A 144179-nucleotide genomic window follows, 5' to 3' on the forward strand; every position below is an offset into this window, starting at 1 on the left:
CTCTGACTGATGGCTGCCCTTCACCCCCTGTGCTATCCTCAAAAGCATAACACTTAGGTAACAGAGGGACTTGCTTCTTGCAGAATTTGAGGTTGAATTCAATTTAGTTCAATATTATTAAGGAATATTGATTGCAAAATCTTTGACCGTTCAAAATTTTTAAAAAATACAGTAATGGTACAACTTTGAAAAGAATGATTCTCCTCAATTTAAAAATTTACAAACAAATGTACTATTAATATCTCTGAACATGTGTTTTTCTGCTTTTACATGTGTTATGGTTAGTGGAGGAGATGGAGGTTCCTCAAAGAAGAGGACCCTCTCATTATAGTTTCTCAGTGCCTGCTGCACATGACTGTCCTAGAAAATCATGTGCTTAAGACAGAGCTGTGAGTACATACAATACATACAATACACTAGTATGAATACATACAATAAATTTGTATGAATTCTAGAAAATGTGTTTATATCCTCAATTCTCAATTTTCTCTTATTTCCCTGTTGGGTGCTTTATGAGTGCTTTACCCCAAGCCTTAATTTTTTTGTGTGCTTTCATGAGTCATGCTGATAAGTCTATTTTACCTCAAAACCTCTACTGCAACATTTGGTATTTTCAAATATTTTGTTATATATAGCAATATCCATTGCTATTTCACTGTAAGTATAATTTCTATACAAACAGTTTAACAAGTGCATAATTCAGAGAAACTAACTAGAACAGCTAAGGTTAAGCTTCTGAATGCAAAAACTACAGTTGGATATTTCAGTGATACTCTCTCTAGCAAAATAAAATTAAATTCCTTTTTTGCATTAGTTAGCCAAATTGTAAGTTTAGCTATATTTATCTTTAAAGCAAGCCCTGGTCTGGTTACCATATTAATACAGGTCCGTCTGGGAAAACAACTTCCCCTTTGATTTGTAAACAATATTCTCCTTTATTCCCAGTCTTTGACTTGTAGCAACATCTAGAATGACTGATTCTTATCTAACTGAATTCACTTAATTGTTGTGGTTTCAGACTTCAGCTTGATGATTTTGTTACGTTACAATTGCTAAGGAATATCACGCCACAGTAGTTAGATGTGGTATGAGTCAGATTCTGCTGCTACTATCAATAATGATTGACTGATTAAAAAATGTTTATTTCTGGAGTTATTGATAAATCTTCGTAGAGATTTTTGTCTTCATTAATCAATTTCTTAAGATAAATAGACTTTTTGTGCTCTTTCCTCTCTCCGTGGATCTGGGATACTTTCAGTCATGCAAGTATATCTTGATGATTTCTTTCAAATATTTATTGCCTTTTTATACAGTATTTGCTTCTAACTCTGTCATGAGGGAGCAACTGTTGCTGTCTTCCAGCTGGTATGACCTGTTCCCTAAGAAAGCTGGTTTTCTGATAATATCGACACTGATTTTAATTGTGTGTCATGTAGTCATTTGCTTGTTACTACTCTTTCTAATGATGGGTGTTTTCCAGACACATGCCCAAGAAAGCAGAACTGATCAGACTGATATGCATGGCCAGATACTGCAATTCTGCAGGCAGCCTGGGGCTTTGCTTGGCACCCATCTCACCACCACTCCCAGCTGGTGTTGAACTGTGAGCTCTAAAACTACTTCTTAGGTTAGCTCCTCCTCTGTTGCCCTTAATCACACAATGTCAGTGTGGACCTAGGGATGTGGCATCACTGCAGCGCCCACTGAAGGGACTCTTGCCTGGGCACAGAGCACTGTACTTCAGGAGTGACCAGGCATGAAACAGATGACAGCCCCAGGGAGACAGGCATCATTCTGTGGCAGGGCTGACTGCTCTCCCCCCATGGAAAGGAGGACTGGCATGACTGGTTCAGAACAGCTGACTGAAGTCATTGACAGTGGCCCAGCTTCTGTGTCCAGTTGGTCTGCTGAGGATGGCAGCAGTGAAAGAGCTCTTTGCAGGCATCTTTCAGCCCCGTGTTGGTACCTGACACCCAGCCTGTGCCCACACTAGCACTGCCCCTCAGCACACTGCCCTCCTAGAGTGAAGGAGGCATAACTTCACAGAATAGCTGAGGTTGGAAGGGACCTTCCCCAAAGTCAGTGGAGAAATGCCAGCCTCCATAGGCAAGTCCTGTCCCACAGCTGGTTAATTAAACCAATTGGTTAATTAAGTTGTGTTGCATTTCCTTGCCATAAACACAAACAGCCACCCACTACTGGTCCATCAGTCCCACACTAACAGCTGAATCTCATGCTTCACATCCTGTTGGTGCTGGTAGTGTATTTTCTGTTCTTTAAACTACTGAATGTTGATCATTGTGATCTTGCCACGAATATACAAGTTGGCCCAGGGACTATGAGTCACCCTTTAAATATCCTGTCAAGCACACTTTAAATACAGTTGAAGAAATACTCTCAGAGTTAGAAGAACATAATCCATTCCTCTACTCCAAAATAAGATAAATGATATGTAAAACACACTCAATAGATACTTTGCTATTTTTCAGAAGTATTCAGTGGTGGAAGTTGCCTTAGCCTGTGTCCTGGTGAACCACTAACTTTGACCAGCTTCTTTCCCCATCTGCTCTCTGGTTATTCCAGAGGTCTTGGGGCAGAGCTTGTGCTTTCACACTGTGCACTCCATATAAAAGGTTCTTCTAGGTATACCAGAACAGGCATAGCTCTGACACTCCCTAGTTATCACTTTTTCTCAGTTGGGAATAAACCTCTGCCAGCAGTACTAGTTCAGTCAGCAGCTGTGGGATTCTCATATAGGTGACAAACTTGGTAGCCCAGCCCTACTCCATGGCACCAGGAATATCCACTCTTGGCTCTCCTTACCCCTGGCTCACAGGTTTTGGACTCTTTTTTTCTCTTTTCCTTTTTAAATTACATTTTGCATTCAGGAAAACCAGACATGATTTGAGTGTGTTCAGATAAAAAAGCTGGGTACATCACAGTTATCTTCAAATGCTAGTCTACAGATCTTTTTGCACTTGCCTGGTGTTTATTGCAAGGGCAAAGTGAAATCGTCTCTAGGCTTCATTGCAATATAAACATCAAATTCTATTATCAGCAGTCTCAACATGGTTTTACATTATAAAATATAGACTACAGCTGCAATAATAACTGTAGAAATATAGAATGTATAAGCAATAAACATAAATGAGGAAGCAGCTATTATATCCATCTCTGCAGAATTCAAATCAGTTTCCTACCACTTTGTCCATTGTTTTCCATGACCCTGTACCTGATCTTCTGGCAATGGCTCCATTTATCATTATGAGTCCAAATGTCCTGGAAATATCTTCTGGTCCAGATGGGGAACATTTGTTAAGTAGCAGGTATATGAAATACATATATTTGTATATTTATGTGTATGCTGAAAGGTAAAATATTCATAACCCACTGAAGAAAGCTCAGGCCTTTCTTAAAATAGGGTAGCTTTAATGAAAATAACTGTGGTATGAACTTTGCTTCCAGCTTCCTTCGGTAGATTAAAGGAAAAGCATAGACATAAATATATTAACATGTTATTAATGTTTATTGTTGAAATATGTATATATGAGATGTGCTCCTTCATACATTATGTAATGTCTAAATTACACAAATGGGGGGGAGTTTAATAAGTAGCCCACATGGTTTCATCTTTTTATGTAATTTTGCTACATTCTAAATTAAACAAGCAAAAGTCACCACTTTTATCCATTTTAAAAATTGCTTTACATGTGAAAGCAGGTGAATAGTAACACAATGAAAATATTGTAGGTAGCATTGCATTATGATCATTGATTATTTTTCCTTAATAAAGCAGGGTGAGTGGAGAACTGAAGAAAAAATATGATGAAAAATGGTACAAATGTCCAACAGAGGAGAAGTAAATAGGCTGATTAACAGTAAATCTGTGATTAAAATATGCTTCCTGTAGAAGGTAAATTATTTTCTGTCAATATCTTTTTTTTTTTTTAATTCAATTTATCCCAAGCAGTACATTTATTGAGCCATAGTGGTGAGTGCTAGATTGATGACAGAGTTTAGTCAAGCTCTGGGCCAGAGCTGAAGGAGATATCTGGTGTGCTGCAGGATAGAACTGAAAAAACAAATGCTGTCTTGAAGCTGTAATGGGTTGACTCTGGCCAGATGCCAGGCACCCACCGAAGGTGCTCTCTCACTAACCCCCACACGGGACAAGGGAGAGAAAATATAATGAAGTGTTCATGAGTTGAGATAAGGACCAGAAGAGACCACTCACTAAATGCCATCAAAGGCAAAACAGGCTCAACTTAGAGATACAAAGTGAATTTATTACTAACAAAATCAGAGCAGGATAATGAGACGTAAAATAAGCCCTTAAAAACACCTTCCTCCTACCATTCCCTCTTTCCCAGCTCTACCTTCTACCTCAGTGGTGCAAGGAGGCAGGGAATGGGGTTATGGTCAATTTATCATCCATGGCTTCTCCCACTGCCCACTGACAGGAGTCCTTCCCCAGCTGCACTGTGGGGTCCTGCCCACAGGAGAAACTTCTCCATTACCTCCTCCAGCGTGGCTCCATCTCAAGAGCAACAGCTCTCTGTGACCTGCTGCAGCTGAGTCCATCCCACAGGCACACAGTCCTCCCAACACTGCTGCAGCGTGGGTCACTCTTCCACGGGGTGCAGTCCTCCAAGGACAGGCTGCTCCAGCATGGGAGCAGGGCCCTCCTCACCACAGGTCTCCCATGGGCTGACAGCCTTCTCTAGGCATCCACCTGCTCCAGTGTGGGGCTCCTCCACAGGCTGAGGGTGGATCTTTGCATCCCCATGGACCTCCATGGGCTGCAGGGGCACAGCTGTTTCACCATGGTCATCACCACAGCCTGCAGAGGAATCCTGGCTCCAGCACCTGGAGCACCTCCTCCCCTTCCTTCTGCCCTGACCTTGGTGTCTGCATGTTGTTCTCCTCACATGTTCTCACTCTGCTCTTCTCTAGCCACAATTATAACTGCACAACAGCTTTTGTTTTTCTTTCTTAAGATGATATCTTAGAATATGTTACCACCATTTCTAATTGGTCCAGTCTTGGCCAGAGGCACATTCATCTTTGGAGCCACTGGGGACTGGCTCTGCAAGACGTGGAGGAAGCTTCTAGCAGCTTCTCACAGAAGCTGTCCCTGTAGCCCTCCCCCTGCCCACACTGCCCCACTACCAAAAACCAGGCCATGCAAACCCAATACAGATGCTCATGCTACATAGGGTACAATAAAAATTTTCCTTGATGGCCCCTTCAGAGTTTGGAGCACTCTGCAACAACTCTTAGGAAGTTTTAAGCATGTCAACAAGTATTATTATTTAATTATTGTTTTGGTAGACATCTTTAAAAATAGCTGTAGACCTGGCAAAACATATGCCTCTCACAACACTGGTAGGAATGGGAAAGGGGATATTAGTAATTTTAATACATATGAATACGTGTCCATTCTTTCTTGCTAAATTGGTTTGTAGCTATGACCATTTAGTAACTTCACAGAAGAGCTGTTGCAAATAAAATTGACTCTGTTGTGACAGAGAATTTACATGCCAACTGATGTGGGAACTTGAATCAGACAGTGTTTGGCCATTGGTTTCCGTGAAACTACAAAGGTGCTTTTGTACCTCCCCCTGCGGCCCCAATTCTGGCTTGGGAAAGGGGAGTGGATACCCACAGGAAGCCAAAATGAGATTCAAGGTGTCTCATATCCATGTTATAAAGACTCTTTTGCTAATCTGAAACCCACACTTTCTAAGAAAAAACTATTTATTTTGGTATCAAAGCTCTAGGAGCAAAACTCAGTCTTTGGATTGACATTGTACTTCTCTTTTGATTTCAAAGGTAATATGGCTTATGGAAATTGTACAGAATATTCAGAATACACTTCAGGCCAAAAAAATGATTTGGTTAAAACATAAGTTAAAATTTATTGCTTTTAAAATCTATCATGATTTCAGAAATGTGGTCTGTGCTATGTGTTCCAAACTTGGCATAATCCCTAGGCTAATGCAAGAACCAGGATTTTTTCCAAGTCATAATGTAGTTTCTTTCCAATTCTTGTATAAGTTGCTGTCCTTAAACCAGCTGACATGAATCAAGTGACAAACTCAAGGCACTGTCTGAAATAAATGGAAAAGCAATGTTTCCTATAAAAAAATCCCCTCTGATTTTAGTGAAGTCACTCAAAGCTTTTAGACAAGATTTCTTCCTTCTTTCTCTTTTTCTTGAATATAATCAGCTAGAGGAGTTATGTCCTCTTCTGCTGGAGTGGTTCTGTGGAATTTTCATGTCCTAGATCAAAGAAAACTGCAGGTGTAGAATTAGCTAATATTTTAAAAATAAATATCAGTAGAAATTTTTAATTATTGTAAGAAGTTGTTTTACTTAGAATTCATTATCAAGTCTTAGACTAGTGATCTTTTCCTTTCTGTGTCACAGTCCCCCACATGTCTATTTATCTCAAGGCTCCAACACTCTTGTTGTTAAGCTCCTGCTAAGGCAATTGGAGGATCGGAGGAGGTTGGTTGGGAATACTGTCAAATGTTTCAGCCATCCTTTTTCTCTATAGTGACATAATAAATTTTGTTCTGCTATAAAACTGCCTAAAGGTTCATCTTGAGGGTGGTGGAGTGGTGGCATATGCATATGTGATGAAACAGTGTCTGTCTGTCACATGAATATAGAGAGGAATCTGAAAAGCTTAAAGGATGGTGAGTGAAGTGGTTTCAGTGGCTGCTGAGGGGTAAAGAAAAGTGTGGAGGGGAAGATCAAGGATGATACACAACCCTTAGCTGTCCAGCAGGACCTTAGGTCTGTTTCATCTGGTTAAAATCACCATGTCACAAGGGATGAAGAAATTAAAAATGGTGCCTCCATTCCCCTCTGGTTTGTGTGTTTCTTCACAACTCAGGTACTATCTCCCAGGGCAGCTGAGACTAAAGGAGTCTCATCCCAGTTTAGAATTTCTTCAGCAGCTTAGGACAGGGACCATGGCTCTGAGACTCAGTATGTGGCAAAGCAAACAAGCAGGATTAATGTAGGTTTCCTTTTAACTGAACCCAGAGCAAGCAGACATTACTGCAAGGAAGGGTTCCTCAACATGGAAGAATACAAGAGACATTTTAATGATCTTCACTGACCACAAGAGTTTACAAGGCCTACAAAAGAAGAAGGGAAAGAGCAAGAAGTTGCCAGAATAGCTGCAAAAAGGGATTTCAGATGCCACTGAAAAAAAATACCTGCACAATAATTAATTAAGCTTCAAAATGTCCCTCTGAGGTAGGTAAGTATTATTAAACTAGAATATACAGAATTAATTAAGGTTTGAAGTGAAAAGAAAGGGAAGGCAAAGAAAAAAAAACCTGAACAAATTAATGCTAGCCGAAGGGGTAAGGAGAATAAGACTCCTACAGACAGAATCAAGGAAGAAACATGTCGTAGGAAGAAAACATACTCATTAATAATGGAGCCATTATTGGAACTGATTGCCAATGCTTTCTTCATTATTGAAACTGATTGCCAATGGCTCCCTAAGGGAGGGCAAAGACACCAGACTCTTTTCAGGGAGCAGGAGGAGGGAAGGACAATACCTCCTCGCTTAGCTTATCTTTTCCTTTATGCTGTGTCAGGCAATCAGCTCATTTTTAGACTTTCTTTGGGAAGTGTTTTAAGGAAGATTGTAGAGATGCAGGCTCAGGACATCTGCCCAATGTCTCTGGGACTCTCTCCCTTAGTGTCAAGACCCACCCCATAGCACAATATTAAATGCTTTCATGGAGTTTCATGGATGCTGCCAATGTAATTCTATTAGCTATCACTGCCAAGAGATAAGAGAGTTTCCACACCCACATCTCTTTTCAAAGATAATTTCAAAGATAAGCTATTTAATGAGGTCACGGAAGTCCAAGCATCCCCCTTAAAAATAGAAAAAAAAACCCTTAAACCCAAAAATCCTATGTTGGATTTTCTTGGTAAAAGGAGACAGACCTAGTATATCAGTCACTGTCAAATAATATCATGAAAAAGAAAAAACCAAAAAACATCTTAGTATGATAATTCTAAATAAATGTACTGGATCTAGCTGTGATGAGTTATTTTTCTTCATAGCAGCCTGTAGGTGTTGTATTTTAGATTTGTGTCTAGAGCAGTGTTGGTAACATAATATTGACGAGCAGTGCTTGCTTAGTACAGGAGTTTTCTCTTCTTCATACACTGTTTCTCCTAGAAGAAAGCTTGGTATGGGCAAGAGCTATGAAATCTGAGGTCTAAAGAAAATATTGGACAAGTACTTGCTGAAAATGGCTAATAGCCATGAAGAAAAAGCAGAGGTGTTTAAACGCATTTTGTGCATCAGTCTTCAGTAATACTGATAGGCACTGGGCTGCTCAATCCCCTGAGCCAGAGATCCATGAATCTAACAGTGATTTTCCATTTGTGAACACTGAAATTGCAAGGAACCAGTTGCATCAGCTGAACGTTGAAGAGTCCATGGGGCCTAATGGGAATCATCCCAGTGCACTGAAGGAGCCAGAAGAGGTTATGGTAGAACCCTTCTTGATAATCCACCAGAGGTCCTGGGGACCTGGGAAAGTCCTTGCTCACTGGCAGCTTGTCAGTGTTATTCCAGTTTACAGAAAGAGCATGAAGAACGACCCAGAGAATCACAGACCTGTTAGTGTAACCTCAGATCCTGGAAAAAATATAGAGAAGACTATACTGAGTGCTACTGAAAAGCATTTAAACAGCAATATAATCATCAGGCACAGCCAACAGGTGTACACAGTGGGAAAGTCCTGTTTAACCAATTTGATATCCTTCTACGATAAAGTCACCCTCCTCCTGGATGAAGACAAGGTAGTGAATGTAGTTTTTCTGGATTCTAGTAAGGATTTTGATACTGTTGCTCACAGCACGGACAAGCTGTCCATCTGTGGGATGAGCAGGTTCACAGTGCACTGGGTAAAAAACTGGCTGAAGGGCAGAGCCTAAAGTGTTGCAGTGAATGGGGTTACAGGTGACTGGCAACTGGTCCCCAGCTGACTCTGGCTTTGTCCAGTTTGGAGAAAAGGAGGCTGAAGGGAGACCTCAGTTTCTCAGCTTCCTGAGAATCAGAAGTGGAGAGTGAGGTGCTGACCCCTACTCCTAGGGATGCAATAGCAAGACATGGGGGAATGGTTCAAAACTGTACCTGGGGAGGTTAGACTGGATATTAGGAAGCATTTCATTACTGAGACAGTGGTCAAAAACTGGAACAGCTTCCTAGAGAAGCCCCAAGCCCATCAGTGTTTAAGAGGCATTTGGACAATTCCCTTAATAACTTTTTGTCAGCCCTGAAATAGTCAGGCAGTTGGACTGGGTGTTTATTGTACGTCCCTTCCCAGAGATATATTCTAGTCTACTCTATTCTAGTCTAGTCTAGTCTATTTTTTTTTCCTTAAAAATTGTCCTAAAGCTTAAATATTCTTACAAATATGTCTGCAGCTCTGAGTTGTTTGACACACTCGAGCAAACAACTTGCAGCTCATTTTTTTTGCAAGCGGTTTGCTGCAAAAGCTCATTTAGGGAATTCATTATTCGCAAATCATATTTTGATGTTTGTAATCATTCGCCTACTTACGCACTCAGATGCCATAATGATAATTAGGAAGATATTGTTTCTTTTCCCCAACTGGATGACCTAACATGAATAGACAGAAGTGGTGCCTCAGCAAATCACTGGGGCTCATTATTCTCTCAGGGAACATGTGGATAAATAGAGAAGGATTAAGGTAGTCTGAGTGAAGTAGATTGCAGGTTTGTTGGGTTTTCATATTCGTCTGCATTCTCAAATAAATTAAAATTTAAAAGTTGTAAAATTTCAAGAAATATGTGTTGTTTAGATTATTTTCAACTGTGCAGTATGTTTTTCTATTACAGTCTAATTATAATCATGGAAAGTATCATCCAGAGTTTGGCTGTGTAAGTACAGCTTTCCAAAAGATCCAGGCAACTCTAACACTTCTTTGACTGCCTGAAATCTCATTACGGAACGAAAAAGCATGACATGCATTCTGTATTTTTTCCTTTTAAAGCATTAATACCCTAGGAAATAAGAAAAATTTGTGAAGAGAAATCTTGATTATTGATATCAGAATAGTTGTACTGGAGCTTTTATAGCTTGAACTGTCAGATCTTAACAAATCTGAAGAATCCTAAAAAACAAGTAACTGGGCATTTGTATAGGATACATACGATGAAGAGGACAGAGTAATAGCATATGTTTATGTTCAGTTTTTGGTCTAAGGGAGTGAAAAAGTTGATTCCATGTTCTAACAAATTAGTTTTGTTAACTAAAGAAAATATGGATGTTACCCAAAAGATCACTTAAACCCCAAGGAAGATGGCACTCTTAACCACAAAACAGACATAGAGTCTAAAAAGCTACTTTTAACATCTGTATTCTTCTTTGGATTTCTATTTTATTTTAGAAAATGTATCTATGAGTCGGGCCTTGTTGATGCTGACTTTTCACAGCATTAGTTAGGAATTGCAAATTGTAAATATCCTTCATAGAGTTTACTGTAGAACAGGGAACCACACACTTGAGACACAGACAAGGAAAAAGACTTTATTCTCAAAGAATAAGGGCCCCCATATGCGGAAGGTATCTACACCCATACAAGAAATCCACGTGGTGTAATTTATGATTTTTTATTTCAGGGAAGGAACTTCATAAGATATTCCTGGTTTACTGACATCTGATTTTGAAAGAAGGAAAAGAGGTCTCTTTAGAAGTGAAGGGGTAGGCATGGATGTGTTGTCAGAGCCATAAGCCATGTCATAAAAGCTGATTTTCTTCCATTCGTTCCTCAGAAAACCCCCAGTTTCAGCGTTTATAAAGTTATTACTGGAAAATACTTTTTGCATTCATATACTAAAGATTTCAAAGTAAAAGCAAACACTGGAAAATATTCTACAGAAGATGTTGGTTACTTTGGTCTAGCTGATGTTTCCAGGAAAGAATGCAAATTGTGGCTGTATCTTAAGAACTGGATATTAGCAGCTTCTCTTTGAAAATTCTAGCAAATCTTTGTGCAATTCTGACAGTGTTTGCCTAACACCCTTATAATTTCAGTAACGGTGTGTCTTCGGTGCAGCACATAAGGTCCTGTAGAGTGTTGCAGCTGATTCTTAAAAAGTCTTTTAAGAAAAAGAGCTTCATAATAACTATAGAAATATTCATATTAGTGTAGAAATATTTATGCAGCCATTACATGTCTTATTATAGTCTTATTACATGCAGGAACATAAAATTACTTTAAGAAATTCTGTTAAGAAAAAGAAATCTTCAGTGACTTTTCACTTCCTACAGTGACTCTTTGAGATTAATTAAGCCGAAAATAATTTTTTAAAACTTGCTGGCTCATATAGAACAAATCTGTTTAGACGTTTAAACCAGAATTCCAATTCTTATTAAACTCTGAAACTAAAATGATGTAACAGGAAACAGTCTGGTTATAACAGCTAATAGAAAGGGGTAAAACTATCTTCAAGAATATTTCTGAGGTTTTCCATCTCCTTGAAAAAGGCAGTTGGAGTAGACTGTGTGTGCTCTTGACATTCTGTGTATTCAGAATACTTGAGACAAACCCAGGAAAGCAGTGAGCCAGAGGAAGCAGAAGGAAGAACCTGTCAGATCCAGACAAGCCTGAAGGAACTACATGTTCCTCTTTCTATGAATTCATAAAGACTAACTGAAGGAAACCCTCTTAATTACACAAGCAATGATTTCTGGGACTCTCTACAGCAGCACTCCATCTATTTATTTTTCTGATTTAGACAGAAAAAGGTGAACAGTAGGAGGATTAACTGTTATCTCAGCAGTGCTTTTGCAATATGATGATGGCACTGAAAAGCTTTCAGGAAAATTAAGTTATGAATTTTAATAGAAATGTATGTATTTTTGACATCTTTAACAGACCACAGTGATACTGAAATTTAAAATCCTTACAGTATTTGCTTATACAGCGTATCCAACAGGACAGAGTACAGAATAAAGGTTGGTAATAGGAACAGAGAGAGATTTCATTTGATTTTAGTCTGTTGCATATATGTGAATACCAATCTCAAGATAGCTCTGAACAGATCTGAGTGCCTGATGCAAACAGTCCCTTTTCTTTCTGTCCCAAAGGAAATGTATGTAGGTATCTTTCCACTCTTCAGAATCTTAGAAGAGAAGAAACCAATGTGGTCACATTGGAAGAAGTCCACAAGTTGTCTTTCACAGTATTTCCACCCTGCTCCTCTTCTACAAATAAAAGTATGCTAATTTCTTTGTCTCTTTATCAGTTTAATTTACTTTCCTTTTGTTTGTAGCCTTGATTATATGTCACAATTCCTACCTATGCTTCTAAAATGAGTTTTCTGAAGTATTTTGTGAACTATATGCTGACATCTCACAGACACAGTTGTGCGCCACAGATTTGAAAATAAAACTAAACAATGTCCAGGTTTCCAAGTGAGCTTTATATAAAGTTTCCCCTTATATCACAGGGACCGCTGCTGTCCACTGCCCAAGCTAGCTCCAGTGGTGTGCGGCAGGAGTGGGGAGCAGCTGGAGGCACGGAGCTTTAAGGCTGCTCCTCTGAAGCCTCTGCTCTGTAGTGTGGAGCACCAGCTCCAGACACTGTAAGCAGTCAGCAGCCCTTGAGGAAGGGAAAGAGAAAGAGTAGCAGCCACAGGAAGTGACCCACCTCCACAGAAGATGATCGGTGATGAACAAGCAACAGTTGCAGTATTGCTACACCTTATAAAGGCGGGTTGAACAGGAGGAGTAACCCAACTAGGGACCAATAGGCGGATCAGGAGGGAGGGACGCTGGATGGAAGACTCACATCTGGTCCAATGGTCTTGGTGGGTGGAGGGAGAGGGGTCACATGCCCCAATGGGGCCTCGAGGTTTAGGGGATTTCCAAGAGGGGAGGTATGCGAGGGGGCAGGGTCTCGGGGGATTGACGGGGACCATATAAGGGTATCTGGGGAGGGCTTGGGTGACAGGAACAGAATAGTCCAGAACTCTGGGAGGGGTTTGGGCGATTGGCAGGGAAGGTGCCAGAACAAGGGGGGGGATAACCATATTTGGGAGCACCGGGTGAGCCGCTTGGATCTGGGGCAGACCAACTGGGAGTAGGAGGGGGGAAGGTAGGGACGAACCATTAGGATACAAAGAACATACAAAAATGCAATAGAAACATTGCATCACCACACGCTTACATAAAAGTATAGTCTGTAGAGAAAAGGAAAAAAAGCCAAAAACTATGCAAAAATTAGTGAGCAGTGTTATACTACACAAACTGGCTCAGTCATCAATTACATTAGTTTTTGCCCAGTTATAATTGCTTTAGCTATCTCTAATAAAAAAAAACTTCTCCACAGAGATGCTCAGAGACTGCTGTATGATCACAGTTACCATAATTTTTGCATGTGTAAATTTATTTTATTTGAGTAGGTTACATATTGTGTCCCTATCTTCCTTTCTTACCTCTCTAATATCAATATAAAGGGGTGTAAATTCAGGCAGATTCCTGGTTATCATGGATGGAATGCAGTAAAATAAACACAAGTGAGAAAAAAATAAAACAAAGGCCCAGATGATGCTGCTACAAACAAGACACAGGACAGATCCATAACTTCTCAAGAAATATAATTTAGAAAGTAAATGGAAAATAAGATCTCTTGGATTTTCCCATGCCAAGAACATATAAGTATAGTCAACTCAAAATTAAAGTTACTGTAATTAGGAAGAAAAAATGAGTGGACTGAGGCTGAGCAGAAATGAAAAGACAAGAATCTCTGAGAAAAACAGAAAAATTTCCCTTGCCTTGCCCTTGGAAGATGGGCCAGAAAGGCCATGAGCAAGACATAAGTTTTCCCATATGTAGTCTTGTATTCTTTTGCTACTCCATTTAATTTAACCTGCCAATAAATCAATGTATCCTGGATGAGTGAAATGGTCCAGGGTGTTGCTTTTAATTACTGCTCATCCACCTGCACCCGCTTGTGTAACACCAGGAAAGAGAACCAAAGTTCAGCTCTAAGCAGAGCACAGTGCTTGATGACTGGATAACTCCAGACACTAAAGGAAGGAGAGAACTAGAGCCAGTCAACAGAAAACACTAAGGGGGGAAGTATTTGTATTTCCACCCTTCTTCAGAGCTACTCTTCTAAAACAGAAATTAAAGAAAACCCTTCTCGACTAAAATCCCAACCCCATGATCCTTTGCAAGAATAAGTACCTGCCATTATTCTATGAGAGCAGAGACCACTTTTCTTTCTTTTCTGAAGTAAGCTAGGAGCTGCTTTTGTGGGAGACAGCTTTAACTGCCTTCTCAGCTAAGCAGTTTCAGGCATTCACGACTTCCATTCATTCATTCATGTTTTTACTCCTAAAATAACACCCTACCTAGACAAAAGATTCTGAGGTATTCCCCCAAAAGCTCACACCTATCTGCTCGTACGAATGGGTGACTAGCAGTTGGGTCAAAATCACATGGCAGAGGGCTAGTAGAAATGCCTGAAATGTGTACCCCACTTCCAATTGCTTAACAGGAGACCCACCAACTCAAAACCTGGCTTGGTCTGTGACAGGCTTGTCTTCTTTCAGAATCTAATCCGCATCCAATTCACACCTCCAAGTCTCTGGTTATTTTCAGGCTCTGCAGAGGGATCTGGACGGGCTGGATTGATGAGTTGCAGCCAATGGCATGAGGTTCAATAAGGTGCAATGCCAAGTCCTGTACTTGGATAACAACCCCACGCATCACTAAAGGCTGGGGGAAGAGTAGCTGGAAAGTAGCACAGCAGAAAAGGATATGGAAGTGCTGGTCAACAGCTGGCTCAACATGAGCCACCGTGTGTCCAGGTGGTCAAGAAGGCCAGTGGCATCCTGGCCTGCATCAGCAGTGGTGTGGCCAGCAGGATCAGGGCAGTGACCATCCTGCTGTACTCATCGCTGGTGAGGCTGCACCTCAAGTGCTTTATCAAGTCCTGGGCTCCTCACTACAAGAAAGACATTGAGGTGCTGGAGCAAGTCCAGAGAAGTGCAACAGACCTGAAGGGTCTAGAGACTGAGTCCTATGAGGAGTGGCTGAGGGAGCTGAGGTTGTTACGCCTGGTGAAAAGGAGGCTCAGGGGTGACCTTATCACTCTCTAGAACCACCTGAGAGGAGGCTGTAGCCAGGGGGCAGTTGGCCTCTTCTCCCAGGCAGCCAGTGACAGGAAAAGAGGAAATGGCCTCAAGCTTCCGTGGGGGAGGTTTAGATTAAATATCAGGAAGAATTTCTTCACTGACATGCTTGTTAAACTTTGGAATGGAATGGAGTCACCATCCCTGGAAGTGTTCAAGAAATTAATGAACTTGGCATTTATTGCTATGGTTTACTTGTTCTGGTGGTATTTGGCCAAAGGTTGAACTCGATGATCTTAGAGTTCTTTTCCAACCTTAATGAATCAATCTTATTCCAAAACACCAGCCTGGTAAGGACTGTCCCTTCCAGAGCATCTGGTGAGCAGATATATATATAATGTATAATATATTTATTATAATTCTGCATGGAAGTGAGGAGTAGTCAGGACTTGTGAGCTGAGCAGGGATATCTCTGTTCACATGAAAGTCATTCAAACAAATAACTGCTGCTGTTCTATTATTCACAAGCATTGAGTTAAACTGGTGTCTGGCCAATAGTGTGAAAATAGTTGTAGTCTTCAGTGTGCTGTCTCATATACAAAAAATGTACATATACCAAGTGAATTTATTTAAATGCATTGGTCTCCATTTTTAGTCATTGCTATCACTATTTCGTGACAGCCATTTGTCACAAATAATTTAGCAGATGTGTATGTGTTCTCTCAGCCCTAACTGTAAAGGACACATTAAGATCTTGGTAATAGCCTATGTGCCACAATTTTTGGGAACAAATCCATGCCTATGCCATATTATATTAAACAGTGTTCCATTAATAATGTTATATAATTAGTCACACCAACTCTCATAATAAGTTACTACAATTGTAACAGCAGAAATGGAGATAGAAAGGAGCCTTTCCTGACTTAAAAACATATTTTGGTTGCAGACAAAATGGTTAACTCCTAACTTGGACACCAGAATCATATATTTGTTCTTATAAACTGTCACATCTGGGAACAGTAAGCAAAGATGAACTGTTTCCTTAAAATACTGCCCTAATTTAGAAAATTTGAAATTGGGAAAATGAAATTTTTAGAAAAAAGTCCTACAAGAACTCTGTAAACTACCCATCCAGGGAAACTTTTAAAGATTTCAAAAATATTCATTTTCCACAAGTGGACAGAAAACAGAAACATTTTAAAACCTCTACCCAAACAAATAAAGAAATGAAATGGAGAATTGTCAATAAAAGTTACCAAGATTCTCATTCAGAGACATTCGAACTTGCTTCTTGCATGTGGGAGGTAAAATCCCTTAAAAGTTATTGTGAGGAAGTGCCTAACTTTCTTGAGTTTCTGAAGGTGAGGAACACTTCCTGACAGAAGTTCACCTGAAATAGTTATACATTCATTCAAAAAATTGACCACACTGCTCAGCAATTCCTAAACAAAAAAAGGCCTTGTTCAAGCTGAGCCTGAGTCCCTGAGCACAGTAGAAAAGCACTATTTACTGCTGAGATGCAAAAAAAGCATGTAAAATCTCAGTGACGTATCCTGATGAAGATGACAGTATTAACAAAGAAGAACACATTATATTATACATCATTGCCACCTTATTCTTCATAAAGTCCTAAAAAGATGTTAAAAAGTTACTAAGACTAGTTGGAAAAGGGAATCTGCAATAGTTAATAAGGATATTTGGGTCTATTTTCACTAATATTTATCTCCTTCCAGTGTTTTTCTTGCAGGAGAGTAAGGCATTAATGTAAACAAGTTAACCCTTCTATTCTACAGCAGCATTGATAGACCCAGAAAAAGGCAGATTTATGTTGGAGAGTGACAGCATATAGAGGCTAGCAATGTTCTCAAAGAATTGGTGAGCCAAATGAGAGAGAATGAGAAATGGATGGCAGCAAATTCCAGACTTGTATAATGTGTTTGTGCCACAGAGCTCACCAGTTATCCTTTCATTTCAAATCCAATATTGGTCTCCTCTAAATTTTCCCTGAAAATTTTTAGGCATAATGTACTGGGATTTATTAATACATTTATATATTCTGTGTAACTAAAAAATATTAATTCAGGAAATGTACAGAAATTTTTCAGAATTGTTATGTTTCCTATACTTGCTACAATGGAAGAACAGTATCCAGAGGGAGAGGTTAATCCTGAGATACCGGTGTATATCACCTGTTCAGCTAAACCAATATATTATATAAAGCTAAAAGTGAATAATTTTTTCTGTGAATAATTTTTCTTTTGATTTTTTTAAAGATTGCTCATAGGCAATTTGGCAACTCTTACTTGACTTCAGCAATATTTAACCATAGCAAGGCTACTCTGAAAGAGGAATTGGGGCAAAAGTAGCGGGATGTAAACCTCTATCCAATTTAGTTTTGGGACTACTTCTGTTTAAAGAAAACTAGTTCGTATTATTTGTTTCTTCTTCTCGGTCTTCTGGAAAAAGAAAAAAGTCTGAAGAAGCCCCAATAATGTTAAATTGCACTAGAAGGAGTCTGAACTGCCAGATAAGATACTGCATCATGGTGGTTGCTTCTTTAGTAAATAAAATAATGGTATTCATGTAGATTCATTTTCTGAAATGCATGCACTGTGGCACTATGAAGAAAAGGAGAAGCCCGGCTGACAACTAGAGGTTCACGATATCTCTCTACTCTCTCAGATGTTCTTTCTCTAATGCCCGCCCTAAGAAAGGATGTTCTTTTATTCCTGTCTTCACTTGTAGATGTTCAATATTTAGTGACAATATAATGAACATCATATATTACTGACTAGCAGCCACGTATGGTGCTGGAGAGCTCGGCTGAGGTTTGTCCCCTGAGGACTTTGAGTGACCACTCTGCTAGCACTAACAAATGGTGGCATATTTTTGTGATTGGGATTTCAGTCCTTGTGGGGCTGATCTAAGAACAGCAAACTCATTTTTAACAAGGGACGTAAGTTACATTGTAATTCAGTCCTCCAGAAAACGAAATACCAGAACATTAAATTGCACCAGATTTTAGTCTATAAGGTGGGTTCTCGGTGACTGACTTGTGATCAAAATCTAATTAGTCTGTTTAGTGAGCCTAGCATGTTCCATTGTGTTTGCTGAATTATGAAATTATATCTCAGAAATTCTGCACTCCTGTAGTATGCCTTATGAACACAGTGCTGCTGTAGTTTGGGTAACCGTTCTCGCTAGACTTTGCTTAATAGACCTTATATTTTATGTTTTGAATGAACAACTCATACAGGGTTGAGCCAAGGGCTTAATCACTCTTAATACAATAAAGCAGCACTTTAAAATATTATTAACCTCATCTGTCTAGATTTGGAACTAATAGACCATTGTGTGTGTATTGTCTTTATCCCTGCCAGTTATGTACATATTTATTAATCCACTCTTCCAGAGGAAAAATTTCTAAAGGAAAACCAACAGTAACCTTCAAGTGAGCGGGCACAGGTTAGAAGGGCACTAATTAAATGTCAGACTTGACAGATTAAAATTATGAAATTTAAAATCACCATGGAGCTCTTTGTCATTGTCAAATTAGGAGTCAGTGTGATGAGGAGCATGGAAGTGAATGGTTTAATGGATTGAATGGGAATGTGGCTTAGCAGCAGCCTTTTCTTGAATTCAGATCAGCCTGTAGTTCAGATCAAAGGCTGCTAGTTCAATTTCACATTCAAAAAGAGTTGTAGCTTACCTGCATCAGTAATAGGTGTGTATATATGTATGTAGGCTTAAAGAAAAAATGGAAAAAGACCGAAGACGAATATGTTTCATGAAAAAAATATTTTGGAGATGATTTATGTGTTTAGATTAGGATAGCAACATCCTTGTTTCTATTATTTGGTTATGAGGTGTTTAATGAGATTTTAAAGTCAAAGTCTTCATGAACTGCTCATTATTTTCTTTAGAAAGGAACTTTTCTTCTTAGAAAAGTGAAAGATAGGGAGTGCTTGGTGCTGGATAGGTTATGTTAAAGGAAAGAAGACTAAACTCAAACGAGCAGGCCACATCCGGATAATACCTGTTCTAAAATACATTGGGGAAAATGCTGCTGACTTCAACAGCGTTTACATCAGTACACATGAATTATATTGAATAAAATGGAAAAGGAAATAAATAAAATGTCATGGATCAAAACTCTGTTTAGACGTAAGTCTGCTTTATGGGGAAATGCACTTAAATGGTTGATATTGTTAGAAGTTTCATTTGCACACATGTATATATGCACAGATATACTATGCTTAAATATTTATATATTTAAAAGTGTATGCAATGTCTTTAAGACATCAGTTGTAGAAAATCTAATGATCTGACTCCTGTAAATTAAATCAATAATGTATGAAATTAAAATATTTCCCTATCTTAGGTCATTGTTTCTATGTTCATAAAATTTGCAACACCCCTTGTCTCCTTTCTTAAACAAATCAGAAAACTATTACATTGCCATTCTGAAAAAACTTCCAATACAGGAACTCTTCATTCAAACATAGTTTTGAATTATATAGGAGATACTGCACAACAGCAACCGAAATCAATAGAATTGGTTTTTAAATAGGATTTGGTAGTTATTTAAACTAGTGGGAAGTCTTTTAAACCATTGGGAATCTTTCTATTGAATTCAAAAGATGTTGGATCAAAGCTGAGTTCTTTAATCAATATATCTAAATTTACATTACAAAAGGCATCAATAAAAATGTCAAGCCATTAATCGCATTCATAATGTTTGGGTTTTTTCTTGAGACAAGTGATATAATATGACAAAATTATGCCAGGTAACTCTTGTCCCATGTTCCAGCTTCATGCAGGCACTGTTTAAGACATCTGACAGAACTGGCATCTTCAATTCAAAATCTGATTCTTAGGAAGATGTCTTTATCATACTGCAAACCCCACAATCAAGGCATCTACCTTCTATATCAGTGTGCACATGCATTGAACAGGGAAACAAGACTGAATGTGAGTCTACAAAAACATTTCTGGGGAATTGGGCCTGGTACCTTCATGTGAGATGATTCAAATGCAATCCTAGTAGATCTCAGATAAATCACTAATCTGCCATGATCACTGACACCCCAGGCAGACACAGCAGTTCTTCAGCCATCACTCAGGCAAAATTTCCTTATTTAGCAAGCTTTATCCAGGTTTCTAGTCTTTCCTGATCATATTCAAAGAGATGAAAACAGCCACATCAAAAAAATTCAGTATTCTTAACAAAAAGAGGACTGTGAAACAGTTAGGATAAAAAAATTATTTCTGGAAAAAAAAAATAGAGACATCTACTAGTGCCATCAACAACAAAATGAGATGCCCTACATATTTCACCTACTGGAGTGATATTACTCCAAAGAAGATGTTTTGGAAATAATAGCATAATACCTCACCAAGCATTAAAGGACTAAAATTACTGTAGAAAAAAAACTGCATGTATTATTTCTTCCCAATCCTGAATTTATAGAATGTTTGGAGGAGGAAAAAGTCACTTAGGCATAGGCACTCAAGAGAACCTTTTCAAAGCAAGAGATAAACAACTTCTATAAAACCATATTCAAGTGATTTATCTCAGGAACAAGAAATTCCATGAGGATTTTATGTAAGTATTCCAGTCTCTTTAACCATCTGAGTTAACAGTTGAGTTAACATGTTAACAGTTTTTGCTAGAGATATCAAAGTTTGAATTTTTCTATAAAACATTAGTCACCATTGTCACTTTTTGGCATGGGAACGAGTATGGCATGAATGCAAGAACAAAGAAAGCATACAACTGAGAAGTCACTTAGTCCTGTCATGGGTTCTATTAACTGCTCAGTAAATTAGCAAGTACTTGTGTTTCCACATGAGCAAATAATCATTGTCAATATTGGCCATTAATTTTCCAGTAGCCACTGAATATCTTCCCTTTAAACTTCAATGAGAATTTCTTCTCTTGTAAGAAGTGGTTTCAAGTTTTGCAAAGAAAGCAGATACTTCCACATTTAAGTACATTTATATCCACATGAAGTTCATAAAAATACCAGTCATTCTAAAGAGGTTATGATGCCAAATAAGTGACATTTATTAAAGGCCTTTTCCTCATTTTTCTCTTTTATGAGCACTTCCTAAATTATTTAAAAAATGCCAGTGATTCCTCTCGAGTTCAAAACTTTCATTTGCCAGAGTCATACATTATTTATCCATTCCAAAATATCACAGTGACATACATTTCCAGCACATTATCTTATCAAGGGGTGCAAGCCACTTAGAAGACAAAACCTTTAGTGCTGCTGTGTGTTGGCCTTATTTTAAAGGGGGCTGATGAATCCCTCCTTGAGAAAAGCCCTCTGAATGGTGCAGCTACAGGTGAGCAGCCCCAACAGCAGCAGATCTGAGCAGGAAGCTCAGAGAAAATGCAGGTGGGCTCATTCAGCACAGGAGATATCCAGACAGTGACTGCTCATGTGGGACAGCCCAGTGAATTATCTCTTTTTCTGGAGCTCCCGCAGGAGGGACCCAGCCTTTAGATGGTCCTTTACTCGGACCCACAGCCAAGGAGGTGCAAGTTTTCACTTGGGGTCTGTGTCAGCACAGGTCAGGCTGCTGGGCTGGTCTGTGCAGCTCCACCCAGGTAGATCAGCCTAAAGCCACTCACCCTGTGTGCCATGTTCTGCAGCTGTTTCAAAAATATTGGCAATTCTCTGTAGCTTTAAACCTCCTTTATTTTTCAGGATTTTGTCCTGACTCTCCATATTCCCACATTGGAATCCATTTTCTTTGTTACCAGTTTTTGAGTTTAGGGGTCAAAGGATGAACACTGGTCTTGGTTTCTGGGTTTGTTTGGCCACTTGAGTTGCATGGACCGATCTCCCTGTATGCCCTTCATCTGTAATACTAGTTGATTTTACCCTGTTGGGCCAGGGAAGAAGCACATACCTGTGAAATTACTCCAGGTGGCTGAAGACATGGTTTTAACCCAACCAATGTCTTTTTGGTTATTAGAAGGAGAAAAGCACTACAGAAAGAAGCCCCCAATGTGCAAAAAAAAAAAAAATACACCAAATAAAGGTGGGGTTTTTCTTAGAGAAAATAGGTTGCAAAAGTACATATGGTCATCATTTGTGACTTACACGTAAGTTTCTTGTGGTGGATGGATAATGCAGAAAGATATAATTTAGTGACCAACACAGCTAACAGAGTCAGGATTCCTGCAGATTTGTGAAACAACTGATCAAGTAGTTGGCTATAAAGGGCAAAGGCTGACTGGAGCATTTCCTACATCTGGGATATTCACTTGCACAGAGTCTGGTGTCTAAGAAGAACTGAGTTTTTCTCTCAGTGGACTCTCTGGAAAGGTCTTTCTCCTGTATATAGCTATTTTATTCAAACTGTGAGGAAATTAGTATCTCTCAGATCTTCAGCTATCACTGAAATTGGCTAGAGCTTCCAAAGTTATTATGGAGACACACATATAAAGAAAGAGGGGCACACAGAGTAATTGCCTAATTGTTGCATGACAGAGACCAAACACCATAATCATGGCCCAGAATGGATAGAAGGTTTTCTTGCTAGTGGATAGAGGGTAAGATTCAAGGAATATGTTTGTCATGCAAAATTACCTTTTCCAGACATATTCGTGTGAGGCGCAGAACCAGCTGGGCTCCATGCCTTCAGCAGCCATATCAATAGAGCATAGCAGGGCACTTAGTCCTTTTGGCATGCAGCAAGTGCATGCTGCCAATTACATTTGGCAGCTGCCACTGGATTCAACCTTGATAAAGAATTACAGACAACCTGACTCAGGGAATTGCTGCTGGGACATAGTGACTTCTGCCTTTAGGTGATCTGAGCAAAGCAGGTACACAGTTTTCTTTCATGTTGGCTCACAAAGTGGGGGTGTTGGGGAAGATGAAACAGGAAAGCCTTATAAATATGATTGCCTGACAAAAGATTTTGGGAATATGAAAACTACAGGCAACATCGAAATGAAAGCCACTTTTGAAATACCAAGTCTTAGTTACTGAACAACTAGAAAACAATGGTATGGCCACTGAAGATAATCCCCTCTTGATGGAACAATACCCTCTGCTTGCAGGCAGGTCCAAGGGTCAGAGCAGGCCCTACTAGCTCAGCAGAAGGGGTCCAAAGAGTAGTTTTTAGAAGTTAAGATGTAACACTCTATGGTAATATAAGAACTCTTATAGGCTGTATGTAAATGCTATAGGATTTGTATCTTGTATTAGATTGGTTAGTGACAATTAGAATATTCAGTACAGAAGATGATTTATTGTATTGTAACCAGAACTTCAGCATTCCATTCCATTCCACTCCTCTCTTACTCTTCGCACACTCTTACACTCTCTCTCTCTCTCTCCTTACTTACTCGCTTACTCTCTTGCTCTCTTGGGCCTGCTCAGAGCTGCCAGCTGCAGCTCTGAGCAGTGCCCCTATACCCACGCCCTTTGCAATAAACCATTTGTCCCAAGATCTGCTTATAGAGATATCCCGACCGAACCCACACCCAGAACCTACAGTCTGGCGCCCATCGTGATTGCCGAACCCACACCCAGAACCTACAGGGGGACAAAGTTGCACTTGTGCAACATGCAGATCATGAGCTATTCAAGTACAATTCTCAGTTCTGGGTAATATTACACAACCAGCAGCAGGGTTGTGCTGGCACTGAGGCTGCTAGATACACTGACATTCAAGCTGTGAAAACAGGTGTGCCAGTGGGAGCAGTACAGCAAATTTACTTTGCACTGCAATAGAGCACTGGAAACCTGCAGGGAGAGTCTTTCTACCAGCGTCAGAGCTATCAGGGAGATCAGGAGGTAACTAGTAGCTGATCTAGTTTCTCTCAAGCTTGTGGAACTTTTTGAAGGAAAACTATAGGATCCTTTAAACGGTACTGTCACAGGTGGTAGTAGTCCCACAAAAGTCAGTGGCAGTAATTACATGAATGGGAGTCAATTATTTTAATTGAAAAGCTTAAAAAGTAGTGCTCACTCAAACACTACTCAAAAAGTGGTGGTCACTCATTTCAACCATCCTGAATATGGTTAGCCCTTCCAGCAAGTTGCTTGCTCTCCCTCACTCACTGTAGGCAAGGTCATTGAGACTAGCTTATAAATGCTACAACCGTCTATTGAAGCAAACACAACCTGCAGCAAAATGTGGATTGCCGCATGAATTCTTCCTCGGCAGAAGCCAGACACTGTTCTACAGAAAAGCAGTGGCAAGAGCTATACAAAGAGTAACATCCAGCATTGCTGGACCCAAAAGAGGATGCTTGCCCAAATGAAAACATAAGGCCAGAAGGAAACACCTGGGTCACCGAGTGTCCCTTGAGATCTCTGACAGTGCACTGTATATATGCATATATGCACAATCTCTTGCATATATGTATTGAGTTCCCCCTACTCCCAACAGAGACTTTTCCTGAAATTGAATGTTTCACAATAATGCGTGCAAGTGCTGAACAATCAGATACTAAAAATGTTCATTTAAGAGTCTATATTAAAGTATGATGATGAAGAGATCAAGTAAGATTTGTTATCATGATTTTTAAACTGTCATTCAGATGGTTTCTAATTTAGGACAAAAGTGATCAAATAGGAAATCATCCATAAATTTAAAATAATTACTCTCACTATGTTGCAAAAATCTAGCAGCAGATTGTTGTAAACCCTTAAAGATCAAAGAGGTAGAGATAAAACTACAAAAACAATCTGTAAATTTGTAATCATATATTCGTAAGGAGCCATTTATCACTACAGAAAAATAGACATTACTCACTAAAACAGGCAAATTAATCAGACAGCATTAATTCCAGTACTGTATCTGTTAATGCAGATTAATCTGTATAGCCACACTTCTGGTTATGGGGTACAGTATTTTTCCCTTTTTTAGAGGCCAAGTTGCTAGTTTCAATAAAGACTACATATTCAACCACAAACAGATACCACGCAAGTGTCAGTGAAGTGTGATAAATTTTCTTACATCAGAAAGGAAGTGGAGCTAGCTGAAATGTTTTCCAAAGTTTAAAAATACAAGATAGCATTTTCCAAGATGTACCAAATAAACTTGAAGCTTAGAACCTGATGAAAGTTAACTGGAATTCATGTGTCTGTCTCTTTTTGGCAGAAGGGAAAGTAAAACTGCAGAAATTAGTACCTTACCAGCATTTACATCAGAAACTTGAAATTCAATATTTTGAAAATCAAGAAAAAAATAAAAATAAATAAATCAATAATGCATGACATGTTTGTACAGTCCATTCGCTGTGTCTGATATCATACACCAAACACGAGAACCATTTTTTTTCAGCTATCATTCTCATAAGATATGAAATGATATGTCGTCTGCAAAATGAATTACAATTTCAGTCTGGATCCCAAGGCCCAAATGTGACAAAAAAAGCAAGTATCCAGACTTACTAGCAGACTTACTACAGCCTGGTGAATCATGCTATTTAAGTGGTGGTTGTAAGAAGTCATACATTACTTTTATCCATCCATTCATCTGTTCTGTGTATAAATAAAGCATGTAGTCTCTTTAAATAGATCTTTTTAGTCAACTGCTTTACAGAGGCCCTAAAAACAGTGATGAAAAAAAGGTATGTATGAGAACAAGACCATCTTTACTTATGTGGTCCCCTAACAACATTATAAAACACTGTAAAAATCCAGAAAGCGGTGTGAAATAATTTATTCTGGCTTTTTTAAGAGTGATGTGATGTTTGGACACTATTTTCAGTGACAGCAAGCCAGGACATTTTGTTACAGTGAGTCTGATCCCTGTAATTAATTACTGGGGTGTTTTCTAACTCCCTTGATCTAACTGTACAACTTTAAGGAGATAGAAATTCTGTGGCTTCATTAATAAGATACACAGACATACATGCTGTGGGATGCATCTCATCTGAGTTCCATCAATCTAGAAATCTACAACTTAGATGAATAGTACAAACTAGTCATCCAGGTTCCACTCTAATGAATGGGAAAAGCAGATCTTCTGAAGATGATGATTGTCACCTCTTTCAGAGAGGATGAATTTTTCCTGCCTCCAGCTACCACTTTTAGCTCTCATATACTAATGCAGCAATGCATGCAGGTAAGGAGAATGTTACCTCCTTGGGAAGCCATGATGGGCTGGTACAAGGTGACTTACCTTGGGCACAAGCAGCAGATGAGTGAGAAAGGAATGAGGGAGCATGAGCCCCAACCAGGTACTGCTCAGGGGAGCAAACTGGTCACCACACAGCAGAGAAGCATATTGGACACATGAAGAGGCATATGTCCATGCTCCAGGTGTTCCCAGGGTGCTCCTGGGGTAGATGTGAGCTTTACCTAAGTGAGGAGATGATCTGAAAACAGTAGTTGTACAGTTTCAAACTACAGATACTTAAATTTAGGTGTCCACTCACAGGTCACTGTATGTGAGCTCACTTTACAGCACAAAGGGATCTCTAGGCCTAGATTTAGTTGGCTGTACATAGGTAGGTAATTACTGTTGGCTGAACTCTCCTGGGCTGTCAAGACAGATGTAATAGATATAAGACAGGAATGTGTGATCCTTATCCACTTCTGGAAGAGCAGGTAGCGGTCAGCTGGGGTAAACTAGGACATCCCAGCTGCCACTAGATGCTTGTTTGTGGACATCTGAACCAAACGCTAAAGCTTCATTAGTTAAAATACACACTTAGGAATATGTTTCCCATGTAGACACCAATGTGTGAAGACACATCTTCAGCTGAGCTCTGAATCTCATTCTAAGGGCCCTGTGCAGATATCTCATACACCCTCAGGCACCTCAAGTACCCTGGGCATCCATGGGTGGGAAACTGAACAGAGCTTTCTGTGTCTGGTTGCAGAGGATTTTATCCCAGGCATATCGGCGAGATGTGAGGCACACCTCTGGAAAAGGTTATAAACAGCAGAGACTGCACTGGCATAGCAGTTCTGCTCGAGAAACTTGTGTCACCAGCACTTTGCAAAATGTAATTACATCATATCCATATGCTTTAGCAGAGAATCAGGGGACCACTACTGTGCTGTGAAGGACAGTCTTACATCTTTAATCGTTCTGAGATGTAGGCGTTGAGTGACCCGTCTTCTAATCAAGGATGCAGTGATACTGCATTTCACACATAAAACCTGAGTGCACAAATTCATTCAACTGGCTTTAATTTGAAATATGGACATTAGCAGTTGTACAGTTTGTGACAGACTGATCATTTTTATGATGTGTCTGTTGGTATGGCTAATACTTTATTGCTTCATCACCTACACTTAAATCTTCCTTGCCTTTGGATGCTGTGCATGTGCAATGTGTAATAAAGAAACTGAATTACCTCTCACCCCTGGAGAAGGTGATCCCTGCGAATCAGCACAGTGGCTATTGGCAGGCAGTACACATCATTTGCATTGTGGCTGCCTGCACCCTGCTTGACCTACATATGAATACTGCAATTCACCTAATCCCTATTGCTTCCCCAAACAACTCCAATATAAAAAAGTATGATAATTGCTGCTTCTACCTGTCACAGGCATAGCATCATACCATAGTACTCATGAGAGCTTGTGCAAAATGGTGATCAACTTGCAAGAAAATTAAAGAGTTAATAAAATCAGACACATGATTTTTCACTAGCTGAACATGTAAGAAATAAAGGAGAGATTTTCTTTTGGCAATAAATCAGCTCCCACCCTCCTTTTGTTTGTTATTACAGTCATGGTTCAAAGAGCTCTACAAAAACAAGGTCCCACTTTATTATAGGACAGTCAGGTTCAGAGCACAGCTTGCAATAAAGAAATTAGCAAACCAGAAGCTGCAATTCTGTAGAAACACTCAAAAACGAAGAGGATTTAAAGTGACAAGATCCAATTAAATTTAATTACCCAAGCTGTATTTTCATTTTAACTGACACTTTTTATTAAGGAGCCACATGCACTAAAGCTAGAAACCTGGGCCAAATTGCATCCCAGTAATACAGTTATCTTATGCAAAATTCTTAGTATCTAATTTTCTAAAATGAAATTAGAGACATGGGGTTTGTAAAAGGTTCTCTTTGTCTGATACTATAAGATGCTGTTTGCAATGTACCTACACTACTGTATATCTATGCTACAGTAACACCTGATGTACCTAATAAAACTTGTTATTGGGAAAGAGGTTTTGTACACCTTTATTATTTTTTAATATGGAATTATTCAGTATAAGTCAGGGATTTAACCATGTCAGTATAAATCGGGGATTAAACAGCAAGGTTAACTTCAAGTACAAAACTCTTGTAAACTGAAGCATAAAGTCTATGACTGACAAGAGAAAATTTTTTTTTTTTTTTTTTTAATTTTAGGCTTAAACAGACATATTAACCTGGACCAAATGATTATTTTACTGTCATCTTTTTTGTCCCCATGGCAGAAAAGAGCAAAGAAGGGCTGCAGAGAACAAACCACTGCAAGACACTTAGTTCTTTCCATGCTTCTGATTTTAAAAAATACATAGCAAAAATTTTGGAAAAAAATTGAAAAGAAGCTGATGAATCATTAAACTAAAAAGAAAACAAGAGAAGGATCTATCTGAGAAGGTCAAGCCAGTGGGAACAGTCTACCTTGAGGCCTTTAGCATGAGGCTTTAAGAAACACATGAGATTGCACAGTGATCTTTCCCTCCCAAGGGTTGAGAAGGATGTGCCAACCCTTTTGGTGGCTGTGAGTGGAAATATCACTGGTGTCAGCACCTCAGTTCTGGCACCATGCCCACTGGCAGCCCTTGCAGAGAGTAGCATTAACAGTCCCCCAGGAGCAGGGGGAAAAGTAGGAGCACACTGTCTCCGCTTCTTTGGCTGGCTCATCATTCCCCCATAGCATGGTTGCTCAGCCCCGCAGGAGACTGGCACTGCTGTGTTCCCTCCAGACATCCCACACAGCCACTCAGGCTGGTGGGGACACGCAGGGATGGCTTGAGTTCCTCTCATGCCAGCAGCAACCAGGGGCTGAAGGGCTGTTCAAAGGGGTCCATCACCAGGATCAACCCACAGGCTTCCTTTTGGAGAGGAGAGGAGAGGAGAGGAGAGGAGAGGAGAGGAGAGGAGAGGAGAGGAGAGGAGAGGAGAGGAGAGGAGAGGAGAGGAGAGGAGAGGAGAGGAGAGGAGAGGAGAGGAGAGGAGAGGAGAGGAGAGGAGAGGAGAGGAGAGGAGAGGAGAGGAGAGGAGAGGAGAGGAGAGGAGAGGAGAGGAGAGGAGAGGAGAGGAGAGGAGAGGAGAGGAGAGGAGAGGAGAGGAGAGGAGAGGAGAGGAGAGGAGAGGAGCTGGACTGCCAGGTTTCAGAGGAAAAGTGCTTCCCCACATGAGGTGTCTCCCTTACAGGTATGCACATGGCATTACCAAGAACATTACCACAAACTGCATTTGAGAAAGTGAAGCTGGCTTCCTTTTCTGTCAACTACTGCTGCTAAAAATCTCAGGTTTCTAAGCAGAAGAGGGCTGTGGCTCTGTTTTGGTATGGGAGAAGGGAGAGGAAGAGACTGGGATAAAGTCCCAGACTCTTATTTTTAAAGTGTGAAACTAAAGGATGCAATTACCTCATGGAAGTGAATTCAGAGCCAAAAAAATGATCTGTAAACTATTTTGAGAATGGAAAGAGGTATAGCCACAGTTGCATGGTCCTCCAAGCAAAGTTTCAGTATCATTCCCCTTTGTAGTTTTTCAGCTTAATTTCCTGTGAAAACAGTAAAGAATGTGGGTATTAACACCTACCAGACCAAACAAGGTGGCAGACCTCTTGGAGGGGGTCCAGGAGTGTCTCAAAGATGATCAGATGGCTGGAACACCTCTGATGTGAAGACAGGCTGAGAGGGTTGGAGTTCTTCAGACTGGAGAAGAGAAGGCTCTGGGGAGATCTTATAGCAGCTTTCTAGTACCCAAAGGGGGCTTACATAAAAGCTGGAGAGGGACTTTTTACAAGAGCATGTATCGATACAAGGGAACTAGCTTCGAACTGAAAGACAGTAACTTTAGATTAGATATAAGGGAAAAATTCTTTGCTGTGAGGGTGTTGAGGTATTGGAAAAGGTTGCCCACAGTATCTGCAGATGAAACACAACTGCAAGTGTTCAAGGCCAGATTGGATGGGGCTTTGAGCAACCTGGTCTAGTGGAAGGCATGATTCTATGATGCTATTAATACCTTAGCACTCTCTCCTACCCACATTAGGCCAGAAGAGTAGAGCTACCACAAGAATTGGATCATCTGTTTTAACAACTTTCTATTTAATAACATATTTGAAAAAAATCATAGCCACACATATCTTCCCCCCAAAAGTGAATACCTTCCTTGAGGTAGTGTCATATGAGTACATTATGGGGATTAGAATGAAAATGTTTCATACTATCACTTTCATCTTGCGCCTGTGCACAATAGCCAGAAAGCCTAGTGGTGGATTGCCTCCTTTTTGAGAAGAACTCATAATCTGTTACATGAAATTTTATCCAGTAAAGGACACTAGACCAAAGGGCAAAATGGTGCCATGAAGTAAATAAATCCTGATTTCATGAGATACTCTGGCTGTATTCCTATACTTGAATTTTAAATGTTAGGTCTAAGATTGGCATCCCTTGGAGAAAAAAGAAATCTATGTGCTCATATATTCCAAACTTAACAGTATTCACAGCTAATTTAATAAATATCTTTCCCCAGTAATAGAAATATGGTGATGGTCAGAAAAAAATCACCGAAGAGCCACAGAGCTCACACAGGTAAATTGGGCCAGTTACTGCAGCTGATGACACCAAGGGGACCATAGAGTTAGCACCTGTGCTGTCTGCCTCTTACCTCCTATCCTGAATAGCTGTTACACACTCCCAAGGGCTGCCTAGAGTCCAGAGAAAGTTTCAAACTGTCCTTCAGATCCCCATCATGACTCCTTGATGGATCCACCAGCAAACCCCCAAACCACCACACATACGCATCAAAGGTCCTTTGTCAAACACATTCTTTTCATTCCTCCTTTCACATCAAAAATAATGAGGGAAGAAGCAGTTTCAAGTACAGTGCAAACAGATCACTATAAAACAATTTCTTTTAAAGGTTAAGTTGACTGTCCATCATGGCTAAGCCCAGTTCATATATGTTTATGAACTGTATGTGGACTCACTTGTGCCTCATGCCTGCATTTGTATGACCCCAGCTTCTCTGAAATACAACTTCACAGTGCACCATAGGACAACTGGGTAATGGGGCTGAGGTCATCACCTTCCTGGAGTAAATTCACTTTCCTTCAGATCTTGAATCCTGGAAACACCGAGCAAAATGTGGTTTGCCAGGTGCTGACTTTTCCTTTTGTTTTGCCTTTCTCTGTCCAAGCAACACAGAAAATCAAACACAGTGTACACCAATTCAGTTGTTGACTATAAAAAGATTACAAACACAAGTAATTTTGACACGATTCCTTCTAAAGATATAATGTTATAGTCTGCCCTCAGTAGCCCTTGGTGTAATCCAGACAGACTAGTTCAGATCCTTTGAAGCCCCATCCTGAAAAGGACAGAGGGAAGCTCAGGGTGGTATCAGTGGGTGTCTGGGGTGTCAGCTTCACACACAGAAGGCAATAAGGACAAGTAGAATCTGATTAACATTCTGGATGACTAACTGAAAAATACCTTCTGCTTTACTACCAGTCTTTTCCAAAAAATAATGCATAAACAAACAAAAAATTGTTTTCCTTGCATACAGCATTAATTTCTCTAAACTTTTATAATTTTCTTATTATTTCTGTCACTTTTGGTATGTTTCCACCTTCAAACCGTCATTATATATGAATATTATAGGACATACAGAATAACCAAAGAGCTTCTTGTTCTTCCAGTTGAGGGATATTTAGTGATGTGATAAATCAGTTTAACCAAGATATCAAACATCATGCAGACTGTCAGAAAAAAAGACAGACTATTATACAAGTCATATACATATTAATTTTGTGACTTCCAATTACCTGCTCAAAGACAGCTTCTTCTTTTATTACCATTCAAAATCCATTAATTAAAAGTCACCCACTTAAGAACAATGCCTCAAGAAAAGAAATCCGAATTTATCCCACAGCCACATATTTGTTTAGAAGGCTGAATGCCTGCAGGGGAAAAGCCCACCCAGCATCCAGTCACACACATACCATGAATGGCTCTAAAGCGCCTTTCGGGTGAGCAAACAAATCGTGTAATTCTATCGTGTGCTGATTCAAAAGTAAATGCTGAGCAGACTCAGTGGACTCCGTCTGGCTGTGGAGGGTGTCTCGTTTCTAGCACCAGGGAGAATTAACAGGTTTGTAGTCACTTCCATGCTAGTCTGTAGAAACAACCATAGAAGTCTATGGAAGGTATTCATTAAGATTGAAAATGGGGGAAACAGCTTCTCTTGGACGGATGAAAATGTGTCGTTTAGCTGGTTGGTGAGCCTTGCTCATAAGTTCTGAGTTAAATCAGTCTTCAGATTTGACATCAGGAGAATATCCCCCCCAAGTTCCAGGACTGACTGTGCTTGCTGGGAGGCTCTTCATTCTCCATGGCATAATCTAGGAGGTTTTTTAACATGTCCCAAGCCATCACAGGATGCTGGGATTTAATGAGGGTCTTGGTCTCTCCTGCTCTTTAACTGAGACACTTTTTTGTGAAGCTTGATCATTTCCTAAAGGGCTAGGTCTGCACTGAGATGCTGAAAGTGGCAAGAGAATCAAAGCATCCATTCATGTCTCAGGCTGGATCTCATGTTTCAAACATGGAAGATGACAATTTAGTTTTACTGTTGTTTGTGTTTTACTTCACTAGGCTCCATGACAGACTTCAGTCTCCATGCTGGTCACCTCATAGTCTACAAATTTTATTGCATATGTATATTTCATGCATACATATAAAATCAGTCAAAATGAAAAACATATACACAGTTAATGTACTAAAGAATGCTGCAAGAAGGTCTAAACAAGTGCCAACACTTCCTCAAGCAAAGCAGGACTGGGAGAAAATCCAGGGACACCATTTGTTTGCCTGGTTAAGTTGTACTGTTATGCTCTGTCCTCCTTTAGTACACCCCCACCTTTTGTACTAATCTTCCCTACATCTGCTGCCAGCTAGGCCAAGCTCAAACAGCAGTGTCAATTCCAGGGTCAGAGAGGTCAACGGTGACACCCGATTTAAGTGTTATTCACTCTGATGCTGTGACAAGACAGATACAGCGTGGCCTGACTAAAGTGATGTATGTTAAATTTGTTGCAAATTACTGGCATGATGGATCTATTGATGACCCATTCCAGCTGTCAGGATGTCTCTATCAGTCTCTCAGTTACTCTTTCTCCTGCTGCTCAGCCCCATCCCCCTCTGACTGCTCCCATCAAGCAAAGGGTTGTTTCATAGTCCCTGAGAAATTCAGGGTGCAAAGCACAGTGAAACAAAGCATCAGCATCTGCTGTGAACCTGAGGAGCATTGAAAGTCATCTCATGAGGGATGAAAGTTTGGTGGTTTATAGACTTGGGTCATTGTGCAAGTCTGCATTATCTTAATACCTATAGAAAAATATTTGTTACTAGTAGGTTTTCAAGTTAATTCCTCTTTTCATCCAAAATGTTGAAAACACAATTATTTGAGCTCTTTCTGGAAGTTTCTCATTCATCTGAGAAATTCTCTGAAGGGGAACAAGTCCTCTTTTTAGCTTTTGCTCTCAAGTAGAGCAGAGAGATAACTGACCCATATTCTCTACAGCAGAAAGTGGAAGAGCAGAGAAAGGCAGAGAGAGACTACTCAGAATCTTCCCTTCCTAATGCTCCCTTCCCTTCACGGAGGAGCAATATCCAGCTTCTCTGGCAAAAGTCACTACAGCTAGAGGAGGGAAGGACAGGAGCCACTTTAGAGCAGGTTCCTTGAAGAATCACAGCTTTCCTGCTGCCCATGGTAGCTGAAACTCTCCAGTTCATGCCTTGTGGGAAACAAGATGTATGTGAGAAGCCAGGTCTGACTTTTGTCCTTGCAATGCTGGAGCCTGACACAGGCATGGAAGTCTGATCTAGTGAAATGGAGTAAAACTGATGGAAACCATATCATCTCAAGTATAATGGATCGTTTCTACTACAAAACCAATGTCCACCCTAGAAGTGCTTGCTCCTGGGCAGGTGCAGTAATTACAGAAGTACAGCCCTTCCATACGTTTTAGCACAGATAGGTAAAGTCCCTAGTCATGATGATAAACAATGTCCCATTTCGTAATTACATTTAAAGAGTATCTTAGGCAAATTTCTTTGGTTAAAAGTATTTGATTTTTTCTTTGCATTGGCTCCACTGTAACTCTGAGCCATGTTAAGTTAGTTTTGTTCTTTTTTCTAATTAACATTGCTTCCTAGTGCTTCTGCAACTTTTGTTCTTTCATTCTGACCCACAGATTGTCATTCTTTAGTTTACTGTTGCAGAGTAATTTTTAATAACAGGTAATTTCTTCACATGTAAAGGAAGAGCACAACTCAGTTGCAGTCCCTGAATTCTGAACAATTTGCATTGGCAAGGGATGGCCTGGGTGGTTCTGCTCTCCTATTTTCTCTCGGATAACATTAAAAGTCACCCAACAACAGGGACATTCAGGGATGTTGAAATGCAGTGCCCAGACTGGAGAAAATCAGGATAGTTAGTGCATAAGAGAGCATTTGCAAACCTGAAGATGTTTTTAGAACACACAACTTATGAAGGACCATTATTGAACAGGGGGAGTGGAGACAACTGCCTTATCGCTTTCAGTTGAACTTGTCCTTGGAAGAACAATATGGCTATTAGATTTCCAGTTCCACCAGCATCTTCCACATCTTTCAGTATGACACATATCTGATCGCTTTCATTTTAATTTCAGTAGCCAAAACCCTAAAGAAAGGAGGAATAGCAAAGACACATGAGCCACTTTATTCTAGAATTGGGATAATGTCAGCCAAGGTTGTGGTTCCTTAGTTCATTTTAATCCCTTGTAGCTGTTCATTCATAGCAGAGGTCAAACACTGACAATTAGGAAAGACTCTTGAAAAAATTGTGGGCCCTTCAGCAATTCAACTATGTTGATAGAAGTGAAAAGAATTTTGCCTATCTACATGTGGATTGAATTCAACCCCAAAATAGTACAGAATCTGTACTTAAATGTTACACTAGAAGCTTGGGGTGAGCTTTAAAACATCCTACAGGATTATAAATCATGAGGTATGGTATCTAGATCTACCTTTCCTTCATCACAAATAGTCACAAAACGGTCAACTGGATAGTCCAGAGCCTGAACAAGAGAGCTCATCCTATCTCATACTTTAGAAGCCATTGGGTGATGCTGAGAAAATAGAGACAAGAAAGCTGCAAACACAGTTAAGAATCAGGCTTTCAAATCAGAGTACTCATATTAATTTGTCTGAACTGCACCTCGTGTGGAAAACGGACAACATGAGGGCCATGGCACTTCTCAACTAGACCACAGCAAAATGCTGTAACAGCACACTATTTAAGAAACACTGGCTGAGAAAGAATCATAGAATCATAGAAAGGCTTGGATTATAAGAGACCTTAAAGATGATCTAAGTCAAACACCCCTGCCATGAGCAGGGAAGCCATTCACTAGATCAGGTTGCTCTGGATCCCATCCAGCCTGGCCTTAAAAACTTCCAGGCATGTGGCATCCTCAGCTTCTCTGGGCAACCTGTTCCTGTGCCTCACTTACCTCTAAGTAAAGAATTTTTTTCTTGTATCTAATCTAAATCCCTCCACCTTTATCTTAAAACCTTCCCCCCTTGTCCACATCTTATCAGCAAGACTGTCAGCATTAGCTATTATGTCCCTGTGCTCTGCTTCTTCCAAGAGGCTTAATTAAATTATCTCTTATATTAAAGATTTTCTCCTTATTTCTAAGTCTCTTGATGGCACTGGCCAAGATTAAAATATAGCTTTAAGTTGTCAGATAAGGGGGCTATCTGCACCACTCACTACCACATTTTAGCACATTCTTAGCAGCCTTCCCAACTCGGAGGAATAATAGGAGATCTAATCACCATAGCAAAGATCATCACCTTCCACTCCAAGGGCAAATTTTTATGGCATCATCTTTAGTAACATAAGCAGAACACTTTTATGCATACACTTTTTAAAGTCTTTGAACATACCTCCCAAAGGCAAGTCTTCTTTAGGGAAGAAGATTTCGACACAGAATAGATGATTGCCACGTTGACTCATGCTACATTTCAAATATTAAAATTCTATAGTGAAGCTGGATAAATACATGTAAACTACTTAATTGCTGTAAAAATTGGAAACCTTATTTGGAGAACTAATGAATTTGGTATAGAAAACAAAAATACTTCACAAAGTGAACCCTTTCCTCCTTACCCATGGATCCATTTTCAGTCTAGGTGATAGAAACGCTCGGGTTTGCTCTCTCTTGGCTAGAAAATGCATTCAATATGTTTAAGTACACATGCACAGAACATCCAGTATGCATTCTTGTGATAAGGTGAGTGATTTGGAATTTAATTTCTTCAGTCAAAGGCAAAAATTGGACGAAATCCTACTTTCTGGGAAGGTTCTGGCCACTAAGCAATTGCTTTGAAAAGCTGTATTTCAAAATTATGAACTATCATCACGTTTTAAGAGTAAATCTTGTGTCCAATTTCTCAAGGGACTTAAATGTTCCTTTCCTTTGCTTTGCGTTGGTGATGCTTCGAACCAAAATGCTCTCTGGCATCCACACACAGATTTATAACTGTCAAGGCACAGGGAAGTCCATGACTGAAGACCACAGTGTGTCTGATACAGAAGCACTTGCAGTCTTAGAGCAAAAACAGAGTGAAGGTGTTGAGGATAGCCATTTTGAAAGTAAACACACTCAATTAGTTTGAATCCCTCTGTATGTAACCATCATTTTCTGAAAACTAGTAATATGAAAGCCTAAGGTGATATGACTTCAGACACTGAGTACATTTTTAACTCCAGGTAAAACCACAGTCATCCCCATAGGTTTGGCATCTTCTGTCTTTTCTTTCTTTTTTCATACTTGTTTTCTTCCAGTCATTCACTCTTTCAGTCTTCCATACTTTAGCTCTTTCTCTTCCTTATTTTTTTTCTTTCTTCCTCTTTTTGCCTTTCCTTTTCTTTTCTCTTCTCTTCAGAAAGAAAGAAAGAAAGGAAGAAAGAAAGAAAGAAAGAAAAGTGACTACAGCTTTTCAGCCCTGAACCAGAAAGATACAAACATCTGCGGAACTATGACCTAATAATAAAAATTCTCTAATTTGTTTTGGAATGGACAGACCTTTAAGTGAGTACTTTTACAGTCAGTGAAAAAAAAAATTCTGGAGTAAAAAAAAATTAATTTCATGAAGATATAAAAACACAGACAACTATGACATCATACCTTACTGCTTGTTATTCAGAGAGGAAGACAAGGCTATTTTTTTTTCTAGATGCTATAACTTGACTTATAAATCATGTATGGATATTTTATTGTATTACTAAGTTTTTGATTATGTTAATATGTTTTTCATTGTATTGGACAAATCTGTGTCTCTAATATAGTCCAGAAGGCATCCAAATATGAAAGAAAATCCTGGCTAAAATGATCCAAATTCCTTTAAGCTTATTATAATAGTGATATTTCTGTCATGTTAACACCCTTTAATATTACATTAGTGAAAACCCATGAAAATGTGATAACAAAATTACATATGCAGTGTGCACATTGTTCATAAGATTTGTCAAATTGCTATTTTCAGAAGCAATTTTTCCAGATATAAAATGAGTAAAATTCACAAGGTAGCTTCTGACAGTTTGACTTCTTGCAGTAGTGGTATTCATCATCTCCTGCAAAAGACTACCTGCGGATGAACTCCTGAGACCAAATAACACAGCTACAGGAGACTGAATACTGAAGAGATGTAAAGTGCTGACAACAATCATCATGTGCCATCACTAATTTCAGGGCATTTGTCATCTGTCATTGCTAGGCTTTCAGCATAGCATTTTTCCAAGTTGTATGGCCACATCTCCAGAGGTCCAGGTTAGAGCTATTGACCACATCTACGTATCTCTGACCATTAAGTACCATCTCTTGATGCCTGTGCACTGAGGAATGTCCTCAATGTTCAGAGAATCAAGTATGTACCCACGACTACAGAACAGGGTTGCATAAATAACATCTTTAAACTATTGTGATTAAACCTTTCAAAAGTCTTTCCAAACAGCAACGTAATGATGATCAGATTAAAATCTGTCATGTCATAATAATAGGTAGTGGATAATATATCTTGATTACAGATCATCTCAGGCCAATTATCAGCAAAATAGATATGAACAAAGCAAGCCAGATGGTCTGGTAAAGAATGCCCATAAATATCCCTGCCACGCACCCTCTGGCATAAAGTGCCAAGATCTGCTTCCACTACTCTCAGCAGGGGCCACCTTTCTCCAAAAATAATCTCTCTAAGCAGTTTGTTGAAACCAAAGTCCTTATTTGAAGGATAAAGTACAGCATAAAAGGGGGTTGTAGGAAATAAAGTTGGAATAATATAAAAATGTAAATGTAGGTAAGTCATGTGTTAGAGCATCTCTCAGATATGAAGAGTCTGTACTGTTTCCCCTCGTTGTGACTCTGATGCTAAGCCTCCAAGATAAAATAAACTTCCCACAAAATGGCTCAGTAACAAACAAAAAATGATTGTGTATGAAACCACTCAAGCTATAACAAGACTAATCCAATGTGCAGTGCTTTAAATTGCTGAGAAGTTTGGAATCTTTTTTCTTTGTCTTTCCTTGGGGCTTCTCCGTGTGCTGTAACTTCTCTATGCACAGAGAGTATAGTTAGTATTTTCATTTGCTGCCTAAGTAGCAAATTACCCTGTAAACAGCCCACAAGAGCTGGTCTGTAATTGAATTGTAACTGTTGACTTTAGACATTTGGTATATTTGCTGCAAGAAGTAAATTTTCAAAACTTCATCTTGATGCAGTCAGACAAAATGAAAGGTAATATTCTTTATCTGCCACAGATTGCTGCAGATGAACTGCTTTCATATGAGCTTAAATAAGATTTAGTGTATTCCATCCTTCAGCTGGCCACAATTGAAAGTGATCAGGATCAATATAGCTGCCCCTGAATGTGGCCCAGTATTGTGCATTACAATAGAGGAAATGGCTGTATTCAAAATTTTCCTGTGTCAAATTAATTTCCATGTTATCTCCAAATTCAATTAGATGGGAACCCCGTGTAACTAAAAAAGTGTCCGACATCCCTTAGTGACAAATTACGGTGCTTAGTGTGCATATCAAGGTGAAGTGTTGAGCCTTGCTAATCTTCTCACTAATTCTCAATTACCGTAAAATGAAGCCATAAATCACACAGACAGGGGATCGATGGAAATGTTGTTTTCAGGGTGATTGGCAGCCTCCCCAAAGGTTTTCTGTAAGTTGGTTTAAGGTTACCATTCTCTAAGGGGAGGGATGAGGTAGTCTTGCTCAATCTCTATGATATAGGCCCACAGGCCTTTTGGGGATAGTGGGGAGGGACAGCACCAATTTCAGCCCATCAGACATCCAATTTTTCTCCTTTTCATACCTGCTGTAGTAAATGAGAAACAAATTAAATTTCACTCCACTATCTCCACAGAAACCATTTAAATTTTTCATGGAAACTAAATTGTCCCTAGACAAATAGCCCCCTGATTCTATGAAAATATACTGGAGCGCTGGGGACAGAAATAAATTTGTGTCACTCTGGATATGCCATTCTCTGTAATGTCATTCACTGCCGGCCAATAAATGAGTCCCTCCCGGAACACAATGGTAAAGCCTTGCGCTCTGGTGGATTTGCATTGTTCCCCCACTCTGGAGCGGTCTAATATTCTTCCTGTTATTAATTTGCAGCCTAGGTTTTACATTCATGAGGCCAAGATTGAAATGTAAATGAGGCACAAAATAAGTAGTCAGCAGTAGCCCTGGCCGAGCAGCCTGTGTCATAGACTCATGGACTTACATGAAAATAGTTATCACTCAGAGAGATTAGCAGCTCAGAACATCAATCACTGCTGCAAGGAAACAATGAATAAAATTGCCCCGACATGAGGAAGGAAATTACCAGAGCTTTTAAAGTGGAAAGGGAATATGTAATACTGCTACCTGTTGTCGAAGCACTAAGATGGCTGTAATAAAAGAAGCTGGGCTCCTTCTCTCACTCTCTATCCTCTCCCCCTCCCCTGTTCCTGTTGATAGCTGATATTTAAATTGTGCCATTTTTCTCATCTCAATTTATCTATTAAATGAGCTGCAGTTCCTTGGCCAGAGGTATACGATACTTCACATCGCACTCAAATGAAACCCACAGTTTTGAGTCTGAACCCGCTTTAAAATGATGACGCCCTATATATCATTCAATCTCTTGGCAAACAAATAGATATATAAGGCCTGAGTCCTCAGGTTTCAGGGAGGCTCAGAGGATGCCAGACTTCAAACTAGCAGACAAAGGTGGCTTTAGTTCACTGTTGTGCATTCCTAATTCTCAGATGGTGCAAAAGCGGTGCAGGACACAATGCAATAAGGGCAGTCTCAGGCCAGCTCTTCCTCAACAACCTCTGAACAACTCTAAGAAGCTCTCCCAGGACCTATCAATAACCAGAACCTGTAAAAGATCCAGCTAATTCGCCTTTACTTCAGCAGCTTTGGTCACCCTCATCAGAAGAAGAAGAGTCGCATTACCTGTTGGACTTTTTTCCTTGAGTGTTCTCTGTATTCAGTAAATGCAAAACAATATTCCATCTACCACAATTAATCTTGCCTTCCTCTGAGGAAATGTGCCTGATTATCACAGCTGAACAGCAAGAACATTTTCTTATAGTGTTTGTTCTTTAGACAACAGAACTATAGCCACATTTTTCTAAAAACCTGACAATTTCTGGTCCAAATTTTCATTCCCCAAAATTTAGATTTTCAACCACAAAAATAGCTTTAAAAATGTGTCCTAGGAAGATGACTTCAAAGCAAATGTCAAAATAAACTCTAGTCCTTCCTGTTCTGAGGTAGCTTGTAAACATGGTTGGTCACAAGACTGCAGCGGGCAGGAGCATGTCTGACCTGCTTTCCCAAGGATACTGGAATCTGTTTGTGGGGAGAATTATTAAACAGGAAGTGGTTCAGTCTGGGTATGCTTTTTTTTGTCTTACAACTCTTTAGACTGTTTAAAAATATATCAAATTTGAAACAGTTAAAAATATAATGTCCCCCCTCTTAAAGCAACTTGATTTGGGATTAAAGAAAAATTATTTAAAACTTATTGCCTTAGATATCACATTCCATGTAACACCTTTCATTTAAGATGTAAATGATTGTCATGCAAAAATACCAGAAGACTCTGAAAAGCTTTCTATTTTGATACCAGTTTTAAAAAAGCCAAAAGCAGTCTTAGGAAATTGGTGTAAGAAACTGGCAACGATGGTAAGATTGGAAACTAAATCTCCATTTTCTCCATCTTGGTGCCTTCAGAAACCAGCTTTCCCTTCCATTGCATATCAGGAGGAAGAAAAAATTAATGTATGTAAGATATTGAAATAACCTAGTAAAAAAATTCTATGTGAGGTGAACGATATCATGAATATTTCTTATTATAGGGACAATGGACATTTTGGTCAAATAATCCCTGGAGAGTCAGAACTGAACTGAACAAAGTACTAGCATATCAGAGCTATTGCATATCAGAGAAAGCAACACTTACTTGAAGAGCTACTTTTTTCACAATAGAGATGCTGCTATTTTCATTGAATGTTCATTTTTAAAAGCTCAATACAGCCATATTATACGGAGCAAGTTTTGAACAATAATGTGTGGTAATGTGTTCAGTAACCTTTATTCTGTTTCTTTCTGCAGAAGTTCACAAAGGATAATGCAAACAGCTAAGAAAAGGAATTTGAAATTTAAGAGAAGCAAAAAGGCAACATAAAATCAGATGTTCAGCTGTGTATTAAAACATTCTTTTGAGAGGTCAAGAAATTGATCATGGGTGAGATGGCAGATGATATTGAACCTTAAACTGCTTTGTTCTTTTTTTCCCTTACTGAATAAGACAAAGTCAGGCCCAACTTGTTACTGGAGCTTTTGAGCCCAGCAGCAGTGTGCAATTTGTGGCTAAGGAGCAGGAGTAACACATCTCATATGGTTCCCATACCAGGCAGCAGCTTCTGCTCTCAAACCCCTCCTCTTTTCCTCATGTTGTCATTGTCTTCACTCTTAGTGTCTCAGAATATCTTTTTAATTGCTTATCAAATGGATAGTTATTGTATCATAAAATCTTCAAAGCCATTTTCCAGTCCCATTCAGTTGCAGAGCTGAACTTTTATACAATGATATATCACAATGGATTATGCTAATAAGCTTGTTAATAGCTCCAGCAGTGTTAACTGAGCGCATTAAAACAAACTGGTCCTTGCAATAGATTGGGAAATGTTTTATAAGGGGCATGTGATCTAAGAGCAGTCATGACAAGGCTAGTAAATAATAGCAGAAACTGGCATGACCAAAGAAATGCTCACCTAAATTATTTATGTGTTAATCAAAACTACAGTTGTTAAGCAATATCATTAGTTCATTACTAATTGGTTTATGGATTTGTGATGAATTAGTTATTTGCATGCAAAGTAAACCCTCAGCCTTTTGTTCATCGTTTCTAACCTTCGAATATTTGCAGGTTTCCTCTCTGCAGCACTCGTCCTTCACTAAAATGATTACATCAGCTTGTCAGAGAAAGTAGATTTTCAAGGTAAAGACATAATTTTCTTCTGAAATGTATGCAATATATTATTGTCATATATTTTTTAAAAGTCATAATATATCACAATTTCATGCTTGAGAGATATGCAATTAATGCTATACAGTGTATATTTCTCCTTACTCTCCACCAAAAATCCTACACTTTGAACATTTATTAGTAGTGGAGACAGTGATCTTGCTTCATTCATATATATCAAGTTGAACTGTCAGGCACATTATTGTGGGGAATGTTAAATTCCACCATGGTTATGATCAGATTGGGCTGAATATAACTGAAGAACTTAAGCACTCCTCTGGATGTATTGTGGGACATCCTAGAGATGTGACACAGTGATTTTAAGGTGAAGGTGAAGATCAGTCTTTCATTTGATGCCTGAACTCATCGGCAAATTTCTTAATTATAAGGTTTTCAGAACTGCAGTCTCTCTTCAGGCACTTCTCTTCTTGTCCTTTGTTTCCCTTTCTTCCCCATATTCTCATTGCAGCTCCTTCCTGTTATCTCCTCTCTTTTTCTACTTCTATTTCCCTCTATGTAACATTTTTCCTTCTCAATTATCCCCCTCCATGCAACACAGTCACTTGTGTTCCCAGCTGGCACTCGATTCTTTCCAGCCTCACTACTTCAGACTGTAGGAGGTAGACTCAGGAACTATCATTCCATTTCATCCCCTTTTGAGGTATTTTCCCTGTAAGCAAACCTTAGACTTCCTCTATCCTTTTCCTTTTTTTCCTTTTCCCTTTTATCCTTTTTTCCTTTTGTCTTTTCCCTTTTTTCTTTCCCTTTCCCTTTCCCTTTCCCTTTCCCTTTCCCTTTCCCTTTCCCTTTCCCTTTCCCTTTCCCTTTCCCTTTCCTTTCCTTTCCTTTCCTTTCCTTTCCTTTCCTTTCCTTTCCTTTCCTTTCCTTTCCTTTCCTTTCCTTTCCTTTCCTTTCCTTTCCTTTCCTTTCCTTTCCTTTCCTTTCCTTTCCTTTCCTTTCCTTTCCTTTCCTTTCCTTTCCTTTCCTTTCCTTTCCTTTCCTTTCCTTTCCTTTCTCTCTCTCCTTCCCCTTCCCCTTCCCTTTCCCCTTTTGCTTTCCCTTTCCCTATCCCATTCTTTTCCCTTTCCTTTCACTTCTTCACTTTTCTTTTCAAACCCATGGTAGTGCAAAATCATGTAGGCCGTGAATATTATTAAATTAAATTAATATTGTCCATCAGCTTAGCACACACTCTTTTGGAAAAAAATTCACTTTTCTCTCTCTTAGAACTTAAATAGTAAGAATAATTATTTATATTTTAAAAATGTATTCTTCAAGGACGTAGGGATCAATATAAAATTCCTAGAGATTTTTTTACCTGTTATTATTAAGTAGAAGTTCCAATTGTATTAATGCAAATAGGCCCAGCAAGGACCAGCAGTCCAGGACATGAGCGCAAGTTTCTGTGAGCAATAACTAATCCAGATGGAGAACTCTCTTCCAGCCGATCTCTCTATGTAATAAACTAACCAATTCTTACCTTTCTAACACACCCTGCAATTGATTTTCATTTCCCTTACAGAAATCTTCCTTCTGAATATGCTGGAAAACCTTCTATCAGTTGACCTTCTAGGGTTTTGTCTTTGCAATCACAGAGGTTGTACTACATTTTCCAGCAGCTGCAGGTTGTTTTTCTTTGATATTTATCATCCACAATCTGGCTCAGCCCAGCAAGATATGCATCACAGTCCAATCCAAGCAAGTCTCACAAGGGCAACAGAGACCTGACCAAAATGAAAAAGAAAGTGAAAGGTAACACAGAAGAAGACAACCCAAGATAATTATCACGGTGTCCCACAGTAGCCGGGAGGAGAAGAGAGATCCAGCAGGCAGGAATTGTGCAGCAAGATTGATTTATTTAATCATTTTACAACTCTTTTATAGACTTTTTTCTTTGTATTCTAATTGGTCAAAGGATCAGCCACCCCTTGGGATGACTGACTAAAATCCTAAAACATCCATTGTCAAAATATTTTTCTACTGTACTATAAAAAAAGATTTGCAAGGTCGCAGGTGTTCAGTTTATAGAACTCTACTAATATCTTCCATGAGAGAGAAAAATATGTCATGGGACTGGAAAGAAGCAAGAAAAATTCTTGCTAGCTGCATATTTGTAACCACAATTAAAAACTTTTAATGGTGTGGTAATGCAAAATTTTTATTACTGATAAAAATTTATTATGATATAATAATAATAATAATCGACAATATAAAGGGACAGCATCAAGGGATGTCGAGAGAGGCATTCCAAATATTTCTTGTCCAAAGAGATGAATATAGCATCCAGTTCAGTCAGGCCTTGGTTCAGTACCACATGCAAGCAAATATTGTAGATAACCTTGTACAGTTCTCTATCTTTCTGTGGTGGAGACCTTATGTCAGAAAAATCCGTGTCCAGAGATCCTCTTTAAATTAATCCTGGATGACCGCAGAAATTATGACGAGGTTCTTTAAACTCCTTATTCCTTACTGAAAGACTAAAAAAGAAAGGACTCCTTCAAGCAAGTTAGGGCTGTAAGAAAAATTAAATTTCCCACTAACCTCTCACAGCGTGAGAAAGCCAATGCATACATTCAGTCCCTTCTTTGCTATTCATATTGGAACCCTGACCTTCTGTTACTGACGTATTTGTAAGAACTTTTTTTTTTTGTCTTTTACAGCAGTAGCCAGATTAAGTTCTAGTTGAGGCTTAACCCTTCTAATTTTCTCTCTGCATAATCTCACAACATCTTTGTGAAATAGTTCCCACTTCAAATCTCTCTGAAGAAAGATCTGACTGAATCCAGCAGGTATAAAAGCACGGAATATTCTGAGAGGGATGAGAGGAGCTTCACCTATCCTTGCTAAAATTCAATATCTGAATTTGCCAATGCTGACCTTGCATGTCTATGTGGGAATAAGTGGACTTCTAGGTTATGCCAACCCTCAGCTGCATGTGAAAAATTGAGACTGAAAATATCACAGCTCGTTTAAGCACCTAAAGGCCAGCACAACTCATCTACTGGAGTAGAGTGACTCCTAATCCCCAGCAGTGCACACAAGTCAAATCTATTTCCTGAGGCACAGAAGGAAGGCTCAATCAGCAAATGGAAACCCATTCTCTCTCTCACTAGCGCCTTATAGCCCTTGGCCTTCTTTCCTCCATCTAGCTTGACATGTTTTCCTCTATATAGAGGAAATCCTTGTGGAATGATTCAGCTTTAGCCCCATGTGCTTTGGTTCACCCTGGGCCTCCTAGAAGCTCCCAATCTCAGCACGTGTGCCAAAATGTGAGTGGTATTGGCTTTGGGGACGTAGCTGTAATGAGCTTTGGGGTGCCAGAACACACATAGCATGCCCCTCGAATACTTTGAGCCTTTGAAGCCCTGGAGGAGTTTTGGGTGGTGAGTTGTCTCCAGAACATTATGCTTTCTTTCAGGGAGAGAGGAACTCTCCTCACCCTCTGAAGCTGCTTTCTCTGTGGCTCCTTCCAGGTCTCACCTTCTCACTTCTCTATTCAGGAAGTCACATGGCCACTTGTCACTCTTGGAAAAAGGAGGTGTCAGGCTAGAACCAGTTCACCAAGAGAGAACCCGATACACTCTGGTATGACTACCATTAAAGAAAAAACAACAGTCACCAGTAGATGTCTGTCTATGAACAAAGCTGGAATGAAAAGTGAAAGAAATCCCATTTTTTTGTTAGCCTGATTGTCAAAAAAAAGCACCCAGGAAGAGTCAACTAGCTACATGGAACGAAGTAAGTGATCTTTTTCCATTATAATCAGGACACAGAGCCTGTGATATCTCTGGGAGATCAATCTAAATAAGGCCCCATCCTCTCGTCTATTTCACATTATGAATAAAAACATGAAATTAGTTTTATGTCAGAAGAACAACCCTTAAGACACTTGTAACTTATAATTATAATTTCTAAGCTGTTTGGCTTGTCAGTATCAAGGAATTCACAGCCCAAGACTTCCAGGACTTTATAGGATGAGGCATGCTGTGCTAGCTACTGAAAATTAACTATGAATCTCTCATCTGCATCCTGATTTATTAACTACAGTGAGAAATAGAAAGTTTAAGAAAGTACTGTATGTGCATAGCCTGCTAGAGTCGAGGGAGCCACTGGCTGTGTTCTGCTTCTATTCAATAAACTACTAGCGATGGGTAAATGTAGGAGTTTCTTCCTGCAAAAGTATTCAGTAGTTTTCTTGTAAACAAACACAGCAAAATTTTTATCTTCACTGAAGAGCAGAGTTGGCCATTGTCAATTTCAGGATTCTGCTGGACTCACTGGTAGCAAAAAAATAAAAAAAAAAAGATGTCTTAAGAGTCTCTTTCCTATGCAAAATTATGTTAGCATTGCCTGTGATGCATTTTGAAAGAAACAATATTTCTTACCTGGTTTAAATAAGAATTTTGAGAGGGAAGGCTGCCAAAAACAAATTCAGAAACAGAAATCCACTTCAGATTTTCAGCTTTTACCAAAAACAGGAAAATAAACTAAAAAAAATTTTTTTGAAAAATAAAATATTTCATCCAGGATATTTCAGGGGCAGTTTTTACCAAAATTTTGTTCTTTCAAAAAAAAAGTATTTAACTTGTAAGAGATAATGCTCCATGATTCTGCAGCTTCTCCAGATTCTATTTTCACCCCAGTTTAGAAACATTTTTACTTTAACACTGAAATTCTACCTTTTACTATTATTTTAGAGATTTAAGAGGCTCATCAGTATTCCAGATTTTGTTTTGGGGAGGCAGAGTAAGGGTTTTTTTTTTTTGCAAAGTCAGCTAGTTCCATTTTGTAAGTGAAACACTTTGTGATAGCAACACAGTGTGGATCCTTAGAAGGCATTAAAAAACAGTTTCTGAAAACAAAGGCAAGTAGAAATCATTCTCATCATTTTTTGGTTGGAGAAAAGAGGGCAACTAGGCCAAAATAACTTGTCCACTTTCTCTCTGTTCTGACTACCAATGTCAAGAGGACATATGTCTTTGGTTTCTGGGTTCCCAGCACCCTACAACAGGATGCCCTGAGGGCTACTGTTCTAATGAAGCTCCCAAATATTCTTTCCCAATTTCTTCTGGTGTTGTTTTTTTTAGCAATGTTGCTTGTTTTGCTTCTCCCCATCCCCACCTAAGGGCTTTCATTATGTACCCCTTCGCTGTTTGAAATTTTTAAAATTTCAATTGATCAACAATTAAACAAAGGCAAAAAAGAAGAGTCTCCAGAATTTCAAGGGGTTTGATTACATTAGGTCCATTTAGAAATCACTCCTGATTTTTACTTTGCAAGATCAAAATCCAGTGACAATAAATTTCATAATTGAATCACTATTGTGCCACTTATGAGTACAAAGTTATAATTAGACCTGGAACACTGACATTTATTTTTCTTTTTTGTGAACAGAAAATTTCTGAACTTCTAATAGCGATGGTGTTCAGCCAAACACAGAATAGAATTTGAAATTAAATTTAAAGGACCAAAGAACCAAAGAGAATGTTCTTGACTCTGGTATTAAAAAAGGCTTTTCAGAGTCTATGCATTCTGGCTGTGACAGTGTTAAACAACTTCACAGATATTTGATATATATTGACTGTACCAGATTAAAAGTTAGACTTTATTTGCAGCATAAATCTGATAGATGAATATGTAATGTACATTCTTCTTTTATCGCAGTCATAGAATACTCTGAAACTTTAACCCCCCAGAATGCTATCTACGTATTTCCCTCCATATTTTGTATTCATAGGAATAATCACATTAGTTGTTGGATACCCTTTAGTAACACACTTTTCTTTGAGTAAATAAAAAAGACTGCCACTTTCCATCATTTCAAAACACCTAGAAAGACAGTAAAATCTTCAGAGCGATTGCATCTTTCTTTTGCTGGCTCTCACACACGTTCCCCCTAGAGAAGCAGATGTTTGACTTGTCTCATGTAAAAGGCAAAAATTGAGTTACAGCTTCAGATTGCAAGATTTGCAATGTTTGCTACAGTTTATTAATGTTAACCAAATAAAAATGACATTAGTGAAAAAGATCTACATGATATCTCAGAACTCCCAAGATTAGGCCAGATGGTCACTTCTAACTGATATAATCTAGTAAACTCTGTTGAGAGACAGGCTATTGATTGAATTTCTGCCTTTAAATGCAAGCTCCATATCTGCACATGTCCACAGTGATATCAGTTGCTTGAAATCCAATACAGAGGTGTAGATTGGGAGATGATGTTAGTTGCTACCTATTAAAACTGTCAATTCCATCTGTTGTCTAACACTTTAAAATACTGAGTGTAGTTTTTAATAGATCAGTATTAGATTAAGAGGCTGTATATCAGGGCTCTTACTAGCTGAGAAGTGTGGGTAAATGTGTAATGAAATGACACAATGGAAAAGGAACTCCGTGGGCTGGAGCTGGCCCAAATTAGCATCAGGCAGGAAGCAAATGCTGTGATTTAGGATTTCTGCAGCCACCAGACTTCCCTAAAGATGAATAATGTGCAGCCCTATTGAAATTATCTTTACAAGCAAGTATATCATGATTAAAAACTGGAAGTGTAAAATGTATGATTATCCAGCTCTCCGTACCACACTTCCACAGGTACTTCAGTGACTCTGTACATCTGCCTAACTACCAGGCTCTGATGGCATTCCCAGAAAGGTTGTTTCAGATGGCTGATGACAGCCCTATCAAAGCCATGTTTCTGAAAGGTTGCAACCTTGAAAGACCCCTATCCCTCAGAATACAGTTGAAAACCACCACTGGGGGTCCTGGGGTTACATATAGGGTAGTGGTTCAACTGGCCCCTTCTCCACAGATGTGAGGTATCTGAGGGCACTTGCCTGGTACGAGGGGCTGATAGAGAGGGAGGGGGATGGACAGCCACTTCCAGCACTGCCAGCCCAACTGCTATTGCTGCTATTGCTGCTTAAATTTAATAAGAAAGGAAAGCTGCCCTTCTTGAGCCCTTTGTACCAGTATGACCACAGGAAAGGGAAAAACTCCTGTAAGGGAAGGGAGAAAGAGAAAAAAAAGATGGGAATGGATCTTAAATGCAGACACATAGACAGAGGAAATAGTTTGTTTTATAGCTCTTAATATTTGTCTGTAGAAGCTAGGGGAATATACCCAGCATGTTGGAAGAAAAACAAGACAAGAAGTCTTCTCCAGAAAGGGCCAGAAGCAGGATCCATGTAAAAATGCATTATTTACTTTTCTCAGTACATTTTTGTTAGAAAAAGCAAGCATCTCCTAATTATTGACCCTAGCTGGGCCAATGCCTTGCAAAATAAAGGAGAAAGTGGGTTTAGTTTTCTTTTTGCATCAACTTTCAGAAGATATTTCAGTTTAAGTATGAATTTTCAGAGCAACATTATAGTGACCCATGAAGGATGCAGAACAGGTTGCAAGAGAGGAGTTTGGAAGCTACTTGAAAAATTCTGTTTGCAAACTGCTAGTGAAGGGTAGTAAAAACAGCTTTATAAATTCCCCAAATACACCACAAGAAGTGTTTTGGATACATAAAGTCTCTCCATGTTATTAAGCAGTACAAGGTACATGAAACATTCATGGAAAATTAATGTTAAATGAATACAACAGTATACTCATAGAATACAAACTGTGAATTCAGAAACGCTGTATTCCCAGCAGATACGCAATTTGAAGAATTATGCTCATTCCAGATAGAAACAGAGACAATATTGTGTGATGTAGCTGATAAATTAACCAGCAAAGGTCCAGCCTCATGTATCAAATACTCAAATCTGTAGGACCAGAAATATTTCAGGGTAGCATGAATCTACTTAGAAAAACAAACGTCTTCAAGAAACCCAAAAGTTTCTATACAGATTGTCCACAGAAACCATAAAAATTCAATCGATTGTTTAGACAGTTCTGCTTGCTGCTTACTATCCTAAGAGTAGAAGCTGTCCTTCAAGAAAGCAGAACCTTCATGATCCTTTTCTCTAAGGTTTGAAACACTTGGTACACCACAGCAGAACAGAGGTAATAAGCATTTCAAGTGTGGAAAATAGCAATTCTACTGTGGCTCTCTTTTAAGGGTCATGATTCACCAGCATGGCCACTTTGGTGGGATTCTCCCTGATATGAATGACACCACCAAAACCAGCAGAGGTTTTTAAAGGTATTTTGTAAGAGTTAAAGCTTTATAACATGAATGGACAGAGAGAGGGAATGGGTGTTGCAAAGCTATCAGTGTGCTTTAAACTAAAAGTGCTAAGTTTAATTACCTTAATGAGCCACTGAAAAATCCTGTTTCATAAACCAGACTTTATCAAAATAAAGGGTAAAAATCTTAGAAACATTTTAAACTTTTTAATTAACTCATATGGTAGGAGAAAAATAGTGACTGTAATAAATTGTTCTTTTAAACAGATAATAGGCTTTTTAATTGATGTTCTCAAATGAGACCAAGAAAATGAGTAGCTAAATATAAAAAAATATTATTTTAATATAATATCTCTCTCTCCATTCTCCAGCAGAAATGGCAATTCACAGAAGGAACTAGCACAACAGCTAGACCAAAGTCATGGTAAAATGTTAGATCTGCAAGTTAGTGGGTGTTTTTTATGAAGAGGGTGGACTTAGTGACAGCATAGATGGGAGGAGTTGCATAAATATAAGCAACTCAAGTTGCACCTTACCCCATCACACACATCACATACTTAGGCAGTTCCAAACAGGTACAGACAGTGCAGACGGCCCTACCATGTGAGCTTTTGGCTACTCCTTTCCTTTATCCCCAGGACTTCTAAGCAATCAGTTAGACTCATGACTCCTTACAGGACTTGTTATGCTTATCAGTGGTTCTGTATGTGTGGTCTTATAGGAATCAGATGCTAATTTTACATAGAAAAGAAAACAGTAGATGACTTACCAAAATAAGATATTAGAGGGATGATGAAAATGTAAATTATAAATTTGGGATGGGAGAAAAAATTGATCTGATATAGTATAAACTAATTATGGTGAACTGCATGCACATGCACATACAAACACATATACTTACAACTGGCCGAATAAACAGAAGATATAGGATTTCAGCAGACCAAGGAAAAGCAAGAACATGAACATTGCATAAGATGATTAAGCGGATCAAACATATGGAATATTCTCCTGCTAAAATACACAAAGGATTCTATTGCTATCGAATTTTCACCAGCTGCCAACTTGGCTAATACTGTTACAAGAGCACAGGGACAGGACATGCCTCGAGACTAACACCAGGGGGGATCAGCTTTGCTGACTGCAGTCTTTTATCCACCTCTCCCCAAAACTGTCCTTAACACACACTCTTCTCCAGCTCCACCTCAGAGATGCTATTTCTTTATGGTTGGAACTGTGCTGGAGACGCAAGTATTGTATCAGAGGAAGAAGGCATGGGGGCCAAGAGAAGGATGGTGAGGAAGAAAAAGAGACAGGGAAGCTGAAGACTTTTTTCTGCTTACTTCTCACTCCCTTTCTTTTTGGACAAAGTGCACAATGTTCTCAATCAGATCTTGATAACGGGATCAGCACCCAACAATCCCCTTAGATCACAGTCTGCCCAGAAGGAGACACTGAGTGCAGAGCAGGGTTGAAAACTTTTTGAAGAAGTTTTGCTGCATATTGAGTTCTCTTAAAAAACTGACCTGAGTTACTAGCAATTTTGAAAACTGGTTTCCTGTGAGTCTGAAATGCTTAATGTTACAGCACTGAAGTGCAACTGCATGACAAGAGCTTGATCCTCAGTGTCAGGTTAACTGAGTTTCCGGTTTTGTGTAGTAAATATCATCAGGTCAATTATGTACCTGTCCTTGCCCATCCTTCCCTTAGTAAGATTTGCTTACATAAAATAGAACTTACTGAATCATGTCTATTTTTTGCACAGTATTTTCAATTCCAGATGAAGGAGAGGGTGACCTGCCTGACGTGGACACATTGAATAAGACGGTCCATTCTAACAAGTTATTGCAACTGCTGTTCTCTTTGTAAGTTATTTAGGTTTACTTATTCATAATACCACTTAGCACAATTTTTTTCTCCACTTATATCTTTATTGTAACAATAAGTGTCACCGTTGCAGCAGCAAGAACAACCCAGAGAAAAGATTGCAGCTCATTATCATTCATTACTGTAGTGAAGAGAGATTAGAAACATAATGGAAACTGAGAGAAGATGTACCTTTGTGTCATTTACCTTGTACTTCGCTCGGAGCTGGGAACTTCCATGGGCAGTGATAGTGACTTGGTCTCTGACTGCCAGTCAGTGACCTTGTGTGGGTCACTTGACCTTCCAATGACTTCATTTCCCCAGCATAAGTTCAGATAAAAAGTACAATCACATGGAAATGCAGTGCTGTATTTGAGGAGAGCTTTCCTGTTTTTACACCTATATTTTTGAGCTTGTGTAGATAGAGCCACTTAGTGAGTTATAGTTATTTAATACTTCCCATTATAAGGCCTAATTTCAGATATTGCCAAATTCTAATAGTCCAAGCAAAAATATTTCATGTTGTGTGCCTGCCACAGTGCGACAAAAGAAGTAGTAGTAATATCTAGAATTTTAAGGAACAGTTCTAAAGATGAAGAGTTTCTAAACAAAACAAAAAAAAACCCAAGCAAAAAAAATGTTCACTATGTTAAAATAATTATTACAACAGCATGACAGACAAGCCATCTGCTTTGGTAGAGCAATATGATATTTGTCAGGAAGTGCCATCTCAGCTGGGAACTCGTCTTTTGCCACCATCTGAAAATCTATGTGTTTTTGAACAAATTATTCAGTTTGGTAAAAAATCTGTTTGTTAATATTCAGTGGAAAATAAATTTCTTTCAGAGACTAAATTATTTGAAAATTTCCATCAGCATACAGAATGTCCTACTGTCTCATCCATCTGAACAGGCAGGGGCCATGGGGGAACCAAGCACACTTGATCCCCTCACAGCTCCTGTGCATTACGGGAGTGCCTGAGTGGTAGCTCTGGTCCAGAAAAAGACTTACTGTTCAGTACCTCTGTCCATGGTGGCCTTTACTTTTGCAGTAGTACCTGAACCATGAGGAGAAGAAGAAACTGGTGAACAAAGACTTTTCCTTTTCTGGGCTTGCCACAGTCACACATTAGCTCACATAATTGTAAGGAAGAGCAACAAGTCCAGACTCCAACAACAAATAGCTTATAAAATTGTTCTAGGAAAGAAACTGTGAACATGTCCATGTCATAGCTGAATGGTGCAATGATACCATGTGGAAAGAGCTTTGATTTGATTTTGTTTTATGCCAAGTTCTTACTCACTTAGGATATCTATCACAAGGAAGACCCAAGGTCTGTAGTGATTCCAGGTGTTTTGTCCGAAGACTGAAAGACATCATTTTGCATAATCACCTCGCTACTTCAACAGCACGGAGCAGTCAGACAGCCTTCACATGCCAAAATTCTGGGGTTTGACTATAATACAGCTTCATACTCTGAGGACAAATGTACAGTCATAAGTTTCTCTGGCGGCAAACTCAGGTTATAATGCAAGGTACAAACATCCAAGCAGTCTCTACAAGAGCTAGATGAAGTAGAAGTTTATCTGTGAATGCATATAGCTCAAGCTTTCCTCTACCATGTCCACTCTTATTCAGCTACACTGCCAGGATTAGTTTTAACTCATGGAATAGCTCTGCTCTGCAGTATGCCTTGTAGATTCATATATCCTGAAAGAAACAGAGACCAGAAGTCAAGCTTCCAGACATGAGCTGAGGAATGACATGTGGCACATCTTTCCTTCTCCTGTCAGTGACAATAATAAATAGTCTGTGATAGTGTCTCACAAACACATGGGTGTGGAGATGGTGGGGCAAACATGCTCCCAAAAATGTGTTCCTGATCTTGGAAATCAAAGTTCCAAAGTAATTATACACACAAATCCACCTTACATTTAGGATTCTCTGAGGGAGAAGAGTTGCAGACTGAGCTCGCTGAAAAGTGAACATCAGCAGGTTTTTCAGAAGCTTTCAGCATGTAAGTGGGTGGTATTTCTCAGAGCGCAGCCAGACAAGTGCTGAGGATGTTAGATCCCACATCTCATTTCAAAAACTCGTATTTGAAAATGATCCAGGACAGTCTGACAAAGTCTTTTTTTAATATGAAAATGACACCTTACTGAAAACTTCCTATGGGACAGCTCCTCATAAAATACAAGCCATATGACACAGTGGGTCACTGAATTCAGTACCATACTTCCCAGGTAATGAATGCTACGTAATCTCATCCACAAATTTACCAAGGTTTTTCATACTATTTATTGAAGTTCATAGTTCAAGTTCAGACTGCTTGGTTTTGGACTTTTTTCCCCTACTTAACATATTAGACAGTTGTTCTAAAATTTAATTGATGAATCTTTGCATTATCATGCTCTTCCATGGACAGCATGTGTGTAACATGCCATGGGAAAATCCATCTGAGGTCTGTCAACACTGCATGAACATGGGATTCCCAGCATCTGAAGTGGCATGAGATTTATCCATCATCTATATTCCCCTTTTCATTCTACCTTATGAAAACAGCGATTTTATTATGCCAATTGCTGCATATCCCTCCCCTGTGCAGAACAAGTGTGAGCTTCAAAATTCAGTAATTCTAGTCATCTGTTCCTCAGTTTGGTTTGGTAGCAGACATTACCAGCTTGCTTTCTTGTAAGCACAGCACAGATGTAGTGAACTGTCTTCAGTCTGGTGGACAGCCACCAGTGGGGGTGGAAAAATGATGAATTGTCGCATTTAAAGAGCTGATGCCTTTTGTGAAACCCACTCTTCAGTGTGCAGATGTAGGCAGCACCTCCAAATACATTAGACAATTAAACAAGTTAATATAAATCACTAGCAAAAGGTAATAAATTTAATCTAAAAATGTTGTTCAGGTCATAAGTATTTCCTAGTGACTTCTGGGTTTGGATGTTTTTTTTAGGTAGTGTTTATTAGAGAAAAAATACTGCTATTATTGCCTTTTTCAAAATAAAGTACTGCAGCTGCTAATTCAAGCTCTAATTAAATGCACAACCCTGAACTTGATATTTACTTGTGTTTCATGTCATTTCTCAACTCAGACTTCAAGACAGACTCAAAGCTGACTCCTCTGGATCTTTCATAGAACGTTCTTCTCTCTATACAGACTTCTCTGTCATCAAAAATATGGCTCAGGTATTTGTGTGTGTATGTCTGCGGGTAATGGACAGAAATTTAACAAGCTTTTATTATCCACTCTTAGTATCAGCCTGAATCTTTTGGTTAGTTGGGAGTTAATTGCCAAAAGGTTTTATGGTATATCTAATTGGGTCAGTCATCCTCCTATGCCATGAACCCTACCAGACTGCCAGTGTGCCCTGAACTCAAACAGAGGGTAAGAGCCCATCAGTTATTTAGTATGTGCTAGAAGCATGCATTTTCTTTTCACTCCATGTGAAAATAGTTAACCACAAGGAAAGAGTCCCACCCCTCCACTTTGCAAAATGGTGAAATTAAGTTTTCCGTACAGCTACCAGGGGACTGCAGTAAATTACCCTGGTAACAGAGTTTACATTGATTCTGAAAAAAGCACTTGTCCATATGTAACAACGATAACCTTTTAGAAGGTTTGGAAAACAAATCTGACACCCCATTAAAAGGCAAATGATTTTTTCTCCACACAAGAAAAAGAAACTTTTAAGACATAGAGGGCTATTAATAAATAATGGGGCTTTTTTATAGGAAAGGCTGACATGAAAGCTTAAGCTATAAACTGTATCAGAGGCAGTATTTTGACTTGTGTGGTTTATTTGTCAAAGCAGTGAGATGGGATCTCATTTTTATTAGCTGCACAAAAGATATTTTATTGAATGTCACATTGTAATTTGATTTTAAAAGGAATAGAAAAAAATTACATCTTCTTGGATACGTAATACTGCAAAAACATGATAGTCATACTAACCACTAACCACAACGAGTAGCAATATATGCCCTACATAATATACACTAGTACCTTAACAATGCAAATGTGTATTTTGAGATTCCATGTACCAGAATATTTTTCCTGAATCTGGTTTCATTTATTACTGTCAGAATAATATATAAAAAATATATGCATGTTATTAAATTATGTATGTAAACAACTAACATAAGAGTTAGATTTGAGAAGAAGGACAGCTTTTAATATTTTAAAATTTGTCTTCAAGCTCGTTCACACACTTCATTTCTTTATGAGAAAAAGATCATAGCTGAATGCAGCAGAGAACAGTGTTTATTACCTAGATATGATGGGGATGAGAATAAAGACCCCCAGCAGAAAGTAAAGAAGTCTGAGTAAATTATATTCTTTTTCACTTTGCCTTTGAGTCCCTGAAAGTTGTTTAAGCCTCCTTTGGTCCACCTCCATGTCTATATTTGCGAGCCCTACTACCAAAGGTAGCAAGCAGGCTCAGTGCCTAAAGAAAGAAAAATACAGCTTCCAGCACTTTTTCTGGTGTCAGTTTTGTCACAAGAGACAGTAGCATCATCCCTGGGTGGGCATCCTGAGCTTGGTCCCAGAATGCGGAGTGCTCAGCCCCTCCTGCTCTCCTCCAAAGCCTCTTCATCACAACATTCAGCCCTGTCAGACCCTGATGGTGAGCCCATGCCCAATAAGAGCCACCCAAATGTACTTTTGTAACTCACAGGAAGCATCCATTTCCACTTTAATTGATCAATATAATACAGATACCAAAAAACCTCCACACTATTCAAATCAAGGCCTGAGTGATATGGAAACATATTTTAATTCTTCATATTTTCATCAAATCAAAGTCACTGAATTTTTATATTTAGTTCTCGTAGAGCCTCACTTTTTGTCAACCACCTGACACATACAGAAAGCAGTTTACCAACTACTCAATATCTACAAGTAAAATAGAGGAAAACAAAAGAAGAAACATTAGTAGGTGAACCAAAATCACATTTAAAATCATAAGTAGAAAGACTTGTTGTATAGTCCCACTGCTACTCCACCAGTTTAAATCCTGCTTATCCCACTGAAGCTGTCACTGTCCCCTGGACCATTAGCAATCATATATATCTTGCAAGACTCTCAAACTCCTCAGCTGGAAGGAGGTTACAAGTTATCAGCTCCTCCTTCAGAATTCAGTAACTGATAGCACTTACCCTTGCATAATCTTATTTAGATAGAATCAGTTCTGGCAGAAACTCAACACAGTAAGCATTTCACAAACTTTTGTCAATCCGTGGTCCTCACCAGGGATAGTCTAAAATCTGATATAAATCCTAGAGGGAAGCATGCAAGAACCATACATACTACTCCACCCCAAAAGGTGGGACTCCAAAACAGCTAAGGAAAATTCAGGGCCAACAGCCTGCAACAGGTCTCACGTTCCTAAAATATTTGAGGTTAAAATCATTAATGGTCTTTTTTGCCATCCCAGTGTTTATTTTTTGAGCACTGACTGAAGTGATGGGATGCAGAATGCACTTGTGTATCTACAGCTGCTAGAGGCTGTCTGCTGTGAAGTCCACACAAGGGTGTTGAAACTTGCTGGAGTGTCTTTCAATTTCTTTAAGATTCCAGTGCCAATTTATTCCCTCTCACTTTTAAAATGAAAATTTTATTCAAGAGTTGGAATGAAGATTGCTTTCCCAAACTCCATAATTTGGTAATTGGGGTATTTTTCTCAGAAGTAAAGGTTCCTATAGGCAAAAGAAAAGGATCATCAAATTTTGTTGCTTCTCACTGTTTCAAAATCAGATCCCTACCATTTCATCTTCCACTTGGTTTTGTAAAGAAAGCAGTAACTACCACTGTGTTGTGTTAAAAGCTCTCTTCAAGAGAGCTGTAAGGTTGCTATCAAACAGCTTGAGTGCTCAAGGGAACTGAGACAGGAAAACAACATTTTCTGGCAGCTGGTTAGGGTGAAGCAGAAGCGTGATAGTAACTGATGAGCCTGACAAGATCAAGTCAGGTCGGAAAACATAGAAAAGCATGATTCTGGGCTCTGGGGACCTCTCCATTCGAACAATGAAGTTCCTAGAGGTTCTGGCTGGTTCTGGAATTAGGCAGGAGTATCTGAATGCACTTTCAAAAAATTCCTATGTTAGGCCTGAATGACTTAACCAAGCATTAAAGTCTTTATTAAGACCTTAGGAATTTCTGGAGGTGAAATCCAAAGTTGTGAACAGAAATTCAGTACAGCAAAGTATGCATATGCCTTCATAAAAGATAAGAGAGATTTAGAACATGAGCTCCAACAGCAGCATCCCAAATCCTCAATGATCCTGAGAAAAGGCCTGACTCCAAATGTCCCACAGTAAACCTCTAGTTTTGCTGTTGATTCTACAAAATGTAGGAAAATATCCAAATAGGAAAATCCTGTGTGTATTTGGGGGTTTTTTAATATACCCAAAGGTAAGCTGTTGGGCCTCACAGACTATTTTGGGATTTTTTAAGGAAGAAAATATCATCAGATATTGTCAAAGTCAAATGACAGTACCACAGTACCTCTCACTTGCCTTACCTGTTTGCATCTCTCAAATCTGTCTTTGGCCCCCCACAAGGGTGCCCAGTCTAACACTCAAAAAATTTTTGAAAGTTCTTAAGAAATACCCATTTGTGACCATTTAATGTTTTTATGTTGGGAGAGTTCAGTCCCTACATTGTGCATGTATAATAGCACAAATGATTGGAAAAAAACATATGACCCCTTGTGTTTCCTGGATAGTTTAATTGAAATACCAAATATTCCTATGGCTACCACATGTCTGACTTTTCCCATCCAGTTACTTTGGGCAGATAAGAGATGTTCATCCCTGTCAGAGACAACACATTTATTCTGCAGACAGTCTCCCGATGAGACGGATGCCGGTTACTGCAGGGCAGCACAACAGCTCCCACACACACCCCTCTAAATTACTATCTTGCTTTTGGGAGCAAAGGCCTTCTGAGAGGTCAGCTGGGCACCTCCCCATACTCTCACCTTCTTATTGTTTTTTCCTACTTGGCTGGCAGGGAAACCGTACCCCTGCCAATCTTATTAGCATCTGCTTCGTCTGATCATTAGCATACTTCATTTGCCAATTAGCATATCCTAATTATTACTGGGCACTTGGCAGAGGCCATAGCAAATTGTGCCAGGAAGAAAGCAAATGTGTCCACTCTCCTCACTGACTCCACTGGAGTCTCCAGTGTTGCTCCCTGCCTCTGCCTCACCTCTTCTACCAGCCAGTTCAGGCCAGCACACATTTCGCAGCTGCTTTGCTAAATGACTCTCCGAAAGCACCTGCTAATTCATCCCTGAAGCAGTTTTTGCATGCTCAGACTCCAGCATTCTTATCCCCCGCATCGAACCTACAGACTAGGCTGCTCTTTTAGTACCACTGCCATAGTGTCTCTCATCTTTTCATGTCCTCCAATCAGCACAAGAATGGTCCTTAGAAAATATCCAAGCATTTCAAAGTTTGGCCTGTATCAGTAATTTCTTTGGTTTCTCTGTAGAATGTCAATGAAAAACATTCCTCTTACATTATTGTAGGGGATCTGGCCACGTTCAAAGCACTTTAATATCCTTTTAGGGATAGCACCATAAAAATATAGGGTAACTAATAGTGTCTGAGGACTTTTGTTTATTAATTATAAGACTTAAATGAATTTCAGATTTTTAAATTCTGCAGATGGGGATGAGAACGTCAATATCCAAGTACTTATTAGATTTACAAGAGCATTGACTTTAAGGTTATTCAAACCAGATTTCTTCTATTAATATTACACTGTTGTGCCAATCTCACAGCAGTTGGTATGTTATGAAGAAAACATCAGAGGGGTGTGGCAGTTGTCTGCAAAAGTTCAAAACAACACCATAGCTACAAAAATGATATTGCTCATCTTGGTCTAATATTCTCAACCTTTTCCTGACCCAGGATTCATAACCAACATAAGGAAAATATGAGGATGGCTCTTAGAGGGGTTTTATTCACCTAAGCTCAAGATGTCGGCCATACGGACCTCTCTGCCTGGGATAGGTGTCACCAGCTCCCTTTAAGGTCAGCAAAAGGTACTTCTATTGTGTAGCTCATTTGAACAGGTTGTCGTCTTGAGGGCGAGACAAATTGTTCTCAGAAGAGCTGGCCAGCTCAGATGTAAACACACAGTTCAGACAGATGAATCCTGCCTCCACTCTGTTCCTGATAAGCTCCATTAAATTCCAATGCTGATGCAGAGGAAGAGAAAGAGGAGAAAAGTAGCTATTCCTGCAAATATTAAATATGTGGTCCAGCAAGAAAGGGTTACCATCATCAGGATGTCACACATGACTGTCCATCCACTTCTTCACCCACCAGAATCAGCCCTGGTGCATCAGCTCAGGAAGGAGGCTTTGGGTTCTGTCAGCAGCCATGCTGCTGGCCCCGGCACAGGCAAAAACTCCCACCAAGGCTCCCTGGAGGCACAGGGTGCGGGACAGCTCAGGGTTTTTGGCACTGAAGCAGCATGTCCTCTCTCCCTTCACGCAGGCACTGTTACCTTCTCTTCCCTGCAGCTATAAAAATCTCTTCTGTTATTAATTATAGTCAAAAATTTTGAAGTAAGAACAGCTTTATCACATTATCCCTGACACTGAAATTCACACTATCAGAATTATGTTATTTATTATTCCTTTGCCCCATTAAGAACTTAAAAGTTTTATTTTTACTAATTGCCAGAGATTTGGTGGCAATTTAGTTGGTTTTCTGTGAGTTACCTCTCATTAGGCTGGAGTGTATCACTTTCAGAAATGCAGTAGTGTTCTTCTGTCATGTGAGCACTATTAAAAATGCCCCCTTTTGATGTGCAACCCCTTTAAATCTCTCTATATATGTGAAAGCCGTCTGGCTCTAAGGCAGGGGTTCTTATTTGGTTTTTTTACAACCTAGCAGAGAATAAAACTAATAAGTATTTCTCATTCTTTAAAGGCTGATTTATTATCAGTTCCAAAAACATGCTTTTTCGTTTGGGAAGTCATTTGCTCAGTTATGATTGGATATAAACAGCTGCTAAGGGTCAGCACAGGCCTTGGTGCTTGTTATTGCTTGCACTCCTTATGATTTTAGCTCAGCATAACTAGCAGTGGTGTCCTGGGATTCCAGAGTCTGTACTGATTACCAACAAAAGCCTCTTTAAGATCAGCAGAAGCAGTCTAGGGACTAATGGTGCCAAGGCAGTCTGAGGCACTGCAGCAATGCCGCAGGTCATAAAATGAGCAATGACAATTGCCCTGTCCTTGCTGATTTTATCAGCCTGAGAGTTTTTTAGTATCACACGGAAGACAAAAGGAATCTTTAGTCTTGAATAATATTATCAGCAAACATGACTTGTTTGGGGATTTTTTTTTTTAATTCTTGTTTTCTGTTTGGTTTTGCTGCTGATTTATTGTGTTCAAAAAGGCAGGTGGATGTCTTAGTTATGATATATATATAAGGGCTTTACACCAGTGGCAGCTCCTTTCACTAGCTACTTACTTTCACTGCTTTCTTAATATGCTTATTTTGGAGAAAGGAACAAAGAAAAACGGGAAGTTTTACTATTTTAAGTGTGTTTATATATGTTGTAAAGTGTATGTTATTCTTATGTATGAATAGCTAAGCTGTATGTCAAATTCACCTCATCAGTAGAGTTTTCATCCTGGCTTAGGCTAAAATGAAAATGATCTGTGACTGGCTCATCTCTCACTCCAAATGAACATTTCAGGAAACCATTATATGACTGGCACTCCGTGCAAAATGCACAGGGATCAAGTTGAAGAAGTGTTCACGCTTCTTGAGCTGTGATCATCTGAATGAAAAAGATTTCAAAGCATCGTGGAATTCCCTGGAAGTTACACCAGAGATGAATTTGGCCTTTAGAATGAGGTTTTATACATCTCATTCACACACAGCAAAATGTTTCATCACAAGTGGAGACACTTTTTAAGAGAGTCTTAAAATTAATCCCAAATGAGGAAGCCTCTCTCTGAATGAGTGAAACTTGGCAGATTTACAAATTCAAACTGAGATGCATTAGCAGATCTTGTGTAGAGAAATTTGTATAATATCTGCCCACAAGATACCTGGTTAAAATCAGGTCTAGCAATCATATTTCTACTGAAATAAATACATCACAGAAACAAAACCTATCAACAAGCAGTTGAAGTTTGCTGTGTTTTGAAGTAGTGGCTATTCCCACTTCCAGGAAGAGCCACATATTTCAAGTACACTCAACTTCAGTTGTTCTCAGGCCCAGATTTGCTAAGGTGCTTGGGCACCACATTCACTTGGTATTCACTGAGCTCCTAAATAACTTGCCTATTTTTTAATTACAAATAAATAAATTGGGAAAAAAAAGTCCTGAAATTTATTTCAAGGAATAAAAATAGGGATTATTTTTCTGCATGTGAAAATCTCATTCAAAACACAGAGAGCTTTGGGTGACGAAAAAGTGGTCTGGAACGGTAAGCTTGTAATTGCTTTGCAGATCATTTATATTTTTATGCATAATTTTAATGATATCTGGCACAAATCATCACTAATGACAATCCAGTGTTCAAATAGGAAGAGCACAGATTCTGCGGCATAATTCTTTTCTGGCAGCAGGGGAAACTTAAATCAAGATTCAGACAATTATGTAAGCAGAGTGGAGACAGTTTGTCACACATCACTTGTGTCTTGGAATTGCCTGTGTGCTCTTTCAGCTACCTCTGTTGTTCATCTCTAGGCATTCATGCAAGGTGTCTAATAGGATGTTACTGAAGGGTCTCAATGTAAGAGTTGCAGAAGACAGAAACATTTAGCACATTATTAAGTGGGGGAACACAGACAGGGTCAAAAAGCAGTAGAAGTAAAATGGCAAAAGAATGGAAAAGTAAAAGAGTTATCAAAGGAAGGCTCGGATAAAAAGATATTTTCCACTACATACATATCCCTATAAGAAAGCAGAATATATGTTTTGTAGCAAAATGTCCAACTGCTTCCAAAATCTCTTCATATAAGACTGAATAAAATTGAAGATTCCCTTCAAAATTCTCATTTTTCAGTCGACACACAGATGCACCCCCTTCACATAAATATTCACTAAAAATTTATGAAAGAATTTTGAGGAAAGAGCTCTCTGATCAAAGACCAGAGGAAATAATGGACAGAGGCAGTTTGAGTATTTGATTTAGGTGCCAAGCTTACGACCTTCCCACCTTTCCTATCTCCAGTGGCCTTCCCATCTTTTCAAAGTTCAGTCCAGTGTGCATCAATACCTGGTTTTTCATTTTGTGGGCAGGCAGTAGGTTCCATTAGTTAAATTTCTGAATTTCCTCATGTATCTATTCCCTTCTTAGTTATCTTTAAGAACTGAATGTACACCAATAGCTTGACCCTAAGAACAAGTGTTTCTTGCAGGATCAGACAGAGGGAAAGACACGGCCCGGAGCAGGCAGTTACATTCTCTCCCTCAGCACACTTATGGCCAGTTCTCACCCTGCTCTTTCCTGTCTGCACCAGCTCTGAGGTGGACACCATATAAAACACTCTTCACTGAAGAAATTTTTGCTGGACAGTTCCGCAATGATATTTCCAGAGTCCCTGAGGAATGATCAGTCAATTATCTGTGACAACTTTTGAGGTTCACTGTGATTCAGACAGAATCCTTTAAACAATTGTGTGAAGTACAGCTGTGCTTCATGAAGACTCTGAAAGACAGTGCAGCTCAGATTTCCATAACCCTCTGAAAGAATAGCCACAATAATAACCAAGGAAAACTTGAGAGACCTTGAGTTCTGTTTGTAGCTCAAGACTTTAGCTCAGGGCTAAAACACATATATGCTCAATTGACTCTGTGATACCACTCTTGCGTCACTCTGTGGGGAACAAATTGGCTAATATCAAATTATTAAGTGGCAGTAAGTGTTCAGACTTGTTATATAGAAAATAAACTCGCATTATCTATGCTGGGGGGGGGGAGGGGGCAGGATTTTAAATGGGAAATCTCTTGCCCATTTCTTTTGATCAAAAATGGGCTGACGCAGATGTGTAGGGAAGAGCTGGTGCACACCTCAGTTTGGCTTTGATGTGGATTGAGGGTGACTCACAGAAATTCCCGATCTAAGACATACCCCTAGACACTTGGGTGACTTTGCCCACTTCACAATCAGTCCACTTACCAACATCAGTACAGTTGTGCAGCTACCCTAATATGTCTTCTGCATATTTTTATGCAATTACATTTCTTTCCTTTAAAAACCCACAAATTCGAACACAAGATGTAGCTTATTTGCAGGAGGACCTTAAGATGAACAAAAAACCCCCCTGTTTTACCTAGAACTACCTAATAATCTAGAATCTTCAACCTATTTCCAAAGTTACTCAGACTACCTTTATTTTTATTGACACTTTTTCAAATCCAGAAACCAAAAGGACATAGTTTCAAATGTGGTTTGTTTTATAATGCTTCTCTTTTTAACATTCAGTGCTACTTTAAAATTGTGTCCAAATATGGCAACATGCTGGCCTAATTTTGTGAAGACAATGATAAATAATGAATACTGGTGAAAGAGAAGTAGAATACAAGCTGTTTCAGTAATAGCTAGTATTTTCAATTTTTTTCATTTTTCTAGGAAACAGAAAGCTAGCAATACCATGAAAGATTTTTAGCCTTGGAAACACTTCTGTAAGAAAAAAAGGAGTGAATTATTGGTTTCATCCAGTTGTGCAAGTTCTAAAGGATAATGTTTATAAATTCTACCCCATCAAACAGTTCATACTGCCAACATCAAGAAAAGAGATGTGTTTGAGAAGCAAAAGGGAATCATACCAGGAAAAACATTACGTGCCTAGTGTAGTTATGTGAAAGTAATAGAGGATCTTGGGGGATGAATCCCCAAGAAACATCAATGAATTAATTGAAGAATGTGGCAAAAAGATTCAAAAGTGAAAAAATAGATGGCATCTTATCAGTATTATTGAATGCGTAGGATTCTTTATATATTCTGTTTTCTCTAACTGGACTCTTACACCGCATCAGCTAACATAACACAATATAAACAACAATTGGACTGTGATCAATTAGAAATTAAAAAGCAAAACTCACACTTCATATCAGTTAAAATACTCATCCTATAATGCCTTGAGACAAAAATATTTGGTAAAAAGGCAAAAGGTGCATTAGTTGCACAGTTGTAAAATTGCAGTGATTGCAGCAAAAAGCTGTCAGTTTCTTGCTTGTATATACCACATGGTAATTCCTAACAGAGGTACAGAAGTCATGGAGAGATTCTATATTGAGTACTACATAAAAACGACGGGATGCTCCTGTTGCTGTACAGGCAGGAGTTGCAATGTACAGACATGGTTGTTACTAAACATATCTGCCTACTTTTATGGGACAAAGGTGTGCAACAAAAGTACTCATGTGGGTCATAGTCCTGACTCATGGCCCACCATGTCCTGGGTGAGGAAAATCTCTCATACCATGCTGTTTGATGTCTGCTTCCCAGAAAGTTTAATCCTACAAGTGGGACCTTATATTGAACATGTGTAATCTTGAAATTGGAGTTCTCATGAGATTTGAGGCCTAATTTGATAGTCAAAAGACATTTTTGAAATATCACTGCCTTGCCTAATGTGGATGTATAAGAGGGATAAATGGGACACTGCAGGAGTTTGCTGTTGCTGGTGGGCAGTTGAACTGGGTGATGAGAGGAAAGAGAGCAAATATAGGCATGGAACACAGCAGGCTCACAAATATGTGAGGATATTCGGTAAAGACACAAAGCAGCACCTGAATCTATAACCCTAGACTCTTTTGTCTGAACTCAGATATTAGTGACACTTTGGGAAAATTAGCAAGGAGCACTGGCAGACTTTTAAATCATGTCAAACAATTTCTCCTGATGCCTGTTTTAAAATAAAGTCTCTTATCTAAAAAGCATGTGACAGATACTTCAGCTAGACAAGACAATCTCTGCAGTTTTCAGCATGACTGAGTGATTCAATTTAGGTCACAAGTTAATCTTCAAGTGATAAAATAGGACAGAAGTCCTAATTGTTATGTCCAGTTTCTCAATAAAACAATAATCAATGGAATATTAATAGAGTGATGCCTGAGCTACTGGATTACTGCTTCGAGTATATATGAAAAGTCTGTTACACAGAGGGACTCTGAAGCACAGGAGTTATTCAGTCTGAGAGAAAGAGCAGAGTGGAGTGCAGCGTCAGGCAATGCCTATGGGAAGGACACCACAGATCCTAACACTCCTGCTGTGTACACGGACATTCCACATCCTCTCCCACTCTCCATCCTGACTGCTTACACAGTGAATTCTGTAGTACAGGAGTGCGGAGTCTTTTCAACCTCCACATTACAAGGTCCTCCAAACAGAAATTTGCAAATGATGAATGCCCTTAACCTTTATATTATCAGCTGGGTGCTAAATATTCATAAAACCATATGTGAACATTCTGCTGGTTTTCCCTCTATTTGATGGTCTTATCTACTGGTCCAACACACAGACTAAAAAAATTACTGGCACCTAATTTGGAGCTACTTTTATTTTAAATAAACATATTCCTTGACTAATAACTTGGTCACCATGCAGTGTGTTACTGGATTCAGATTGGCCTCAACCCACTGTAGACCAAGTAATTTCAGGCATGTGAGTCATTAGAAGAATCTCTCTGAATGTCACAAGTATAATTGCAGCAAAAAGACTACCTCTGTTTACCTCTCCTGGAATGGCTGTAGTGTAGACAAGCAGGCTCTGTTGACATTTCTCAAGACCAATTATTCATCTGTTAACAATTCACCTATTCTGTCCCTCCTGCCTCCTTTTTAAGGTCATGCCTTTCATGTAGATATTTGAAAGCTTCACTATGCAACCTATACAAAGCTCTTATTATTGTAAAACACATTAAATAAAATATAGCAACCAAACACGGGATAAAAAGAGGATTAGAATGAACATTCCTATTGAAGAAAGTGCCTCTTTAACTCCTTTTGAATATTGGTGTATAAAAGCTTGTCTGTAATCAATATTTACTTTAGCCTTCACCTTGGCCACAAAAAACAGTCCTTTCTCTATCTGTTAGTGCATCTCTAATTTGGTGATAAGTCATGTTTGCAGGATGTTTCTTCAAGGATGTTGTAAAGTGTAAACTTAAAGCTCAATATTTTTATGAATGTTTTGAAAAAGTTGGGGAATTTTAAACAAATACATTAGAGATATTTTCTGTTGGGTCAGCTACTTCATCTGTGCTGCCAAAAAATGAAAGACGTTCCTTCCAATGCAATCCCTAGTGTTTTGTTTGGCTGTGCTTCAGATTACTCAAGCCAGAAATATTTTTATACAATTTTACATTATTTATATCTTATGAAAAGCTGGACTTGCCTCTGATAAGGAGAAAAGTCCCAAAGATGACATAGGTATCATGATAAAGACTATCCTGAACATCACAGAAATCTGTGACCTTATGCAAATTTAATTGTACAAACAAGGGTCAGTACAAGGGATGGGAATACAGATCAGGTGTCTCTTTCCTGCTACCTGAATTTTGTTATAAAGGCAGAACAGACCCAGATTGGAGCTGGCATCAGAATGGGACAGACTGTAACACTTTTACTCATGCCAAGAGGTAACTTAGTCCACAGGGGTGCTCCTTGACTAGAGTGAGCCAATTTAGTATGAGTTTGGGTTTAGTGTGAATGAAGGTACTGTAAATTTCACTCTTGCATTGTTATAAAATAATTCTAACTTTGATTTGAACTCATAGATTAAGTGTCCAGATGAGTGGGATGATGTACTAGCATATCTTGCACCATCACCCTTAAAGAGAATGACAGGTTACTAAACCGAACTGCAATTGCCTGAGCTCCTGTGAAACCAAACCCACAAATGACCACCTGTTGGAATACAGCAGTAGATAACATAGTAACTAGAATGGAAAAAACCAGAATAGGCAACGAATTTATTACACAAGTTATTTGCAATCCAGCTGAAAATCAGGACAGTTAGATGTAAGACCACATGATAGAAAATGAAACCTGCAATATATATATATACATATATATATCAGCAACAGTAAAGAACCCAATTTAGGTATAAGTGGTGATGTCACTACCACCCAAACACAGTGGATCTTCTTAGAATTAAAATTAAATTATGTTTGAGGAGAAATTCTGGAATACTTGGTTAAGTTCTGGTGGCTTTGTTTTGCATGTACAGTATTCATCAAATGAAAAGAGTAAAGAAACTAAAAGCTGCCCATTCATTTGGCATTTCTGGTTGAGAGTAGAAGGAGGAAGAACTTATTCTCATGAGGTTTCAGCAGATTTCATGTCAGAGAGGTTAGAATAGTTTGAATAAACTCCACATAAACATCTGGGACCAGATTCATGGGATATTCCAGCTGCTTTGGAGCAATTCAGTGACACAAAGCAGCAGTAAGACCCATTTTACTGGCCATTTAAGTCAATTTTATAGCTGCTTTGCATTCCCAGGGCAGCTCAAAACAGCCAATACCAGTGAAATTTACTCTGAACTTCTGGGTTCTGAGCTGAGCTTCCACCTAACTCCAAAATCCTCTAATGTGTCCATTTCTACTAGACAACATCCTAACTCAGCATGTGTCTGCTCATCACCACCTTTGTTTACAGCATGATTGCAATGGTCTAATTAGGAACTAAAAGTACTTTCAATGAATTGAAACTCCTTGAAGTTTCAAAAAACACAACTTTCAATGAGTTCAAGTAATTGTTAAAGAAATGTAGAATTTTCTTTCTAATTAATTTATATCTCAGGATGCACACTGTAATTTCAGCCCCTGAAATATGGAATAGCTCTTGCTAGTAGCAAACTATCAGATTTGCACTGAGTTTCCCAGACCTCAAGACTGAAGATTGCCAGGCTTGCCCTGTGTGGGCTTTTCTTGGCTAGCTGGCAACTTTGCTTCTCTTGATTTGTCTTTAACATCAAGTTTTCTAATGTAACAGGTACCTCTGGCTGATTTGTTTTACTTTTGTTTATCTTTATATGGAATACAACTATGATTTCACAACTCTAATATATATTAATGATGTAGTGTAGAGAAATCCAGGCCTGCTGTGACAGCAGAGAAGTGGACAGACAGGATGCAGTCTAGAGGAATACCTCCATGGGATGATAAGAAATGTGTACACAGGCTTGGTACTCAAGACCCACAGCTGTAAGCAACTAACCTACAGTCAGTTAAAGAAAAGCACACCTGGGACTGGACAAAACTGGGCTTAGGTATAACTAAGACATAACATATAGCCTACAGAAAGGGCACATATCCAGCAAATTTGGACATAACTTAAAGCTGCAGACCTATGAGGAAAGAGCAAATATATAATTATATGTTAGCAAGCATATAGACAATCCTTCATTGAGGAAACCACCAAGATGAACATCATATTTCTTTGGGTAAATGACTAGAAGCTGACAAGTGTGCAATGCACCCCCAACATGCTTAAAATGAAACCACCAACCTTGGGAGCAAGAGGAGCAGGAAAATGTTGAGCATAATAACAGAAGAAGGGGTGGAAATTAAGCATGTGTATTACAATTTTAACGAAATTGTTATTATTAATGAGAATTTCTGTATTCAAATATTCTTTTCTGAAGTTAAATTTGCACAAATGATTCTTGGATTATACTGAAAATATTTTAGACATGACAAAAATAAATTCTTGGCTATGTATATAAAGTTTTTCTTTGCTCACGAACAATATTGTGTGCATAACAACACATATAACGAGCAATAGTAATCACCCATCACCTTCCAGGATTTTGCAGAAATACAATATTGAATGCTCTTGAAGACATTGCATATTATAATAATGAGCACCATGAGTACCATGAGTACCATTAACCGAATGTAGTAGGAGGCCTAAATGAAAAATGATGAGGAAATTAATAACCCTGTACTTAGAACAGGGTTTCTATTTTATAAGATAAATAAGGCTTGGATCTCCATACCACCTGTGAAGAGTAGAAAAGTCTTGAAGGACCAGTCAATCCTACAGTAGGTGAAGCAGGAGTCCCTGGAACTGTAGCATAATGGTGTTGGCTGCAGAAGCTAAATTAACATTAGACCAGGAGCCATATATTTCCTGGATTTTCAGTGCTTCATTTAGCAACATTAATATTCTTTTAACCACAGGTATTTAGTGTAATGTATATACAATATCTGTTTTCTCATTAGATGTTTTTTTTTCCTTTTCTGCTTGTCCCTTAATAGGGATGGATGGAGCAATTAAAACACAGCTCCACTTCAGAGCATACTGCAAAACCCAGGAGGAGCTTCTGCCTCTCGGAGTGCCAGAGGGCATAGCTGGCAGCAGCTGTGCCATTTCTTCCAAAAGTGTATATAAATATATATATATTTATGTATATACTTTTCTGTAGCTGATTATTTCAGATGGACACTCAAAAGGAAGCAGAAGCCATGACCTGATTTATTCTAAAATGCCTTTAGTGTTTATTAGTACATTACATTACAGCGAAAATAGATTTTACGAAGGAAGGTGAAGGTAAAAGGGGACAGATTCCTTAATCTCCACAACCTCAGAATATCTATAAGGAAACACTCCATTATCTTGCCATTATTATCGCCACATACAAGTTTTTTTTAACAATATACTCCCATCTCTGAGCCAATTTTCACTAATTTTTTCCTCTCTTTTCTCTCATTGCCTTTTTTTAAGTGGTTATAATTATGCAAGAAGTTGATTTCAGTCCTCATTTTTAGCTCGAATAATTTTAAATTCAATACAGAAAATTTTGCCTATTTGCAGTGTGTATACATTGCAGAGGAATAAAAGCATGCCATATATTATCAAAAATGTATACATCGTATTTTCAATTATGTACTAATTTGATTTAGAATATTCAAAACTCATTCTGTTTTTCATTGGAAAGTTTGCTTCCTCCAAATCCCAAATAAGAAATCTTGGACTGATCTATGGATTAATTTGCCCTTTGTTTCAATTTAATGTATTTCTTAGGCAATGAGAATGAGCAATGATATATTGTGGAAACCTCACCATGCCAAAAATCCCAATTAGAAGAGCATAGGAATGTGAGCTACACCAAAAAGCAGATCCTCTGCTTCTATGGGGTGTCTTAGGCAGACACAGGTTCATGTTCAGCTAATCTGAAATACATCACCTTGCATCTCTTAGGTGAATAAAACATTTTCATTTGAGCTATTCTAATTCCCCAACTAAATATCACAGTATGTCACTTCCTACTTATAGCATATTGAACAATTCCAAACTTTTATTAAAAATTATGTTTTGATCCAAAAAATGTTTGTTCATGTCACAATGAAAATTCACAGTCAGCTCTATATTTGATCTATAACCAATGTCACAGCAGACTTCAACCTATATCAGTAAAAGACAGATAACTGAAAGGACTGATGTATTTTCCATAGATTTGCTGTAATTTTCTTTATTAATTAATTAAAATGAATGAGATTCTTCCCTTCTACTTCCCTTATCTGCCTCGCTGCTTCTCCATTTATTACATTTTACCAGACTAAAACACCAAGTTTTCTGTGGAGGGATATGTGGTTTTGGGTTGTTGGAGAAATGGGGAGAATTTTTTTTTTTACAGTATTTAATCTTCTGCAGCCAAGATCCTTGAGTGTTTCTATAGTCTTTGCTCCTCTACTTGTTTTTATGGTTCCAACAACAATGATAATGAAAGAAAGAAAATACGCAACCAGTGGTACTTACTTATTTTAAGATGCTTCTTTTTCTACATCACAATAAAAACCAACCATGAGCCTCATGAGTATAACAGAGAAGACAGTATTTTAGTGCATTTCATGCTCTATTATCTTATTTAGTGATACATCAGATTTTAAAATTAATGTAACAATACCACTTACTTAAATAAACCATGCCACAAACACAGGGAAAAGCCATTGAGAAGGATTAGCAGCAAGACAGCTTTTAGGACGTCTTTGTTAGCACAGTATATTACATTTAAAAATACACAAAGTTAAGAACATCATGTTTGCTTTTTTATCACTAGCTGTCTGATAGGCTATTTATTTCAGAAAATAGTGATTGAATGCTGGCTGCCAGGTAATAAGCTTTCTCTAGTCTGTTATAGGAATTAAATTATCAGCAATCAGTAGTGCTCCCGGTAGCCATGTATTATACGTACAACACACTAGCTGTCCTTTAAATCAAGATGTATCTTTTAATCAGAGGTATCTTCTTTCCATAAAGAATTCAAAGTTGGTGTAAGTCCAAACCAAGTTAGAAAAAAAAGAAAAAGGCCAACTCATTCATGACTTAGTGTGACTGATGTTGTCACAGTTATTTTTATTTCTAGTCAAGCACTCTTCCAGTTTGGCCAAATTTAGAAATACATCCTCTGAGAGAAGGCAGGTCACAACCACCCCTCCCCCACCAGGTTCAGGAAAAATACATTTTCCTCAAAGGAAAGTGAAAGAGATAAAAACTATTTATTTAACAAACACAGAGGAAAAAGATAATGATGCTAAATAATAAAACGTCTTGCTCTGCTGAGAGAAACCTGGGAAAATTTCAGAGTCCTTCGGTAGAGCTCTCTATCTCCCAGCCCATCTCCAGGGCCAAGGCCTCGGTGGGAATTCCTCCCATGTATCCTGATGTTGAAACAGTCCAGCACAGAGAAAAGGGAAAAAAACAAAGTCCCAGGAAAACAAAAGTTGAACTCTCTGAAGGAAAAGGAGCTGAGGGATAAAAAACTGCCGAAAGCTGGCTGGAAAGAAAAGCCAGCCGGGTGCTTCCCTCCCTTCTCACCCTCCTGCCGCAGCTGAAAAAAAAGTCGCCATCTCTGTGTGACCTTGAACAAGTTGCAAACTGCTTTGAAAAAGTTTTGCTCAGTTTTTCCTTCTCCCTCTCAGGCTCAGTTTAAAGGCATAGAAAGGCACAAAAATTAATTTCTGGGCATAGGGCAGCGATATGGGATACACACCATAAAGTCATCCCAAGACAAGCACTCAGTGGTCACTGTGTGGTGCTGGTCCCTGGGAAGACTCAGGGCTCTGTGAGACAGTCATTCTCCTGTGCTGCCCTAGAGGTTTAGCAGGAAGCATCCAGCAAGTTCTGTGCTCCACCACGTCCTCTTCAATAACTTCACTAATGAAAGGGTCAGTCATCTTTTGGCGCTATGTACCATATTGCCTTTTGCTTTCTCAAAGGAGAGGTTAAGCCTCTTGATATGAGCTCAGGAGAGGCCGGGATATCCTTCCTTAAACAGCGGAAAATAGCTTCACCAAGGGCCTTTGTGGGAAGCAAGGTAAATTCAGAAAGAGCTGGGATTTGTGAGCCACTACATGGGGCAATTTCATTATTATTACTCAAGTACTGCCAGCTGAGAGACCACAGTGTCCAATTATCAGCATACCCAGATGGACACAAAGAGCAGGTGTCTTTCTGGATCTTTTCTAATGAAAAAGGGCAGCAGTACATATTAAGGCTGTGGACCTCTTGTTTATTTGATGAAATGTCTTGTAAAGTCTTATCTAAAATTTTCTGTCTTTATGCGTGTGAAAATTCATCTAGGGAAGACGAGAACCTGGACTGAACACAGAATCTGCCCATACACCATCTTTGTCTTATAAAGAGTCAATACCTATGATGAAAAAAAAGACCAACCCGCATGCCACAGATTCCAGATATGCATAAAATAAACCCAAAACTCACAGATTTGAGGCATGCAGCAGGAAGGATTACTTCAGACTTTCTCACTGATCATCCCCTAAATACTACCCACTTGTGACTGCCAGGGATAGAACGCCAGATTAAGCTGGTTATTTTAACTGTTCCCTTGTTCTTGAGACTTGACCTTGAGATATTCTCTGAGACGATCAAAACTTGACAGGACAAGGACACAAACAACCTTTTGGAGGGCTGGAGGGCTGGACCAGAAGAGCTCCAAAGACTCCAACAAATATTATTCCGCAATTCTGATGTCACTCTATATGATTTTTTCCTGTGTAAGAGATTATTTTCCACACCACTCACATTGACTTCTTCTTTAAGGACAGCAAAAGAAAAGGATCAAGAAGGGTCAGAAAAGGATCAAGAAGGGTCAGGAAAGGATCAAGAAGGGTCATGCACACAGCCATTTATCACCTCAGGAATTCCCACTCCTATTTTATGGGAGCCAGTGCACCAAAAGAAATCACAAAATGGCCAGGGAAAAACACAAGGTGTCAAAACACCTACTCCTATCTTTCCCCATCTTTGAAAACTTCCAGTTTCTGGAGCAGCCATAAGAGAGCAACTGACTTTTCATGCTGTGCACCCCAGTCACCTCCTCTGAGAATCCCCCTGCATGACATTTACTTTAATAGGTCTAATTATAAAGAAATGCACTTTTCAGTCAGAACCGAAGAACCAGTAGGTTTTCTTCTTTAACATGCCAACCAGCTGTTTTGAAAGGTACTTCTCTAATCTCTTTCCTTCCACATGTTCAAACAGATGAAAGCAATTTTGTGCTCAACTGTCTATAAGTAATTAGACTGGGATGTAAAGGAGTCTTTATGTATCAGTTCAGAAAGAGCTACACTCTTAGCATACAGAATAATTATTAGCAATCTTCTTCATCTGTAAGGTATACCTTATGCATTTTACATGAGTTCCCATTATTAACATAACCTGACTATCAAAGCTCCATTGAAACTGGTGTCTTCTTTTTCATGTAACTGGCTGAAATTCCCCAGAAATACAGTAATTTGAAAACAGCAATGCTGATGATTTGTTTCAGCTGTAATTTGTTATTTTTTTCCTCTTCTTTGTTGTTTTCCTAGTAAAGACCTAAACCAGTGGGGCTCCAATATACACAAACAAGTGTTCTGCTTTTGCTACAAGATGGATATTAATATTCAGTGAGGGTCCTAGAATGTTGCCTTTTGTCAGTTTCCCGGGCTAAATTCCCTTAATCTTATTAATTAGGAGGTCACAAAAAGAATACTTTATTGGGAAAAAAAATGATGTGTGTTCTAAAGATAGGTTGAATTAAATCTATGAATTTACTAGGAATGATGATGGTAGAAAACTTCTTTAGAGTCTGCCTCTGAACTGTGCTTGACATATCTGTAAACAGGGTGGGCAATTATTGAAAAGTCAGAGGGGTAGAAGCATCTTTTGAATAACAGCTGTTTAAAAAGTTGGAATATCTTTCACAAGAAAAATAAGAGCTTCAGGACTGGGATTGTACTCAGTTTAAGGAAAGTTGGAGAAAAAGCACACACCATCCCAGGACTTGCAATCTTGCATGCAAGTGCAGGCAAAACTGAACCAGGTTGGAAGGGATGCAGTAAAAGGCAAGGTACTTCCTTTTCATCCTATATGGCAAACATTATTTGAAAGCTGATTGCTTCCTCAGACATATCCCTCACTTCACAGCTACATACCATGACCACATATTTTCATGAAATGAAGTCCTAATTTTCTTAGAAATGAAATACCATTCTAATTTTTCTAGAATGACAACGCATCCTCAGGAAGTGAAGTCTGACTCTTGGTGGTTTCACCACCAAAGATGGAGGACAGATGGTTATTTGCCAACAGACATCTGCATCACAAGAACAGTGGTAGAGAGGCCAAAAGCATCATTCTTTTGGTCACTGCCAAAGAAGCAATATTTTGCCCAAGCACACATCAGAGGGACTTGATGTAACCTTCAAGGATTACAAGCATTGCATGTCAGTGCAAGTGACTCAGATGCTCTGTGTCTGTCCCCAGAGTAAGACACGCTCTGTGAATACAACCAGAAGTGAGGCACTTTTCATTTGTTGTTTTCACTGACAGAAACTATATAGATGCATTAGAACAGCAGGCTCCTGCCCTGAAGAGCTGATTTTCTAAACAGACCAAAAAGTAGCAAAAGACCAAAATGAAACTGAAAAGCAAAGTGAAACTATATCCAGTTTTTATATAACATGTTACAGAGAAGTGGTCCAGCAGGACAAAGTCAGGGCATTAATCTGTCAAATCCTTGTCATGATGAAGGTATGTCAACAAAACACTATCATAATGGATCAAAACGTTATCCCACAACAGCTCCATCCAGTCTGGCCAGCCATACAGTGAAGAGTAAGAACAGCAATGCACCAGATATGAATATCTTAAATGTGCTGGGTAAGGCTTGAGAAAAGTCCTGAGGTGGACTTAGCCCACTTTTAAATTGCCTTGTGAGGGAAGCAGGAGATGCATAGCCTCAGGGGGGTAAGCTGGTGGCAGAACATGTGGCACACTCACTACCAACTCCCAAAAAACAGACACACACACTCTACTCCAGTCAGTCTGTTCCTGACAAACCTAAGATACTTATTATGTTTACTAGCTAGATGTATGCACCTCAGGTACATACCCTAGCAGAAAACACAGCAGCAGGACAGACCCTGTCTGTAACAAAGACAGTTCTTCACAAGACTGATTTTCAAAATTAGAAGTTGCCCATTGAAAGGATCCACCACAAACCAAATGAAAAGAACTGGAAAAGTTACCCTATGAAGCAGGTGGAAAGGAAGAGATATATTTCCACAGTTTGTATCAACAAGAGTAAATAACGTTCCAGATTTAACTTTCTGATAGACAACAGATTACCACTCACTAGGCAGGAAAGGATGGCTTGAGATGATGAGAGCATCAGGCATGCATTTTTCCATTAGAAATCAATTAATCTCTGTCTGGCCCAGAGTTCAAGTCATGTGACTTCATGCATAACACTTAATGCATTCGAGACTGCAATGCAAGTATCCCAAGGAGGCACAAAAATATGGAAACAGAACAGAGCTGTAACTGTGTTCTTGCCCTTCACATTATTTGTTTTCTCAGAGACCAAAGGTGTATATGATACATTGCAAATGCACTCTCTCTGCAAATATCCAAAATAATGACTTCCATGTTATGTATTAAAGAGGTTCTTGGATGCTTGAAGCACTTAGGAAAGAGTTCATTCCCACTTTCTCTGGGATGTCCTTACTAGATTATTCACTCCTCACAGAGACTCCTGGATGTTACAGAAAGCATAATAGGAAAGATCACAATAGCGAAATATACAAAAATACGACATTGATACAAGTGAAAATTACTCATCACTTTCACCTGAATACAATTTCTGTGTTTTGGTAGGTTGCTCGCATTGATTCTAGGAAGAAATGTTATTATGTCCATTATTACTTGACTGCTTTGCTAAAACTCTGGTTTTGTGGAGAGTACCAAACTACGCAGCGGTTTTCCACCATTGCTCACAAAGGCATCACCAGAGATCTGGAGATTTGGTCCCACTGTACCTTGTCAAAAAGCAAATAAATATACTGGACATTTCCTGAACACGGGGAGGTGTCAAAGAGACCCCCAAGAATCTCTTGACAAGGTCTGCTTCAGCTGGCTGTGCCCTATCATACATCTATACTTACAGGAACAACAGGGACAAAGGGTGTTCTCTTTTATCCTAAAAAAATCACTGCCAAAAGAAGAGTGAGAAAAGGACCAAAAAAAGGCAAGATCTTGCCAGCCACTCCCAGGGACTACCTAATATAGCTGTTCAGTCACACTAGAGGGAGCATGGCAAACCTCTGAAACAATACAGCTATGTCCTGGTAGAAACTTACCACCATGGGGATCTTCAAGAATCATTAGGACCATCTGAGAGAAGAGGTGCTGGAAAAGGAAACTCAAAGAAACAAAGGACAAATAAATAAAACATAACCCCTGTACCCAATTAAGGAACACCCCATGGCAGACAAGGACTTCATTAGTCAGAGCTGATTTAACACAAAGGTCCTCAGTAGCTGTGTGGATGCCCTGGAATGGGCAGAAAAACCACAAAATACCCCACATCTATCTTGACATGCCTGTGACAATTCCGCTACTATGTCAAACTATTTTTTACATTGGATGGCATGCTGAAGCTCATTTCAAATACTGGGGACATACAGAGTGAGTAAGTTGCTCAGAGTAAGGTGAGTAGGTCAATAAAATGAGAAATATGAAAGCAGTAGTTATGCAGAATAAGTGTAAGTTATAAGGGAAACTAATTTTTACTTTGACACAAACCTTGCATATTAATTTTTCTGTCTAGATAAAACCCTAATGAGTCGTGAGTGGTCTCTGAGGATATTTTTCATTATTTAAAAAATTGTTTTGTTTTAAAAGATGGAATCTTTGTTTATTGTAACCAAGCAGTAGAAGAGGCTCTGCGGACAGGTCCTGCAGATAGTAATTTTTCTTAAGATTGCTCTTTGCCAGAGAATGAGTCATTCCTGTTCCTTTTTTCTTTGTTCATGTTGTGGCTTTTCCTTGTGTTTATTCAGTTTATATGATATGAATTATACCAAGAATGTACATCATGGGAATACATCTCTTGCTGGAGAAAAACTGTGGATTTTTTTTTCATTCTTTCAACTCAGGGTCTGTGACTGTTTATTTTGTTTTCCCTAAATTTTATGAACAGTCACCATGATTTTATGATCTTTCCATTTGTTACACTTTGAAATATATAAATAGCATTTAAAACAATGAGAAAGATTCACCAGGAGGCTCTGGCTGTCTGATGCTTCTGTAGTGAGTGGATGCTTCCCTAAGCCCCCTCTTTGGTTCAAGACCAAATTATGAGCTCTGACCCCATCCAGTAAGGCTCTTAATTCCAGAAGTTTGTTCCCGTGTTAAATACAAGTCCTTAAGTGGTCTCTTGGATTAGAGATTCAAGTTTTTGTGTCCCTGTGCCCCACGCTCACTGCTCAGAAGCATCCAAACACAGAATTAGACGGACAGTGGTGTCCTCTCAGTTTCAGGTCAGACAATGATCTATTTTCTTTAAATTGCACAAGGAAACAGAGCCAAGTATCTATTATCCCTGCTCAATCCCAAGAAGCAAAATAATGCAGAACATATAAAATGGAAACAAAACTTTCCATTAGAATCCCATCTCCTGACAATAAAATTCATCTGTGTGATATAACTAAACTATCTTGCCTTTTGAAAATTCTCAGCTATGATTTTCCTCAGCAAGATCACAAACTGAGATCCTACACTTTAACATCTCAAATGTTTTTTTGGTGGATTTTTGGTGCTCTTTCTAAGGAAGTTAGGGCAATGAAGGATGTGGGCTGTGCAGATGGTTTCCTTTCTCCCATGGGAGAGAGCTGGAGACAAGAAGAAAATGTTACACCATAATACTCTTCCTTCAAGCCATCTAGCTGTGGGCAAGCAGGCCCATTTCTTGTTTCTGTTGAGGAACTTGTCTCAGCTATTGATGATGATAGCAGAACTGTGGAAATAAAACAACCAGGTACCAGCACTGGTTCTTTGTTCTCAGTAGGGTAATAAATACAAGTACCTTCGCTAGTAAATAAACAGGCTGTTGAAGAAATTCTTTTGATCCCTGTGAAAGCCCCATGTTCAGAAAGCATTTGCTCTTGATTGCTCCATTACGGGTTCAATCTCTTTCCAGATCACATCATTGATCTCCTCTCTGAGTTTTCATCAGTGCTGTACCTAATTGTGAGGAACGGTCTGAAAGAAAGTATTGCCAGTTCATACTAACCTCCAGAGTTCAAAGGAGGGATACGCTTCCTCTCAGTTGTTTGAATGTTCACTCTTCATTTCAGGTTGTCTTTGAAATTCACTTTGCTTCTTAAAGCTTGTTTTGTTTGGGCCATTTTTCCCCCATAGAACACAGCCCATAAAGAATTCAGAAGAAAAATTGTAGTGAAGAAAAAAACTAGAGCAAAACCATAGTATTTTATCTATATTGAATTCTTTACTGTCTCCTGTGTTCCCTCTCTGTCACCTGAAATATTGTTCCTCCCTGGGAAAAAAAAACATTTTAAACACAATTTTTAAGCAGCTTGGTTTTATTGAGAAAGGTGATGATGAGTTAGTGGTAATATGAGTCAGACTGAGTGCTTTCATGTGTCATGTCTCATCCAGATTCTGGGGTTTTTTTTTTCCTCTGAGAATATATTTACAAGGAATGTGCTTTTCTCATCTTCATTTGTGCACACTACAAAAAACACCTCATTATTTGATAAGTCGGCAACTGTCTGTGCTCAGGACTGAAAAACAGACTTCTTGGAAAGAGGTGTTTCTGGCAAAATTGCACAATAGCTGCTCAATGAATGAGTAAAGATAAGTGTTAGCAGTCTCTCTGCTTTCACTTTACCCACATTTCCTTAGAGCAGTTCTTTTTGATAATTGTTGCTAGAATGCATCATGATCCCAGGAGGCTCTGCAGGACATCAAGGTTCTGTCTCACTATTAAGAAACTCCACTTACATGCATCCATTCCAACTTCAGTCACCTAACAGAAGTTCCTACTCTGGGAGCTCCTCATTGTAGACCTCCCTCTGGTGAAAAGGAGATTGTCATCTTCACAGTCAAATCAAAACTTAGGAGAGCCAAACCATTTTTCAGAAGTACGTGTTCCTCTCCATTTTCTGTGGAGGGGATCTCAGTGCACTAAGCTATCTTAACCACTTCAATTATGTGTCTGAAACTACAGATGGCAAAAAATCTACCCAAATTACATCCTGAAAAACTGAGGAAAGATGTTAAGTACCACCTATACAGGCAGGTGGATAAGTACCAAAGAGTGAATATTAGAGAATATTCAAAAGACAAAATTCACCTTGGTACTTAAAGCGCAGGCTATGGATGTAAGGCACCTCTGTTTGGTTTCTCACCCTGCCACAGTCCGGTTCTGAAAAGATTAGTTGCCTCTGTCTTTGGTCCTCACTTGCAGAATGAGGAGAAAACCCTCCCTTCCCTGAAAGTACATTGCAGATCACAATATGGAATACAGGGAAATCCTATGGCAAGGGGTTTAAATGGGAACAGGTATCTACATAGAACTATAGCCCTGCAAAACTGGCTTATTGCAGCATTTCAGGAGTACATGAATATTCTTAAAGCAATAAAGGACAAATGACACCTTTAACAGCACCCACTTCTCAAAGAGGGTGTCCGCAACACCATACCGTAATCAGAGCTAAACACAGATGTGAGCTGTCCCAGGGTATATATAAGCCAACGTAAATTACATGTCGTGGACTGTATAGTAAAAAAAATCAGTAGTGGGGGATGGGAAAAGAAGAGGGAAGTTCCATCTTCATATTTATTTTCCTTCATAAATATTCATTCCCCCTATGACCCTCTTGTGTCCTGGCACAGAACTGTGCTGTTTTTCATTTTACCATTAAAGAATGTCACATCATAAACAACCAGTTCCAGCAGACATGCATAAAATCTCACACTCAACTGAGCCCATAACTTTCCATGAATAATCAAATGCTCTATGCAATAATTTTTAAGCTGATAACTATGCACTATTTGATCAGCTTGTATGTTCATACTAGACACCTGATTAGCAAACACTACAGTCTTTAGTCATTTTTCTTCCATTGGCTGGCTGGTTTATCTATCTATCTATCTATTTATCTATTTGTCTATCTTTTATTTATGTGGTTCCCTACTATGACAGTGTCTAAGTAATTTCTATGTATTTAAAAACAGAAACAACACTGTCTTTCTTAGTTTCTTTTTTTGTTTTCTTTCTTTTCCCAGCTTGATTAGTTCATAGGTTTGTCAATTACTTATATTAAACTCATTTTGCCTTGAGTTCAAACAAGTTTTTTACAGTAAGTGACCGTGAATTTTGAAAACTAAGGCTAAAAAAATTCTGACTTCTGCATTTGTTCCTGAAAAAGCAGGAACCACCTCCATCATCTTGACGGAGACAGAAGGTTCTGCAGTGTTACTGCTCCATCTCTTGAGGGTACACTGCTTGGGAGCTTCCCCTTGCTGGCTCAGTGAATCTTACTTGCCATGAGAGTTCCTGATTATCTCTTGTGAAGAGGAAGGACCTCCTGTCATCCTGGACATCTTCACACTGTAGATACTGTCGTATATTCTGCATTTAATACCAGCAGATAATAATTTCATAAGCAAAATGGGCAAAGGCATTGAGGTTTCTTCATCCCCCCCATCTTGCTCTCCCAGTAGCCTTCTGCACCCCTAAAGGATACAAAACTTCACATCAGCTTAGCTATCTGAAGATAAAAGCTGCTTAATACAGGGAGAACACCGTGCAGGAGGTACAGTCTCCAAGCACCTCTTCCCAGAATTGCTTTGGCATAACTTTAATCACTTGCTCTTAGCTGAAGGCACACACAAAAAGGGTGGGTTGATCACTCAGCACTATTCTCTGACTCACTGAAGTGTTATTGCTGAACTCATCTTCTGGCTTTCACTATGCACAAGCACAAGGGAGAAAGAAAGAGCAGGCCTGCCCTGCTCCCATGATAGCAGCAGTCTAAAACCAAGCCATAACATCCATTTAGTGCCTCTTTAGAAGAGCTAAATGGATTTTGTAAATTCCATTGGCAAATTAGTGCTAGTGTTATTCACATAAATCTTGCCATTAAAATGATTTACTTCAACTGTAGCATTATTAATGTTCAGTAAATTAGGTCCATAAAATGACATTTGCCATGCCATTAACTGAAGATAATCCACAAAGCTCATTTCTAACTGCCTTTATATTTTTTATAATGTCCTTCATAAACACTACCGTAGCTCTCTGAGATTCATGCAGCCATCAGTATATTGATAGCTCTGACATAGCATACACTTCAGATCAATTACTGAATCAGGAGACTAATTTAAACAATTTTACTTGTGGTCAGAACAAGATTCATTATTTATGAGTATCATTGTTCTTCAATTCAAAACACATGTTCCCTGGAACATCAGCCCTCTTCAGACTGTCTTAAGTCAAAGTAGATTATAGCCCTGGAAAATTTTGGAAATTTCAGAAAGTGGCTGAACAAGGATCTCAGGAATTAAAATAGAGACTTTTAAGCAACCAAGAAAACAAAACTATTTAAAAATTCTTTACAAGTTGGCCAAAAGATAAATCTCATAAAGCATTATAAGTTCATTAACATCTTTTTTCATGTTTATATATATTAAGCATTTCCGTTAAAGCCCTGACATGGTTGAAGTCCATTCAGAGTTTCGTTTGAGGAGGAAAGGTCTTAGAAGGTATTATTAATTTGTCTGATCTCTAAATTTCTTGATTTTGCTAATACTGAGAATTTCAAGCCTAACACTAGTATTATAATTTTATGTGATTCTAAGTGTCCTCTGCTCCCACTGACGACATGAGGATGATGTCATTGAACCATCTCTCTCTTGATAGATTTGCAGAGCAGATGATCCATAAATGACTTCACTGCATGGGGACAGAAGAGTCTGCACCCACCTAAAAAGAAAATGAGCTACATGGAGAAATATCCAAACAACACCGTGCCATAAAATAATAGTTTAAATTACAAGAATAAAAATATCCAAATTCCTTAGATCAGTAACGTGATTTTATAGCAATATTACAAATTAATTTTACAGTGTCTGTTCTGTGACAACAAAAAGGGTGCAAGCAGTCTGATCACGGAGTTTTACTTGTGATTACCTTTACTTGAAACTACCTCACGACCAAATCAATACCACCAGGATCGTGCTCCAACAGTTTAGGAATTTACTGCCCTTCAGCTGCTGGTAACTGGCCCCCATGAAAAAGGCAGTATTTATCTGTGTTTGTGTTCCCCGTCTGCTTCAGCACAAAATACAATTATTTGGCTTGAAGAACGCAAATAAGTGTTTTAGCTGTTCAAGCATGACCCAAAGAAGACCTTTGATTGGATCCTATTAACCTACTGATCTCTGATGGAGCTCCTGTCAGAAGAGCACCTTCTAACTCTTTCCTCCAGCTGTGCATTGGCTGAGTTTCTGCACCCATTCTTGCTAAGAGAGGAAATAGCAAAGTCTCACATTCAGCTTTCCTTAACCACTTCTCAGCAGGAGGATCCAAATATCGGAAAGCATCGCAATGACAGCTTAGTTACCTACCTTGTTATTGCTACCCTAAATGAACATGATGATCTTGCTCATACTTAAATTCATTACATCTACAAGACAGAGTGAATTAGTTCCCTAAACCAGATCAATCTCGTTACTGCTCTCCAACCATTTTCAAACAGTTCAAGTGTGAAATGGCTGAAGAGAATTTCTGTAGTGAACAACCAGGAGCTGGCAGAAATTCTTAAATGGGGTAATGGATTGCCATACCAGCCAAAGTGCAGATATAAGGGTGGGCATGGGACGCTGCTCCTCCTACACCAGGGGCACCGACAGTCCTGAGAAGTACAAAACAAAGATGCTACAAAATATGCAGAAATGTTTGGATACTTGGGCTATGGAAGCTGTTCCAGCTTCATCCTACGGAGTTCAAGTTCCCATAATGGACTGCTGCCCCCCAGGGACTCTCACTCTCAAGTGGATAAGCTTTAGGTGACTCTTTATATCCCCATGCCCCTGCTGAACATCTCCATTCCTTTAGTGAGGGGAATTTAAGCTTGCAGCCACTCACAAAATGTGTCTAATGTCCACCCGCTCACATACATAAATCATAAAACATCAAGTGTGGCATAGTATTTTTAGCACATGAAAGTAATAGAACATGAAAGTCATGATTGCCACAACAGAAGTCCAGCTTCAGCTCTAATTAATAGTGTATGCTGCCCCAGACACTTCTTGCTTTCTATATATGACGGCGTGCTTCATGCGATGTGCAAGTTAGCTTGATCCAATTCTTAATGGGTACAAGATGCTGCTGTGGCTTTTGTTACCTGTTCTTCATTAGTTATTAGTAACAAAACACTAAAATTTATTGGGTCAGACTAGCTAATTGAAGAAACAAATATGAAAAAACCAGCATATTCCTTTATGTACAAACTACACCAAACAGTCGTTTGCATTTTTATTTTGAAAACAGAACTAAAAATTTTAAAATAGACAGCTTAGAAGACAAAAGGTATTATTATGCATTTTCATATATGCAAATCCTCCTGAAACAGAGTGAAAAACATGCAATACTTCAGCTTTGCAAAAAAAAAAAAATACTAATGGCCCTACAACCTAGGCTTTATAGTTTTAAAGGCTAAACATTGTTTTCTGTATGGATTTTTACTGTTAAAAAAAAAACAGAAAAAATCACAGATTTTTACAGGTACAAATCTCATCCAGTTCTTGTAAAACTTTCAGACTCACTCAGTCAGTCTTAAGAGAAGGACAATACCTATCTCCTTGCAAAAATGCTAATGAAGGTTGGCTTTCCACCCGGAAAACAACTGGGCTCGTTGTGGACCTCAATAACAGGACGTAGTTATAAAACTGAAGTTTTACTAACCCACTGATGAAACACCAACCATGCAAAAGATATTACAGAGTACATAATAAATATCAGAGGTTTGATTTCTTTGACTGGCAAATACAATGTTACTGTACTGTCATTTCTCTAAACTGTTGTAAAATCATTATTATATATACTCCAGTCAAAGAGTCTAATAGCATGACTATTTCCATCATCACTCAGAGTGGTCATATGCAAAAATGAGCAGTCCTTTCCACCTCCTGTCATGCCTTACCCTGCTATCTGCACACTTTTTGATCTAAGAGTATTTTAAATAAGACATATGTAACCTTACTCTGCTGGCTGTTACACTGGTATGAGCCCAGCAAAGCCAGCTGTGTGACAACAGCTTCAATGCTCTGTTCAGTTTCTCCTCCTATCCTAGAACAAAAGGAGTACAATCTATTTGTAAAGCCTACATTTTCACTTGTTCTTGTATTGATAATCTCAAGGCAGATTTAGCACCTCACTTGTAGAGTTCAACTCAGATATCTAAAGATAACCCTGAAGCAAGCTTCCATATCACTAATATTCTTCACATATTATTTTGCTGATCCCGAGAGAGAATCTATAATACTACGAAGGGAATCAAGAAGAGTGAAACTGCAGAAGAAATACACTGTACTTATGGTCTTGAGAATGAAAAACAGCATTAGAAGTGTTTAGCCTTTGGCCAATAAAAAACTTATCGCACCAACCCTACAGTGCACTATTTGTGTTGGGGACATTATGACAATACAGGATTCCCCACCCTTTCCCTGTGGAGGTCAACTTGGAAATATGAAGCACACATGAGCAGGGGGGTCCACTCAGAGCCGAAGCTCATCATCCATGCACTCTGCCAACAGAGTGAGTCACACAGGGTGACAGAGTTGAGGTGAGTAACCTCTGCAGATCCCTTTTTTTCCATTAAGTTTAGAAGGAGCCCATATAACTAGCTTGGCATAGATACTTTAACTTTAGACAGTTAAAGCTGAATGAGATCAATCCAAACCAAAACTAAATTACCTCTTAATGGATGGAAATCATAATTTTAAAAGTCACGATGCCAGAGGCAACCCAAGGAGGCTGACAATGGGCTTCTGACTGTGAAGATCAGTGTCTTTCCATGAAGCACTAAATAAACAAGAGGAGATGGAAGATGAGGCCTGCATTCTTTAGAAGGACAAGAAGTACAAAAAATAAACTCATGGTTTGAAAAAAGGGGAAAAAAAGCCAAACAAAAGTAAACAAAACAACTAAGACCAGAAAACAAAGCAGGCTGTTTTCAAAAGTAAACTTGAATCACCAAATGTGTTTAATGTAAGGAACCCAGCATGTGGCTGCATCAGAAATATATATTAAGGAATAAATCTTGTGTCTGGAACACATTTCCAAACCATTATTTCTTTTACTGAGAGAACACAGAATATAGAGGGGAGGAAAGGGGTACATGACTCTGACACCAAAAGTCTGTCCTTTCTCAACTGTGCAAAAAAGATTTAAGAGATGAAAACATTTTAGAGAGTAGTCCTAGCAGAGGAAAGGACTTGGATTCCCTTTGAAGACCTGTAACCCTTTCACTCATCACAGAGGGTGCTTGTGGTGAGGACACTGCTAGCAGTCACCAGAGGTAAGTAGTTTACAAGTAGGGGTGGTTACCAAATCGAGAACCAAACCATGAAACTGTTCTTGAGAAAGCACAGAAAATCTCTGCTGGTGTCACTTAAGTGCTGATGAATGGCATCTGTGTATCCCTCACCTTTGGCAATAACACTGGCAATACCATTCCCTCCACATCAGGAAAAACACCAGAGTAAATGCCACAGCCTTTAGAGATCTTTGACAGGGAAAGTTAGTTCCTGCTGCCTGCACACCATGCAGCAGCCAAAATCAGCATTTTCCAAACAACTCAAAGAGCAGTCATCAACAGAAAGAGAGAAATGTCTTATCTGGTAAGCAACTATAAAATATGGAATATGTCTTCTGATAATCTAGTTTACCTGTGATGGAATGTGCTATGAATTTTGTGAAGCACTGCTTTGTTCCTGGCAACCTGTAATTTGCCATTCTTTATGCTGGTGTCCTATGCACTGAGGATTATTTTTCTGAGTGATAATTTACACTTTCTCTACACAAATTTCTGCTTGAAATACCAAAAATTGCAGATAACTATTTGATTTGCTTGTCAATAAAAACCAATTTTTGTGTAACATAAAAATAATCTGCTCTCTGATCAATGCATTTCAACAGTTTTGTGAAAAACATTGGTATAGGAGTTCCCAAAATAACATAAAAATAAGTTGCATAGTAAAATGCTGTTAGCAAGAGTGTATTCTATGAGCTGATTGGAAAGATACTTTTATTCTATTCAGATCAAATTGAAATATACTACCACAAATTTTACAAACTATGTTTTTCATCACAATTCCTGAAAAACTAATAGTACTTGTTACCCTACGTGGATATCACAAGTCTTATTTTTTACATATTGGTATTTTACCTGATATTTTAGGAAAGTGGGGGATTTAGCAGTCAGTCTCAGTCACTAAATGTCAGAGAGGGCATGTAGAATTCAAATAACATTTGTATATTTGTTTTCACATAATTTCTTTTAAAATGTGCCCTCTGCCTTATACTGTAGGATAACAACGTGTACAGTGATCTTCCAAGACAACTGCTTGGATTCCAAGAAAATTGCTTAACTTCCTTGGTAATATGTAAGCACCAGGCTTTTCAGAAAGCAACTGCAGTGAGCCAGGCTGCAATCACCAGGCTGGAGACTATCTGGAAACCAAGAGCCATGTGGTGTTATAATCAATACTAGTTTGCAAGACTTTGTTCTTTCCACTGAAATGCTGTATCTACATGACTGATAGATGCAGGTGATTGATAAAAAAATAGATTTCTTGGGGTACCTTGCATTCTTTTTCCCTTTCAAAAAGACTGCTTTGAAGTAAGCGGCAGAGGGTTGTTTTGAGTGTTTGGGTATTTGGTAGTCAGGTGCAGGAACTGTCCTGCTCATTGCCCTTACGGTTGTGCTTTAAGCATCTCCACACTCACATTCAGTGAAACAGGCTGTAAATCGTTTGTAAAGGAGGAGAAACACAAGTTTGTGCTAATGAAGGGTATGGCAGAAACAGTGCAAGAAACTTTGTCATGTAGTTTTAGCATTAGGTTCAGTATTTTTTTTTATATCTTAATTACTTGCTGGGCTCAAGATCAACATTTCTTCAATGGTTTTAAGGATTAAATAAGCTGAGACCCATTACACACCACAGGCATCTTATATTTTGTTGGCATTCATAACTGTACAGTCCAAAATGTTGGCGTATTCTCCCTACTGTTAATGCTAATATTCTGTCTTGCCATTTCTGGGTTTTTTAGTAGACTTTTGGGTCTTGTTACAAGTCCTGAGCATACTGAACCTCTCTTAACAATTCTCCCAAAAGTTTTCTACAAGTTTTCTCTATCTGCCACCAAAATACCCAAGTTGGGTCAACCCAGGAGAATCTGTGGGCTGACCTACCTGCCCACATCCTTCCAGCAGAGCGTTTTCTGTTTCTCTTTTTAAATTCAAGTGTTGATATACAGCATAAATATATATATCAAATATTGCAGATGGGTGATGTTTCAGAAATAATTTCCTGACCTTTTAATAAAAAATTTTAACATTTTACAAATGTAAGGTCCTATATTAATTTCCCAGCTACTGTTAAGGCTCCTATTACATTATTACCTGAGAATATTCCAGTAGATTTTTACAGCATACCAGTTGCACTGGAGAAATAAAAAAGAATTATTCTAACACCATAAATTGGAAACTGGAGGAAGCATAACTCATATTATTCAGATAAATCACATTTTAGATAACAGACAGTCAGCCAAAAGATTGCATGAACAACTCTTTATATTACATTATTTTGTGGGTAAGAAATGTTGAGAAAGCATGAGAGAGCTCAGCCTATATAACTTTTTTTCCAACAGTTTTACAGGTATAAATGAAAATGTCAAGTGCTTCTAATAGGTTAGTTTATGGGAGTGTGATAAGTATTTATAGAGATTGGTCTGGATGCTTTTCCATTAGGAAGAGTACTGTAGAGTTTTTGGCTCATGCTTGAAAGAAGTTATAAACCAAAGGGGGTTCCTCATTCCTCAGCATTTGACATATTCTGATTGCAAAACATTTGGGGTTTTACACGATTTATTGTAAATAATCTCTCCTATAATGTTCACAGCACAATAATTCACAACCCTGAGGCAAGAGAGTTCTGCAGAAATGACATTATATGGAAGATAACTTTTCAGAATTTACCATTTGCACATCATGTTCAGAATCTATAACACATGTAAAGAGGTCAAATCCTCATTTTTCAAATTTTTTTCTATCATTTTGTTGTATTTTATTAAAAATAGTTACAGCCAGCCTAATAGCTTGACTGATATCTCAATATGTTACCATATTGCACAGAGGTATAAATTGGAAGTGGGGAAGTCAGATCCTTGGATATAAGATGCCTAGCACTGAGGGCTGTGTACCGAGAACAGGCTTCTTAAGTCTAACAGCAGATGAGACAAAAGGAAAGGCTAATAAAAAGAAAAATTATATGCCACTAAAATTATGTTGTTAAAATGACATATTCTCTTATGAAAGAAAAATTGGTTCACACTTACCAACCTTTAAGTCAAATCTGGAGTCGGCAATTAACTTGTTTTCACCTGTCTTTTTTCACTGTTCCCTTTGAAGGTGAAATTATGATAAATCATTGTTATTAATATTTCTAATGGCAAGAAGAACACTCTGCACGACTGAATTGGAGTTAGAATCTGAACAATTGGGTCCTGTTCCCAGGTTTACAACCAACTCAGGGTATAAAGCGGAATATACACAATTAAAAGGCTTCTTGTTCTTTTCCCAACCTTTTCCACCCAAACCCCTATGTCTGGAATTTAAAAAAGCTGTTAGAGGAACTCAGATTCCTAAGTGCAAATCCATTATAACTAGTCAGTAAAAATTGTAATAAGATGCCCATTCCATTTAAGGGGAGGAGAAGGGTCTCTATGAGAGGCAACCCACTCTTAAAGGATTGTAAATCTTAAAAGTAACCCTTTAAAGCCCTTGTAGCTCTAAGGCAGAGGAGCACCCAGAAGAGAAAAGAGTCAGACATGGGACAGATGCTGTGGTACTTAGGAATGGCTAGGGCTGGGGCAAAGCACCCAAAAATGAATGGTCGCTTTGAAACCCTGTGATTTCTGCAGGCTTATGACAGAGATTTCAGTAAAACTCAGCTTTCTCCCATTTGCTCCATGTTTTATAAGTTGCCATCCTGTGGGAGATGTTGCAAGGGAAGTATCTCTAGTTTCACCCTAGTCTGTAGGGAAGGTCCAAACTTCCCAGGAGCAAATTGGGTATCCCAGTTTAAGGTTACAGATGTGCTGACCCAACACTGCCTGAACAAGGAAGCCAAGGACACTGACCTAGCACACTCCCGTTAAGAAAGGCTGAATACATCTGTGTCACACAGTGTGGTCTGCCTGGATCAGTGCCTCTCCCAAGATGAAACATGGGACAACAAAGAAGAACAAAGCTGAATTTGGTGAAATAACAAATTCAGAGTGGTCTGGCTCAGCAATTTATACTCAGAAGCCCTAGGACCAGAACTCACAAGATCATTACAGCCAAAGACCAGTGTTATCAAGCAATAGCTGTTCACGCTAATCAACATCCTGGTCAACATCAGCATACCAACATTGTTTAGTACGGCTGTAAAATGAGAAATCTTCAGCTTTCTTTCAAATGAACAGTCTTTACAGAGCCTCTTTTATTTGCTAGCTAATGAGACCAATTTCACCTCCTAGGATGATGCTTTGCCTGTTCAAGTATTTCCTCAAAAGCGGCTTCCCTTTATGTCCACCCAGGATTATATTCTCCCTGAGTTTTTACCTTTATATGTAGTTTAATTCATACCCTGACCTTGCAGTGAGTACTAATACATCTCTTTGTTCTCTAAGACAAGCATTTCTTTTACCTAGCATGAAGCACAGGGCTAACAGGTTAGGTCTCTCAGCAGACTAAGGCTCCTCGAGTCATTTTGATAATGTTTAGAAAGTTCAAGGATAGCAGTGAAATTAAACCTCAATGGTGCTTTCTTTAAAACTGGGAAAGAGCTATCACCCAAAACTCAAGCACATGCACTTTTCTGTATAACACAGGAGGCAGAATTCTTGCACCCTCCCAGCAAGAACAAAATACATATGTGAGATCTAGAGCTTTAAGGGTTGCATTTAAATCCATATTTCATATAAATAAATAGACTACTTTACAGAAGCATTGAAATACCAGCTTAAATTCCCCTTACTACCACCAGGAACCTAATTCCCAATCGAGAAAAAAAAAAGAAAAATTAAAAACCTTTCAAAGCAGGTCCTGCTTGTATCCTCTTCATGGGATCTGACTGGCTTGATGTTTTCATGATAGGTGTTCTGCAGAACCTGAACAGTTGTTCTCTTTAAATGAGCCACAAAATTATGAAAAAGAACTTCAAAAACTGAGCAAACTGTAAGCCCTTTTGTGCTGAACATGCAGACAACTAAAGATAGTGCTCTGCAAGATCTGAGTTGCCAGGGCTCTGTTCCTCCCAAGGGATTAAGCCTAATCCCTAATGATGGCGCTCAAGAGTGTCAACACTGATTATTCAAATTCTGATCATCTCAGCCTGTGAGACAGGGAAAGTTTGGGGAACTGCTGAAGAAAGGGAAACACTGAGGAAGAGTGCTAGGAGATGTTCAGGAAAGCAACACAGAGAATAAATAGTGCTCCCCAAATCTACATTGTGAGCACACGCTAAATCCCAACACAGGTGCCTAAATAATTGTGGTGTCTCATTATTTGGCTCCTGGAAGAAGGTGTTGCTATGTTTCATCTTTGTATGTAATTTTCCAGTAACAGCAGTGGGAAATTCTCTTTGGATTAAAGTGGGCCAAAGTCCTGAATACAGATCCCTGCCCACAGGCCATAATTAGAAATGGAAATTGGCCACCTTCAAGTGATGGCCTGACCTCCCTGCGTTGTAGCGAGTGACCGGGCATCGTTGTACCAGCTGCTGAACAGCTCACTTATAGGGAGCTAGGTGTAGGTACTGAAGGTTAAAGCAAAGATCCAAAACCTGAAAAAATAACACCATTAAAAATAATGAAGGTTTTGGGTGACACTTTTCAAAGCATGCAGCAGGAGATGAACAGATGGAGCCTGTGTGTATTTCCAGTGCTGTGTTTTGAACTTTTAGCTTAGAAGGCCTAGGGGTAAAATTAACACTTAATACATATGAAGTTTTCAAATATTTATTGCTTTGAAAGAAATTGCTCCTAAATAAAAGGAAGAGTTGACACCAGTCAAAATAATCCCAGAGAAACATCTTTGTCCAATCCTCAGGAAACCTTGCCATTTTTGTTACCCTGCTCTCCTGCCTTTCCTTGTCATTGCTTATTTATTTGCATACCTATGCTCATTTATTGTCAGCCCTTAATAATTCATCTCAAATTACCAAGTCTCCATCATTACAAAACATTCACCATCCCTCCTCAGATCAGCTGTGCAGGCTCAGATGAACAGCACAGTAACAAACACTGCATGTACTCTGAAATTTTTGTCTAAATTGCCTTGGCACTTCAGGTGAAATTCATCCTGCGTGGCTGTAGCATAAGGAGAGCAGGAAAACCTAAAGGTCAGACTTTTGAATCTTCCTTCTGAGCACCACCAAATGCCTATGTGCAAAGGAGATTGACTTTCATCTTCATCAGCCACTGCAGTGGCAGTTCTGAATCTTCTAAGCAGCCATCAACAATGATCCTTGAAGACAGCAGAAGATTAATGAGAGGTTCACCTCTCTGAATGTCAGGCGCAGAGTTCATTGTCTCTGGACTCCTTTGTCAAATATAAACATGCAATATGCTCCCAATATTATTTAGAACAGAGTATTAGGGATCAGTAGGGTAAATCTGAATATCTTCAGCAGTATTACCAGCCAGGCAACGTTAATCAGCCTAACAATGTTAGTTAGTGAAAACTGGGGTTTGAATTGAGGCATACTGCTGCACAGAAAAGTGACATATAAGCCAAATCTATCCGTGGCCTGGAGCAGCCAACCAGAATGGTGACTCAAAAGCACAACTGAGTCATGGGTCAGCCTGACAAGGCTGCCCTTGACCCTGTATGCACCAGCACTTGTAGGGCACAGGAGGGTCTGAGGTGTACAAGAGCTTTCCGCTGCTTCTCTCTCCTTACTACAGGCAGGGTAAGGGACAACCTACTGCTCCCCATTTGGCCAGGAGAAGCCAGCACAAGGTCTGACAGCTCAGATATTAACAAGGTCTGATGGAAGAGCAACATAGGTCTATCCCACACCAGCCTGAGATTCAGCTCAAATGTTAAAAGGACAGTGCAAGAGAGTAATCAAAACACAAATCTTGCTTGTAAAAAATTACAGATTTAAATCTAAAATGTTGTAGGCATGTTGACTCTGTATTAACATTGTGATTCTGATGTCATTAAAAAGAATTATATTCAGCACCCCTCCTCAATGTTTCATTATCACAAGCATTGAAGCAAGGCATGTAACACCACATCCCATAGTACTTAATGGGAAAATAACATATTGTCACTGTACTTATGGCAGTCTACTTCAATTTCATAACATTTTTAAATCAGCAAGGAGGAGGAACATAAAAAGAACTGAATGATGCTGTCAGACTTAAATGGATGCTTGCTGTTACATTTATAAGAGTGGAATACCTGAACACAGGGTAGATTGCTTCTTTATAAATGTGTACAGCAATAATGCTGGAGAATGTGTCGTGGCAAGGATACTTAACTGGTCAGCTTTTTATTCCTTGATTAAAAAAAATAACAATCTTTTCACTACAATTTTCATAGTGTCAAAACCACATTCATGCTGTGTCTTTGTGGATCTATGTAAAACAGGCTTGACCCCTGAAGTCACTTTTTAATAATTAACTCTCGCTAAGTTCATTAAACACTAATTGAAGCTACAGAAGAAAAAATTGTGAAGTATATGCAGACAGACAGAAACACAAAATGCGATTAAAGATACTGACTGCGGTATATACGTGCAATACAGTACATGTATTATATAGATTTCAAATTCACTTCCATAAAGGTTTTTAAGTCTTTTGTACCACGGTAGATTCTACCATGTTCAGTGCTCCTAAAAGTTTTATTTATAAAGAGTTGCAAGCTAAACTTCATGGACATCCTAACCAATAATCTTTGGAAAGGTCTAGAGAAGTAGACTCCAAACTGTACAAGATGCAGCCCCTGAAACGTCTTTCAGTGCTTTGAAATGAAATAAAAAACAAATAAAGAGAATCAACAGTCTTGAGAGTCCACATTTTCAAATTGAATATAATTTACAGATTTCTATGAAAACATTAATTTAAATATATATTTGACAGTTTTCAGTATTCACAGACAAGTTACTGAAAGTTCACTCAAGAGTAAAAAATTAGAGGTTTATGTTAATCAATAAAAGGAGCATTTCACTACAACTGATTTCAAATAATATGAACTCAAATATTACAGCTCACTGTTTTCCAGCCTGTTACCCCTCAGAACCCAAAACATTTCATGTTTGCATTCAGACTGCAACAAAGGTATCACACTTGCTCTCCCTAGTTTCTGTGCCCATGGATTTCTCCCACCCACTGCCAAAACATGGAAACTGCTTCCCTGAGTGGCACAATGTTCAGACAGCATTTCCTCAGACAGACAGAAAAGGACTGGGAGTCTGAGTCTGGGTCTCAGGAGACCAATCCTGCCACAGCCTGCTGCACGACTTAGGGCAAATCAATCAACTCCCCTGCCGCAGCGTTAATGTTACCAGTAACGAGTATTGCTGCTATGCTAGAATGTAAAGGCTCCAAATCTGAGCTTCCTGAGCCCAGGTGTTTCCTATCCAGTAAAATATTTGCAGAAGAGACGGGTTCAGAGCCTTGTTACTCAGGCTTGGCGTGAGTCCAATGAATCCAATGAGGTTGAGGATCTAGCCAGTATTTGGTAATTGGTGGCTTACAAAATGAGGCTCCAGTTTCATTAGGCTCCTCTAAAGATTAGTGTAACACAAACAATGTAGAACAAGAGAACGAAAAGCGCCTGTGATATTCTAACCTTTTAAAAAATTCACATCAATTGGAATGGACTTCAGCTCTGCTCTTTGATCCTGCTTCCACAAACTCATCCTTGTTACTTTTCAGCATTCTAATTCTAGGGATATTATAGGAAAGAAAAAGGCAAGAATAAATTAATGGAGCTGAGAAAAAGCTAGAGAAAGGTAAGGAGTTCCATCAGCTGTGATGGTCCCAGAGGTTTTGTAATCTGTGTCAAAAGAGCTCTACCTGAGAGTGCTTTGAGGTCCTTAATCTCGGAACCTATGCTTCTTGCACCTCAACAGGGGCTTTGCCAAAAACTTAAGTCGCTTGGATTATACCAACACAGATTTCTAGGTCACCCCCACACCCGTTTCCACGATAACAAATTATAGAGTCAAACTTTGCATTTTCCCCAGCAGTCAAAAGCACAAGTGTGGCAGTTCTGCTGGAGTAGGAGCGGAGTTCTCATGCAAGGAAGAGATGGGACGCTGTGATCACCCCACCACTCCTGGGAGTGCACTTGGAAATCCCGGGCAGATGAAAGTCTTGCATGCAGGGGAGTGACAAGTGCTTTTCTCCCAATCCGCCACAGCTAGAGACAACCTCAGGAAGGTCCAAATATCCAAGGAAATGTACACTCAAGGCTCCCCCCAAGTTTCTTACATTACGTACTATTCTGCTGATGCCATGAAGATTTTTGCTTTTTCTTTTATACCCCTGTTATACCTTTTTACAGCTTCTGTATTCCTAGTGCTTTTTGCCTACATTCTTAGACTTGTTTGTTAAGCTAAGAGACTAAACATCTTAGAAGCTTCGTAGCTAGGGGTCAGTGTGCCCCAGACCCCAAGGTCCTCTCCAGAACATATTCTGTAAACCAAGATAGAACCATCCAGGGGAAGGTTCCTTGGGGAGGGGGGGCTCACTTGAACCTCTCATTGGAGAATCTTTGATAGATATGCTAATTAGAAAAGCCTATAATGTTATACCCAATGTTGGGGGGACACACACACACACATGACACACGGAAGAAGAGAGACACAGAGACACAGAGATAGACTCGGTGGGGTACATCTCGATGCATATGACCTGGACGTGTACACCTAAGGATCCTTAATAATAAATACCAAGGTAAAATCCCTTTTCCCCTTCTAACCGTGTATGCCTCTTGATTTTAAGACCAGGAAAAGGCATCACTGCAGTAATGGGAATGCAGAATTACTATTGGAAACATTGCGGTATTGAGAAAGTAATTTCTCATTTTCATAAGTAAATTGGGTCAGTAATTTTCCCATTAAAGGTAATGCATATCTTAAGAAATGGTAAAAACACCACTGATCTGAAATCCAAGAGAACAAAATTGTGTCCAAATCACAATATTTTTACTTTTGTCTAGTTTTACATTATTTCAGTTGGTAAAAAACTGAACTTTTCTTAGTTTAAAAAAATATCTACTTCTGGATTTAGATTTGGCATGCCACATTTAGTCAGTGAAACTGCTGCTAATAACAGCTAGTCTCTGATTATTTAAATAAAAGAGTTTCACTGTAGTTCATAATAACAGAACAATAAAAGAAAAAAAAAAGGTAAAAGTGAGATGCAGCAATTCCTTGGAGGTTATACATGCAAATTGCCCTGAATCTGAACAACACTTCAACAAGAAAAGCAATATTTTGGGACAACAGTTCTGCTTTTGTAATGAGCCTGTAAAATTCATTCTACTGAAATAGCTACAGGTATATTATACCCCATGAACTATTACAAAATTAAACTTCATAAGCAATATGCCAGCGCTTTGTGTGATGCATTTGCTAAAAGAATCATTCAATTTATCATGTTTTCCTGAAGCGTTATGAGACAAGATCTTTGAATAAAACTCATTTCATTAGGCTATCTTGTTACATGGGAAGATAAGATCTACACTTGACTAAAGACATCATTCCATCATGCCCATAATCACCCTACCTGGAGAAGTAAACATTCAGGACCTTAGAAAAATGGCATTGCACTGCCTCACTAATGGTACTGAAGGAACACATTAAAAAAAGGTCCAGATGGACATGGTGAAAAATTATCTGAAAGCAAATTCAAGTACACAAAAAACTCTTCTGCATGTACTGGGGACAAGTTGTTTAAGCCAGGCATTCACCCCAGCCTGGGTAAATAGCATACAGCAGTGCAAGATGGTTAAAAACCAGATCAAGGGGCACTTACTGCATGGTGCTTGCCTTGTTTTCCCATGCCAGTTTAAAAAGTATCAAATATTTCTGTCCTCACTAGGAGGATCCTGCTAGACTTCTTATAATGACACTTATATTTGCATAGCTTATTTCATTAAATACTCCTGAAGTAGACCTGAATTCTAGTCCAAGCTGTGGCACAAATTTCCTCTGTGGCTTCAGGTTTAATTTTTCAGTGCTTCAGTTTCTCAGCCTATTCAGAGCAAGCAGAACTGATAATATGTACCTGGAAGGTAGGTGCTGTGGTGATATTTTAGGTCATATGATGTATTTAGATATCTGGAAACAAACAATACAGAGGTCACAGGATTTGAAGTCTGATGTATTTTTTCATTTTTCCTTTGTTAAAGTGTTATGAAGCTCAACACTAAATATCTCCCTGCCTGCTGTTATGTGAATGAAAGGTAGCTCCAGTGAAGTCAACGCATTCAAAGCCAAGGCAGAAGCAGAGCTCTGGCTTAACAAATTATATTTCCTGTTTCATATGCAAAGGTCCTCTGTCGGCCTCATGTCAGCTCACATGGTGTACAATACAGAAAACCTCATTTCCAAAATTTCCCTAGGGAAAGTCAGCATGCCAAAGACCTTTAATGAGACATGGGACAAGACCTACATGCAAAGCCAAGGTGTTTCCATACAGAATATTTGGTGGTTGTCATGTGCCAGGACTCACACTGATGGCCACCCAATAGTTTGGTGAGAAATCTGGAAATCTCTTTTTATTTTCCTGGCTTACTCTTAAGCCAGATAAATTCCTCAGTCAATCTTGCTATGCAACTGCACAACTGTTCTGGACAGCCCTGAATGGAGAAGACAAAAACACATTATTGGGAAGGAAACTGGGAATGGTTTTATATGGTGTTGTAACAACTTGTTTTGTTACAAGCTTAAACAGGATTCTAGGTGGATAGTTAAATATGTTCAGAGGGATTTCTTCCAGTGCTATTTCACATCTAAGTTGCAAGTCTCCACTTTTTTCAAAAGCACTTTTAATTACGTTGTTTTGGTGAGCCCTTGTTTATAAACACCACAAATGGGTCTGGTAAGGGAGAGAGTTTTCTATAAAAAAATTGCTTCTGCATAAAAACATTAAGAATATTTTAATTTCCTTCAAAATTCATTCCTCTTGCAGTGAAAACAGGTACATTTATTTTTGGATATTACTATTTTTGCCTTTCCACATTTATGTTTTTTTCATGTTCTTCCCCTCTTCCTCCTTTATGTCCTTTTTTCTCATTTTGACAGCAGGAGAGAGAGAATGGAAAAGAAAAAGTATCCTCCTTTTTTAGGGAAAAAAAAGTTGTGTGGGATACTACTTCTAATGTTGCTATTTTCCTGCTGAAAATAGCCAATTTTTACCCATTCTTATGTCTTGGTAAATAAATAATTTTACAAAAATCACTCTGATCAGCTATTCCTAACACTTAGTTGCAGAGCACTTTCATACCCCTTATAAGGTTATTACCCAGCAAATAAATGCATATAACTCACAGAAGCTGTGGAGGTAACCCCAGATGTATTTTTTTGTCTTCTACCTAATCCTCACACAATTTCTTGCTCCAGACTGAAGAGAACCTAGCAGCAAAGTTTCTCCCTTACAATCCATGTAAGAATAAGTTACAATTCTCCTAATGATATGCACATTTAATCCTCATCACTACTCATCCTGGTATTCATTAAATGGATTTTTGATTCAATAGTGTATATGTCAGCCAGTGTGAGAATCTGTCCTGGAAATTTTAAATTTACTCCAATTTCAAAATAGCCAGCAAGAAGAGAGCTGCTTTTTTTTTTTTTTTTTTTTTTCTGAAGTTCTTGTTTGATGAGGTGCCTGAAGGAAATGCATTCCCTCTGTCCCAGCTAAGCCATAAGAATCCAGGCAGAAGCAAAGGATGAAAAAGCAAGTGAGCAAACCCCTTCAGAGAGCTGCATGCTTTGCTGATGGTAGAATTTGAACATAGCACAAAGAAAGGGCTCAGGGACAGAGAATTTCCATTTTTACAGGTGAGCATTGTATCAGGGAGCTATTAAAGGCCCTTAGTCTATACTGTGCATTGTTTGATGAAGAAATTATATTTTTACTGTAAGTGTACTTCAGTACTTTGCTGTGGGTTTCTGATAGGGATTTCACCAGGATCACCACTGTTACGTAAGGCACATAAATATTCAGCTGAAAGACAGAAGTATGATCTTTTATGGTAGGAACCAGAGAAAGGCAAAGATCTAAAAAGCCCAAGAAAAGCCTAGCTAACTCACAAAGCACTTGACTTGTTAGGATGGGAATATCACATCTCGGCAGATGACTCTGTCCTAAAACCCTTCTTCAGGTGCAACCACTGATGGCCACTTCTGAAACTCTGAGGACAAGGATAATATCTTAACATTCACTGATGCCTTATAGGCATCAGGCAGGTCAGGCGGACACGTTTTAAAGACTCGAGATCTTGTCTTATGAAAGGAAAGAAAACATAAACACACTGTCAGAAAGAGACTGAATATTAAATGGAAACAGAACATGAAGAAAAACAATGAGAAAGGTGGTGAGAAATATAACCTCATGAAAATGCTTTCCAGCCTTTTATAAATTACAATCCCCGAAACATTTTTCAGTGGTGCTGCACATCCTTGCATGATGAATTCAGCTTTATTAACAATGGGTTTGATTTTCTTAGTTACTCTCTGTGATTCTCTTAGAAGCAGTCCATTGACCCTCAGGGTCCACTGGTAACCACTGTGACAGTATAATTATGATTTACTAAGTACGAAGAGACAAATTTTCAAAGACCAGGGCTGGAATTTCACTTTGTAAATGGAAGTAATAATATTCAAAGTAACACAATTATATCCAAACATGGCATGCTTAGAAAATGTAGGGACACATAATTTCCTAATCATTTACCATAAATGTCTTCATACAGGAACAAGATCCTCCTACAAAGAATTATCCTTTACTCTCATACTGAACTCTTCCTGTCTTGTACTTAGCATTATATATACTTTTAAGTTAAGAACCAGCCATATGATATGAGGCCATATCCTCAGCTGGAGTAAATCAGCTCTACTGAAGCACCAGAGTTGTGCTGATGTACACCAGCTGAAGTTCTGGCCAATTTTTCAAAATAACAAGTGCTTTGAAGTGACCAGAGCTACAGCTTCTTAACAACCTGATACAGCAGATGAATGTAAATCTCTCAAGTCATTGCAAGATCCTGAGCTCCCATATCTATTGAAAATAGAGTCATCACAAAAGTGATGTATTGCGTCTCATTTTTATTGTCCATGAGGAGGGTGCAGGTGAAAGGAAGAAAAGGGCAGCAAAGGTGTGGGGCTAGAGTCTGTTTCTGAAACTGCCAAGACAACAAAGCTGTAGGTGTCATCTGACCTCCAGTTCATGCTGTCTCACACAAGCCACCCGACCCAGGTGAAGGTCATGTCTCTATCACTTGGAACTTCAGAAGTCATTTACATTTATATGTAATTGGTTTTTGAGTGCGCATGTGTTCAGAGGAGCTTGGGAATTGGTAATAGGACATCAGAACCTGTCACCAAAAGGCCACTAGCTCACAACCAGAGCAGTTGTTGGAGCAGCCAAAAGGTGTTAATTTTCTGCTAGCTGCTCTGCAGCTTAGATGAAATGAGTTGATGATTTCAGCCTGGACATGTGTCCCTATAACAAAATAGCTCTGTTGCTGCAGCTGCCAGAAAGGACATTTCGTGGATATTGTCAACAGAAAGGTCAAGGACTGATGGTGTGAGTGTGCAGATGACCTCTTCCTCTCACCCCACACAGTTAGTTTTACAGGCGGACTAAGAGACATGCTGCTGGAATAGTGTGGGAAATGTCACCCAGCTGCTGTCCTTGCTAGTAGTCTTCTGGAGGTTAAAGCATGGCATCAGACCTGTGGATGTTAAACCTCATGCCTTTCAGAATCATTTTAAAAGCCTGAATGAGGGGCTGTGATGACAGTAATAAATAAACATGCAGAGAGACCTATAACAGGCTTCGAAAAAAGCATTTGCAAAACGTGGCTCAGTACACCTCTCTTACTAAATTTTGCTGACAATGCCAGCAGGTGCCTGGTGGCAGAATTACTGATTTGTATTTTTTTTTCCCTAGCATCTATTTTACTGACTGTTTAGGGTTTTTTTCCCTAGCTCCATGGGATTTATGCCCTTCACTAAGCACCTTCTTCCCATATAGAAAATAAATTATTTGGGTTTGTCTGCCTTGCAGCAGGATGAAGAAAAGGATGGAAGTCCAACACACCTATTCAGCTACCAAGAATCCCAGAGTAACAGAAAGCCATAATTAGGCTCCTTGACCTCAGCAACACAAATTAAAGCCTCCCTCTGTGCTGCAGCAACAGACTGAGCCAAAGTCATCTTGCACTGAGCAGCATCAGCAGAAGCCCAGCAAGGAATGCAACTTGTCACAGCTTTCACTACTCTCCTCTCCTTCCAAGACAGGGTAGGCTCAGCTGGGAGCAGGCTCACCTCTACCTGCTTATGGATGACAATGCACACACTATTCACAGAAGGCATAGGCATATCCCTAAATCAGGTAGGTGGGGTAGAAAGACAACCATCTAGCCATGACAGCACAGAGTTCAAAGCTGGGTAGCTCATGAAGTATATGCCCCATCACTTATTGTGATTGTTGTTAAAGCCAGCTCCAAATTACCTGTTCCTCTGGATCTGTAGTCACTGGTGCATAAACTGAGTAGCAAAAAAGCTGATGAGGATCTGTCTGTAAGAGCTTCAGTCACCTCTCTAGACTGAAGTGCACCTGTAGTTGCAGAGGTGAGGCTTTACACTATTGAGGTATTGAAAGGGGATCCAAGCCCTTCACTCCTCACACATCAAGAGAACTTGGACACAAGTCAGAGCTTCGTATCTGGTCTTGTTTCAAGTAAACAGTCACCTCTCAGAGTTTCCTGAAACCTCAAAAATATCCTTTCTGTGCCTACAACTGACCACCTAAGCTCTACCACACTTTGGGTCTCAGAGCAACTAAAAAAGATGAAAATATCTTTCTTGTTATTGCCTTGGGAAATTTCCAAATCTTCATTCTTCTATGGTTGTTTGTACACCTGCACAGATGATCAAACACTTCAGACGTATTGAAAACAGCAAAAGCTGAAACAGATGTATTGTGGCAAAGCAGGTGGGTTATTAACCAAACAGTTATTAACCAAATCTGGTGTCTGGAAGGAGCTGGCAAGCACCTCCCCTTCTAAAAACAAAAATTAAAATTATTCCCTGTTTCTGGTGACTAGCTGAGTCCAGACTCACACAAAATTAACCAAAAGATATTTAAGAGAGCAAAAGCAGTCACAACAGTAACCACTGGCATGAGCAGCTGGATCCCTTTCCTGTTGAAAGTCCCAACATCAAAAGTATCTACTTGTTCGCCAAGTTACTCACAGGCAGCTCAGGGGCAGATAGTTAAAGACCAGTTTATTTTCAAGGGGATTTCCTAATCATTGTTTTCTCTTGTTTCTGAAACTGGCATAATTTCTGCAGCTAATATAGTGTATTGTTAGGTCAACTGTCTATGGTCACTACATCATTATACACACTGCATAAATATTTGGAGGCTATAGTAAATTGCACCTTATATCATCTTGTTTCCTACTTGTTTACTTAACAGCTCTTCAAAAGGTGTCTGAGGGAGGTTTATTAGTGTACTTTATATTACAGTAATATGTACAGGCCATTATTACTCCCTATTCAAGCATGGAGGAAGAGAAAGCCCCAGGTCTTACATCTCACATGCAAGATGGTTAGAGGAGCACTGGGTTGGGAGATGAGGTAATGGCAGAGGCAAGGAAAAGTGCAAGGGTTCCTGACACCTACTTAGCATCCTCTCTCCTGAAGCTGACTCATGCCACTGAGTCTTCTTCATGCTGGAACCTCTTGTCCTGTCTGCCTCCTTATTAGTCTGTGGTTAGTGTAATGCCTAGAAAAGCCACAAGTGGGATGTGAACAGAAAGTTTTGAAAAAGTGAAACTCCCTTTCTCTTTTCTCTGCAGGTGTTCAAATATTTGCCATAGCATAGACAGGTGACTAGCCCACCCCACCAGCTTCTCTGGTTCCAACCCCAACAGAGTTGTGTCCACAAGCAGCAAAACAACACTGTATATTCCTCCAGCTCACAATCTCCATTTGCAAATGCTGTGTGTGGGCCTCACTTTTCCTGAAATACTCTAACGCTGTTGTGCACAGGTGGGATTTCCTCATGTGTAGCCAGGACACAGCTTATGAGAACCTAATGCTGAAAGCAAATTGACAATTTAGAAATTGAAAACCATCTTTTTCCTCACCATGGGACAGAGGAAAGCTATTTGGTCTAGGTCCTTTTCAAGTAATAAATATATGTTGCATTTGTTCAAGTTGAGCTCATGCCAATAACACTATACCAAATATTTTGTCTAGCTGTGCTCACACAGTTAAAGGAAATTGTAAAGTTTTTGGCAATGTTTTGTAGAAGATAGGCACAGCATGATAGAGTGAAATGGCCGTGTATCAGCTAAGCTACTCAAGCACAGTCAGCTAGAAACTGGCAAAGGTTTAATTCAGAAGTCATTAGTAATACTATCAGGAATTATCTTTGAATTAACATCAGGGTAACAGTATCATGCCAATTCAGAAGGAAGCAATCAGCGTACCAGACTTTATATAAAAAAACCACTGTTCACAAGGTGAAGTTTTCCAGTTCCTTTGACATTAGTCAGCAAGACACCACAAGAATTTGTTATTCAGGAACTGTAAGAAGGAATAATTTAAAAACTAACAAAGATGAGAATCTAGAGGACACAATCTGAAATTAAGGAAATACTGAAGGAACTTGAAGTACTTAGGGAATAAACATAAGAAACTCAGCTAGGGCCTTAAAATGTGTAAAAGTTCTCCTGTGAAAAGAGGATGATCTCTTCCTCATACCTGTGTTTAAGCATTTGTAGATTGTGGGCAGAAATAATGGATGGAATGATTCAAGATATATCTAGGAGCCTCCTTCTAACAGGAGGGACCATGGAACACCAGAACAGATTGACAAGACCACAGTGTTAGCATCACTGCAACACAGATAAACACACACCAGAATGAGACAGACACCATGGTCCCTTCCTGTTCTATGGTCTCCTGGCATCCCACAGCAGGTAATTTATGCTCCCAGTATTACTCAACTAATTCAGCAAACCTGTGGGTTTGGACACGACATACTGCTCCAAACACATTTCTGGAATAGCACTGCTATAACCCACTGTCTTGGTGGGCAGCCAGCCATCTGCTGGGGGTCTGTGAATAAAAAGAGAACTAAAACTCACCTCCAAAAGTCTCATTGTCTTACAGTGACATTGCGTTTAGGGGAAATAGTCTTCAAAGGAATCAGACAAGGTGGATAGTGAGCACAGAAATGGTACACAGTGGAAGCATTCATATTAGTATGGTGGAGATTTCAAAACATTTGAAAGACAGACACTGAACCTTTAAGACTAGCTACTTTTAATGCAGAAACAATGCAGAATCTGAATTGGCTAATTAAATAGTGATTCATAAAAATTGATTTCTGGGATTTAAATTGGATGAGGTGTAGATGATACTGAATTGTTTATTGCTTGTTACTAGATGATAAACATTTTGAGGGCTGGAATAAAAGACTTTCTGTCATTCTAGCATCCTCTAGCACTACCATTTGTTCTGCTCATTGTTACTACTCCAGATATTTTTGGCTGATACTGATGACACAAGTTAAGAGCAAGAACTAATTCCCTAGTTTCTCTCTGTCTGTTTTTACACTGTGGGATATACATAAAACCAAAACACTTCTCCAGTGTGAATGAAGAGAATATGCCATACAGCATGGTACTGCTGTTATGAAAAAAATCCTTAAATATTAAAATGGACTTCCACACATGGTCTCACTTCTGGACAAGAAGCAGCCAGCTGATATGAATGTTTGCAGTTTACTCACAAATGCAATAGGAAGTTCCTTGAGGTACTCCTGCAGAGAAGTGACTAGAAGGCACAACAGAGCCTCCTGAGATAAAAAGAAACCAACCCAAACTTTCATATGCAAAATTAATCCAAAATAAACTGTTCTCTAAGGCTTATAAATATTTAACTTTTCCTCTTTAAAATATTGCCTAGACTTGGCGATGGCAGGGACCTGAGATTCCTTCCAGTTTTACATCTTACTTTTCTTGTGTTCTTTTTTTCTCTTTCTCTCTGACTTTTCTACATGCAACATCCACCAGATTTAGGAGAAATAAAATGTCCACAAGAAAGTGGCTAATGTTTTCATGGCTTGCAACTTGATCCAAAGCACAAGGAAAATTACTTCCCAGCTAATTTACATGCTAAAAATCTATAAGTATTTGAATCAATATTCAAATGTTCGAATTACTATATGATTACCTGAGATCTCAGGGGCTGTTCTAGGTGAACCATTGAGTTTGTTTAATACTATGGTTGTTTCTGCGAATGACAGTTTAAACAAACCAAATAGAACTTACAAGCAAATAAGATTTGCTCATCATGCACCCAAATGTCTTTCTTCATGGGACAATACATGCTATTTTTCAACAGTCAATTCCATGAAAATAAATACATTTTATGATCCATGAGACCAATAAAAACTAACTCTGCTTGAAAGATGAATTTCAGTTTTCAAATAATCCCAGTGAAATGTGTGTGAAAGACCTACAGATCAAGAATTATTCATAGAAATTATTCAGACAATGGTTTCAAATAACCAGCAAATGTGAGAAAACTGCAAGTTATTAACACACTATTCACATGCCAGAAAAGAGGCAGTGTATGAAATAAATTACTCAAGACAAAGAGTTTTACTGCTGTTTTTTTCCAAACGGTGCATTACTAGAAACACCCTTTCACAGACCAGGTCACTGATGAGATGGGTTTAGTAGCACACAACATATAGAAGACCTTTACTCACACTGGCCTGCAAACTTGAGGCACCAAAACAGAAGTTCTAGAACTTTTTTGTAAATAGCAGAAAAGGAGAGACACGCTGCTCCAGAGAAACATTCACAGCCCCTAGCTGGGGCCTATATTCTGTTTGGCCTTTTGGAGGAGGCCACAGAAGGAAAATGAGTCTATGCTACTAATTTAAGACACATATTAGGGGCCTAGAGTAAGAGCTGTGAATATTCCTTACAGTGTCACGTAGCAGATACTGGAGAAAAGGCAAGAGGAACAACTGTCCTATAGATGTGGAAGCAGAAGTCTACAAGGATCAGCAGTATGCCACCTGATTTTCAGGCAAGCAATCTTGAGAGAAAATAACACAGAAACAGTAACAAAATCCTTCATCTACTAGTATGTAGAGATGTAGTGACTAGTAACAGCAACATTCTCCAAATTGGTGGATTTTTAAATGAGGTATTTCCTTCCTAGATCTTCTGGCCTTCCATTTTCCATCTGAAGTTTTCTCTAGACTCTCTACACTGGTATGTGTGTGGAAAAGAAGATCTACTGAGTGAACTACTCACGTGCTATGCTGTGTTCCTCATCACTCAGACTTGCCTTGCTGCTCTGGTCACAACTAGAAACATGATGTTGGAAATAATGCAAAGTTCACTGGTGACAGACCTTCAGTGTATTCATCTGTTTTTGTTGGCAAAACCAGCTTTTGCCTTTGACAACTTATGATCAATTAAAGATCATAAGATTCTTTGCTCAAGAAGAGCTGTACTACTGACAGCATCTTGGCCAAATTCATTAACATTGTCTCACTAAGCTTTGTCTATGAAATCATTCTAAGAGGTTGTTCTTCCTCACCTCATCTCTTCAAATGGCTTTGGAGATTGCTCTGATCTGCTAAATAAATCCCCATATCCATCCATTCACTGTTAAGTAATGAGATGCTTCCCCTTCTGTTTCAGTGTCAGAACAAATCCAGCATGACAAGACTCTGAGAACTCCAGCTCTCTTTCCTCTACAACCCAAGATGATAGAAATCCCTTAAGGCTATCTTGCTTCTAGAATTTAGGTCTGCTAGTGACGAAATCTCATGGAACAGAGTTTCAGCATGGTTCAGCACTACCATGTTTGATTCTGCATCTCAGTTTTAAACCTCAACCTTCAAACAGACCTTAAACCTGACATGGAAATTTATTCCAATTCCTCCATGTGCAGGCTGTTTTTTATTTTCCCAACACCAGTTTCCTCCTCTTTTGCTAGTGAGATCTGCAAATGCTTAAAGAGGCACCTAAAATTTGCTTGCCAGGCTCAACTTAGCTAGAAACAGATTAGGCATGAAGAAGAAAAATCAACCCTTTATTTTCCAGAAAGATTTTCTTGCTAAAGATATCCAGAAAAGTTGGGACACCAACTCCCCACCCCAGTCACACACATATGGGATTATGGCAAAGAAGATGTTCACAGTCTCCTGTTGGAACCCTGGGTTTAGAAAATTAGAAAACAATCTCCAGCAGAGAAACACTTTAAGGCATTTAAGGCACCCTATGAGCACCAGCTGGAGATTTCAGCAGAGCAGCTGTTCCAGTATATGGGAAAGGGGATTGCAGATTAAAACAGACAAGGCAGCTTAAGGGAGTATTTGGAGTGAGTTCCCAGTGTAGACACCCCTTTTCCACTTAAAGCTGCTCCTAGGGAGGGAGACTGGAGCATGCACTTGCTCCAAACCCCAGGATGCACTAAAAGAAAGCAGATCAGCGACTAAAAATTGCCAGCAAGTGCTGCTGCTGTCTTCAGACCCTCACCAGACAGCCACGAGGAAGTGCCACATGTGTGTGGCAGACATTGCACCAGACACAGCTGTTGCCAGATCCTTGCAAGTGGAAGGCCAGTGTCACTCCTCCAGTGCTTAGTAGAGAAGGGACAAAAAAGGAAGAAACTCAATTTAAATACTAAATATACACACACACATGCATACATCTTTGAGAGGGCAGGAAGAGTAGGAACTTACAAGAAGCCTCATTTTTCCTCTCCCTCTGTTCCTGGAGCAACACCTTACTGTTGTGATTTTATGTGCTTCTTGGAGACCAGAAGATGCACACAGCTTGAAAACTCTCTGTGAACAACTTTCCTTCATATATTCACAAGAGTGAACAGTTTCTGACACTGAGTTGTGTTCCCACACCTTGTTTTTGCACCTACACAGAGGCAAAGCTTGGGACTAGGAATGGTGGCTTCCTAGAGAGGTGGACAGATGAGCTGGAGCACAAAGAAACCTGAGGACAGGCTGAATTCCCATGCTCCAAAGGGCCTTTCAATTCATTATGTGGGCAGGACCCCAGCTTTATAGTTCAGGTTCAAACTCAAAGCCTGGACTTAAATGGCTGAGCTCGGGCTGGGTGGGCATGTGCTCAGCACAGTTCTGTCCCTCCTCTGGGGGCTTTCAGCAGGAACATGGGCCACTTTGACAGGTCAACCATGAGGTGGGTCTCCTCTCAGCATGCTGGCACCAGCATTCTCAGCATTCTGGCTGGCACCAGAATACATTTTAACACACTTTTAAGGGTATAAAGAAAAACTCTGCTCATTGAGAACCTCAGTGGTGTAGAGATACACAGCATGTCTGACCCCACATGAGCATCCTTCATTTCTGTGAACTTTCCATGGACCAAAGAAGAAACTTGTCCCCTTCACACCTTTTCCCCTGGTGGTAACACCTCAGATCCACAGAGCTTTTTATTTGCCTTCTCTCTGCTGCCATTTTCTGTCACAGAAAAGCAGGACGTGGCCCTGCTTTGCGAGAACTCATTTGTGAGTGTGCAATGGCAAGATCAGCTCTGTGTCTCTCAGGGAGGTGGAGTCTGTCATGTTTGCTGCAATGTATAAGAGACAACTTCCTACAGTTAAAGCACTTTGACAGAACTTAGCTCAGGAAAACTGTCATCAACAGAAAGAAATCTGCTTGATTTGATACCAAACTTTTTATCTACTACATTAACATCACTTTCATATTCCTTTGGCACATAATGGCATGCCAGTAGCACTGAGAAGTTCCCGTTGTGATAGATGCTATGCAGACACATGACAAACTTGCATTGCCTGCATTCAGGCCTGAAGTCAGCAATCAAAAGCATAGCATTAACTTCATAGTCCCAAAATTCTTCTCAAAATACCCCAGTGGCTTATTGCACTGTCTTAAAACACCCCAAAAGCACTCAAGAAATTTCTAGGTATTATGGTCCCCCACCTTTCCTATAAAAAGCAGTTGGTTATTTACGGGGAGGGAATCACATGTGGATGTATTGCATGGCAGCAGTGCTCAGTCCCCTTGCTCCAAAGGCATCCAGTGCTGGTGATGGTACTCTCTCCATCGCTGCATGAGTTATTGCTCCATTACCAGCCTGAACTCAGAACACTGCTCAGACTGCAGCAATAACAAGACAGATAGGTCTTTATGAAATCTATACTATTAACACTATTTGTTTTGCCACGAGTTGACAACTTTAGTAAATTGCTCATAATTGGCTATCAAGGAGAAAACACAGCACTGCTCACCATTATTATGGTATTGATTTTCAATAATTGCTTTTTTGGGGGTGGGGGGAGTGGACATGTCACTTTTGTGCTGTAAGAGAGCCTAGAAATAAGCTGGCTGTGTGCATCTGCTGTGTGTCTGGAACTTCACTGTGGCACAAAAAAATAATCAAACAAAAACATAAAATGTGCACCAGGAGAAGATGAAACAAAGATTTACTATATTTTTTCTCTGGCACTGTATTTTAGTGTTAAAGTAAAAGAATGGAATTAACCATGTAGCTAAACACGATGGCAGCCCTGTAGGATATGCGTGTTAGTCAAAGGCTGAAATACATTAACATTAAAAAACTCCATAGGGTTATTTTAAATATTCATTAGGAAATTTACAAGCTTTGGTGTAATGGTTGAGGACTCCAGTATTTTTATAATTGGAAGCCAGGCCAGTGGAAAGTTTCTCAGCCATGGGAAAATAACGTGGCCCAGTTTCCTATGTTAGAGATTCTTGACTGTGCTCTCTAAATATCAATCCCCTGAACACATTCACAGACACACATACCTGAAATTACAGTATTGTTATGTGGCATCATTCATTATCAGCTCTTCTGCTTGGTGTTCCTTTTTTTCCTTCCTTTTTTTTTTTTTTATGTGCAGACATGCCCATGGCCCAAAATGTAGCACTCTACTCTTCTCATTTCAGATGAAAGGGACAGCATTGCTGGGAAGAGTGCAAAGAGTGTCTAGTGTGTCTCAACAGATGATTCTGAAAATTATTCTGCATATTTGCTGACAAGCACAAGCAGTTAATATAAATCCAGGAAAATTGCCAGAAATCTTATTTAGAGATGACTCACTCAAAATTCAATTAACATAAGATTACAGACTGACCCAGGAAAAGAAGGGGTATTTCTGACACATTTATTTTTCTTTCTCTTTTTTCTCTTTTTTTTTTTTTTAATTTATAATTTTTAAGACATAAACTAGCCAAAAAGTCAGCTTTCCTTCAGTTCTGTAGCCTCCTGTTTCTCTGGACATGGGAGAACTGCCTGAATTTTCTCTTCCTCACTTTCTTGTTCCATAGATGTCAAACGATCACCATGAAACACTGGGAAAGGAGAGTTCTGAAGATTTACCCCTCCCAGGAGATCTTTGCCCAGATTTGCTATAAAACTCAGCATAATCTTTGATCTTCCAGTGACTTGTACTCTTCGCTGTTACTTGAAACCCAGCATTATTATTAAGCTTAAGTAGATTGCTTTAAACTTCTAAAATATTTACTCTCCTGCCTCCCAATGGGATGTTAACAATAAAAAATAGCGAGGGCTTCTACATTTGTTTTTACTTTACATAAACGAATTAAGCAGTCTCTACAAGGCTCGTTTAGACCCACAATAATGTAAACTGAAGCTACACAAAAGAGCCTCTGCATCCATGTTTACAGAATAGAAATCCTACAGTTTTTGGAGGGAGAAGTTTAGATAAGGTGCCAAACTCATCTTTATTCCCTGGACTGTGAGCAAACCTGAACAGGCCCCTCTGTTCATAAGGGAAACGTGTGACACTAACAGCTTGGTTGTTTGCTTTTGTATTTTTTCAAGTGAGTTCAAAGGGACTCACTTGATTATATCCCTTCCCCCTCCCCCACCCTTCATCTTTCATAACCATTGTTTAATGAATTTTTATTAGAAAAGCATGGCTGCACTTATGAAAAAAGAAAATCTGTCTTTGAAACCAGGAGCAGAGTGTGTTTTCCCTGGCATTAGCCTGTTAGTTTTTAATATCAGGTTTGCACTGGAGTTGACTCCTGGTGCATTTTGGAACCATAAGCCAACAAAGTGAGGCTAATGGGAAAGGAAATAATACAGGAGAAGAGAGCCCCTTTTGAAGTGTGGGCAGGAAATCTGCACAACCCTCTCTCCTCCTCCTCCTCCTCCTCCTCCTCCTCCTCCTCCTCCTCCTCCTCCTCCTCCTCCTCCTCCTTCTCCCTCCTTATTCTCTACCCCCAACCCATGCAGTGTCCTCCTCTTCTTATAAAGAGTGTCTTTCACTCTTTTTTTTTTTTTGTTCAAAGGACGGGATCGAGCAAAAACATCAGCTTAGTATCAGCTTCTCAATTAGCAAAACTTATAGGAAAAACATTCCTTGGTATAAAAAAAGACAAAAAAAAAATCAGTAAACATAAGGAATGAATAAACTAAGGATTCAACTCTGTAGTTTCAGACAAGGTGAAAGATGTTGCCTTCAACCGAGCCAACCACTGCAATATGCCTCCCCAGAAGCCTCTGAGAACCAACAGCATTCATAGTACTTCTCAGATTAGTGAAGACACTGGAGCATGTCATGAGTGCCTCAGAGACCTACTAGCACTAACATCATGTAAAAAACACCAAGAAGAAATTGCCAGGAAGAAAGATTTCCAGCTCCTAAATGGCATGCTGGTGATGCAAAGCATTGCCAGATTGCAGTTACAGATTTGGTCTCAGCTATTTACTGTAGCTCATTCTTTGCTGACATCCCTCATGAAGCTCAGTTGGGTTTGTGTAACTGTGAGAAGGCTGGGGTAATGTTGGTTGTACATTTCCTATTTCTCTTGGTTACAGGTTCATTGTTTCCCAGAGAGACAAGCAGTCAGTAGGAAGACCTCTAGTTTAGGATCTGGAGGTTTGGCTTCTTCACCTATTCAAGTTTGCATACTTTGTCGCAGAACTTTTTGTGACACTTGGGTAAGTTCAACTATTTAACAGAATTTGAAGTCTAAAATATCTTTGTGACTTTGTTAGTAACACTGCAGCTTAGAAAGCCATATTCACTCTTTCCTTTCATACAGCACTGCCTAGGGAGAAAACATGGATGAAAAAAGCAGATCTTGCAGCACTGGGAATCACCAAAGTATCAAGAGACTTGAAAAGAGATGATATGGAAAGTGAAAAATATTTCAGATTTTAAAAATGAGGTATAGGAATCACTGAATTTTTCGTACCCACTGTCCTTCAACTGATATGTTCTGGCAAGGTAAAATAATATTACAAGAGCAAAGGATATGTCTAAGAAGGGAATAAAAAATGTTTTAAATGTGGCTTATGCCAACAATCAGGGTTAATATTCTAGCACAGTTGTCCAAAATGGCATACTGTTTTCATCAATGTCAGAAATTCATCACATTATTCTAACACAAACCACCAATACAGTATTTCCTTGAGCATATTATCTAGGACTGAGTCACTTGTAAGTTTTAATGGATGTCACATCAAAAGCAGGGCTGGGACATCACCTGGTCAGTTACTGCATATGCACTTATCACAGTCAGGAAACACAGTATGAGCACAATGTATTTGTGGGTCACAGGATGCTGGCAGCAACTCTTTGCTGCAGTTCCCAGAGACACCTGGACATTAACTGTAATAAGCACAGAAAAAACTATCATGATCAGAAGACAGAGGCTAACTTCCTCCGAATGCCATGGTCTTTCTCAAAACTTGTTTCTTCGTAGAACTAACACTACATACTTGCTTATTAGGCTAGGCAAGTATCTTCCTCTCTAGCAAGAGAGTTTGCATAAGCTGAGAAGGTAACCCCCTGCTAGTTCTTATTTGCTGCTTTTACTGATGAAAATAGAAGGTCAATAGAAGAGGGTATGGCTGACTTGCTGAAATTTTCCTCTACCCCTTTTAAGCAGCTTGACAAATTATCGATACCCTGATCCAGTTGCACATTTTTCATTAGGGACCGAACATGCCTGTACAGTACAGGGATAACAGAAAAGTAGATAACAGCCCATCCAGAAAGTTTTCTTGGTGTCCCAAATGCTGCACACTTTAACTTTCCATGTGCTTTTACAATCCTTCACAAAAAAACATCATTGTACAGGTGCTGTGTGGTGTTTTTCACATTCAGGCTGTTGAAATAGCATTAATTGTCTTCCGAAGATATCCATGTCAGGGCAAGATACCCTAAATTCCTGTTAAAGCTGATGAAAAGAAAATGGGCACTTATAAGACCAAATCCATTTCCTCCAAAAACAGAAGTTGTATGAATCACATGCTATAAGTGCTTATTTGTTTCCATCACCTACAGAGAGAGCATTGAGTAGCTCAGATGTAGCTGTGAGGAGAGACAGCTGAGGCAGTGATTCCCATTCCTAAGGAACAGATCTAAGCAGGTTTTAGAGGATCAGTGCAGGAAAGACACAGGCTGCTGGGAGACACACGGCCTGAAAGAGTCTGGAGTGTCACTGGAACTGTGACAGCAGAGTTTGATCCAGGCTATACAGGCTCCATGTGCTCCAGCAAATTTATAATAATTACACAGGCAAACCCCTGCTGATTTCTACATGTGTCCTCAGTGTCAAACTCATCTTTAACACACTAAGAGGGTGATCCCATCTGCCTCTGCTGTGACATTGGCTCAGTTTGTGACCTTGGTGGCAATCCTGTGTGGCACTAATTTTCTCTTCTGCCTGCAGGACCTGCAACCCAGGGCAGGCGCAGGTCAAGAGGGAAAGTGTATCATTTGGAGATCACAGTACCACCACTGACTTGCTGAAGTCACTCCTCCAACTCAGAACATCTGAAATACAGGAGGCAGAAAAATCTAACCATATGCCTGGCAGCTTTGTCTGCCATGGTGGGCAGCCACTCCAGCCAGACCCTGAGACATAGCAGCCAGAAGGGATTGCGGGCTTCTTGCACATGAGGCATGAGGACATCAAACTTATCATTAGGGACAGCTGAGCTTCATTGTGGAGTTGTTTATCCCTCTCATTGACTTTACTCAGAGCCTCCTACTATCACAAAATGATGGAAGATATGAAGATGTCTTGATGTCCTGGTTTAAAGACCACTGACTTAACAAGGTCAATCTCTAACAATTTCAGTAGGGCTTGGACTTCATTAAAGAGAAGAATAATGAGCTTGATGCAATCTGCTGTCTTATCCACCTCCAGTGCATTGGCCAGATTGGAGCCAACAACTCTGACTTCATATCAGAGGCAGTTACGGGGTAGCAGCTAAGGAGATACCACAGGAGATGGAGACCTTTGACAGGGAGGACATGTAGTCCCTGCCTGTGCTGGACCTACTTTCCTTTGGCCCAACTTTGAGAAGGTAAGTAGTGTTTTCACACCTCATTTAGGAGTTATTTCTGGGTCCAAGGGTGCAACCGTGTGTTCCTGTTAAGGTCCTGCAGAATTTAAAGCCCATATGCATGTCTTATCAATAACATAGAAGACCACATGCCACCATTCAAAGCAGCATGGGGGCTGGTTCTGGCACGAGGGCTAAAAGATCTATGAGAAATGTGAGGGAAATGTGTACCCATAGCACCCACAAGGGAACAGTGCTCAGTGGCATAAGACATTTACCCTCAGGAGAGATGCTGAGAGAAAAGTTGCGCTCAGAACATAGATGTGGCTCCCACAAGCTCAGGGAGATAAGCTGGACCAGCTTCCTGACCACACCACAGTGATACAGAGTGTTACATCTCCATGTTAAAGAGCAATTTGAAATTACCTTATACAATTTCTCCATGCCTTAGATTCTCTGTGGTATAAAGGAAGTAATAACTGTTCCCACTTCTCTGTGGGAAGTCATTTGCACAGTCATTTGCATTTCTGGGGGACGTGAGCCCTGTTTCTCAGCTGACAATCTCCAAGTAGTTGATGTAAAGTTAAGTATAGGACTGAGATGGGGTTCGCCTGCCTCTTCTTCTCCACCTTTCAAAGAGGGATAATGAAACAAGTGGATAAATAAAATTATACCAAATCAAACTGGGCCTGAAGGTTATCGGGGCTGAAGCAGTGGCATCCTCTCAGAATACTAGTCCAAAAAACAGTTTATTAAAAAGTGGTGAGGTAAACTCCATTGTTCCACATTTTTGGCTCCAGGAGGCTGGAGCAACCCTCACCTGATGTAATTTTAAAGTGCTTGGCAAATGCACTAAATAAGAAGGGGGTTTCTGCACAAAATTAAAACTTATACAATCCCTTAAGAAAAGCCAAACCTTAAACATGTGAAAGCTTATGAAAAATTAGATGATGTGAAAAACACTTTAAATCAAAGCAGCAGGTAAAGCTGGAAATAAAGTTATCTTCAGTTAAAATCTCTATGTACCACATTGACAGTAATGCTTCATTTCCTGCAGACTGTAAGTAAATCAAAGCCTACTTTGGGTTTCCATATCTGTCTAAGATCTCATCTCCAAGAATGTATTATTTTGGCATTTCCCACATTGGAATTACCTCTGGTCTGAATTTGGGTAATAGAGTATGATAACATATTAACAAGTAATAAGCATGAAATTTTTATCCATTTTAAAATGTATTACTGAGAAAGAAAACAAACATGTAAAAAAGCCAGCATTTCAAAAGTAATCAGCATAAGAACCAAGAAAACAAGACTTAGGTCACAAGAGAAAAATGAAAGAAAAGTATAGCTAATTGATGGCACTTTTGTTGAGAAAGAATGTAAGAAAAGCTGCATACCTATTCAGGAGAAGTAAAACAGATGTGTGAAGTGTCTGGCTGAGCTATTGTTTTAACTTCGTAATCTAAAATAGCTGACTTGATTTCATTTTAACAAGGGATTAGTTTAGCAGACAGTTTGGATTAGCAGCAACATATATAAATAAACATGCTACTCTTAAATACTCAGCTTATAAGATGCAGGACAGCAAGAATCAGGAAAATGCTAGTCTTGAACTTTTAGATTACGGAGCCAAAACACATGCCCATTCCACAGAGACAAGGAATTAGCAAGAGCCTTCACATTGCATAATGTAATACAAGAAATATTTGTGATTATGATTTCACTGAGAAGCAACTCGAGCCATGCTCTGTACCCTAATTGCAGAGGATTAACAAATATTTTACACTTATGCTATTTTAAGAAAAATGAGGATAAACTCATACTTCGTTATTCATATGAGAAGGAACCTGACACAAGTCAGAAACTATGGGTCAGGAATTCTGTAAAAAAAGATGCATGTTGCTTCAGCCATAGAAGAGGAGGGAAAAAACTGTCTGCCATTTGAAAAACCCCTTTCCTAACAGGTTTTTCACACAGCAGCAGAGATCCGGAATAACTGATCCGAGGAGGGAAGGTGTGTGTGCTGGTAATCAGAAAGAGGATGAGACTGGCAGAGAACCACATCTCCTCCAGTGCATTCAGACAGCTCTCCATCAGTCTGAGCAGTCTCAGAGCCTGCACTAATTTTTAAGTTATAAACATTCACAGACATTCAGGGTTTTATACGGGATTTTGTATCGTCCCTTCCAGCACCACCAAGCCGGATGTGATTCTAATGTCACAGTGTTTTCTGTAGCAGTCATTTTGCTACCATCTGTTAGAGGTCAGCACTAGTATGGGTTCTTTATTATTTTTAGGCCCCTTAAGTCAGTAAAGGCTTAAGCCTGCTACTGATTCCAGTGCACTTTGACTCTTGCCATCAAGCCAAAGACTTGGATATACAGAATCACAGAGACCATTTACCTACAAGAGATGGGCAGCATGCTTCCATGAGTGGCAACTACCTAAGTTGTTACAGGAGTTTCAGTCCCCTCTCTAAATTCCTGTGTTCTGTATATAAAGATAGCCATGCTGGAACAGTCTTCCTTGGAAAAGAGTACGTCAAGGTAGAAGGGGATGTGCAGTTCTCCACATCCATGATGAATAGGCTGAATGCAGCAGGAATTAATTACAGCATGAGATTTAATCTAGTTATTAAAATCTGTTCCTATGTTAAAAATGCAGAAGTATTGTGAAAACTTCATAAATGAAAGTCTGTAAAATGAGTTACATGACTTATATCTGTGGGGAACGGCTCAAGAAGGCAGAGCCTGGGCTGCATCTGAGGTTCCTTTTGTTTTTCATGGAGTAACATTCATTTGAATTAATTCATGTTCATCAAGAACTGATAAATATATTGACTGCTCACTGTCAGATGTATGGCAGACAAAGCGTAATACGTATTAATTCCAGAGAATTTATAAGATTTCCAATTTAATCCGAGAATCTTTAGCAAGCAAATGCTTTTGTCTGGAAACCTGTCTACAAAAGAGAATTTGTGAGAGAAAGATCTTGCAGGTGCACGAAAGCAGACTACTGAAGACATCAGAGAATGTCAGACACGGAAAATGTATCTCCCAGTGAGATAAGCTGCGGGTAAATGCACAAGGTAGCAAAGAAAAAAGGCATGATGATTATAGAATCATAGAGACAATTAGGTTGGAAAAGAACTTCAAGATCATTGAGTCTAACCTTTGACCTGGCACTCCTTGTCAGCTAAGTCATAGCACTAAGTTCCAAGTCCAATCATTTGTTAAACACTTCCAGGGATAGTGACTCCAAGACTTCTCTGGGCAACCCTGACATCATATAAATTTGTCTTCACCTGCCTGAACCTTTGTTTCAGCTTGTTTAGTTGGATCAGCAATCTGATGATCAGGTGGCTATTGCCCATTTTGTCCTTTTGTTTGCTAAACTTCTGTTTAATCTCTGTCAGATTTTCATAATTGTTTGAGGTAATGTATTGAGTTTGTGTGGCCAGGTGTTGGTAGCAGGGGGACTACAGGGGTGGCTTCTGTGAGAAACTGGTAGAAGCTTCGCCCGTGTCCAATGGAGCCAATGCCAGCTGGCTCCAAGATGGACCTGCCACAGCTGGCCAAGGCTGACCCCATCAGCGATGGTGGTGGCACCTCTGGCATAACAGATTTAACAAAGGGGGGAAAGTGTACAAGGGCAACTGCACCTGGGAAAAGGAGTGAGAGTATATGAGAGCAACAACTCTTCAGGCACCAGGGCCAGAGAAGCGGAAGTGGGAAGAGGTGCTCCAGGCAGCAGAGCAGAGATTCCCCTGTAGCCCATAGTGAAGACCATGGTGGGCCAGATGTCCCCCTGCAGCTGATGGAAGTTCATGGTGGAGCAGAGACCCACCTGCAGCCAATGGAGAAGATGCACACAGGAGCAGTTTGTGAAGAACTGCAGTCCGTGGGAAGGTCCCACATTTGAGCATTTTGTGGAGGACTGTCTCCCGTGGGAGGGGCCCTATGCTGGAGCAGGGGAAGAGTGTGAGAAGTCCCTCCCCTGAGGAAGAAGGAGAAGCAGAGATAATGTGTGGTGAACTCACCACAGTTCCCATCCTCTGTCTGTCTGCAGTGCTTGACAGGAGGAGGTTGAGAAATCAAGAAACAAAGTTGAATCCAAGATGAAGCGAAAGTTGGGAGGAAGGTGTTTTAAGATTTGCTTTTATTTCTCATTATCCTGTTCTAATTTGATACGTAATAAATTAATTTCCCAGAGTCAAGTCTGTTTTGTCCGTGACGGTAACTGGTATTATCATCTCTCCCTGTCCTCATCTTGACCTACAAGCCTTTTCTTATGTTTTCTCCCCTGTCAAGTTGGTGAGAGGATTGATAGAGTGTGTTGGTAGGCACCTGGTGTTCAGCCAAGTTTAACCCACTTGACCATAGGTAACCATCTATTTTTGTTTAGATATAGTAACAAGTAGCTATTCTTTGAAGAATTAAATATCTATAAAGTTAAGATAATGATGCAGTGTAGACGAATGCAGGCTTAAAATGATAAGAGATGGGACATAGGAGACACTTGAGCTATTAATTTATCAGTGGTTAATTACTGATGATTAACCACAATTCTTAAACTGTGACAGCTCAGATAATTACACGGCCGAGACCTTTGTTCCCTCAGAGCCATGGTGGGGAGGTGCTGATCAGGTTAACTGGCTCTCTTGCGGCTGCTCAGCTCCTTCCCTGCACCACAGTCACCAGCAGAATAAGAAAAGCCCATATGCAATACACCATAAGAGCCAGTATCACTCAAACTCAGGTATCTCAAGTTAGTGCCTATCTCGGTTTGAGACAAACTGGGAGGAAACATCTGAAATGAACATGCCCTCTAATAGAAGGCAGGTTTCAGCAGCCCCTCCCCCACCCAGGTTCGGAAAGAATTTTCTTGGAGGAAAGTGGAAAAAAAGCTGTTTCTTTAACAAGCAAAGTGCACGCAGGCACAAAATGAATAATGTTAGATAATAAACCTTCTCGTTGTGGAGAAAAACCTGGTAAATTCAGAGTCCTTTCTGTAGGTGTGGCTCTGCTCTCTCCAGAGCTGGGGTGCGGAGGGGGCCCCTCCAGGCCGCGCTGTGGGGCCTCCCAGTGATGGTGTTTCGGACCGGAGCAAAGCTGAACAGTTTCAGGAAAACTTTCTTGCCTCATCTAGCAGGCTAGCTAAAAGGCAAAGAATTTTAACGCTCTGTCTCTCTTGAGAAACAGAGCCGAAAGCTAGCTAAAAGCAGGAAGGTGCTTCCTCGGCTCTACAGCAGTGAGAATGCGGGGAAGTGTGTATGTCCTTAAACACAAACCCTGCTGAAGAATTTGCTCAGCTTCCCCCCCCTTTCTCTCGGCCCCAGTTTAAAGGCACAGAAAGGCACAGGATTCATATCTGGGCAATAAGCAGGTGATAGGGGATACAGCATCATAAGGTCACCCCAAGAGTGCCTTAAGTCAATGTGGCTCAAAGTATCATAAGAGCACTTTACCAGAGCTCCCAGGCCACTTATTTGTGATGGCTAGGGCTTCCTTGGGAAACAAGTTGTTTCGTCTCATTATTTTTCAGAACTGTCTCATTAGGAACCTCCCAGATGCTAGCTAGTCTCTCCATGAGCAAGGTTGGGCTTTTGAATGTTATCTTCTGGTAGTGAGAAATCACTACTTTCTCTTTTTCAACAAATCCTCTCACCTGAAAGGGAGGTAAGGTCTGTGTGTTCACTAGAACAAGGAGGAGCAGAAGACCGGTCAGTAATTTACAGTCGTCTGTTTGTCTTTCGGATTTTTCCACACATGAAATATGCCCAATCCAAGAACACCAAGAAGCAGCACATAACTGGAGACAGCAGGGAATGAAAGTGAGCCCTCACCTTTTCTCTTGTGTCCTAGCCTTAAGTGTCACAACCTAAAAGTGTCTGGCAACGCAGAAAGCAGAGGGAAAGAAAGTTTTCTCTACTCCAGTACATTCTGCCTGAGTAAAGATTGTGAGATATGTCCTAACACTACTTTAATTAAAATGCAATATCAATTTGATTTGAACCACCACTTTTGATATGAAACTCAGCAACTTTATGTAGTAGGCTTGAGCAGAGATAAAAAATTAATGTCTTAAATAATTTAGGCATCAGAGAGTCCCATGACCATAATATAAACATATTGATGTTGGCAAGAAAACATTTATTATTAATTTTACATAAGAGCTACAAAGTTCCAGGTGCATTTCCTATTTCACACCAAACTTTGCAGACATGCAGAACTTAATGGTAATTATTTACTTATTTATTTGTATCAATTTATATTTATGTTGAGAAAAACAAAAATTATGCTGAAGAAGGAGGGTTGTTCTGAGTTTTCCAAGTATATTTGGACTGAACGAGTGTTCTTAATAAGTTTTCAGTGCTGCCGCAGTAAATGAGTAGGTGTTTACAAAAGATATTAACTAACCATTTCTGGAATTGTCATGGCAATGCCCCAGATTTCCTATAAAATCCTGAATAGGTACTGACTAAAATGTTATTTTCTTCTGTGTTTGTCTTCTTTACCCAGAATGATGAACCACAGAATATGATCCCATACAGAATATATATATATTTACGTTTGTGTGTGTGTGTGTGTGTATATATGCACTATAAGTACACATCTGCATGAGTCTGATGTAGCTATATATATATATATATATATATATGTATATATTCAGGGTATTCAGGCTTTGTGTGCAGGAGGATAAACAAAAGTACGGCAAACACCAAATCTGCAGGAAAGAATTTACATATTTTTGTTGCTGCTAATAATCACTTGACAAAAGGTCGTTCTTGTGGTTTCTTCACGGTATGCATCTTTGAGGGGACTCTCATTTTCTGAATACTGCAACTTTAAATGAAGAAATCGCTTTGCCTACCTTCATTTAAATTCAAACACACTATTACAGTAAGTTACTGTGTTTACTCACTTCATGATCTGGGCCCAGATTTCCAAACAAAGATTTTCAAGCCAAAATTTTAGACCCCTAAATTTAGACAGAAAAACACGATCATTATAATTTGTTTTTCTTATTCAGCATTTTCCTGTTCTGAAATGACCGTGATGGAGGCAGAGCAGACGGGCCAGTTCTGAGCCCCAGCTCTGGCAGCTGCACAACGCTGAGCAGAGAAGCTCAGAGGAGAGTGTAAGGCCATTCCTAGGTGGCATCAAACTGCCAGGACTGGCTCCAGCAACAGGAGCAGGATGAGACTGCAAGAAGCCACAGCTGGACCTCCTTGAACTCAGGTACCGCCTGAACGGTACTGCCTTGCCACCACCATCTCTGAGGCTGCTGGGGCTCCAGCAGGGACCTGGAAGGGAAAGAGTGAGAGGCTTGACTGGAGCTACTCTCCACAGCCCCAAGCGGAGCACAGCTCAGCCAGCCCAGGAGAGCCGTTCATCCATATTATGTGCCTTGTGTATAATAAAACATAGCTCACGCATTTTTAGCTCATCAGCTGCACTATTAAAACAGGCCCCTTGCTGAGAAAATAAATACAAAAAACATGGCTAGAGGAGATGGCACAATCACAGAGAACTGAGAGCAAAATCAGACGTATCCCTTCTTTTTCTTCCTTTTTTTGTTTTAACTAATGTAATTAAAGGCTTCCTCAGCATGGACACAAAGGGAGTATTTAATGTGACCTTTAAAAAAAAAAAAAGAGATTTAAAGGTTTAATATACCTCCAGGAAAAAAAAAAAAAAGGCAGTTAAAGATTTCCTAAAAACAAAATTAAAGATCCACAAATGGCTGGTGAAACTCCATAAAGCAGCTGGAACTTGTTAATAGTCACACTCTCCTGTGACCTGAGATGCAGGAATGTAACCATGAATTTTTTACAGATATCCTTTAAAACAAGTGCTTTCTGATATCACTGTGGCCCACTGGACTAAAACTTTCTGAAGACACTGTGGCACCCAGAGAAAATCAATTCTCCCGACATTTAGGCTTCAGAAAAACACCTTTTTTCCATTTCTTTTTCTTAAAAAAAAAGGAAAGAAAAAAATGAAGAAACACTTAATCAGTAGCAGTGACTCAGTATTAAAGAACAACAGTACTCTTTTCCCTCTGCTCTGCACATATGGTTCCTCTGAGACACCAGAGTTAATGAATAATAACAGTGGTTTCTTCACCAGCCATTGCTAACGTTGATATTATGTGAAAAAGACTAAATAAAAGAGAGCAGTTTTCTACAAAGATGGACAAAAATTCCTTCTGAATCTAAAAATGCCAGAAATTTGCAAGATGCTGATAAACAGATCCTAAATATTTCTCTCTTAATTACAGCCACAAACAGATACCCAGAAGAAAAAATGCTGAGAGCCATGCTTCCAGGCAATTAAATCAAAATCCATACTCAGATTTTCATCACATATTAGTGGGAAGAATTGAATGTTGCATTAAACTGAGGGTTCCTCTAAATGCTAACACTCATAATACAGAGATGTGCAGGAATAGAGGCCATGCTTTCCTGCAGGATTCTGCTCCAGTGCAACTGGAATGAAGGCCCTGCTGTGAATGAGCTGATCCTGTCTAAATCTTCTTGTACAGCTCCACACTTCCTTGCTCAGGAAGAAAATACCACGTGGCATTCCAAGAACACCAATGCAACTTGAGTGGACTTCCTAAGGAGTTCTAGCAGCTTTCTTGCAATGGCCTTCTGCAGTGGCACTCTGTAGGGCTTCTTGTATAAGCTGGAGGATAGCACCAGCCCCATGAGACCACCTGGCTTCTGGATTAGAGCGTATTCACCTTGAGGTGCAAGTGGAGGGAACACAAAACTGTAGTGGCCAGCACTCCAGCCCCTGTGGTGATGTCAGCACAAGGGTTGAAGACACTGTGCCTAGACCGAAGAGTCCTTGCTGAGAAAAGTGATGGGGTAGTCTTTAATAAGTCTTTGCTAAAGTAAATTTGGGAGTGGGACCTTGTTTTCAAAACCCCCCAAAACATATTAAAATGTGTGGATACAGCAACATATAAATTTGTTGCCTGAATCATTGCCTACTTGCTGGAAGTAAATTCAGATTCTCATCATTCACCTTCAAAACACCACAGGATCAATGTGCTGTGCTAGCCAGGACACTGGAATAGCCGAATCCTTTTGTACATTTGACCATGGTAGGGAAAGCTATTTCCTGTCCCCATGGCTCTGCTCCTTTATTAAAGAGATCTGGTGGAAGGAGTTGTAGCTTTAAGCCTTTCTTCTCCCACATTTTGTTGCGTCTTGCTCTGAGTTTGTACAAGGCCCAGCAAGTATTAGAGCATAAGCACAGCTGTAATAATAGAGCCTTTGGGAAAGGTGGCACTTCCATGGATGCAGGTGTTGAAATACTCACCCTGGGATCTCTGTCTCATTAGCTCTGCTCACCAACCTACTTAGTATTGGGTAAGTTACTATAACACTGTGCCTATGTGAAAGAAGTCAGGCTCTGATCAGGACACAGATCAGCCTCCCAGAAGCCCTACCACATTTGCCATAGCCCAGCTGTCAGTCTTCACAAAAAGGCCAAGGACTGGAAAGATACGAAAACCAATTCTGGTGGGCCTTGGGACAGGTCATTCAAGGTCAAATCAGGGTGGTAATATGAGGAAATGCACTCTGCTGGAGCTCATCCTGTGCCCATTCTGCAAGGAAAACTACAGTCTTTAGGGCTGTCACTTTCTTTCACAACCACTAAATTCAGACAAACATTTTTTTAAAAAATCTCAGAAAAAGTTAAACTAACAAACTCTAAATAGGGAAAGGTGTTAAATTATGTGTGGCCTCATTCTTGTGCTCCCCCTGACAAACAAAACGTGGCCAAAAGAGAATTACAAGCTATGAAGCTGTTAAAGTTCCCTTGGACTCTGTATTTCAGATTCCTTATGAAGGAGTTGTTGGTCTGGATATGTCGGTATGCTGTATGATATAAGCCACGAGGCGAAGGGAGAAGAGGGATTCTCTTCTCTCTACACTCACGCACACACACAAACACGTGTGTACACACACTGCCATTGAAATGAATGAGCCCATTCATAGTAAACACACATTCTATTGGTTTATTAGGCTTGGAACCAAGTCACACCTTCTCAACCTGCCAGAGTTAAGTTGTACATACCAGAAAAATATCTCACCTGCAATACCTGTCAGTCTACTCATATTAACACAAGTCTTACAATTTCTACTGCCCTTGTACCAAATCCTAAAGACCTTTCGCAGCCCTGAAAATGAGCAGAAGGATCTGGGCAGAAGGACTGAGGTACCACAGTCCCTGGGACTCACCAACTCCTTAGGAGGCAGGCAGTGTTTCCCGCAGGAATGACTGCCAGTGGGAGGAGGGACATTCCTTGAGGTTCCACTTTCAGATACTTCTCAGAATCCCTCTCTCTGGGTGAGTTGGCATCTCCTCTGCCAGCAAGAGCAAATGGCCTATCTCCCACAGGGTCTTAGCTGATCAATCATAGGTGGAGGGCAAGTTGCCTCTAGGCTGTCTTCTGGCCCTCAGTAGCTCTTCTCTCTGTGGTCTTCAGTGCTACTTGGCACCAGAGGTTCTGGGAATAATCCTCTGCCTGCATCCAGCTGTCTCTTGCTGCAACAAGAGCTTCACAGTGCCCTGCCAAGCTGCTGAGACTTTGAAGGCACAGCCCCAAATACCACACGTTCCATTCCAAGGCAGAATGTAACGACAGCTATAATTAAAACCGTTATTAATGCAAACACATGAAGTCATAATAATAACAACTAAATGGTCCAACAGTGTCTGAGGTGGTATCTCACTTCTTCTGGAAGATCAGACCTGTTCCAGTCAGAAGACAGGACATCTGCTTCACCTGGCTAGTTCCTAACCTGGAGACCTGTTGTCTAAACACACTGCATTTGTTTCCTGTTTTACACACCACTTTTCACCCATCTTCTGGACAGAAGTTCACTGGGACTAGCAGATAGCTGGTGCAGTTGCTTTACTCTGGCTGGACACCAGGTGCTTACCAAAGCCATTCTATCCTCTCCTCTGATGCCCAGGGGAAAGAAAATATAATGAAAGGCTCATGGATGCAGGTAAGGACAGGGAGAGATCGCTCAGCAGGTACCATCACAGGTGAAACAGGCTTGACTTGGGAAAATCTGTTTCCTGTATTATTAATCAAATCAGAGTAGGATAATGAGAAAATAAAAACTAAATCTTAAAACACCCTCCCCACAACTCTCCCTTCTTCCTGGGCTCAGCTTCAATTGCGATTTTCTCCTTCCTCCTCATGGGGAGGACTCACCACACTCTTGACCTGCTCTAGCATGGGGTTCCTCCCACAGGAGACAGTTCTCCATGGACATTCTCATTGTGAATCCTTCCCATGGGCTGCAGTTCTTCATTAACTGCTCCAGCATGGATTCCTCCCACAGGATGCAGTCCTTCAGGAGCAGCCTGCCCCAGGGTGGGTCCCCCATGGGGTCACAAGTCCTGCTGGTAAACCTGCTCCAGTACAGGCTCCTTTCTTCATGGGTCTGGTGGTCCTGCCAGGAGCCTGCTCCATCATGGGCTTCCCATGGGGTCACAGCCTCCTTCAGACATCTACCGACTCCAGAGTGGGATCCTCCATGGGCTGCAGGGCACTGCTGCCCCACTATGGTCTTCACCACGGGCTGCAGGGGAATCTCTGCTCTGCTGCCTGGAGCACCTCTTCCCCCTCCTGCTTCACTATCCCTGGTGTCTGCAGAGTTGTCTCTTTCACATAATCTCACTCCTCTCTCCTGAGGAGTTGCCCCTGTGCAGTTTTCCCCCTTTGTTAAATCTGTTATCCCAGAGGTGCCACCACCATCGCTGATGGGGTTGGCATTGGCCAGTGACACGTTCAGTGGAGCCAGCTGGCATTGGCTCCATTGGACACGGGGGGAAGCTTCTACCAGTTTCTCACAGAAGCCACCCCTGTAGTCCCCCTTCTACCAACACCTTGCCATCCAAACCCAATACAGATGATTAAGCCAATATTGCACTGCAAACTGCTCACATTTACACACAGCTAATTCTGGCTCATTGCTTTCAAATACGGTGTATCAGGAAAAAAAGATCTTTGATATCCATCATCAACTCCTTACTTGTATCTCCCAACAAAATCATCTCACAGGAGTCAGAATAATAGTAAGTACATTGTTCACAGTGCCCTATTTTGGACTGTAAATAATCTATTTTTTGTGCTTTCCTCCAGCCAGTTATTTCTCTGCACCATCAGTACAACACTTTCCTATGCCTTGTTCTTTATTTCTGGTGTATGCAGCAGAACTGAAGCTTCTTCATTTAAGGTCAAATTAACTCTCCTCTTTCTGCTACATTTTTTTTTCCTCAAGGAGCCTCCATCAACCTCTGTAGCTACTTTTCACATACTTTTTAATAACTTAGTAGTCATGATTCCTGAAACAAGATTTCATGCAGTGGTAGTAGTTCCCCTTGCACTGATAAGAGTGATGAGGAACATGCTGGGTTTGCCACTATAATTTTAATCTTTGTTACTTTGTGTAGAGTCTCATCCTAAGTAGTCAGTCTGAAACTCAGGGTCCTTAGCTCACCTCAGAGCACAAAGTTTATTTTTATTTGCAAAATACACTAATTCTGAGCTTCAAATAATTTGAAGAGTGAATCTGCATCTCCAAATCTCTACCAGGTTCAGATTCAATTTACAAATCATCCGTTTGTAGTAGAAAAAAATAAAAGTAAGCTGTGAATTCTCTGGAGTGTTCACAAGGTCATTTTCAGTAACAGCAATAAGTGGTTTGCAGTCGATTTCAGCTAATAAAATAGTAATAGCTAAGGCCTCCCACAACTAAGACATGAAGTTTTTTACAGCCATGCCAAAGCCTCCTTTTCTATCTGAGCTTATTAACTCTCATTTCCTGTTAGCATCTACTATTCATAAACCACTGGTCCCTAGCTGTGACCACTTTCCTGCAAGAAGATTGCACTGAAATCCCAAAATACTTCTTTGAAACACCTGTGGACAATATAGTTTTGGGCATACCATCCTCCCAAATTAATTCCTTTTACTTCTTAGACTTTTTATTAAGGTCAGGCAATGTCATTGTGTAGGAGCATTCTCTATTTATTTATTCAGGCAGCAGTATAAGGTACAATTGTCCTAATGTAATCCATCATTCCCAGAAATCTACTATTTCTTTGTCAATTGCAGTGGTTTCACTGTTACCTAAATGTCTTGCCAAATAACCTTCTTTCTCAGGTGTGTTATTTATGTTACAGAAAATTTACATTTTGCTGGCATCACACTAACCCAGCAGCTTTGGTTCTGTTCCAGGATGTTCAGAGCTTCCAGTTATTTTCTTCTGACATTTCAGTTTCTTTTAGTGTTTTTCCCATATTAAAATATCTTCTGTGGTGCCCCAATTTCTTCTGTGCTATCAAAATTTTTATTTTTGTTATAAAAATGGAATGCTGAGCACAACATAAATGGAAGTCTGAAGAAGCTGGGTTTTCTCAACAAGATATGGAAAACACATTAAATATGTGCTGTGTTTTTCCAAAAGCTTTCCCCGGAATCCTGCCGATACATCCAGCATATAAAAAAACCTGGTATTAGGCAACTTCTCTGAAAATTATCCCCTAACAACTACTGTGACTTTTTTTTTCTTTTTTTCATATTTATTCAATTCCTCTGGTCTATCCAGACAGAAAACCTTCTGTCCCTACTTTTCTCTCTAGAGATGAATGAACAGTGTACCTATAGCTCATTCTCCTATGCATTTCATGGTTGTTGGGGTAATAAACTCACGCATATCTTTTTTTTTTTTTCCTGCCTCTTTCTTCAGAGGAATGGAATTCGAGTAGGAAGAGGGACTGGAGGAAGGCTGACTCTCTCCTCCGATGTGTGTTCTGCTCAAAGACAGCTGTTCCCTAGCTGGTGTCCTCTGATGCTTCCTCAGGTATACTGTCCTCCTGTCCTCTTTCATGAGCACATTGTCCTGATGAGAACAAAGATTCAACACATTATTTTTTCTATAATGAGGGCTCTTCTCCATGAAGTTAATACAGACTGTATCTGTCCACTTTATTTACCCTCATGTTAACTTTAGTTGCTATCATCTTACCCCTCTAAACCTCCCCTGACTCTCCATTATCTGCTTCTTGTCAAGAGGATAACATTATTTCAATCAACACACCATCATGTGCACCAGTATCCAATTTAAAATGAATAAATGTCTTACTTGCTTTCAGGGTGATAGTCCATTCATCTTCTGATGAATTGCTCTTATGAAGAATCCCCCAGAGCAAATGGTGCTGTCATTGATCTCCTGTGTGCTGCTTCTTACACACTATTTCACAGTGATGTAATCTAGTGCATACCTTCTTCCAGTTTATGGCTTCTGCTCTTTTCCAGGCAATCTGCAGGCCCAGATGCTGCTCTTGTAGGATACCAATTATATCTTCATCAAGCATCTTTCTTTGCTCTGTTTTGGTTTCTCAATTATGTCCTCTCCTTCATTCTGAACTGGGCACCTGGTTAGTTTGACAAACTCTAAGTACTTTGTCAAGAGTTATTTCATGATGTTCAGATGATTTGTTCCAGATCCAGTCACAATCTCTTTTGTAATCAGGCTCTTGCTTCATTAAATTGTGAAATTTTCTCTTCAGTCACGGACTTTCGCTGTTATGGATTTCACCTTCTTTTTTATACAGCTTTCTTTAAAATAAATTAAAAAAAAAAAAAAAAAAAGATAAGTCCTTATATTTCATTGTTTCAGAGTAAAATACTCCCGAAAATTTTCATGGCTAATTCTGACTGCCTAAGTAACTGGAAACCAAAGAAACCTGTCAGGACTTCAGTACAGCCTGTTGTATGACAGCTAATATCCTTTAACTGCCTTCCCTTTTGCAAGCAGATAAAGAGTATGGGATCATTCACATCTTCTGCTGTTATGTCCCACTCATCCAAAGTTTTCTCTGCAGTGAAATTCTTCATTGCCTCATTATTCCACTTGAGACACTTCCTTCCTTCCTTTTTATTTTCAGCATCATCGGTTACCTCCTGGTGATTAATTTGTGTACAAGAAACTGACCTGGTGTCTTGCCCATTTCCCATTGCTGTGGACAGCTGTATCGCTTCCTAGGTTCTCTACCAGACAGATTGTCTGGGACCCGGAGCCTTTACACGCCCCGTGGCTTTCCAGTGCAGTGGTTCACAAGTGCCACACTGACAAGGCTGACACCTTGAAGGAGTTTCTAAGGCACAGAGGTTGCTTTCCTGCCTCAGGGGATTATAGAGCCTGAAGCCATATTAACTGTTGAACAGATTTCTCCCTCAGATACTAAGATTTCTCACAGTTGCTGGATTTGTCTTCCGTCCAAACCTCACAGAATAAGTTTCCCACATGGGGAAACATTTCTCCTTCTTGAAGGTCAGTTTTCCTACAGTTTTCCTTTCTTCTTCTTTCTAAACTCTCAGAAGAACTAGATCTAGGCAATTCCTCTCATCATTTCCTAGGTGTGCCAGCCACATTGCACAAGTTTTGTAAATCTAACAGTTCTTGGAAGGAGTGGATCTGTTACATGTGCAGGGTGCAGATGGTCTGCACACATCCAGTAAAGCTGCTGCTCTCAAGATGCGCAGGACTTAGAACATTTGGTCCAAGATCAGTGGTACAGTAATAAATAAGAAAGACAAATAAACTCACACCTTTGGTATAAAAGAGAAGCAGGCAAACACCACAACAGATACCTCAGAGTGGGAAAATATCATTTCCCTCTGCTTGTCTTTGACTACATCTTTATCATACACTCCATGGAAATCCCAGGCTTGCTGCTTCTAAGACTATCTCACCCTTGCTCAGGATGACAGATCTCAGAATATGACGAGCAAGGCTGAAACTGCATCTAGGTTCAAGCAGGTTGTCAAACATCTGAAAATCCATTATATATAAAAGCAGTCTTCAAATTCCATGTAGTTAGAACTGCTAAAAGACAGAAGGGCATCATCTGGAAAACTTAATGTCGTTTTAAGCAGAGTCAGGGGAAAGGAAAAAAAAAAGGAAATTTACTCAAAGTTACCACTTATCTTTCTTTTTATTTCTGAAAGACAGAGTTTGAATGTGTACACCTCAGTGATATGCAGGTAAAAATGAAAGATCCATATGAACATCATATATGGGCTTATCTGCAAATTTTTAAAAGGTCTGAGGCTGCTACAAGATCTGGCACAGTGAGTAGTGCTGCAAATTTTTGTCTTTTTGTCTCCCAACCACATAAATAAAGCTGTGTCTATACAGTTACTGAGAAAGATGCATCTTCAGCCCATGAGCTCCTGCCAAAAAGAGGGTTGTACTCAGGTTTTAAGGCACTTAACAAGCCATAGCTGAATTTGAAGTTAGACCACAATAATAGCACCTCTACAGAAAGACCCAGTGAATTCATACCATCACAATCACTTCCTCCAGGTTCTCATGACAGCTGGTTATGACTAAAATCTTTCAAATCAATCAGAAATATTGAAATACTGAAATATATTTCATCTTAATACATTCACAACTCATATGTTTTATTAGTTGCTGCTACTACAGCTTTGTTCCCTCCACTGTGTAAATTCAGTAGGATTTACACATAAGGGCTAGTCTCTCATCTGTTTATGGAATATTCACATCTTTCAGGGGAATAAACTATCTGACTTAGCCAAATTTTCTTTCTCCAAATTCCATGTTCTCATAATCCCTGCAGAGCTACAGATTCCAAGAGAAGTGCTGCTATTATGAACCAATGTGAGGCCATCCTTCGCTCAGACTCAGGGCTCTGGAAGCACTTTTCTTAATCCAAAACAAGAAGTCAGATTAAATTTTTCCTCCCAACCCTGAGCAAATCCATCACTTTAAACCCTCACAGCTTAAAAGTATTAAAGTTTTGAATTTGGCAATGTTCTCCTGAGTGAGAAAGCTTATTATTTCAAGTTGGAACTGCATAGGTCATTGTGTCCTTAACAAAACCAAAAGAGAGTGGTTTTACTGACATCATTCAAGGTACACTATGGTTATTCTGGCTGAAGATATAGCCATATATTTAGTACCATTTCAAGCCATAAAAACTTGCTCACAATTTGTTTTTTTTACGTAACTTGAAAAGTTTACTGGCTGGTCACACGTGCACAATTGCAAAATGACTAAATGAATCTTCCACATGTCAGTATTATTTTCACAACATATTTTTCATTAAACTGAGATGACACATGATCATTTTTACTGCCAATGGACCATTTTAGAGACTGAGTGAAAGCAGGATTATTACAGTGATTTTCTCATCTAGTATAAGTAGCTTAAATACCAGGATAATTTGCATTCCTTTCTTAATTATCAAAAAAAGCTTCTGAAAAGTCTTCAGCTAAAGGTTAGAGACACCTAAAAGGAAGTTTAGAGCTTTGTCAGTTGCTTTCACTATGAAATATTTCTAAGAGTTTGGCTTCAGAAGAAGTTTTTAAAAAATAGACATCAAGTTACATGGTGTAGAAAGCCCTGTATGTACTCTGATGGGGAAAGGGAAGCACAGTCCTACCAATCCTACTATTACCATTCTAATTCCTAGCTTCAGAAGAGAATGATATTTTAGCAATTACAAAAAACAAAAAAACAAAAACCAAACCAATGCTGTATCATCTGATGCTTTCCATAAGGCAATATCCTTATCAAGACAGTTTTGAGGTCCAATCTTCTCAAAATGCATAGAAGTTGCAAATTATTTCTAACTATCAAAGCTGGTAATTGTAATATATAGACAACACTGACTAACTAAAAGTCCTGTGACCGACCTCACATACAGAGATAACTGCCTGTGCAGCACAGGCCTTGGCTCATTCAACAACCCCCTCTGAGTTGAACTTGGATTCATTGAGCTGGTTTTGATCAATACCAAACTTTTTCTCTACCCTTGTTGGTGTTCTTACAGAAAACAAAATACCATGTCTCCATATAGGTTTTATTCAAGAAAGGATTTAAAGGAATGAGAGTCCCTGAGACATTTCTAATTAAATACAATAGATTTAGAGGTCTGTGACATTGAAGCTTCGTTTGGCCATCCATCAACATTTCATAACACTAAGCACATTATCTTGACCAGCAATGTGAAATGTGAATGAACTAGAACACTGACAAGGTTGAGCCCCAAGAGACAGAGAAAAACAAGAGGTGATGGGAAAAGAGCTTGCTGAAAAGTGATCTAAAAGAAGAAATATAATTACACTTTCTAATGTTGACAAATAAGATAAATGGACATCAGCGTTGCAAGTTTTATTATCTTTGAGGTTTGGAAAACAGAGTTTCTACCAGGAGGGAAGAACTGTCTCCCTTGGTCTCAAATAATCACATGTTAAAATCCAAAATACATGACATAATATGGGAAGTTAAATGGCCGTCCAGTACTGAAACTATGCCTGAAAAATTACTTATGTCTCTGTTCTACCCTTAAGGTAATTTTTCTGAACATCATGATCATAAGTGGTAGCTCCAGGAAGGGAAGTAAAGTTAGTTCTAATGAGGCTGAAGCCATAGGCCAGAGAGAGAGAATCATATGGCAAACCTGAGGAAAACAGGTGGATTTTTGCTTCCATTGACTAAATTGTGTCTTCTTAAGTCATGTCATATTCATGCTCCAGTCAGTAAATAGCTAAAATCCAGCCCTAAGGCAGGGTGCAAGGTAGCAGGTTTTGTTAATAAATATGTGGATTGTCTGCAGCTGGCAATCTGACCTGTAAAAAGAGACTTCAGTAGCTGGCAGTCAAAAACTCTCCTTCAATCCATAAGTGCTTCAGAAAGTTCCAGCTGAGCCTTGGTTTATTAAAAGTATACCCAGCTCAATACTCTTGCTAGACAATTCATTCCGTTTGCTCACTCCCAATCCTTTACAAATGAACAGGGCATGGTCCTCAGACAGCTAGATGGTTAAAAGCAATAGGCTTTTTTTTTTTTTTATCATGGCAGTCTGCTCTCACTCACTTACCTTCCCGGACCCCTCTGAAGCATATAAGCTTTTCCCTGAGTCATATATGATTTTATCAGTGCCTTAGCCAGCCCAAGACTTCTGGGAAGGCATCAACCCAGTACTCTTGTGTATTAAAGGCAATATCACCAAGCACTGACAATTCCAGTGCTGCTATACAGTAGATCCCATTCTGATGGGAGACAGGATGCAGCCTGCGGTCTCCTCTGCCACTAGGAGAAGCTACTTGGCTCATCTGACCAGTGGAGTAAAGCAATATTGGTTTAGGACAAATGGAAAAAACTAAAGGCAGGAAAAGTAAGATTTAATAAAAAGTGATTTCTAGAGTGCCCGCTACAGATGCACTCAGCTGCATTGCATAAACTGTAAGGAAATATTCCAGATTTTTGTGCTTTATTTGGTTTTAGGTGTTTTCTCAGCCTGCTGGATTTCTCAGTTCAGGTTTGTGCTGCTTTAGAGATTCAAAATTATGCTTCAATTTTTTTTCTTTCTTATATGAAGTGAATTCCTACCAATGGAAAAGTTATTTTTGTAACAGAGTTTTCTTTCTACAGCAAATATTTTGTTGTGTTCATCAGGAGTATGATGGACACTTCATTACTGGCCTCATCAGCTTGAGGTGGGATTTTCACCATCAGATGTTTGCCTCTACTAATGTGTAAGATTTAAGGCTCATGTTCTACAGAAGCAAGTCTGGAATTTATGTCATTTCCAGGAATTTAATCATATTTCAGCTACATATATGTTGATCTGTTGATCTTGAGGTTTTATTTTAAAAAATCAATGTTTTTTTAATCGCTTTCAGGCATATGCTTTTCCTCACAGGAGGCTGATCTGAAGAGTAAGATGATCAGCCAATGTTTTATCAATGTCCTACCATCACATCTGTCCACCGGTGGAGGACAGGAGGTTTCTGTAGCTGTATCACCAGTCATTCCCACAATGGGCATACTGTGTTATCTCAGGTAAACACATATTTTGATAACCGTAGAAATTGCCTTATAGCTCTTATACATTTCCATATTGCCTGGAAGCATGCTTAGTGGTCTGAAGCAGACTGAGCATTTCATGTGCTCTCTCAGGATGCTATTTTATCTCTCTCATTTTTCCCACCTGTAATATGTGTTATATTTCCTACTGAAGGATATGGTTGTGATTACTTTTAAATTTTTGTGAAGCATTTTGAAGTTGAAAGGTTTGAAATAGTAGGTTTTGGCTCAAGTTTACCTTAAGCAAATCTGAGAGTGTGGAGAAGGTATGTTTTAGCTCCAAGCAGCAAATAAGAATAGCTAAAACAATTGTGAAGAGAGGCAGGTCACATAATGAAAAAACAGGTCCCTGAACACAGATTCAAGTAACAGCTGGAATTACATTTTCATGATATTTGGAACCACTTTAGTGCCTTGAATGCAAATATTCTACTTTAAATAAGAGGGTTTCTTTTTCAAAAACACTAATATAAGCATCCAAAGAACAAATTATAATCCATATTCACAAGATAAGCTTTTTGCACTGTTTATTTAAATTTCTATACCTTTGATAAACATCAGTTACAAAATCAGAAGGAACACCACTGCATGTCTGTGACTAATCCTATATCATACATCATAGTCAACATGATCAAATTCCAGGAATTAGTCATGGCACAGCGACTCTGGAGTGGAGATTTTGATCAAGATTCAGATGCCTTAACTTAGTGGTTAACAATATAGATGGCAACAAAAGAATGAGGTGCCAATCTAGTCACTGGAGAGATCCATGACTGCCATTTCTGATGCTCTGGTGTATCCTGCAAGGTGCCAGATATCCTGCCAGAAGTTCCTTCATATGTATTACATCAAAACTCACTTAGAGGTCTCAGGTATGCTATAACATCTCCCTTGGTAAGCGAGTTAGTCCCCAAATATCTGCTCTAGACTCTGTTGAGTGAACGAACTAGTGGGAGTGTTGAGCTAACACAGAAACATACACTGTCAGCACCTACATGGAGGCCAGGCGGTGTCCCTCTCCGAGCTGTAACCAGTCTTGGGGGTTTAACTACATAATTGTTTACATAAACCAGCTTTCCCAAACTATGATTATTTGGCCTTTGTTAAAGAAATAATGGAATATTCATATTAGCACAGCTCCCAGGAACTACAAACCATCCAATTTATTTTAAAAATTGCATGTTTTAATCAATTCCTCTGAAGAACACTTTTGATATTCCTCGAGTAACTGTGTGAGGCTGAGAGAGTACAGGGGACCCCATAGGCAGTGCTGGGAACTGCTCTTCAGTGCCTTCCTCTGGAAGAAATTGCTCTCCTCCAGAGGAAAAGGGGGTTCTGTTATTCCTGCCAATTTCAATGAGAAAGAGTCCTTTCTGTAATCACAGCAAAGTGAAAAAGGAACTTCCAGCCACTCTTCCTGCTGTATAGCAAGAAAAGGAACCTCCTTCCTTTGAAACTTCCAACAGGGAGGCAGATCATAGCATAGGTGGAGTTAAAAACCAGAATGAAATCTTTTTGTAATATGACACTGTCTTCTAACTGCTGTCACAGATAGTCTTAGTACAAGACAGAGAGAGTTAATTTTGTATCCTTTTGGAATAGTTTTATAAATTTCTCTAATAATAAAGATTTGTTTTATGCAAGGGGAGGTCAGCTTTAGAGTTCTGAGCAACACGCACCTAACAAGTCCTTTAAGAGGTGTTGCTATGCTTGCACTGTGTCACTGTCTCTGGGACAGCAGGAAAAATTTCGGAAAGAAAGCATGAGAAACCTGGCCCTTGAGCCCCAGCTATTCACCCAGTCCCACCTAGCAGTGAATCATGACACCCACTTCCTGCTATACTGCATCAAGATACCTTATTTTGGACTAAGAATGTGCTCATTAGAGGTCTAGTGATACGTGAAAATAACCATAACAGAGGAGCAGAACCCCCCCACCAGCAGAAAAGAAGTGTGGGATCAGAAGCGGGAAAAATCAAGGGAAAGTACTGATTTCTACCCAAATTTGTGTTCACTGAAGCTCAGTGGTCATATTATTCAGGCCAGCAGAAAAACCTGGAGGAAAACAGTCAGAAGGGAAGACCACAGAGACTTGTTCTGAAAGGAAGAGAGGTGATGATTTTTGCCCCTGAGGTAACTTTTCCTAGATATACAAAAACCTCAGAGCAAGGCACTGAAATACTCTCCTACCCACAATAAAACCCTGGGCTTTATGTCCAGTGTAATCCACTCTTTCCTCTGGAAATCACAAATGCCATATTTTGCAGATGGGTCTCAGAGAATGTCAAAGGATGTGAAAATACATGTGCAGCCAGAGAGCTCCTGAGTGAGTATCTGTCTGAAGAGACTCTAGAATGAGACCTACCCAAGGAAGTGTTATAAGAAAAAAAAGCATTTGTTAAACTTGCCTGAGCTGCTATAATATGATTCATTACAATAACAAAGGAAGATCACCCTTTGTTTCTACCTCATCTTTTTCAGAGGAGGGGCTGTTAGCACAAGCATTAGAACTAGGATAACTCTCAGCCTATCACACATTTTAGTAGGATGACAGAAATCTCCAACAGCAACAGCATTGCACAGGAGCTGCTGATAGCTCCTCAAATGCATAGCTTATTCTATTTTTGATGATATGCGTATGTCAATCACAGAACAAAATTGAGCCCTTAGGGCAAAATTCTTCTCTCAGATCCACACATCAATGGGAGTTCCCCTCATGCAGGAAGAACAGACTATGGGAGGTGAGAGCTGCTGTGTAGGTCAGGATAGAAAATTTTGTCTGTGTTTATTTTTGAAATAGTAAATTTAAAATATAAATGTAATTTTCTGTAATAGAAAAACATTTGAACAAAATCTAGATATGCCCTACCAGCATCACAGAAAAACATACCACATCCGTAAACAAAAAAATATTTAGCTTAGGGGTTTTGGAGTGAAAGAGAAGGTAAAATTATGTCTTTAGAAAAACTGAATATATCAAATTCTTCTTCTAAATGGTGAATTTCTTCAGAATGAAAACACTCTTTATTATAACAGACTCACTGGGAACAAGGTGCTTGAAGATCTCTGTAATCCTTCATAAGGTGAGAAATCACATTCCTGGTGCCTTCAGGCCTTTACAGGCTGTCTGGGCACGTATGTAAAGAAAAAAAGCCTCATTCCACCATGCTCACCATGAAGCATGTCCAGCATATAAAATGGAATTCCTTTGTCCAGAGAGGTTGATGAAGAAGAAGGATCAGTCATCCAGAGTAGCCACTCAGGAGCTCCGGTGCCACCTTCCAAGTTCTCCGCAGGCCAACTGTGTATGTAAATTTTGGGTTAAAAATACTAAAATTGTACAAAGTGTACAAAGAAAGCAGCCTGTCAAGGATTTAGCTTTGGAATTGCTGCCAAAGTGTGCATCTGAGCCAGGTCTATGTTCCCTTTACACATGCCTATCTTTGCATGCTTCTTTAATAATAAAATTAATCCCTTCACAGTGAAGTGGTACAGAACCTATACCTCCTTTTAACTCCTAATTCTCTCTGATTTCTAATTTTAAAACTAACAGCTATTAAAATAATGTTTAAAAGAGTGAATAGGGGCATATATCCTATAGTGGCTCTCTGAAATGGTGTGAATTTCACCTGAAAATTCCAGGCTGCTGGTGTCAGGGTTTAATGCTGGTGGTCTGATCTACTCTTTCTCTCTCACCTCTGCTATTTCGTCTCTTTCAACATCTTCCTGCTTGAAAACTTCACTACTCATTAGTCACTATTGAGATCATTAGCATGCAGCCTTGGCTCTCCACAACTACTATAAACAAAGATATAAAGTGCTTTCTCATGTTTCTTGCTGCAGTTTCGGAAGCAGCTGATATTGCAAGAGGGTAAAGGGACTTACAGCTTCAGATACAGTACAAGCAAAAGAGCAGCCAGGGACAACACCTAAGGCTTTGGAATGATGTCACTATTTTGAATTATTAACAAGAAACAATCTAAATTAGAAACTCCATTAATGTGCCTGTAGGAACCACATACCCCTAACACAAATGTTTATGAATTAGGTAAGCTTTTAAATACTAGTTAAATAAATATTCAGCTATTACCCATTCTGCCTGTGGACATGTAGTTAGAAATCTTTGTTATCCTGGTAGAGACACCATGGATATAAAATGGTAACAAGGACAGCTATAAAAAGTTTGTACTCTATTTCCACTTGAGAAATGTCGAACTTTATTTTTGTTAGTGTCTCTCTGGAAAATATTTCTCAGGCAGTTTTTTAACCATAACCTGAGAATAATATTTAATTGCAGGAATAATCATTGTTGAGTATCAAAATTAACTTAATACTCATTAGTTTGTCTATGGGAGTACTTCTTAACTTGACTTGTAAAATTTGTGTAATGAATTTTTGAAAAGTCATTATTGAAATAACCTTTTCTAAAATGGCTGCTTATATTTCCCCACTGAAACACAGCATGCATCTGTTGCCATAGATACCATTATTTTCTGAACTAAACTTTACTTTGTTCCTCATTCCTACATCCACATACAAAAAGCTAAAGTATGACACCTCTTCCAATCATATGTATTGTAGGTACAACAGTCCATTTAAAGAAAAATCTTATTAATGATAAAAACTTAGCTCAACATGCAGATATTTAAGTGATGTGAAAGATGATAATTTTGAAAGTTTATTAAACACAACATGGCATGCATATATATAATATTTAAAGGAGCAGCCTTTCTGGGACTCCTGTCAATGTGTAAAACATGAAAAGGAGGACTTTCACTAACAAGACATGGGGGGGACAGGGAAAGATTTATATAAAAAGCAAGGTTCCCACAGTGTGCTTCTCATACCACTTGTGTTCTAGTCCTGTGGTCTCTGAACGCTTGGAAGGAGACCACAGGACTAGAAAGGCACCTTCTATTCCATGGCTGGGTTGAATTTGGGGTAATTTCATTTGATTAATTGGGCAGTCCTTTTTAGCCTTGTTCTCCTGCAGCACAGAGAGTTTGGGTAATTTTCAAAAGTCTGGTATACAATTTCCAAAAATAGCACTCAGTTCAAGGAACTTAGAAAACTGTCCACAGGAATCAATCTTGTCAAGTCTATAATAAGTTAGCCCCATGCAGTAGTCCTGAAGGAAACACACTGTTGCAAAGAAAATATCTCATACTTCTAGCAGTAGGGAGCAAACTTAATTTCTAGCAGTTGCTTCTCTGTCAACAATTGTACATGCAAAGCTGGTGAAAACAGGACAAAATAAAATAACACCACAGAAAATAAAACACAAATGTCCATAAAAGTGAGTAGAAAAAGCATCATACAAGTTTCATCCTGGTCCACTCCTGACTATGGTCAGGCAGGTATGCAAAGATAACATGCTTATAACTGAGACCCAGAACAATGGCCTGGAATGTAGAAGATATAAATCAGCAGATGTCCTGCATCTTTAGCAGAACAACACTGAAGTATTCAAGAAGTACTCAGTCTTTATAATGCTATAAAAGATGTGTGGATATTCTAAACATTTGTTCTGCTTTTTATGAACCCTTCCTCAAAGAACAAGCAACAAAGAGCAAAAGCAGGCCATATCAATCCTCAAGCACCAAAGCACAGAGATGTGCCTTGCAGCATACCTCAAGGGACAAGGGATTAGAACTATCTTGGACCACTTTAGGAAGTAGGTCCCAAAGGGAACACCTTGACAGCAGCTATCTTTATCCACTGGAAGATTTTCAGAGTAATCATTCTTTACTGACCAATTAAAACATCAAGAGAGATGTGGACTTTTATGTAGGTAAGTCTAGAGACACTCAAGGCTTTAAATATTAAAACCGGTTCATTCAATATCAACAGAAAACAAACAAGCAGTCACTGTTGAGAACAGGATGGCTACCAGCAGGAGACTACAGCATCTGACTCAACATAAGATGTAATTCTATTTGCAACACATTATGTTGTTCTATAATAGTTTACAGATCCTAGCTAGCATTACTCTCCCTTCATGTAAGCATAAAGACACCTAGATCAAGGAGGTATACCTTGCTACGCCCTATAAACTTCATAAATTACAGCCCAAGTGAAAGGCTGAGACTAGACTAGCTTGTGACCTAGCTGCTCTGTGCATGATAACAGTAAGGCTGTTACTTTTCCAAAATTCAGCGTTGCTCTGGCAGTGAGGGAACTCCATCATCATTTTTGAGAAAACTGTGAAAACTTATGTGATCTCGCTTTATCTCATTGTAGTGGTTTGGTCTAAAATACTCATTACTGTTTACCTTCTGTGAGATAAGAATTAGGAGAAAAGCAAAGCAGGCACAAAACTTGAAAGAATACAAAGAAGTTTATTAACAGACCTAAAGAAAGAAAGAGGGGGAAAAAAAATCATACCACACCTTCAGAACACTTCTCCTCCCCCCCCACCTTCCTCCCTTCTCCCACTGACAATGTAAAAAGACAACCCTTGAGATGTTCAGTCTGTTTACCACTTCCATAATAACCTTGTTCGGTCCATTTAGGAAGAGGAGTCTCTCTTGCCCGTGCTATGAACACATTATCACAACGAGACAGCCGCCTGGGTTGGTTCTCTGCTCGCATGTGAGTCCCTTCCCACGACTTGCAGCTTTTCCCACAACTGCTTTCGAGGGTCCACTCTTGAATTACTGGGATACAATTTTGAGGTTGAGCCGTTCAGAAACAAAAGTTCTCTTCACCCATCTCTGGGAGCATTTCATCTCTAAGAACAGAGGCCCTCCTCCTTCCCTGGGAGCAAAGGGTCCTCCTCATCTTCATCTCTAGGACTATCTCTGGGAGCATCTCTAGGAACAGAGGTCTTCCCCTTTCCATGTGGAGTAAGAGTCCTCACCGCTTCCATCACTCTCTGTTCAAACTTCTCATCAAATTACAGCTGCGTCAGCATCTGCCTATCTCAGTGCAGGTGCTTTTGCTCACAAGTACAAGTTGAACGCTCCACCCCCCATGCCTTCATGAAATTACAATGGGATACTCTGATATATCATAGCTTTACAACAGAATTTCAGCTTTAAGCATCTCCTCTTTCTTCTCCCTCAGGTTTTCAGCTCTTCACAGCACTGAAAGGGTTAATCTCACCTAGGCCTTGCAGCTGGACTTTTGCTTATTGCTGTTGGTCACATGATCTTCGCTGGGCAGTGGTGGGCAGCTTTTGGCTGAATCTTGGCCGCACTGGAGAGGGGGAGATGGGTCACTCCATCTGCAGAGCTGTAGGGGTTCCGCAGGTGGAACAGGGCCCATTGGCTCCAGGATGGCCGTGGCCCAGCCCAGCCTGGCCCGAGCAGGGCCTGGGCCAGACCCACCAGCCCCCGCACAGGGCCCGCCGTCACCTGTCCCAGCACTGGAAACGAGAGAGAGCTTTGCCCAGGGTTTGTCTATTCTTAAGCGTGGATCACAGAGGCAGTCAGAATTTTAAGTGGCTTAAAAAATTGTCTATATTCAAACTAGCCAGCTGATAAGTTCTGTCAGGTCATAGAGGAGCTGTAAGAACCCCTTTGCAAGAGCATCACTTCCAGGACTATGCTTTGCTAACCCATGACACTTATTTATAGAAAGACCACTACATATTACAGTTACCAAATAAGATTGGATATAGAGCAAGTATCCATATAAAAGGAATAAAGCAACACCAAGTAACTCACTCTGCCACCCAGAGAGATCTTGATAGGCTGAAGAGGTTGGCCAGTGAAAACCTGGTGGACTAGAACAAGGGCAAGGTGCTGCACCTGTGTCGGGGCTATCCCAAACACAAATAATGGATGGTTGGAGAATGGATTGAGAGCAGCCCTGAAGAGAGGGACTTGGGAGATGTTCACTGATGAGAAGCTCAACATGAAAGACAATGCAAGCTTGAAGCCCAGACAGCCAAACAAAGCCTGGGCTGCTTCAAAGGCAGTGTAGCCAGCAAGTCAAGGGAGGGGACTCTCCCATTCTGTTCTTGTGAGATCTCACCTGGAGTGCTGCATTCAGCTCTGGGGCCCCCAAAGCATAAAAAGCATGTGGACCCGTTGGAGCAAGTCCAGAGAAGAGCCTCAAGAATGATCAGAGAGCT

The 144179-nt window shown here is 39.5% G+C and overlaps 2 long non-coding RNA genes across 7 annotated transcripts; both read right to left on the minus strand.

Moving 5' to 3' along the window:
• Positions 1-31119: 31119 nt before the first annotated feature.
• LOC116440009 lies at positions 31120-37237 on the minus strand. Its single transcript, XR_004238367.1, has 2 exons — positions 36530-37237; positions 31120-35035 (listed from the first exon to the last, which is right to left on the minus strand). It is a non-coding gene; the product is annotated as an uncharacterized LOC116440009 (long non-coding RNA).
• Positions 37238-44034: 6797 nt separating this feature from the next.
• LOC116440010 lies at positions 44035-92830 on the minus strand. 6 transcript variants are annotated; one of them, XR_004238373.1, is made up of 5 exons: positions 92617-92830; positions 90883-90943; positions 89944-89984; positions 47346-47376; positions 44998-47237 (listed from the first exon to the last, which is right to left on the minus strand). It is a non-coding gene; the product is annotated as an uncharacterized LOC116440010 (long non-coding RNA). The 6 variants fall into 6 exon arrangements; XR_004238368.1 differs by having other exon boundaries at positions 90879-90943; XR_004238370.1 differs by lacking the exons at positions 44998-47237; positions 47346-47376 and adding an exon at positions 44035-44684.
• Between the last annotated feature and the right edge of the window lie 51349 nt (positions 92831-144179).

This window comes from Corvus moneduloides, chromosome 2, assembly GCF_009650955.1.
Source record: "Corvus moneduloides isolate bCorMon1 chromosome 2, bCorMon1.pri, whole genome shotgun sequence".
NCBI lineage: Eukaryota > Metazoa > Chordata > Aves > Passeriformes > Corvidae > Corvus > Corvus moneduloides.